The following is a 144,179-nucleotide window of genomic DNA, read 5'->3' as shown; positions in this document are numbered from 1 at the left end:
GATAGGGGCATTAATTTACCAACTGGCAACCTACGGGGGCTTTTGGTTGCGGCACATGTTGCACAAGACGAAACGACGGTTTCCCGCAGTTTTGGCCACCAGAACTTGGGTTCTAAGAGGTGGATGGTACGTGATACGCCGGAGTGACCTGATAATAGACTCGTGTGAGCCGCGATCATCACTCGCTCGCGTAGTGGCTCCGGAATGTATGTTCGATTCGGAGGACAGTCCCTGGGCGTGGGGTGGGACCGCGTCAGTTGGGCTATGTCTGAATCGATGTCCCATACGATCGGAGCCACTACGAGTGTCGATGGCAAGATGGTTTTCGGATCTAGGTTTTGATCCGGCGTCGGATAGTAACGGGATAACGTGTCTGCTTTCTTATTGCGTGAGCGGGGGCGATACGTAATAACAAAGGGGTGGAGTTTTTCTGGGTTGCCATGACATTGTGACAGCACTGCTCCCAGCACTGCTCCCAGCCCCACTCCGACGCATCGACCTTAACTATGAAGGGCTTCTCCGGGTCAGGTAATTTTAGAATAGGCGCAGAAGTGAGGCTCATTTGAGACACTGGAAAGCTGCGCGCACTTCCAGCGGGAACTCGCGCAGGCGCTGTGGTTTTCCCTTTAACAAACTTGTGAGCGGCGCTGCCACTGTGCTAAAGCCCAGAATAAATTGTCTGTAGAAATTGGCGAACCCAAGAAAACTTGGTCGCCTCCATCTCTTCTCCCTGGGGTCCTATGCGATAACCGAGAAATGCAACTGAAAATCACATTTCTCCGCCTTCGCATAGAGCCCATGTTTGCGTAGCCAACGAAGGATGGCAGTTACATGCCCGACGCGCTCTCCATATGACCGCGAGTATACCAAGATATCATCCAAGTATACTATAACATAATGGTTTAACATATGTCGAAACACATCGTTCATGAACCCCTGAAAAATGGGAGGTTGTAAGTTAAACTGGCATGCAAACAAAAAAAGTGATGAGTTCGAGTAGGTGTGTATGTGTTTACGTTCAACAGTGGACAGGTGTTGACTCTGTGTTCTCTCTAGTGTCTCCCTCTAGTGCCTCCCCTCTCTCTAGTGTCTCCCTCTAGTGTCCAGTCTCAGCTCCACGCATAGTCTGTGTGTCCTGTTATGTTTGTCCTCCTCCTGCCTGTGACTCGCCACAGGGCGTGTTATGTGCCTCGCCACAGGGCGTGTTATGTGCCTCGCCACAGGGCGTGTTATGTGCCTCGCCACAGGGCGTGTTATGTGCCTCGCCACAGGGCGTGTTATGTGCCTCCCTCTGCCTGTGTCTTGCCAGAGAGCCCCTGTTAGCACATGAGTTACGAGTTAAGTATTGTATGAGTTTGTTTGTTCCTTTGTTTGTGTCTTTATTTATACTTTGTGTTTAACTATCATTAAAAGACTCTTGTGTGATTACATAACCCCTCTTCCTCTATGCCTGCTCCTTCCGCCCACGGCGTTCAACACCTGCCACAACACCCCGTTCGTGACAAATATTCAACTTTTAAACTATCAAAACACTTTCACTTAATAAAAAAATGAAAGTTGGGAGACATGTGACCTTACACAGTAAATTGAGTTAACTCAAAAAAGCTGTGCAGTAAGTTGACTTGAAATTTTGAATTAAGTCAGCATTTTATTTTTTACAGTGGACAAGATCCTATTTTAGCTAAACAGTACAGTGTGAAAGGAGAATGTGTGATGACAAGCAGTCTGGAGCACTTTTATGTTGTTAGTGGGTACCCCTGTGATGAAATTTTGGAAGGTATTGTTCCTGTGGAGTTATCACTTTTCATTTTACACCTGATTTTTAAGAAATATTTCAGTTTGGAAACACTAAACCATGCTATAAAGAAATTTCCATATGCCTTTAATGACTTCACAGACCAGCCTTAGCCAATTGTCAATGGCTTCTGTACCAAAGGGACCATAGGGGGAAATGGCCATAAGAACTGGGCTCTAATCAGACTCCTCCCACTTCTCATTGGTCACAAAGTACCTGAAGGAGACACTGTTGTTTCTCAAAGACATTGTTGAGTTGGTGACAACAAAACACACTAAAGAGTCAATCCATTTTTTTTGATGGCAGACTATTAGAACACATAGAACTACTGCTAACTACATTCCCTGATTTCAGATTATGCCCCAAACCCCACTTTATTGAGCATTACCCTGAGATGATAAGGACATTTGGTCCTCTTTCAGCTGTCTGGACAATGTGCTTTGAGAGAAAGCATACATTTTTAAAATAAATCATTCAGAATGCACAACATTTTAGAAATGTTCTTACACTGTCCGTTAAGCATCAGAAAATGATGGCTTACTTTTTAGACTCAAGCTCATTTTTCAATCCAGCAGTTGAAATGGACAGGGTTACTTCATCATCAATTACTTCTTTCCCTGAGAATGTCCAACAAATTTTCTGCTAAAGAGTACCCCAGCTTGCATCAGTTCGTGTTGCATCTTCAGTCTCTTTAGATGGAATAAGATACTGTGCTGATATAATGGTCTCTGTTGGTTCATGTTAAGCGCTCCCTAAATTCAAGCAGATCAAAAAGATTGTGGCAATCAACTCTGAGATCCTCTTTGTCTATAAAGAGATGACTGCATGGTATCTATGAGCATTTCAGATCATTTGTGCTCTGTGATAGCACTAACTCTTCTCTGTCTGTTAAACAGCAATAAGTGTGGCAGGTGCAGTCATTCCTACCCTAAATAGTCACAGTTCAGTTTTTTCATAGCCAAACTTTTTCTTAAATACACCTGTTATTTATGTAAATATTTATGTAAAAAAGATGACATTGACGGTCATTCTCACTGAGGCAGATATAAGAAAGCTTATCCTGAATAGGAGGCCTGCTACAGTGGAGGAATTAATGAGCAATATTAAAGAATTGCTGGGGCTTGACTAATTCAGTTTCCAGTATAAAGATCCTAAATTTAATCATGAACTATGCAATCTGACTGATATTGCTGAACTTCCAGAAAAAAAACAACAGTCAAAGTCATCCCCATACTCAAGCTGGTTCCTGGCTCAGCATCTGCAGTAAGCTTGGATGACAACCTCAGTACAGCAGATACGGAGATCCTCTTACAGTCATCTCATGAGCAGCAAACACAGTGGCCAGAGCTACTTCATGTTCCATATTTCTCTGTTGTTGTGGAGTATAGACTCAGGCAAGCAAATTTGCTGTATCTTAGTGATGGGACCCTACTTAAAGTAACAAAAGATCCTAAACATGAGATTCTTGAAAAATTGGCAGAGAGCATGTATGGCTTTACAGCATACCTAAACAATGGTCAATTTGAAAGCATTGCAGCTGCACTGATCAACAAGCACCCCTGTCTCCAAGAAAAAGGCTCAACCAGTCGCTGCAGTGGTTGGAAGAGCAGTTTAAAATGTAAAATAACTAATTACAGGTCAAAGCTCAGACACTCCAGTTGTTTTAATGTTGTGGTAAATGTTGGTAAGCCTAAGTGGCTTTTCAAACGTTAGAAATCTTTTAATAAGATTATTTGGCTTTATGTGACTTTGAATGGAGGGAATATAAAAATACACAAGTTTTATGGTTTTGGAATGATGTGAGGGTAAATACAGTAACTAAATGACTTTATTTTTGGATGACCTAACTTGTTTGATGAAGTACAGTCAACCACAGAGGTGGGACAAAGTCATTGTTTGGCAAGTCACAAGTAAGTCTCAATTCATTGCCCTCAAGTCCCGAGTCAAGTCCCGAGTCAAGACAGGCAAGTCCCGAGTCAAGTCCCAAGTCAAAGGCAACAAGTCTCAAGTCAAGTCCAAAGTCCTACGGTTTGACTTTCGAGTCTTTTTAAGTCTTTTTAGCAGAAAAATAAAATGTATACAGATTATGTATGGTTGTAAGATCTGTATTTATTAAACAAACCTTTTTTTTATAAAAGAACATTGCTCAGATACATAAAAATACAAATGTTAGTAAATGCTAGTAGCAATGTAAAATGGTAGCACATATTTTTAATGAAGTAGGCTACTTCATACAAACAATAACGTTGTTTTCTTCACAGAACATTAAAGAACTTTGCTCCCTACCTTGTGTGATACACTCACGTAGGCTACCTCATGCTGTGTCGAAGTTTGTTCCCCCATCAGGATGCGTTTTTTTAGCCCCACCTCCGTGAAAAGGCCACAGGGCATTTAGGAGAAGGCTCGCCCGCGAAGGGCTATGCGCGGACCACTGAGATTCTACGGAGCGCGGTAAAGAATAAAAAGGACAGTTAGTGTTTTTTAATCCCCTGACGAACTCTAGCCAACAGGATGTGTTTCCCTTGTTATCTTGGACATATTTAGAATGATGAACCTCGGCTGAGTCACTTATAGGCTGTAAACATGTCAGTATTTTGTCTGATATTTCATATCAAATATGCCTTTTCAGCAAAACTATAATGCCAAAATAGAGACCCGTCAGATACAGTCTCAAGACATTAATAATAATAGTAATAATAATTATTATTATATATAAGTTAATAATAATAATAATTATATTATAATTAAATATTATATATTATAATAATAATAATTATTATTATTATTATAATTGAATAATATATAATAATAATAATAATAATAATAATAATAATATATTATTATATATAATTAATAATAATAATAATAATAATAATAATAATATAATATATATATAATAATAATTATATATATAAAAAATATTATTACTATATTATTATTATTATTATGCTAGATAATTAGCATTTTATCCGCATGATGTCACATTATTTGAATAAACCCAAACTGCATATGAAAGAAATCAGCACTCGTAGTGGTCCATTTCTTTGTATTAAATATATACTGTATTTAAAAGAAATCCTTTGATAAAATAGCATAAACAAATCATGGGTAGTGTATACCAGTGATTAAATATAAACAATACAACGCATGTACTGACATGTTTACAGCCTACAAGTGACTCAGCCGAGGTTAATCATTCTAAATATGTCCAAGATAACAAGGGAAACACATCCTGATGGCTAGAGTTCCTCAGGGGATTAAAAAACGCTAACAATTTCCTTTTTGGCCTTTACTGCGTTCTGTAGAAGCTCAGTGGTCCGCGCATATAGCCAATTTTTTATAGCCAAACGAAACTACCTTCGGTATCATTTCGTGAACTGGCGCGTGCACGTTGTTGTCACGTTGGATGCTGTCGAATCAAAAGATCTCTTTTAATCTCTTTTAGAGCGCGATCTCCACGCCTTTGTTTCAAGTGCTTCACGTGCGGCTCGCATTCTTGAAGAGAAACCGCGAGTTGCGGCGCATTCCTGGGGTTAAACAGTGCAATCTGGCAGACACACACAAGACAGGTTTCCCCCTTTCTCTCACGCTCTCGCCGGATCAGGAAGTTTTCCATCCACTTCTTAAGCGCGCATCGGCGCTTCTTGCGAATGGATAGGAAAGACATACTCTCGCTTATCGATCGATCGCATATTGTATTTGGCCGCGGAAGTGGGATTTTTCCCCAAGCGCTCAAAATTTAGACGACAGGTTTCTGTCGGGTGGCCGGGGGGAGGAGCCTCAGCGGCCCTCTCTCTCTCTTCCTCTCTCTCTCTCCCTTTTTTTTGGCAACCTTCATAACGAGTTAACTCTTTCATGGAATAGCCTTATTCATCCCGTGTTTTTTGTGCCATCAACTTCGATTTATTCGAATATTGTTGATGCAAAGGCGCGGTTATATGATGATGTCCCAGACAGAAGAGATGCTTGTGTGCTATCTCTCTCCTGGGACATCATCCTCCCTGAAAAAGTACACACTCCCCACCAAGCCGCGTAGACTGACATCCCCTGGTGGGGAAAAGCTTTCAGGCAGCTGATCAGTCTGGTGCCCTACTGCACACCATGGTGGTTTTGCAGGCTTACCAGGCTGACCTGCTAAAAGACTTGGAGCACTGGCGGGGCTCTTCACTGGCGTTCCTGGAATTACGCCGAGCCACAGACCTGTCTCTTCGTGCAACAAAGCAGACGGCGCGTGCTATTGGCTGTTTTTATGGCTGCGATGGTGTTCCGCAGAGAGTTACCTGTGGCTACATCTCACGGGGATCAAGGATAAGGATTGTGCGTTTCTCCTTGATGCCCCCATCTCACCCTCTGGCCTGTTTGGCGACGCCGTTAACGTCACCACTAGGTTCGGGAGGCGAAATTATATGCACAAGCCTTCGGGAAATTTCTTCCCCGCCATGCTCAAAAGTTGGGACTGTCAGTCACCCAGTTCCGACCGGGTCTGACTCTCGCGAGGTGTGAAGCACAGAAAGAGAGTGTTATGAGCCAGGCCATGGGTCAGCGTGCCCCCCTTCGCAATCCGCCTCAAAGAAGTCGGACCTACGTACTGTATTCTTTACGAAGAAGTCCTAAGGCTCATTCGCCCAGGATCATGGGGGTGGCTCCCCCCGGGGAGAGGCGCTTAGAATTACTCTCAAGGACGAAGTGTTCTCCCTGGCACCCCCAGGAGGTCGGTGTTCTTGCTCTGCCACCACTGGTGTTTTAGACAACACCGGTTTTCAAGAAATGTTAGTTTTTCAGTCTTTTCCTGCCATGTTTCAGGATGCAAAACATCTAACACCCCCCGTCTAACCGCTAAGACTTTTGCCCCTTTCAGAGAAACTGGCAGCGTGGAAGCTACTGCCAAGTATATCTCCTTGGAGACTTAGCACTGTAGTGAGAGCTACAGGATCCTGTTCTCACATTGCCCTCCGCGTTTCAACGGCGTGGTCTCCACTTCCCTCAAACGGGAAAGGGCGCATCTGCTGACTCTGGAGTTACAGACGTTGCTAGAAAAAGGGGCCATAGAACATGTTCCTCTACCAGACAGAGAGTCGGGCTTCTACAGTCTGTATTTCTTGGTTCCCAAGAGGAACAGGGGGCTGCGTCCAATTTTAGATCCTCACGGGCTGAACCGCTAAAACAAAAACAAAAAAAGACAGGTTCAAAATGTTGACTGTCAAAGTGATTGTTTCTCAAATCCAACCAAGGGATTGGTTTGTGATAATCGATCTGAAGGACGTATATTTTCACATAGAAATATTGCCACAACACAGGAAGTTTCTGAGGTTCGCTTTCAGGGGCGAAGCTTACCAGTATCAGGTCCTTTCATTTGATAGGACCCGACAGCTAGGACGACATTGGGATGTCGTCCTAGCTCATCTCCGTTCCTTAGGATTGAGACTCAACGGCATAAAAGCATTCTCTTTCCTGCTCAGAACATAACATATTTGGGTGTCACGTAGGATTCGATCGCAATGTGGCACAGGTGTCTTCTGTGTGTGTGGAATCCATTTCCAACACCCTAAAGGAAACTAAGCTAGGCCAGAAAGTTACTGTTTATCACTTTTAGAGATTTTTAGGTCTCATCGCAGCTGTGTCCACGGTGATACCTTTGGGCCTTCTGCACATGAGATCATTTCAGTTGTGGCTAAAAGCAAGGGGATTTAACTCAGGGCCAATCCCCGGAGGCAAATAACAGTTACGCGCCAAGGGCTTCGTACCCTTTCTATGTGGTTCAGACCCCGGTTTCTGACTTCGGGTCTCACTCTATGTGCGTTTTTTTGTCGTCGCAAGACGCTAACGACAGACGCTTCCCTCACAGGCTGGGGTGCGGTCTTAGATGGCTGTCCAGCCCAAGGGAGCTGGAGAGGCCATCTTCTCGCATGGCACATCAATTTCCCTGAACTCATGGCTTTATTTTGTCCCTGAAACACCTTCTCCAGCAGTTGGGGCTACCATGTCCTAGTGCGGGTGAACAACACTACGGTAGTCTTGTACATAAATCGTCAGGGCGGACTGTGCTCGCGACGCTTGAATAAGCTAGCACACCAGGTTCTGCTTGGGGCACAGGACGAGTTCCTGTCCCGCAGGGCGATGTACATTCTAGCTAAAGGCCAGAGGATTTACTCAAGGGCCAATCCCCGGAGGCAAATACGGGTTACGCGCCAGGTGGCTTCGTACCCTTTCTATGTGGTTCAGACCCCGGTTTCTGACTTTGCGTCCCACTCTAGGTAGGAGGAGTTCCTGTTCCTCAAGGCTATTTACATTCCAGGGCGCATGAAGTTGGGAGCCCTGGAACCTTCATACACTAGAAGAACTTATGCCCTCAAGGTGAGGGTATTTGAAAGTGGTGCATAGCGAAACATGCAGACCCAGTCCACTGCCGAATTGTTTTAGTGCTGAAGTTCTGCAAGAAAAGTTGTCCTTGGGCTTATGCCCTAGTACCCTCAGAATGTATGTAGCCGCTATTTCGGCTTGTCATGTTTTGACTGATGGGGTCTGGTTGACACCCCTTCCAAACCACTAGAGTCAGCATCTGTCTGTCTTCTGACCCTCAAGATGTTTTTTCTTATAGTTACTTCTTTTAAGAGAATTGGAGATCTGCAGGCTTCCCGTCCTGCCTAGACTTTGCCCCTGGGCTAGTTAGAGATATTCTGCATCCTCACCCGAACTATTTTCATTCTTGACCATGCACCCAGTTTTCCTCTAAGCCTTCTGTCCTCTGCCTTTTACAGCTCCAGAGCAGGAAAGGTTTCACTTACTGTCTTCAGTACGCACTCTTCAGATTTACGTCAACCGCATTAGCCAGTGGTGTAAATCAGAGCAGCCTTTTTTATGCCAAATGCTGTCACATCAGGTGAGAGATGCTATTGCCCTAGCCTACGAGGCGCATGGTCACACTTCGCCTCTAGGAATCAGGGCTCATGGGTCCTCGAGTCAGCCTCCCAGAGCTTGACCAACGCTACACACGCTACACAACCTTGGAGGTCCAGACACTTGCAGTGCGGCGGTATTCTCGTTCCCATAGCGTTTTCACGCAGCATTGAGTGAAACTCGATGTAACCCTGTAACCCTGTTCCCTGAAAAAGCAAGAACGAGTTGCTGCGCTCCAATGCCGCACTGCTTGCGTGACTGGACGTCCTTTCAGACAAAATTGATCTGAGGAATGTTTCCGGTTCACTCCTATTTATAACCTGCAGGTGCGCTTCATCAGATGACGTCACCTGACCGAGGTTATATATGCCAAGATTTGGCATGTTTGATACACACATGCTTCACAACTGGCCACACAGAAAGAAAGTTCCCAAAGCGTTTTCGTGCAGCATCTTATTCCCGCTTTTTCAGGGAACAGGGTTACAGCAAAGTTACCCGAGACGTTCTCACTATAGATGGTGTATGTCTGGGTGAAAACAAAGCCATGAGATTGAGATAATTATCTGTAGACCTCTGAAACAGGATTGTGTCAAAACATAGATCTGGAAAAATATACAAGAAGCTTTCTGAAGGATTGAAAGTGCCCAAAACACAGTAGTCTTCATCATTCTCAAATAGAAGAGATCTGGAACAACTAAGTTCCAACTGAGTTTCTAAGCTGCTTTATGGAGATCAGAGAGACTTGCAATTAGGCCTCTAACCCTCTATGGTGTCGCTCTCAGGCAACAAACCACTATTTTGGCCCCCACACCACCCCTTTTAATTTTTTTGATAAATAATTTTTTTTTTGTGGTAAGAAAAAACAATAAAAATTTGGGTGTGGTGACCATCATGACTGCTAAGCTGCTCTACAAGAAAGATTGCAGCAACATTGAGATAAAAAAAGAAAGGAACAGATGAGGCTTTATACTTTCAAGTTGTATATCGCAGAAGGCTTGTGCAAAAGTGTAAAAAACCTGGCAAGAGAGGTTGTTCCAATTCCACAATTGCTGGAGAGATTGGGGAGAAAGGACCCGCCACACCAATTTTGGTTCTTGAAAGGGAAATGCGAGGGAGATGCAAGGAACACCTAAAGCCAAGAGCCAAAATATGTGACGTCCACGTCTGTTTCATATCCATCAGCAACTATTTCCTGAGGGTCCATACAGAATAATACAGACTGTGCTTTGTAAAAAAAGAGGGGGTTGGGTCACATTTTATGATATTATACTACCAGGGACCCCAAAACTGTTGTAAAATATTTTTTTCCTTCTAAAATAAAAATTCATGCCATAGAGGGCTAATGAATAGTAAAGTGGTCAGACAGAAGTCATTCCTCACTAAAAGATACATAAATCAGCATATTAGACAAAGTGCATCACCTTAGTAAAACCATCTTTACAGTTAAACACAGTGGTGCAGCATCAGGATGTGAGGAAAATGTGGAAAACTTCTGAAGACTTTCTATCTGTAATATTCCTACACTGAAAAAAATATCCAGCCTGATCTACTTAAAAAAATTAAGGTAACTTTTTGCATCAGATAATTATGTAGTTCAAGCAAGACTATTCTTAGTATTTACTACTTACATTTCTTTATGTAACAAATATTTTTTGCTAGTAAAGTCTACTTAATTTTTTCTAGTTAAGTCTATTTAATTTCGCAAGTAAATCCTACTTAATTTAATAATTTCCCTAGTCATTCTTTTGTGTCCATGCTACTTAACTTTAAGAGTTTCAAATATGTATTTTTAATTGAAATTTAACTATTTTTTTTAAGTTTCCACATTACCTGGAGTGGGGCCTACTTTGTTTTATTTTTAAATGTCCTAGTCTCATTTTAAAGTTATATATACTCACAATATCTAGTTAGGCATTTCTTATATGTTATAGTTAAAATACTAGTTGTGCAATTTTGTACTTTAAAATGCACCTTCATCCAGCACAAAACTTGAAGTAAGAACCACCCTAAAAAATACTGGGTAAATATTGCTGGGTTAATTCAACCCAGCAAAATTGGTTATTTGTTTAACCCAGCAAGATGGGTTAAATATTCAACCTAAATGCTAAGTCACATTTAACTATAATGCTGGGTTAATTTTACCCAGCAAAATGGGTTATTTGTTTATAGTGAATCAGTAAAAAAAAAAAAAAATACGAATAAAAAAAATGTCTATTAAACAGTTAAAATACTTTGATATACTGGTCTATTACAAAAAAACTTCCAAGTTTTGCAAACCATACATATATGCAATAAACATCATACTATTAAATGTTCCTAAAAAAAATATTTATTTTTCAAAAGCACAAGAACAGATAATCAACAGCAACATCATTACCATACTATTACTTACAAGGGCAGAATGGAGTAATTGCACAAATAGGCTGAGGCAGCTTCTACAGAGCAGGATCTCTGTGACTCCAAATATCTTTTTTGCAGAACAAAACTATCCAGCCCTGGTCTCATTTTAACATACAAACACTGTCTATGACTTTTCAAGTAGGCCTCGATATTTCATAGCAACATTACAAAAAGTCCTATACAGGAGCACACTCCTTTGGATAGTTAATGTCAAAAATATAAAATGACTTTAAGCACACATCAACCGCCCCAAGTAGTGTGCATTGCTTCAGAGCCTGTCCCACCAGAATGACGAATGCCTAAGAGCAGCGCTGGTCATTTTCTCCCAACGTCAGGATGTAGGGGTACGGCCTTGACCCTTCAGCCTGCTGGAGGTATTTCACCATGTTGGTTCCAACCTTAGAAAGAAAAAAAATGAAAGAAAGTAAACAATTTTGTTGAATAACAAGGATTAAACTGAATAAAACTATAAATTTAGTGTGTAATAGGATTGATACTAAATAAAAAATGACAAAGCTGTCCAATAAGATAGGGTATAGGTAACCTGAAACAAAAACATGGAGACAGCTACTACCAACAATAAAACAGCAAAATAAGCATGGCTTTTAGGATAAAGTCTTTTTATATGTCAGACTAGTTGATCTTGTGGCCGCGTTGATTTTAAGCTAATTACCGAAAAAAATGTCATAGCTGGGGTCATACTGGCACATTACAGTCACCAAAATATTAATACTTTCATCTAGTAGTTACCTGTTCAGCTGTGGTACTTTTTTGTGGTAATTTAGCCTGAGTCACAGGCAACTTTGGTTAAAGAGGGCTACCTGGTTAGCTTACATGCAATTACTGGTGATACATTTGCATACTTATCAAAGGGGGAAAGGTGTAAAATATTGTTATACCTCGGGAGAAATTTGACCGCGGAGTAAATTACTAACTAGTGAAAAACGGGAGGTTAGCAGGTGTGTATATTTGTGAGAGGGTCAGGGTTTTGTAACACCCCAGCATTTTATTCCCTCGAGCAGTGAGATTAATAAAGTTCTAATCTTAATGTGTTTGCTAACGCCAGTAACCTAACTAAATGCCTGCGTCATGCTAGCACTACAGTTAACGGTTTAGCGTTCATTCATTACTTCAGCATCTTCGTCACTCCGCAAACATTCTACAGAGAAAGATAAAAAGCTCAGACATCTTATCCGTTTCTTTCACACACAGCTGGGGTTCTGTGGCTAACTATAGCAGCTATTGTCAGCTAAATTATCTTACCTCAGACCAGCCTGAAAGTTTAAGTGTAACCGTAACACGGTAACAGTAATAAATGTCACATATAGTAATATTTTTTTTAGTCATATGTGACTTAGGTGAGTGAACATGTGTATACAGACCTTGTATTTAACGTAATTTTCACTTAAATGCCCGAGGAGGATGAACCGTCATCAGCGGTGTGGGAGCTCAAGAGAGACACGAAGCTCTGACTGACAGCCGCTGAATCCACCGGTGAACTTTGGGGGGGAGCCAAGCAAACTTCAACCCAGCAGCTGGGTTACACAAAAACTACCCAACTCTCTGTAAATAACCCAGAAAAATTACCCAAGAGCGGCAACCCAGCGTTTGGGTAGAAAAAACAACCCGTTAAAACTTTTTACACACGAGGTGAACATAACGCTCCAAAGAGTTGTTTCCTACCGCAATAAGGCTTTGGTACACTAATTTAATACGGGGTTTCCCATGCTTTTTCCATGGGGAGGCAGTTTTATTTAAATAGAGTAAAATGAACAAGATTATTGCTTGTTGTGTGTGTCCACTTAAAAAGATTGTCAGGGATTACGTAAAAAATATATGTTAAGGAAAAAATGCACATTGTCTTGTATTCTTAACAAATGCAGATTAAGTTCTAACTTAGATATATTTATGTAAACGTACAAACTTGATTATTTATTGTTGAATACACAGATTTAATTATGCTACATTTACAACATCTCAGATTCATTTTTTTCAGTGTATCTGTAATATATTTTTAATATATTTTTATTTGTAATAATACCGTACATCTGAAGTCCCAAATAGGGGCCGTGCAGACCAATAGTGACTATCAGAAGAAAACCTCTAAGTACAGGGAGAACATGCAAACTCTATGCACACAGACCTGATGTGGGAACCGAACACAGGACCTGGAGGTGGAGTGAAACAGTGCTAACCACTATGCCACTAAGCATTTTTTTTTAAGCAGCACCACATTCAGACATTGTAAATTAAACAGGATTTTATTTCTTCAGTTTTTTACTGTAACCTTTGGAGTGTTCCTGGTTCTCTATATACTCGGTCTGGTCTGCATGGTCTTCATGTCCATCTGGACATCTGTACTAATCTGGGAAGCCAGAAGCCATGGTCAGTGTTTTCTCATATTTTGAAACTGTACTGTAAAGCAATAATACAGTAACCATTTACGTACAATAACAATTTTTAAAAACAAAAAATTTTAGTTAGATTTTATAACATTTTAATTTCATATTTCATAACTTTTAATTTTTGTGGTTATTTTTTATTTTTATTTTATTATAATTTTTAACAAAAAAAATCACCAATAATTTTTTTTACAAATTGTTTTTGACAAAAATTACATAAATAGAAATACAGTGGAACCTCGGATTACGAGCTTAATTCGTTCCGGAAGTGGGCTCGTATTCCAAAACACTCTTAAACCAAATTTAATTTTCTCATAGGAAATAATGGAAACTTAAATTATTCGTTCTACAGCCCAAAAAAATAAATACATAAATATAATTAATAAAAAATATAAAGTAAAAATAAAACAAATTAACCTGTACTTTACCTTAAAAAAATGTAAAATTAAACCCCGACAGATAAGGGTTTTCGTTTGTGCATGCAGTGTATGTGTGTAAAATGTGCGCGCGCGCACACACACACACACACACACACACACGTTAACGGATAGACCGTTTTTAAAACCATTTAAAAATTAGCAAGGAACATCCTAGCGCACACGCACATCTCACACACACACACACACACACAGCACGTGTGTGTATTCACGTGTGTGTATTCACCCATGACGTGTGTGATGACGTAACGCTCGTTGTTAAAACAAGAAGCGCATGCGTGAAACATGATACTCGGTGCTCGTTAACTAAGACAATGCTCGTTTTTCAAGTAAAAAATTATTAAAAATTGTTGCTCGTCTTGCAAAACACTCGTAAACCACATTACTCGTAATCCGAGGTTCCACTGTAAATGCTGAGTACCAAATAAACCTTGATATGACGTTCTTACTCTCTCTCTCTCTCTCTCTTGCCTTTTTTTCTTTTAGTATGAGGATGTTATATTGTACTTTTTCTTCAGTGACTGTGATAATGAATAATTCACTTGCATCAGTTACAGTACATATCAGATTTTATTGCATGCAGAGGAAAGGAAAATCATGCAATTATTTATAACAGCCAGCAGATGGCAACATAACCACTTAAAATTCTACACAGTGCTGTAGTTTTGTGATGCAACACAATGCACAAACTGATATTTGTTGTAGGATGTAGTGGATTAAAAATAAAACATTTCCACTTATAAAACTACTTAAATAAAAGTACAGACATGTGAAATATGTTTTTATTTTTATCTTAAGTACAGTAACAAAGTAAATGTGCTTAGACAACATAAACACAGTGTAAGCTGTATATCACGGGTTTACATTCAAGATTATGTTCAACTTTCACTGATGATTTATTTATTTGCATATTTGTCACACTGTCTAAACCTACCTGATTATATACACTCAACAAAAATATAAATGCAACACCTTTGTTTCTGCTCCGATTTTTCATGAGATGGACTTAAAGATCTAAAATTCATTTCAGATACACAATATTACCATTTCTCTCAAACATTGTTCACAAATCAGTCTAAATGTGTGATAGTGAGCACTTCTGCTTTGCTGAGATAATCCATCCCACCTCACAGGTGTGCCACATTAAGATGCTGATCTGACATCATGAGTAGTGCACAGGTGTACCTTATACTGCCCACAATAAAAGGCCTTTTCCTGTTCGGGAAAGTGGCTTCGGCGAGGTTTTTTTTTTTTTTTTTTGTGTGTGTGTGTGTGTGTGTGTGTGTGTGTGTGTGTGTGTGTGTGTGTGTGTAATGTGTGTGTGTGTAATGTGTGTGTGTGTAATGTGTGTAATGTGTGTGTGTAAGTAATATGTGTAATGTGTGTGTGTGTAATATGTGTGTAATGTGTGTGTGTGTAATATGTGTGTAATGTGTATGTGTGTAATGTGTGTGTGTGTGTGTGTGTAATGTGTGTGTGTGTGTATGTATGTGTAATGTGTGTGTAATGTGTGTGTGTGTGTGTGTGTGTATGTGGAATGTGTGTGTGTGGAATGTGTGTGTGTGTGTGTGTGTGTGTGTGTGTGTGTGTGTGTGTGTGTGTGTGTGTGTGTGTGTGTGTGGAATGTGCTGTTTATGGTGCTGGTGCTGCATAAGGTACTCCCAGCCATTTGCATTGGGCAGCTAGGAAGCTCATTTGTCTCTCCAAGTTCCTTCTTAGCGGTGAAAAACGCTACAATATGTTTCATTTCTACATTGTCTTTAAGCTACATCCATTAAAATGTAACATACTTCTATATTTACTTGTACTTGCATAGCAAGAGGGTTGGTGTTACAGAAATTAAGACAATGGCACTATGTTATTTAACAGATTGTCCACCATTTTGCATGAACATCCTATTTAATCTCTTTCTCTGTATCTGTAGTCAGTAACCTACTCCTTCATCTAAATCTGAGATTTCATCCAGGCATCAAGAGTCCTGCTTTTGCACATCACGATTTGCTTCTTTCTTCGGTTGTTAGCATTTCTTGTCCTACTGTCAAAGATATTAGTCTGTGTTTCCTCCTGTGCCTGTCTGCAAGAAAGTATAAAAGCAAGAAGCAAGAAATTATCTGAAGGTTGCAACCATAACAGCTTGTACAAATTAAATGCTTCCAACCTTTAAATTTTGTCACAGCTATCACAAATAATCTGAAATTATGTGTGGGCCTTATGTGGATCATCAGCATCACATTTTTCATAAGTGTTTCTGAGTTGTGTTGGAGGATATACATACAGCGGTATGAAAAAGTGTTTGCCCCTACTTATTTTTTCCAATTTTGTGATACTTTAATGTTTCAGATCATCAAACAAATGTAAATATTCGTCAAAGATAACAAGTAAACACATTATGCATTTTTTAAATGAAAGTTTTTATTATTAAGGGTAAGGTTTACTGTAGGTTGAAACCTAATAACTGTTTGGGCCACCCTTAGCAGCAACAACTGCAATCAAGCGTTTTCGATAACTTGTAATGAGTCTGTTACAGCGCTGTGGAGGAACTTTGGTCCACTCATTTTTGCTGAATTGTTGTAATTCAGCCACATTGAAGGGGTTTTCAAGCAAGGTCATGTCACAGTGTCTCAATTGGATTCAGGTCAGGACTTTGACTAGGCCACTCCAAAGTCTTCATTTTTTTTTTCTTCAGCTATTTAGAAGAGGACTTGCTGGAGGGCTTTGGATCATTGTACTGCTGCAGAACCCAAATTCGCTTCAGCTTGAGGTCACAGACAGATGGCCAGTCATTCTCCTTCAGGATATTTAGGTTCAAAGCAGAATTCATGGTTCCATTTATCACAGCAAGTCTTCCAGGTCCTGAAGCAGCAAAACAGTCCCAGACCATCACACTACCACCACCATATTTAACTGTTGATATGATGTTCTTTTTCTGAAATGGGGTGTTACTTTTACCTCATTCATAATGGAACACACACCTTTCAAAAAGATCAACGTTTGTCTCTTCAGTCTTGGGGATCATCAAAATGTTTTCTGGCAAAACTGAGACAAGCTTGCTTTGCTCAGCAGTGGTTTTTGTCTTGGATCTCCGCCATGCAAACCATTTTTGCTCAGTCTCTTTCTTATGGTGGAGTCATGAACACTCACCTTAGCTGAGGCAAGTGAGAGTGGGCCTGCTGTTCTTTGGATGTTGCTGTGAGATCTTTGTGACCTCTTGGATGAGTTGTCGCTGTGCTTTTGGGGTAATATAGGTCAGCCGGCCACTCCTGGGAAGGTTCTCAACTGTTTTATGTTTTTGTAATTTGTAGACAATGGCTCTCACTGTGGTTCCCTGCTGTCCCAAAGCATTAGAATTTATTTTTTTAAATTTTCCAGACTGATAGGACTCAATTATTTTCTTTCTCATTTCTTTTTGAATTTCTTTGAATCTTAGCATGATGTCTACTGTTTGAGGATCTTTATTGCAAACAGGTGTGGCAGTATTATTTTTTACACAGAGCTATGTAGTTTTGGATTTTGTTTACCCTTAATAATAAAAACCTTCACTAACAACTGCATGATGTGTTTACTTGACTGATATTTACATTACAGTAGTTTGATGATTTTAAACATTAAAGTGTGACAAACATGCAAAAAAAAAAGAAATCAGTAAGGGGGCAAACACTTTTTCACACCACTGTAAAACTTATACATAAAATAATGAGTAAAAAGTAAAATACCTATAATTTTAATAGCTACATAAGCACAACACTTGAGCTCATCACATTCTACTCTTTCGAACAGGGAAATTATCTGTTTAATATTGTTAATGATTTATTATTAAATTACTGTTTGCTCACAGGCTCTCTGCTCGACCAAGCTTCAATTCGATGTTGGGACAGGGGGGTTCCGACTCGATCACACTGGATGGTTTTCATTCTATTATTAGTCTTTTCCTCAGTTGATCTTCTGCACACCTGCTGATGATTAATGAATCAATGCCTTTATTTTAGGGGACTTGAGAAAAATTAAGGGAAGTTAGGGAGGGGGGAGGTGCTAGTAATGACAGCAGGGCTACTTTACGTCAAACATTACATTAGTAATATAGTTAAGACTTCCCTGTCTTCTTTTGGGCGTTTGTTTTCCAATAAAGTGAAAGACAGTACTTCTTGATCTTGGTATTTCTATAATAATTCTTAAAATAATATCTATATAATGTTTTTCCTAATACAGTGAGGAGAATGAGCTCAGGTAAATGAGGCCTACAGGACAAACACAGCAAATACAAGGCCAAAACCTGTAATGTTCACAAAAGGTGACCTTAAAAAACGGACCTAATACAGGAAGGTAAATTTCCACTAAAGCAATATGAGTATAGAGAAACATTTAAGGGAATCAGTCTGATTTTTATTTGACCCCTTTGACCTATAATAATGATGCTATTTAAATAGAGTGAAAACATTAACCTGAAAAACCACATTGTTCCATGAGCACTGCTCAAGCCACAGCACCAGGAAGCCACAAACCACTAACTGATCATTGTTCTAAAAAAAAAGGAAATTATTTAAGCTTTGTTATTTGCTTTTTCTTTTCTTTTCCGCTTGACTTAAACTGATATTTTTGAAACAGGTTTATTGTCTGTGTGCTCAATGTACAACAAACTTAAAAGTCCACTCTCTCAACCTATTGTTGTCAAGTAGATGTTATTGTAATCACAAATTATCATCTTTTATGTTTTGAGTTCCTTCGGTGTGTGAATGTCTTTTGTCTTGTACCATGACACATGAATGCTGCAGATAAACTGTAATGGTTGCCTTGAACAAATAAGCTTAAATTCTAAAGAAATTCACAAAAACCACTAAAATTCCTTAATTAAATGAAGATAAAACATTGTCTTTGCAGGAAGACCAAAGGAGCTGTTGGTGTATGTAGATAGAAAAGGCCAAACGACCACAGAAATCACTTTATCTACAAATTAAACACCATTATTGTTTATCAGATAAAATATTGCCGTTTTTGAAGGTCAACAAAACTGTCAACCTCTAACTTTGCCTATATATTGAATTATCCTAGTATAGCGCTGATTTTAAACTGAAATGTTTAAAATGAACAGAAAGATTTGTTGATGTGCATTTATAATTCTAAATTAAATACTTGTTATTGTGTAATTGCATCTGTGAATTTGTGACAACATTAAAGATCATAGACTGGCTTATGTCTAACCAAAATGAGGTCAGTTGAAAACAAACACAAGTTGGAGGTAGAAAAAAAGAGAAGACTTGAAACTTCCACTGGTTCAAATGCAGCCAAGCAGCATAAAACAAGCAACGTGTCTCATCAGGTAATTTAATAAAATTAATGTATTATTTTAATACATTTTATGTACATATTGTAGATTCGTGTTGTTATGTTCAGGAGAAATAAAATACATTTACATTAAGTTACACTGCTTAATAAAAAAAATTATGTTCGAGTTGCAGTTTGCTTAAAACAAAACAAGCCACAGATTTAAGATTTGGTTTGGGAAAAGGAGGGGAAAATAACTACCTAACCTCACTTCAGTATCGCACCGTGCACTATGTGCTGCTCAAGCCGCAGTTTGTTTAACTCTGCACGACATTGCTTAGTGCTGCTGTACGCGTGCATGTGTAAATACTCACAATTACTTATGTAAATATCTGAGTTTTTATATATAGAGTCTAATTGACATTGGATGTTTTTGACTGCCGATATTTCGAGCTAACATTGTACTTTAGCATTGCTGCACAAAGATTCTTTAGCACGTTTGTTTGTGTACGGAGATGAACAGTAATTACAGCACTTCCTTTTTAGATCCTGAGTGCGTACACATGTCCAGCCTTCCGTGCTTGGGGATAGCATTGAATCGTTTAAAAGACAACCTCTGCAATCGGTTCAGGGATTGCTTCCCAAGCTCGGAAAGATTGCTTGCTCACAGACAAAAATTCACTGGTCCTGGAGACAAGTATATTTAGAAATGGTTTCCGGACCCCAATGAGAAAATGCCCTTAAGGTCACAGCATTTCAGTTGGGTTGAGGTTTAAACTTTGACTAAGCATTTATAAAACCTGAACTGCATGACTTGCTACATAACCAAATTTTGACCAAGCTTTAGCTGTCGGGCAGATGGCCTCACATTTCCTTCTAGAAACTTCCCTCTGCCAGGTTCCAAAATTCTATGGCTGCAAAACAAGCCCAAATCATCACCCCTCCACTGCTGTGCTTGAAAATAAGTATGAGATGTTTTTGCTAAAATGCTGTTTGGTTTTTGCCGATCATGGTGCTGCCCATTAAGGCCAAACAACTTCACATTGCTTTCTTTTGTCTTTAGGACATTGTTTGAGGAGCCTTGTGGTTTTTTCAGATGCAGTTTTGCAAACCTCAATCATGCTTCCATGTTCTTTTAAGACAGAAGAAGCTTTCTCCTAACAACCCTTGCAAACAAACCATATTGTTCAGTCTTCTATTTATGGTGATGTCATGGACTTTAATACTGAACATGCTCAGTGAAGCCTGGAGGGTCTAAAATGTAGCTCTTTGTTTTTTTAGTGATATTCTTCCTTACAGTAGAACGCTGAACTCCAAACTGTTTGGAAATGGATTTATAACCCTCTTCCAAATTGATGTGCAGCAACAATTGCTTCTTTACGACCATAGGTTATATCTTTCCCCACTGGTAAATGCTCCAGACCAGCCAACTGTCGAAACGGTCCAGGTGTGCAGATGGAACATTGATCATCTGCACACCTGCTGATGATCAATGAATCAATGCCTTTATTTTAGGGGACTTGAGAAAAATTAAGGGAAGTTAGGGAGGGGGGAGGTGCTAGTAATGACAGCAGGGCTACTTCACGTCAAACATTACATTAGTAATATAGTTAAGACTTCCCTGTCTTCTTTTGGGCGTTTGTTTTCCAATAAAGTGAAAGACAGTACTTCTTGATCTTGGTATTTCTATAATAATTCTTAAAATTATATCTATATAATGTTTTTCCTAATACAGTGAGGAGAATGAGCTCAGGTAAATGAGGCCTACAGGACAAACACAGCAAATACAAGGCCAAAACCTGTAATGTTCACAAAAGGTGACCTTAAAAAACGGACCTAATACAGGAAGGTAAATTTCCACTTAAGCAATATGAGTATAGAGAAACATTTAAGGGAATCAGTCTGATTTTTATTTGACCCCTTTGACCTATAATAATGATGCTATTTAAATAGAGTGAAAACATTTACCTGAAAAACCACATTGTTCCATAAGCACTGCTCAAGCCACAGCACCAGGAAGCCACAAACCACTAACTGATCATTGTTCTAAAGAAAAATGAAATTATTTAAGCTTTGTTATTTGCTTTTTCTTTTCTTTTCCGCTTGACTTAAACTGATATTTTTGAAACAGGTTTATTGTCTGTGTGCTCAATGTACAACAAACTTAAAAGTCCACTCTCTCAACCTATTGTTGTCAAGTAGATGTTATTGTAATCACAAATTATCATCTTTTATGTTTTGAGTTCCTTCGGTGTGATAATTTCTTTTGTCTTGTACCATGACACATGAATGCTGCAGATAAACTGTAATGGTTGCCTTGAACAAATAAGCTTAAATTCTAAAGAAATTCACAAAAAACACTAAAATTTCTTAATTAAATGAAGATAAAACATTGTCTTTGCAGGAAGACCACAAGTAGCTGTTGGTGTATGTAGATAGAAAAGGCCAAACGACCACAGAAATCACTTTATCTACAAATTAAACACCATTATTGTTTATCAGATAAAATATTGCCGTTTTTGAAGGTCAACAAAACTGTCAACCTCTAACTTTGCCTACATATTGAATTATCCTAGTATAGTGCTGATTTTAAACTGAAATGTTTAAAATGAACAGAAAGATTTGTTGATGTGCATTTATAATTCTAAATTAAATACTTATTATTGTGTAATTGCATCTGTGAATTTGTGACAACATTAAAGATCATAGACTGGCTTATGTCTAACCAAAATGAGGTCAGTTGGAAACAAACACAAGTTGGAGGTAGAAAAAAAGAGAAGACTTGAAACTTCCACTGGTTCAAATGCAGCCAAGCAGCATAAAACAAGCAACGTGTCTCATCAGGTAATTTAATAAAATTAATGTATTATTTTAATACATTTTATGTACATATTGTAGATTCGTGTTGTTATGTTCAGGAGAAATAAAATACATTTACATTAAGTTACACTGCTTAATAAAAAAAAATTATGTTCAAGTTGCAGTTTGCTTAAAACAAAACAAGCCACAGATTTAAGATTTGGTTTGGGAAAAGGAGGGGAAAATAACTACATAAATAAATCATGAGATAAGACGCTAAAGGACATACTGTAAGTATGTAATAAACTGTAATAAACACAGATCATCAAACACAATCAGAAGGCTTTGATAAGTTTTTTTTTTTTTTTTTTATAATAAAACAACAAATGTATACAGGTATTTTTAAACAAGAATAGGAAACCAGTGTGGTAGCTTTAATGTCAGTGACATAGATGTAAAGACAAAGATTTTAAAGAGAAATTATATAAACAACCTTATTTACTTAGATGCCACAGATCAAATGTTACTGTCTGTATTTTATGGCTTAACCTGTTGTTTTCTGTTTGCTATTGTAGAGTTTACAGCTCATAATGACCTTAAGCAGACAAATTTTTATTAAATTTCTAATTCTTATACTGTATAGTCATATGTATTTCCTCTTATTAGTAGTTTCTTTTCTACAATTTTATAGACCAAAATAGATTAATGAACCATTTAAATATTTTTACTAAATCTAAGCTAACTAGATATTATATTGTGTTGTTCTACTTGCATATATTTCATATATTTTTATTACATATTAGAAAGAAGCAAAAAAAAAACAACATCAAAACAACTTACTCTAAAAAATAAAACTGTGCTGTACTCAATTTTTTTGGTGAAATATTTTTACTCTTAAAAATATTAAAGTAAGTATAAAACTTGCAAAATCATGTAAAATATAATCCATAAATTGAGTACAAGTCAGTAAAAAAATTAAGTAGACCTAAATAACTTCATTTACTACAATGATGTACAAAATTAAGTAAATGTAATGAAAATCAGAAGTTAATGCAATTGTTACCCTAAGTGAAAATAAGTAAAATAATTGAGTAGATATAATTGAGATGCAAGATAGAAGAAACTGAAAATTAGTTTATTATTTAATAAACAAATGTGCTACATTTACTAAATATTTTAACTGAATTTAATTCATACTGCACGGAATTAATATATTACACTTATTTATATATATATATATATATTTAGCTTTTACTTATGGGGTATTTTAATTTAGGTCAATGCATCTAATGACACCAAATTATAAACAAAGAAACAATACGTCTCGGGTTACTTTGCTGTAACCCTGTTCCCTGAAAAGGCGGGAACGAGATGCTGCGTGAAAACGCTATGGGAACATCTTGTCATGTTGCCGATTGTGAAGCATGTGTGTATCAAACACGCCAAATTGTGAATTTGGATACCTGAATTTTGTCTACCTGAATTTGTAAGATTACAAAATAATGAAGATTGTATTTTTACACTTAAAAAAAATAAATTTAACTGCAATTTAGTAACTTGAATATTTTTGCATTGAATTTTAAACGCTTGGATTACATTTTTACTTGAAATATACAACCACAATAAATTGCAGCGGCAAAAATTTCAAACATTGTAAATGCTCTAAGGATCTTTTTAAATTTAGATTAAATTGCAATGCGAAAAAATTCAAACATTTTTATTGCAACATGTTTTTTTTCAGTTCTTGTAATTCAACCTGCTATTTTGCTTTGAAGAATTTTGGCACTAATATAGCTCCATACAGGTGCTTCATGTCCATTCTCACATCCTCACAGCCTTCTTGTCCCTGATCACACCAGATTTCCCATGAGCACTTGCACAGGGCAATTTACTCAATTATTTAAGTTTTTGTTGTTAAACATAAAGAATATAGTGGTAATTGTAGTTCTTGAAACTAATCAGTATAGTTACTCCATTACCAAATATTTTGATTAAAATTTATCAAAAATATTAAGTGAATGTTAAAAATATAATTCAGTTAGTCAAATGCTCATTTCTATTTGTGAAATAAACTTGAATTATAGTGTACATTTAAGACAAAATTAATAGTTGTTTTTTTAGGCTTTTGTTTTGATGTGTCTAACTCCAACAATCATGTATGCGATTTTTACAGATTTTTATTAAGGTTACATAACCTTTTTATAACTGTGAAATTTACAAGGCCACAGAATCATTTTTTAGAGTGAATAGACAATGCAAATCATACATTATGGTAAAAATTTCTAAAAACAAAATACCTTGCGATTGCTCTAATTGTATGCATTCTAATACACTGTATATTATGTTACAGTTTAGAAAACGCTTCTTAAATGTCTGTTCCTAGAGATCCAACTCCTCTTCCTCATCATGAACCCTGTAACAGCTCCACCTAATTATGAACTTTCCCAACTCACAGCTTTTATGAAAGCCGAGACCAAAACATTAGGGGTAAGATACATTCATTCCAAAATGTCTTCATAGCAGAGCTTAAATGAAATTTTATATTTTATCTGTAAATAATTCTGTTAGTCTTTTTTTTTTGTCCACAGACTGTACAGATCATGATTGGCATTTGCACTTTTTTGCTTGGTATCGTTTTATCCACAGATTATCTTTCGCCATTGGTCCTCAGTGGAATCACTCTGTGGGGATCATTTCTCGTATGTTATCTTTCCACATTAACTTCTACAAATCATAGCCCATAATATTAAAGCATGTTGGCATTAGCATTATGATGAGAATCGATTATGTAATTAATGGCTTCTTCACCCTGAACTTTTTTGTGCCATATTCTTTCCATTTTTTACATTTTGGAAATTCTGTGTTGATGTTATGTTTGTTTGTTTGTTTGTTAAACATTGTTTAAAGTTTAGTGAAATACATGATTAAGACTTCACTGTTAAATTTACAAGTAAGGGTTTTGAAGAAAGTAAATCTGTTTCACCTAAAAAAAAAAAAAACTTAATATAAGTTTAATAATAATAATAAAAAAAAAATTACGGACATGTATATTTCTTTTAAATTTTCAAAATCATGCAAGTGACTTGCAAAAAAAAAAAAAAAACTATTTGTATTATTGTCTATTTGTTAGCATTTGATAAACACTGTTGTTGCTTTTGTTTTAAACAGTTTTTATCTTCTGGTGCTCTGTCAGTTGCTGCAGCGAACAACTCTAATTCCTGTGTGGTATGTAAACATAGACGGTTAATAATTCTCAATTTGTCTTTCTGCTGTTTAGCCAGTTTTTTATTTAAATTTGAACAACCTCATGGTTGTTTTAATGCAGTATGAAGTGAAAGATCCAGTCACTAATAATTATTTGTATAGCAAATATGGTTTCTAAACATGTTAAGCATTACTCAGTCAAAAAAAGTAAACCTTTGGGGGTGTGATTATAGTAGCTGTAAACAAGTTGTTTTTATCTCTTTTTGACTGGTCATGTTACCAAGAAACACAAATGTAAAACCTCCTTTGTCATTAAGATGTCTGAAAACTTAGTTACAGCTTCATTTCTCTGTGTCACAAATACTTACCTTCCCTAAATGTTCAGTAAACACTTCTTCACTAAAAACACCTTGCCAAGTGTTACCCACTAGCTAACCCTAATCATCTACCAGTAGGTCTGTAGCGTCTGTAGAAAGTAGGTCTGTCCATTCCACGGTATTGGATAGAGTATCTGTTGGCCAAAACCAACATTCAAAGACTGTTACAGAAGTATTTTTAGTAAGAAAACACATTTGATAATGTTATTTCCTCTTAAACACCACTTTGTGTCCTTAGCAATGGCTTCTTAGATGTTCTGTAATGCTTCTAAACCATCCGTGTTGTTCTGTTTAGGGCTAACACAAGCTACAAAATAATTAGCATCATCCCAAAATCCCTATGACTACATCCCAAATCCCTTTCTAACCCCTAATCGAAGGCACTACATGGTATGTGGAACAAGGGAATGTACGTACATAGCTCACTGGATTTCCATTTAACACTATTTGGGGTAAAGTCTGGCATCCACACTGTAAACCCGGATAAGTTGAATTTACTTAAAAAAAATTGAGGAAACTGGTTGCCTTAAAAAATAATTTGTAATGTAAACCTAAGTTCATTTAACTGAAAATGTTAAGTACATTACACTCAAGTCAAAATCGATTTAACTCGACATGTTTTGCCAAGTTAACTTCTTTGCACAATTAATACACTTAATATCTTAAGTACAATGTACCAGATACCTAGTTGTAGCTTTCTTATTCAGTTCAGTTATTATCATTAAATTATTATTTTAGTTTTTAATCTGGTGCATTATAAATACTTATTCAGGTCAAGAAATCAGATGAAACATTTGTTGAAAACAGGGGTAAAATGTTAATGAACATAAACAACAGATTGTTTTTCTAAAAGCACGACATAAAACTAGGCACCTGTTATCAGGTGCAACGATTCAGAACAGCACTTAACACTGCAAACTGATTTTCCTCAGTTTTGGGTTTGTTAATCTGAATCAAAACCAGACATATCAGTGCCAATCCAATAACATGATATACAAAAAGGGCATAACAGTGCAAACAAGTCCCTTTTCTAAAAAAACAAACAATCTTTCTCCTATCTGGAGAAATAGTGTAACAACACCTCTTTACACTGCAAGTTGGTTTTTCAGAGTCTGAATTTTGGGTGGCAGCTCACTTTTACCCAGGTTAAACATCACCTGCTGAACAAGGCAAAAAGTGTTTTTCATGTATCTGGGATAGTCCGGGTGCAGGGCATATATCAGTCCAAACAGGACACAGAAGGCCTGAGGAAGGTTGGCCAGATCATTCATCACCACATTCCCTTCCAAGATGATTCCCACTTTGGATGGGTTCAGCTTAAGGTTCTCTTCACCGATGAAAAGCAATCCCACTGGAGTTTGCCTGTACAAGTCATTAAAGAAACACTGTACACTGACATATTAGTAAAAGACACTCTGTTCATACAAGATATGAGGCCTGGCTTGTTCAGCTTTCTTTTTACTGTACAATCCCAGCAAAATATTTAATGTTAACTGAACCCAATTTTTTTTTTAGCCAAGTTTTTTCAGTTAATTTCATGCCACTGATTGAACATACAGACAATTTTATGGTAAAAATAAAGAAAAGAAAAAAAAACTCCAAGTCTGAAAAACTGAATAAATCTGTAGCACATAGTAGTCATAGCACATAGTAGCACATAGTAGTCCGGATTAATGGTTTAAAAATAAAATAAAAACAAAGAACATGCATTTATGAGGGGCCGTGCAAGCCATAATTCATTCTGGCACTCACACATATACTCCTCTCACACACACATAGGAAAACATGTGTGTGTAAGAGGGGAATGTATGTGTGTGTGTGAGTGTGTGTGTACAAAAAGTTCAGCCGAAAGCTGACCAGTAAGGCCTTTCTTCTTTTTGAAGAGGTCCATGAGGCTTGGAGACAAATTGTCAAGTGCATCCAGGAAGTTTTCTCTGAGATTTTTCCCTACCACTCTGCCAAATTTATAACAAACCTGAACATGGCAAACAATGCATCAGTCAATGTTCACACTGTTTTAATCTGACACACTCAACACTACATGATATGTAGACACTTAACACAAACCTGATTTTCTGTAAAAAGAGCTGGCCAACGATGCACCACCTGGCTGATGGCAGGCTTCTCATTGACAATCTCCTTTCTGCGAAAAGCAAACGTCACATCGATCTCTTTCTTAACCAGGGATTCCTTTGGCTTTCTCTTTATCATTTCATTGACCATAACCTCACAAGCTACTTCCATGTTTTGGTTATTCATCCCCTCTGAAAAATCAGGCAGGAAATTTATTTCCCCTTTCTTTGGCTTCTTGATCTGTGTGTTTGGAGGATCGCCATTTGTAGTGTCACTTCCTCGCTTGCCACCATTAACAGTAACATCAAGTCAACCCAGCCGCTGCATTTTGGTTCTATAATTACCCATTTTGAACTTAAGGCTATTTTTTCCAACCGTTCCAGCCAGAGGGTGACCCAGTTTCTTTAAGGCATGGGTGTGTTTGCACTAAAGCCTTAGCAACAGTCTCAAAATCTTCCTTCGTTGGGTATGCTTTAAATGCATACATGGTCTCAGCCAATTTCTCGAGTATGTCATGCTTTAGTTCTTTTTTGACTTTAAGAAAGGTTGCATCCCTGAGATACTCCAGGTTACCTTGGCGTAGTCTATACTCTACATCGACTTGAAATTTTGGAATTTCAAATACCTCCGGCCACTGAGAACTTCTATCCAAAGAGATGGACAGGATCTCGGTGTCTGCTTGGCTGCCTGTGTCAATACATAATTCAGAACCTCCAGGGACTACAACAAGCTCAATGATAGGGATGATTTTGACCGTTGGTTTATCTGGGAATTCAGACAAGTCTGTGAGGTTGCATAATTCATTGTTAAATTCAGGATCTTGATACTGTAAGGTAAAATTGTAGTTTGTTTGGAGAGTGCCTTTGAGCCAGCTAATTAAATCTTCAAGTATGTATGGTCGAGGGTTCATTGTCATCTTTCTTATATCACCCTCGGAGACGATAACCCACATTGTTAATTTCTGTTCCATGGCCATCTGAAAAAAAAAAAAAAAGACAGACAGCTGTTTAGCAAATTACAAATCGTCTCAGTGTCACAATAAGCTCACCTTGTACCATGTATGCTGATAATAGGAGGACATCATTTAATTCTGACATCTTCAACACACACATAGAAGTAACACTATCACAATTAAGTTGGTAAGATCTCAAATGCTCCCTGTACCATGCGGCCAATTCGTGACAGACAAATAGAATCTCTACATTAACTGCAACAATCTTGTAAATCTGGACGAATGCAGGGAGACCAGAGCATGACCCAGAGGACAGTATCATGCCTGGATGATACTGTACTTAATTCAGTCTACACTGACAGATTCAAGCACCGACTCTGGTGTTGTAAAGTTTTGAGCAATTGCTGTCTGCACACTGTGAGGGAAGGTGGCAAGCGAAAAAGGTAGTAATCTTTGACATCTCAACTGATGGTCTGAAAAATGAGCTACAATCGAGATGGTAACTGACTGCCTTCTGGTGTTTTGTAGCAAGTGTCATGGCAACATTTTAAAAGTTCTGAGCAGTGCGAATTACCCTCTTAAAGAATTTATGCTTCCCCTCGAACCGCATTGTCCAAACCTCAGACAGGGGACCAAATTTCCTTACCAGCTGAGGATAATGTTCCACAAAGTGATGTTTTGCCCTTAAACGAAACTCTGGAAATGTTGACTGCAGTAAGCGCCTGTGCTCTGCTATCTTACAGTCCAGAAAGTTAAGTGTCTCTTCTGTATGCTTTGGTGCTACAGCTAGCTCAGTAATATCTTTGAGCAGCATGAGAATTTCCCAAGTGTTGTCACCCTCAGGGACACAGTGACCAATGAGAAATGGAAGGAGCCTTATGAGACACCAGTTCTCATGGCCATTTCCACCAATGGTCCCTTTACTGGAAAATCCCTTTTCAATAACCTGAGGTCGATCTGTTTTGTCACTAAATGAGTACTTAAAACACCTGATGGCCTGATTCAGCATATCTAGGGTGAAATAAGTCTTGCCTATCAGGTCTGTAAGGCACAGGGACAATTTAACTGGAACAATACCTTCCAAAATATCATGCAAGATGTCAGGAGGGTACCCACTGACCACATGAAAGTGCTCAAGATTTTCAGTTAAAGGACATGCTCCTTTCACACCATAAGCTTGAGTCATTCCAGGGTCCTCTCTGATATCCTGCACCTGCCTGTCATGGGACTCTTTGTCTCGAAGTTGAAAAAAAAACAAAACATACCTCTTGTTGTTGAGTGTCTCTACTGCTTGTCAAACAGAATCTGCAGAACTTGTTGACAGTAAAACTCTCCAGGAAACCTGCAAGAGAGTGGGCAGCAAGATTGTCAGCTGCAAAATACAAGACTGTACCTTTCACACTTGCACCTAGTTGCTCCAGGTAAACGCCATTCTGCTGCAATAATTTTAGATCATAGATCAGAGGTTGGAAAACTTTTGCATAACCACACTCCTTGACTGTGGAGGTATTGCACAGTAGAGCAAGTTGGATAGAGCTGAGGGTTGACCGATATTTTGAAGGTATGTTTGCAATAACCCAGTATACTGCACACATCTTGTGTTTAAGCTTTGATGTTCCAAGAGGATTAGCGACTTCAAAGTCATCAATGTAAAGTACAAGAGCAATTGTGAACTCATCGTACACTGTAAACCCTATCAAAGTAATTAAACATATTGAGTACTGTTAACTTAAATAATTACAATAAGTTCAAATTACTAGACCTTTATGAGTATTTAGAACTTTTTGTTATTTATGAGTTTGTAGAAATGACACTTTTCAAGTTAGCTGAACAAATTTTATTTTATGTATCTTTTAAGTACTTAAGTAACAGTAACTGTCACCTTAAAGTTCCACCAACTTAAAATCTTTCAAAGTAGCGATTTTGTGTCTGACGTCATCAGGGCAATGCGGCACTGGTGGCTCAGTGGTAGGTGTTTCACCTGCCATGTGAAAGGCCCGGGTTCGATTCCCAACAACTACAGTAGATGAAGTGCCTGTCCCAAGACCAGATAAAATGGAAGGTTACGTCAGGAATGGCATCTGGTGTAAAACCTGTGCCAAGCTTGTGTGCGGGACGGATTGTCTGCTGTAGCGACCCATTGCCAGGAGCAGCCGAAAGACCAACAACAATTTATTTGATTTGCAACAACTAAAAAAAATGAGTACAACAAACTCAAAAACTCATAGTTCCATTTACTTAAAACTGGAAACATCATTACTTAAAAAAATTGATGTAACTGATTACCTCAAATTTTTTGAGTTTTGCCAACTAATTCGGGTTTACAGTGTATGCAAGAAATAGATTTTCAGTAAAATATTGCCCATCAGCATATGATCTGAATTTCTGAGGGACATATACTTTTTCTGACATAGTTTTGTCCAAAACATCAGTTTTGTTAAGCAACTTCTGTAGCACAGGAACAATGGGAACATATGCAAGAGTTTTTTTTTTTGCCTTTTTACACAACATATTCAATTGGATTTACCAGTGGAAACTCTCTATGCACATAGGCTGCTCCTTTTTTGGCAGTTCCTAAAGGTCCATCTTTGGAACAATGTGTCATTATGTTACTTTCTGACACAGCACTGATAATCTCTTTAATTTAATCTTTTTGTGTGAATGCAGGACAGGTGAACTTTTAGTGCATTTAATTATTTAAATGTGCACAGACATTGCTGATGTAAACAAGAAAAAGGCTCGGTTCATGTATAACCTCCGTGTTTTAGCCTGTAATGTTTAAATAATTGTGCTCTTTTTTCACAGCTAAAAGGACAATGCTTAACTCTTAGAATTTCTCTTTATTTTCCCTGCAAATGAGCAAACATTAACAACATTTACCTTATGAAACCTAACAGACTGGAAAAGTCTGAACACTGACATCACATTTTTTATTTTGCTAGTTTACAGCGAATTATCTTTAATATAGGGCATTTTAAGTCACATCTTAAATGCTTTAACAGACACATCTTAAGATACATATTCGCTTATGTTGTCTCAAGGGAACTTACCAGATACAATAGGCCGTGATAAACCGCGTAAAACAGCCGCATGTGTTCCCGCTATCTTCTTGGAAAAAACGTCTCGGGTTACTTTGTTGTAACCCTGTTCCCTGAAAAAGCGGGAACGAGATGCTGCGCGACAGCACTATGGAAAACGATTCCTCATGACCGGTTGTGAAGCATGTGTGTGTCAAACACGCCAAATATTTTGGCATGTATAACCTCAGGCAGGTGACGTCAACCGATGAGGTGAACCTGGAGGTTATAAATAGGCATGAACCGGAAACACCCTCAGGTCAAGCTTCCTGGTCGAACGGTCCTAATCACTAGAGGTGAAGTATGCCACGCGCCTCATAGGTTAAAGCACTAGCATCTTTAACCTGACTCGTCTAATGGCGGCCGCCCTTGGGCCGCGGCCCCACGACATATGAAACCCTGCTCTAATTTACGGCCCTGGCTTAATGCAGAGGTGCGCTGTAAATTGAAGCGCATGAGCTGGACACAGCGAATGAAGACTTACTGCTCCAGAGCTAAAGGCGGAGGACAGAAGGCTTCGACTGTGGGAGATAGTTGGGTAAGAATGCCGAATGGATTTTTTTTTTTGCAGAAACTTTCAGCACTGGAACAGTTTGGCAGTGGACTGGGTCTACATGTTTTATGTCCTGGAATGTAAAAGATCCTGAAGGACAGAATTTGTCCTGTCCTCCTAGGCTGGGGCACTAGCATCTCCAACCCAACCCGTCTAATGGCGGCTGCCCTTTGCCCGCGGCCTCAAGACGTATGAAACCCTGCTTTTATTTACGGCCCTGGCTAATGCGGAGGTGCACTGTAAATTGAAGAGCATGAGTTGGGCACAGCGAATGAAGTCTTACTGCTTCCGGAGCTAACAGCGGAGGACAGAAGGCTTCAACTGTGGAAGATAGTTGGGTAAGAATGCAGAACAGCTTTTCCTAGGCAGTTGGCAAAGCCTAAGAACACTAAGGGGTGCTTTTCACCAGCCCCATCAGTCAGGACATAGGCGAGAAGTGGCTACGTATGTTCTGAGTGTACTAGGGCAAAAGCCTGAGGTCAACTTTCTTGCAGAAGCTCCAGCACTGAAGCAGTTCGGCAGTGGACTAGGTCCGCATGTTTCGCCATGTCCTAGAATATAAATGATCCTGAGGGACAGAATTTGTCCTGTCCTCAAAGCAGAACCTAGTGCACTAGTCTTCTTAGCGGCGCGAGCTTAGTCTGCCCAGACAATATTTACAAGACTGCTGTAGTGTCCGCGCTAGGACACGATAACCTCTTGACTGCTGGAGGGAGTATTTCAGGGCCAGAAATAGAGTCATCGTTTCGGGGCAATCGATGTACCACACGAGAAGATGACCTCTCCAGCTCCCTTGGGCTGGGCGGCCATCTAAGGTCGCGCTCGGCCCCTAAGGGAAAAACGTCTGCCGTTAAAACTCGCGACAGCACGGACCTAAAGTGGGACCCAGAGTCAAGGATGAGGATCTGAACCACATAGAAAGGGTACGAAGCTCTTGGCCCGTAATCCTTGTTGCCTCTGGGGATTGGCCCTTGGATGAAATCCCCCGGCACTAAGCCACCACTGAAACCACTCTGGGAGCAGTGACGTTACCACCTGGCCTAGCTTATACTCCTTTGGAGTATGCTATAATGAATTCGCCGCGCGTAGGAGACAGCTGTGCCCGCATTGCGCTTGGATTCCGCATGACACTTAACTTCATACCTCATGTAGGAAGGAGAACGCTTTGTGGCATTAGGGCTCCACCCTAAGAATTGAGGTGAGCTAGGGCGACGTGTTGACGCCGACGGAGGGGTGGTGATGGTGGTGGCTGTTGGGTGTTCGGTGTCCTGAAACACGACAGTAGGAACCCGAGCACCTAACACTTTGTCCTGAGGATACTGTTTTTCCACAGTGCTTTGTGCTTAAGAGACATAGCTGGCAGTAGGTTCCCCGCTGCCAGCCTCTCTAAAGGTGCACGAACTTTGACACCTCGGCTAGATGGGTGTGTTAGATGTTCGGCATCCTGAACATAGAAGGAAGGGATTGAACACCTAACGATTCACTGGAGATGGCTGCTCTCCGAAACACCAGTGGTGGCGGATTGAACCACGGCCTCCTAAGGATGCTGGTCCTCTTCATTGCTTCGTACCTAAAGACATAGCTGGCAGTAGGTTCCCGGCCGCCGGCCTCTCTAAAAGGTGCAGCTCTCAGTAGGTCAGTCTGGTATGCCTGCAAAACCATTGTGTGCAGGCCTGCCCCAGGCTGACCTGCTGCCTGAAAAATCTTCTCCCACCAACGAAGATGTTAGTCTACACGTTTGGTGGGGAGTGTGGATTTTTCCCAAGAGGATGAGCTCCCAGGAGAGAGATAGCCCGTGAGCGTCTCTCTGATCTGGGACATCATCATAAAGGACCGCGCTTTCATCCATGACATTGGAACAAATCAAATGTCAATAGCACAAAAACACAGGATAAATACGGCTTATTTCATGAAAGAGTTAACTTATGGGGGTCGCCAGGAGGGGGAGGGGCCATCATTGAGGCCCCTCCTCCGGCTGACCTTGAGCGTTTGGGGGATTTATTTATTTATTTATTTTTACCGCGAATCGAGGAGTACGCATTAGACCGCGCGTTACCACCTCTAACACCAACTAACACACTGGCTCATTATTAGCGAGAGAGAAAGTTCTTCCCCCCTTCACAAGAAGGGCCGAAGCGCGCTGGAGAAGTGGAAGGTAAAAGACTCATGATCCGGCGAGAGAGCGAGAGAAAAGGAAAATACTGTTTTGTGCGCCTCCGCCAGATTTGCACGCAAGAAATACGCTGCGGGTCGCGGTTTCGCTTTAAGGCAACGAACCCGAGCACGCGCGACTTTAATAAGGAGAAAATCGCAATACTTACCTGCCAAAATATTTGGCGTGTTTGACACACACATGCTTCACAACCAGTCACGAGGAATTGTTTTCCATAGCGCCATTGGGTATAGCTTTTGAAAGGGAACACCGCTTGCAGCCGGCCAGGTAAAAGGCAAAAGGGTGTGAAACTGGTTAAAATCGCGTTTTTACCGCACGCGATCAGCAACTCGCGTAAGAAAGTGATCTAGCATTAAATATCGATTAGTTGTGGATAAAAATAAGCCAATGAACCAGTAAATGTTAAAAAATTATTTTCACCGGTGCCCCAAAACCCCTTTCCCCCACAGTTAGCTAAATATACATTACACAGCCAGGTAAATTAGCCAGTGTCTAAAAATGTCCGTCGAAATGGCAAAAATTTAAATGAAATTTTTACAACTGAGGGAGTTAAATTCACCTTCCAGGTTCTCGCCAGCGGTGCTTGAATCCACACAACAACAGAAAACTTCGTTGGCTAACGAAATCAGTTTTGGCCTGTTTTTGTTTTGTATTATATGTCTGTGTAAAAGCAGGCTGCAATATAGCTTTAATATTTAAGTAGAAACTAAATTTGGGCTAACAGTGCATAAGTTGGTACTGTATTCTAAATCTCATGAGTTTCTCACCTCCATGGTTTATTCTCCTCACATTTTGGATACCAGTAAGATTTTAAAACTACTTTCAACCGTTATTTAGACTGACAAACAAATCATAATCAATTAATAATAAATGATGTTTAGGGAACTGTTTTATAAAAGCAGTACCACACTTAAGGTCATGCTGTTGTACTGAATATAAGCTTTGCTGTGATGCCTTCAGTACGTGAGATTTGCCTCATGTCAACGTACAGCAGCATTACATTGAATGTGATACAGTATTGTTAAATTAATCAAAACCTCAGTTCAGAAGTTCAGAGGATCTCTGCTACTGTATAATGTGAACTTTAATAAAAAGTGTTAACCCTGTTATACTTTACTGTTTCATATTTCCTCTTTTATTAGGTTAAAGCTGCCCTGGGACTGAATGTGGCGAGTGCCGTGGTTGCAGGTCTTGCTCTCATTCTGCTTGTAGCGGACATGATATATGTGTACAGTGACACCAGGAATCTGGTACGTGTCTCACTGATGACACATAAAGTACAATCTTTGTTATTGGTTTGTTAAGTGCTAAATGCTGCTTGTTAACTAACTTCAAAAATCTGATGAATTTTTGCTCCAGCATTTCCATTTACCGATAGGACGACTTTTTTGTTTTTATTATTTTTTAACTCTACATTTCTTATATACTTGCTAACTTAAATACTTTTTCATTTTAATTGTTTCATTGTCTGTCTGTCTGTCTGTCTGACTGGGCCAGAGGAACGGAATCAATGGAGTCCTGTTTATTTTCTCTCTGCTTGAGTTGATCATTTCTATCTGCCCTTCTGTTTTTGCCTGTAAAGACACCTGCTACACTGAGACCACAGTAAGTAATATTTATTATTATTATTATTATTATTATTATTATAGCATTATGTGCAATATATAATATATATCCAACACAAAATAAAGGACGTGGTTGCCAAGAGGACAGTAATTGTCTGACTGCATTGTGCCAAGTTTGTTGGAGTTTATGATGTGGGATTTGTTTTTTAGGAGTTTAGGAACTTTTAATGCTTCAACATACTTAAAGATATTGGACAATTTTATGCTCCCAACTTTGTGGGAACAGCTTGGGGATGGCCCCTTCCTGTTCCAACATGACTGCACACCAGTGCACAAAGCAAGGTCCATAAAGACATGGATGAGCGAGTTTGGTGTGAAAGAACTCCCTCTATCAACGTTTATTACTTAAAGTGTGTATAAACAAAGTTTGAAGTTTGTGTTCTGATGGTATTTTAACAAATCTCTCCCTTACAGGTTTTGTATTCACAGCCGATGTATTCGCAGCCGATGAATGCACAGCCAATAAATGTACAGCCGGTGAATGAACAGTTGATGAATCTGCAGCCAATGAATGCACAGCCAATGTATCCTCAATCTATGAATCCACAGCTGATGTATAATCCTGCATTTTACAACTCACAGGATCCACAGCAATCATCTGTAGTTACCTGCAACAAGGTTTAAATTATAGTTTAATTGTAGTGGCTTTTTTCTTAAACATTGTGTACACCTGGAATCAAAACCTGCTTCTTTATACATTCTTTCAATCTTTACATTGTCTAACTATGATCTCTGAAATCAAGTGTGAAGTTTGTGTTTAATGTAATGAGGGTTTTTTTTTGTATAATGCATACTCTGTAATAACTTAAAAGACTCAAGCCTTTTTGTATAAAAAAATATCTTATTCATACCACAGCACTATGGAGTTCTGATCTAATTTATTTTGGGGGGCAGCATCTCTGACAGTAGTGCAGCAACTCATCACTGGTTCTTGCTTCATATATGGCTAAAAATAAACACTCAACATATAAACTTTTTTTTAATGACTAAAATTAAGTTTTATTGTACGGGGATGCTTAATGTTTATAAAAGAATTTTTTAGTGTCAGAGGTAAAGTTATAACTTAAGGCTTTTATGGCCACATGACAAAATGTTACAGTTTAAAGATTTGTGTCCAATTAACTTCAAGAGAAAGTAATAAAAGAGGTTGGTGAAGCAACAACCTTTGGAAATAAAAAAGAAGAAGAAAGGATCTTAAATATATTTTTTTTCTGTTAGATCTTGAACATTTTTATCAACATGAACAGTTTGACAGCAGAATGAGAAAAAAACAACATTTTTCTGACTTTTACTCATTTTGGCATAGTATTAATACTCGAAAGGTTATCTATAACAAAATGTTTAATAATAAAAAAAGAAGCACTATATTAATTTATTTTTTAAGCTTCAAGTGTTCACATTTTGAGCAAAGAATGGTACTTATTTTTGAACAAAAGCTGACAAATTGTTAAAAGCTGCTGATGATGCCCCTATGTGGTTAATTGGGATAACTGTGGTGACTGGGGACGGCTACACTTGACCATGAAGATGGTTTTGGATTTGGATTTAATAGTAATTTCCAAAATGGACAACTGAAATTTTTTTTAATCATTTTTCTCAGTTTCACACTCTAGACATTTACTCTAGTCTTTGTTAGGCAATATATCATGTACAGTGAAACCTTGGATTACGAGCATAATTCGTTCCGAAAGTGGGCTCGTATTTAAAAACACTCGTAAACCAAATGTATTTTCCCATAAGAAATAATGGAAATTCAAATTATTCCACAGTTCAAAAAAAGAAATACATAAAAATAATTAACACAAAATATAAAGCAAAAATAAAGCAAATGAACCTACACTTCACAGTAAAAATGAATCCTGACAGATAAGTGTTTCCATTTATGCGCGCAGAGTGTGTGTGTGTTTGGAATCAGCCCCTCCCGTCTCCCCCATCTCATCTTACATAGTAATCTTTTCTCCACTCTTTTTAGAGTTTTACACAAACACACACATTAACGAAAAAACTGTTTTCCTGGAAAAATTGGCATGGAAAATCGCATGAGTGCATATTAACTAAAACATTGCTGTAAAGTAAAACAAACAAACAGATGAACCTGCACTTTACCTCTGAAAAGAATAGTAACAGAGCAGTGTTTCTGTGTAGCGCAGAGAGTGTGCCCTACACAAGAAGGGGGGTGCTTGACACAAACACACACACACACACACACACTAAAGGCAAGAGAGAGAGAGTGTGTGAACCAGCACGGTGTCAAATTACACTCGCGCACACTCATAAGTTTACACAGGCTGAAACAGAGAAAGAGAAAATGGATCTTTAACCCCTGTAACGGGACTTTTTTTTGCTTTACATGCGCACTGTTCACACACCCAAACACAAAATAAAATATGTTCTATGCCCACACACGTGGTCACAGTGTTATAGTAAACATTACACTCGTGCACGGATGTTGATTATACCAGTAAGAGACGCGCACTAAGACCCAGCAGGGAAGACGATTACCCACAATTCCACATCGAAAGAGAGAGAAAAACTGTTGGGTCTGTTGTGATCGCGTAACGCTTGGCGTCAAAACAAGAAGCGCATGCGTAATACATGATATTCGGTACTCATGAACCAAGACTTGTTTGTTTTCCAAGTCGAAACTTATTATTAAAGATCTTTGCTCATCTTGCGGAACACTCGCAAACTGCGTTACTTGCAATCCGAGGTTCCACTGTATATATAAAATACATATATAAACTTAAAGCAAGTTATCAGTTTTTTTTTTTGAGGAATATTTATGCTGCATATATTTGCACTTTGGCTGGACAGAAAGGTGATTTAAGCAATTTTGAGCGTGGCATGGTTGTTGGGTCTGAGTATTTCACAATCTGCTCAGTTACTGGGATTTTCACACACAACCATTTCTAGGGTTAACAAAGAATGGTGTGAAAAGGGAAAAATGTCCAGTATGCGGCAGGCCTGTGGGCAAAAAGGCAAGAGTCTCGATTTCTGTTGAGACATTCAAATGGTAGAGTCAGAATTTGGCATGAATTGAATGAGAACATGGATCAATCATGCCTTGTTACCACTGTGCCGGCTGGTGGTGGTGGTGTAATGGTGTGGGGGATGTTTTCCTAGCACACTTTAGGCCCCTTGGTGCCAATTGGGCATCGTTTAAATGCCACGGACTACCTGAGCATTGTTTCTGACCATGTCCATCCTTTTATGACCACCATGTTCCAATCCTCTGATGGCTACTTCCAGCCACCATGTCACAAAGCTCAAATCATTTCAAATTGGTTTCTTGAACATAACAATGGGTTCACTGTACTAAAATGGCCCCCACAGTCACCAGATCTCAACCCAATAGAGCATCTTTGGGATGTGGTGGAACAGGAGCTTCGTGCCCTGGATGTGCATCCCACAAATCTCCATCAACTGCAAGATGTTATCCTATCAATATATGCCAAAATTTCTAAAGAATGCTCTCAGCACCTTGTTAAATCAATGGCACGTAGAATAAGGCAGTTCTGAAGGCGAAAGGGGGCCAACATTGTATTAGTATGGTGTTCCTAATAATCCTTTAGGTGAGTGTGTGTGTGTATATATATATATATATATATATATACACTACTCACAATAAATTAGGGATATTGTGAGAGACTTAGTGGATGTCATTCATACGGTGGTGTTTGTCTCACTTCAGACATTTTTGGGATAGGGAGGCAATTGTATTGGGGTGGTAGACAAACCTCATTTTGTGTTTTCCATGTAATGGTATTATTGTGTACAGGTGTGCCTTATATTGTTCAAGTTCAGGTAGGCTTTATTGTCACTTTAACCATATACAGTTTGTACATACACAGTGAAACGAAACAATGTTCTACCAGACAAGACAGATTGACCTGACAACTGAAGTCAACAACATAAATTAACAAAACCTAACTAGCTAACCCAGAGAGGAAGACTATGTACATTTTTATTTTTATTTATTTTACAGACAACATAAAGTGCACGTGCAAATGTGCAAACAAAAGCAACAAAGTGACAGTGCGACAAACACGACATAACATAACATAATACTCTGGGGTGTTGAGGTGATGAGTTGAGGTGGTGGAGAAACAGTAAACGTTCCTTAATGTAGCAGCAAAAATTAAGAAGTTAGTGCGGATGTAATCCAGTAAAGAATACTGTGCAAAAGAGCATTTACAGGTTGGTGTGTACAATAGTTTAGTAGTGTAGTTCCGTGTTCGCGCTTGTGTTGGTTAGTCCAGTCTCAATGTTTTGAGGTAGTTGAGTTTAGCTGAGTGATAATGTTTGTGTGTGTGTGTGTGTGTGTGTGTGTGTGTGTGTGTGTGTGTGTGTTTATCAGTCCAGTCCTTTTTGTTGAGATGAATGGCTTGTGGAAAAAAGCTGTTGCACAGTCTGAATGTGTGTGTCTGAATTTTTCGATACCTTTTTCCAGATGGCAGTAGTATGAAGTGTGTGTGAGGGGGTGTGTCCGATCAGCCACAATGCTGGTGGCTTTGCGGATGCAGCGTGTGGTGTAGATGTCTTCAATAGAGGAGAGAGAGACCCCGATCATCTTCTCTGCTGTTCTCACTATCCGCTGTAGGGTCTTTCGGTCCGATATGTCACAATTCCCAAACCAGACAGTGATGCAGCCGCTCAGGTTGCTGTCAATAGTTCCTCTATAGAAGGTGGTCAGGATCGGTGGTGAAAGCTGGACTTTCCTCATTCTTCTCAGAAAGAAGAGACGCTGTTATGCTTTCTTGTGCAGGGAGTTGGTGTTAAGGGAACAGGTGAGGTCCTTCTCCAGGTGGACACCTAGGAATTTGGTGCGTTCAACGATCTCCACAGAGGAGCCATTGAGGCTTAGCGGAGAATGGTGGCTTCGTGTCCAACCATCTCCTCTGATTGTCTTGTCAACTTTCAGAGACAGGTTGTTGTCTTTACACCAGTCCGTTAGCCTCTGCACTTCCTCTCTGTATGCTCACTCGTCATTCTTGCTAATGAGACCCACCACGGTCGTGTCATCAGCGAACTTGATGATGTGATTTGAACTGTGTGTCGCTACACAGTCGTGAGTCAGCAGTGTGAACAGCAGACGACTTAGCACACAGCCTTGTGGGTCCCCAGTGCTCAATGTGGTGGTGCTGGAGGTGCAGTTCCCGATCTGTACTGCCTGAGGCCTTCCGGTCATAAAGTCCAGCATCCAGATACAGAGAGAGGTGTTCAGGCCCAAAAGGCTCAGCTTCCCAATCAGTTGTTGGGGGATAATAGTGTTAAATGCTGAGCTAAAATCTATGTACAGCATTCGAACGTATGTGTCCTTATTGTCCAAGTGTGTGAGGGCAAGATGGAGTGTAGTGGAGATGGCATCCTCCGTTGAGCAGTTAGGACGGTACGCAAATTGCAGTGGGTCCAGTGAGGTGGGCAGCAGGGTCTTGATGTGTCTCATGACGAGCCGCTCGAAGTACTTCATGATTGTGGGTGTAAGTGCAATGGGACGGTAGTCATTGAGACAGGACACAGAAGACTTCTTCGGCACTGGGAAGATGGTGGTGGCTTTGAAGCATGTGGGAACATCGGCGCTGCTTAGAGAGATGTTGAAGATGTCAGTGGGAACATCTGCCAGCTGTTATGCACATTCTCTGAGCACTCTGTCTGGGATGTTGTCTGGTCCAGCAGCTTTACGCGGGTTGACTCTGCATGGAGTTTTCCTCACATTAGCTGTAGTGAGACACAGCACCTGGTCGTTTGGAGGAGGGGTGGTCTTCCTCGCCGTCACATCGTTCTGCCTGTCAAACCGAGCATAGAAGTTGTTCAGCGCATCTGGGAGGGAGCCGTCACAGTCACAGGCAGGTGATGTCGTCCTGTAGTGGGTAATGGCTTGTAAACCCTGCCACATGTGCCGTGTGTCACCGCTGTCTCTGAAGTGGTTGTGGATTCTCTGGGCGTGTGCGCGGTTTGGCTCTCTGATGGTCTGAGAAAGTTTCACCCTTGCTCTTCTAAGGGCCACCTTGTCTTCCACTTTGAAGGCAAAGTCTTGGGTCCTCAGAAATGCATGCACTTCCGCAGTAATCCACAGTTTCTGGTTGGGTCATGAGATGATCCTCTTGGAAACAGTGATGTCATCGGGGCACTTGTTGATGTAGCTGGCCACTGATGATGTGTACTTCTCCAAATCAGTGAAGTCACCATAAGTTGCAGCCTCCCTAAACATGTTCCAGTAAGTGTTCTTGAAACAGACCTGAAGAGCAGAGATGAGTCCTGCTGGCCCGGTTTTCACCTGCTTCAGAATTGGTTTTGAACACCTGACGAGTGGTCTGTATGCTGGAATTAGCATAATAGAGATGGGGCCAGATATTAGGGTTAATCCCAAAAGACAACCTTTTTCAATGTGGCATCAATTTCAACATTTTGTGGGTATAAAAATTTGGTATTGTCGGTAAGTTATTTCAAGTTCATCATTTAAACAGCCATGAACACACAACGTCACTAAACGGACGAACAGCACCACATGGCCATGGCGCGCCTTCCTGTCATTGGCAGTCAGTCAGATGTTGCTCGTGAACTTGGTGTGTCTCAAAGTGTCATCAGCAGACTTGCATCAAGACACAGAACTACTGGCAGAGTTCATGACAGACCCAGGAGTGAAGCCCCATGAGTGACAGACCGCAACGATGACCAGTACCTAAGGACCTACACACTTAGACATCGTTATGCAACTGCCACACAGCTGCAGACCCATTTACAAGATGCGAGGGGTACTACAGTTGCAAACCATTTGTTAACCGACTCCACCGCTTTGGCTTGAATGTCAGACTGTAACAGGTGGTTACCTAATTACGAATTCCCGGCCAGCGGGGGCGCTGTGGGGACCTTTTCTGTAAGTCGACAAGAGAAGAAGAGAGCTGGGCTAGGTAACAGCAGCCATTACACAGCCAAAGCTGAATGCTAAAGCTAATGCTAAAGTAAAAGATTTTGGACAATACAGCAGTGGTCAACTGTCCTGTTTGACAAATGATTGTCATCAGCGTTGCTGCGAGCGATATGCTGTGGTCAACATGGTCCGCAAGGTTTGCTTTGGTGAAGGAGGTGAAAGAGTCTGGGCAGGCATCACCAGGCAGTGCAAAACAGATTTGGTTATAGTACATGGCTCAGTCAATGCATGTTCTTACCTCAGAGACATCATACAACCCATCATCATGCCCCAATTCTGCCAGTACACCCAAACTTTTTTGTTCATGGATGATAATGCTCCACAACATCGTGTCAGAATTGTTACAGCTCGACTTCAGGAAGTTGGAGTCTCATATGGTATGGCTATCAATGTCCCCTGACCTGAACCCCATAGAGCGTGTCTGGGACCAGTTGAAGCAGAGACTGGATGATCGTACCGCACCCCCATGTGACCTGGCAGAACTGCGTGTTGCAGTTGTGGAAGAATGAAACGCATTGCCTCAGAACAACATCATGAGGCTAGTGAGAAGCATGAGACGTCGCTGTCAAGCTGTCATTGCGGCAAATGGTGGAAACACCCGCTACTGACATGATCAATTTTTGTTATTTGGGGCTATCCCTGTTATTGTCTAAATTTATGTCCAGTGCCTTTGCCAAGTTCAGAGCGCCTAACACCTAGTTAGGATCAGTAAGGGGACGAGTGGAAGACCACCTTAAACACACCGTCTGGTCACTATGAGTATCTAGTCATGCCCTTTGGGCTAGCTAACGCCCCGGGTGTCTTCAAGGCCCTGGTCAACAATGTCCTCAGGGACTTCATCAACATCTTTGCCTTTGTTTAGCTGGATGACATACTCATCCTCTCCCATTCCTTAGAAGAGCATGCAATACATGTCTGCCAGGTACTTCAGCAACTTCTTGAAAACTCTTCTTGAAAAAGCTCTTTGTCAAAGCTGAGAAGGACAGTTTCGTTTCTGGGTTTCGACGTTGCCCCATCAAGAATCCAGATAGATCTTGCCAAGCATTGAGCAGTGACTGACTGACTCGTTCAAACCCCCCAAAAGGACCTCCAGCGTTTCCTTTGTTTTGGCTAATTTCTACTGACGGTTCATCCCTGACTATAGCTCGATAGACACTTCACTTGACCTCAGTTAAGACTCCATTTTCCTGGACTGATCAGGCAGCCAGGGCATCTTGCGAACTAAAGAACTGGTTTACCTTGGGCCAATTTCTCCAACAGCCTGACCCTTCCCTCCAGTTCGTAGTCGAGGTGGATGCTTTAGACTCTGGATTAGGGACAATACTATCACAGAGGTTACTGAAGGTCAACAAGCTGCACCCGTGCTGCTTTCTCTCTCACCAACGCTCATTGGCAGAAAGGATTTACAACATCTGTGATCAGGAGCTATTAATGGTGAAGTTCACGCAGAAGAAGTGGAGGCACTGGCTAGAGGGCATTAAGATTACATTCCCGGTCTGGACAAACTATAAGAACCTGGAGTACAGCAGGACAGCTAAGCATCTCAATTCCCGACTTTTCTCAATTTCTCCTGGTCCTATCACCTGGACTCCACTGGAACAGGAAGAGGTCTAAGGTGACCAGCAGGTGGCTGATCAGAACATCAAACCGGACACGTTTTTTCGCCAGTTCTCCCCAGCTCACCTTAATCCTCGTCCAGCAGCGTTTCTGGTGGCCCACAAGTAGCTGCTGGTGTGTGTATATAGAAAAAGCCAAATGAACGCAAACACTTTACCGACAAATCAAACACCATTATCGTTTATCAGACTATCAGTTATCAGTTAACTTCTAACTTTTCCTAATTATGGAATTACCCTAGTACAGTGGAACCTTGGATTATGAGCATAATTCGTTCAGAAAGCGGGCTCGTATATCAAAACACTCGTAAATCAAAGCACATTTTTACATAAGAAATAATGGAAATTAAAATTACTCGTTTCACAGCCAAAAAAAATCTATACATAAAAATAATTAACACAAAATATAAAGTAAAAACACAAACATACACACATTGAAGGAGAGAGAGAGAGAGAGAGAGTGTGTGAACCAGGACGGTGTCAAATTATGATCTGCAGTGCAAGAGAAAGAAAAACACACACACACTCTGCAGTGCAAGAGAAAGAAAAACACACACACATAACACACACACAGTAAAGGCGAGAGAGAAAGAGAGTGTGTGTGTGTGTGTGTGTGTGTGTGAACCGGCGGTGTCAAATTATGCGCGCACACACATAACACACACTCTGCAGTGCAAGAGAAAGAAACACACACACACACACACACACACACACGGATTGATTATACCAGTAAGAGATGAGCACTAAGACCCAGCCGGGGAGATGAATTTCTGCGCAGCGCCAGAGAAGGAAAAACCATTGGCTCAGTTGTAATGACGCGACGCTTGGTGTCAAAACAAGAAGCGCATGTGTATACATGATACTCAGAGCTTGAAAACCACGACAACGCTCGTTTTTTAAGCCAAAATTTATTACAAATCTTTGCTCCTCTTCCGGAACATTCGTAAACCGCGTTACTTGTAATCCGAGGTTCCACTGTATAGCCATACTTTTAAACTAAAATGTTTAAAATGAACAGAAAGATTTGTTGATGTGCATTTGTAATGGTAAAGGTTGCATCGAAATTTGTGATATTAAAGATAATAGGCAGACCAAAATAACGGCAGTTAGCCACAAACACATGTTTGAGCAGGTAAATTAGAGAGAAGACTTCAATCCTCCTTGTTCAAATGCAGCCAAACAGCATAAAACAAGCAACGTGTTTTATTAGGTAAAAATCTCTAACTTTTTTACATAATTATCATAATTTTTTTACACATACTGTAGACTTATGTTATATTCAGGTAAAATAAACTACATTTACATTCAGTTACACTGCTTAATAATTTTTTTTTATGTTTAAGTTGCAGTTTGCTTGAAACAAAACAAGTCCACAGATTTAAGATATGGTTGGGGTAAAAGAAGGAAAAAACTAACAAACTAACTAACTAACTAATATATATATATATATATATATATATATATATATACATACATAACGCAGGTGTGATATTCGGATGTACCGATCCTGTGCAGGTGTTGTTACACGTGGTCTTTCACTGCAAGGATGATCAGCTGTCCTTCCTGTCTCCCTGTAGCGCTGTCTTAGGCGTCTTACAGTGCGGACATGGCAATTTATTGCCCTAGCCACATCAGCAGTCCTCATGCCTCCTTGCAGCATGCCTAGTGCACGTTCACGCAGATGAGCAGGGACGCTGGGCATCTGCCTTCTTTCTGTAAGCTGTTAAGGTCTTAACGACCATTCCACAGGTGCATGTTAATTAATTGATTATGGTTAATTAAAAATGCATGGAAAACATTGCTTAAACCCTTAACAATGAAGATCGGTAAAGTTATTTGGATTTTTACAACATTATTGTTGAAATACACAGTCCTGAAAAAGGGACGTTTGTTTTTTTGCTGAGTTTATATATATTCGAATACACTGTAAATTACGGCTTTAAAAACACTTCTTAAAATTCCTATGCGTGTTTTTAAAGATCCAACACCTCTTCCTAATCATGAACCCTGTTACAGCCCTACCTAATTACCATTTTTCCAGAATCTTTATGGAAAGGCGAGCCCAAAGCATTAGGGGTAAGATACATTTATTCCAAAATGTCATTATGGTAGTGCTTAAATAAAATTAAATATTTTACATGTAAATAAATTTGTTTACATTTTTTTTTCTTTTTCACAGACTGTACAGATCATGATTGGCGTTTGGACATTTTTGTTTGGTATCGTTTTATCCACATTCAGTCTGGATCATCAGTTAAATCACACCGACACCAATCACCAGGACTGGATTTGGAGACAAACTCTGTCTTGTCTTAATCTAGACAAACTGTCAGTAATATAAACAAACTGTTATGTGGAACGGGTTCGGTAGCTTCACTACGAGATGAAATAATGTTTGTAAGAGCCTTTATGCAGGGCTTCTGAGTGGGTCGGCGAAATAGAAATGTTTGAGAGTGCTTGTGACACGTACAGAAAGACCATGCTGTTCTGAGATAGTGTGGGTTTATTAATTGAGACCTTAAATAAAACTATAGATAACACAAAACAAAGCTTTTCTGTCCCCTTGAGACTGTAGGGGGCTTTCAGAACAAAAAAAAAAAAAAGAGAAAAAGTTCTCTTGTCCATTCTGGATGAGTTAGCCCTTCTAAGGACTTACAGTATGTCTTATTTATCTTTTTATAACTTTTTCTTTAAATATAGAGCACATGGTTATTAGATGGCGAGTTGCGCTCTCTCTCTTTCTCCCCAGAACGCCCGCTTCTTGTGTGGACAAGTTTTAGCTTTTGTCGTTGCCATTTCTTTGGCCCTATTACGGCCACATCGGCTAGCAACCGCACACAAAGGTGACTCCTTAACCGTCTGCCGATCTGCCAATTCTAAATGGTGAAGAGTTTCACTTCACGGATCTGCTTCTTGCAAATCAACAAATCATAACCTGTTGATAATAAATTATGTTTGTGGAATTGTTTAATGAAAGCAGTATCACACTCAAGGTCATACCGTACTAAATATAAGCGTTGCTGTGATGCCTTCAGTACTTGCCTTCATGACCGCATCACAACCGGGCTGATATTCAGTACAGCAGCATGACATTAAGTGTAATATTTCTGGTATAATTACTAAACTTTTGCTCCTGAACAATTAGAATGCAGAGTTTAGAAGATCTCTGCTGTAATGTGAAGTTTAATGTAAAAAGTGTTTATCCTGTTATGTTACTGTTTCATATTTCCTCTTTTGTTAGGTGAAAGCTGCACTGGAAATGAATGTGGTGAGTGCTTTGGCTGCAGGTCTTGCCCTCATTCTGCTTGCAATGGACATGATATTTGAGTCAATGTACAGTTACACCAGGCATCTGGTACGTGTCTCACTGATAACACAAAGTTAATAATTGCTACTTGTTAACTGAGTTTCAAAATCTGATAAATTTTTGCTTTAACATTTCCATTTACAGATAGGACAACATTTTTTTATTATTATTTTTTACTTCTACATTCTTATATACTTGCTAACTTAAATACTTTTTATTTTAATTGTTTCATTGAATTTTTTTTAATTTTCTGTCTGTCTATCTGGGCCAGTGGAATTGAATCTATGGAGTGCTGTTTTTCTCTTTTCTTGAGTTTATCATCTCTGTTTGTACTTCTGGTTTTGCCTTTAAAGCCATCTGCTGCACTGAGACCACAGTGAGTAATATTTATTATTACAGCATTACAATATGCATATATTATACATATACAGTGGAACCTTAGATTGTAAGTAACTTGGCTTGCAAGCATTTTGTCAGACAAGCAAATTTTTTAAAAATAAATTCAACTTGATAAATGAGTAAGGTCTTGACAGACGAGTACTGTATGTACATGCTTTGTCTGCCAAGCGTTGTGTGATTACAACTGAGACAATACTCCGGAAGACCAGGACAGACCTTAAAGTCCTAAGTCAGGCTTGGCCCTTTCAGACAACAGAACATATTCTGTACCACCAACCATAATTGGCAGAGCATGCACACCAAATAATAGGCAGAGTGTACACAGAGTTCTCAAGCCTGGGCAGAAAAGCAGGCAGGAAGTGGAGGCAGGGCAAAAACAAAGTCTTCAAGTCTGGAAAAACAGGACAGATGAAATCCTCAATCCCAAGAGAAAAGACACAGATAAGATCCTCGAACCTGTGAGGAAAAATTCTTTTCCGGAAGTGGGCTCGTATTACAAAACACTCGTACTTCGAAGCAAATTTTCCCATAAGAAATAATGAAAACTCAAAATATCCGTTCCACTGTCCCAAAAATGTATACATAAAATAATTAATACAAAATATAAAGTAAAAATAAATAAAAAAATAACCTGCACTTCACCTTTTAAAAAGTAAAAATAAATCTTGTCAGATAAGTGTATCCGTTTATGCGCGCAGGCGCTGTGTGTCCCGTTTGCCCTTTCTCATCTTATACAGTAAACCTTTTATCTTTTTTATTTGAATTTTACACAAACACACACACATATTAACAAAAAGACTGTTTTGTCGGAAAAATTATTAAGTAACACCGCTAACGACACTCGCGTGAGCATATATTAACGGAATCACTGCTGTAAAGTAAAACAAACAAACGAATGAACCTGCACTTTACCTTTGAAAAAAATCGCTACAAAGCAGTGTTTCTGTGTAGAACAGGGTGTGTGTGTGTGTGTGTGTGTGTGTGTGTGTGTGTTAGTGATGGGTCGTTCATGAACGATTCGTTCTTTTCTAACGAATCTTTAACAGGACTCAGAAGAATAAGTAGTCTCGGAGAATGATTCGTTCATTTTCTACTAGGCGCGGATGCGCAAATCATTCATTGTTGCCCATCTTTTTTTCACATGAATAATGTTCAAAGACATTTACAACAAAATGCAACCTGGCATAAGCATACGCCTATTTTTAACAACAATAATTTGTTGTCAGGCAATATTCTACTGTATTTATTGCCCACAATGGACTAAAAAAAAAGGGTTACCATTTTGGAAAATATCTATGATGATAATAGTCTAAAGCCCTTTCAGAGTATTAAAACTCAATATAATCTTCCAGGTACCTCTTTTACTGTATTTGCGTATTAGATCGGCCCTTTGGGCATATAGGGTAACCTGGGTTTCTCATTTATCTCTACACCCTTTAAGCAAATTAATGCTTTCTTCTGAGAATTCTCCCTCATTTGCCTGTTATTCATCAGTTTCTGCTTGAGCATTTATACTTACCCTTATCCATAACAACTGTCCGGTCTTAATGAGAATGGGCATGTCCTATTTTTGGATCAAGTGTGGGGCATGTTTAAATTGTCCTCCAAAAACCCTAATCATCAAATGTTACACTGGAAACTGTTACATACTGTAGGGTCTACTTGATGTTTGTATATGAATCTGTCCTCTTTTTCAAAATGTAATATCTTTGTTTTCAACGATCTTTGGGTACATTTCTATTTTTTGGGGAGGTGAGTGGCCCTCTCTCTCACAATTCTGGAATCAACTTTCACAGGACTTCATTAAATTTGTTAGGGATTAATATAGGTTAAACTCCACATCGATTTTCTTGAATGATTTCTGGAATCTCACCTTCTCCATCAAACAAAGAAGATTACTATCTTCTATTATAGCAGCAAAAAAAACTGTCAGTCAACTGCTGGAATCCTCCTCACACAATGGACAGAGGAACGTGGGCTATCTACTTGTTGGACATTATATCAATGAAACTTTGAAAACGTGGCATGCTGCTTTTAATGTTGTGTCAGCTGAAGTCATTATAAAAATGTATTTATGTATTATTGCTTATAATACTACTTCTATTACTACTACTACTACTACTACTACTACTACTAATAATAATAATAATAATAATAATAATAATTTATGTTAATAATACCTACCTGATCTAAAAAAATGAAAATATGCAATAAACTGTTGTTGAAAAAATCTGAACAGCACTAAAGCAGGAAGTCTGATTTATATTTGACCCCTTTGACTTATTATAATGATGCTATTTAAACAGAGTGAAACTTTAGCTGAAAAACCACATTGTTCCACAAGCACTGCTCAAGCTGCAGCACCAGGATGCCACAAACCACTTGTCTGCTCATTGATCTAAAGAAAAGTGGAAAATTGACGCTTCAATTATTTGCTTTTTGATGTCTTTTGCACTGATATTTTTAAAACAGATTTATTTTGACTATGTGTTGCATATAAAACAAAAATAAAAAGTCTACTCCTTCAATCTATTGTTGTCTAATAGATTCAAAAGTGTTGTAATATAAAAAAAATTAGCATCTTTTATGTCTCGAGTCACTTCAGTGTAATATACTTTTTGTCTTGTACCATGACATATGCATGCTGCAGATAAACTGAAATGGTTGTTTTCAACAAATACGCCAAAATTCTAGCGAAATTCACAAAATGCACAAAAATTCCTTAATTTAATAAAGATCAAATTTCGTCAGATTGTTTTTTGCAGGAAGACCACAAGTGGCTCCTGTTGTGCGTAGATAGAAAAAGTCAAATGACCACAGGAACACTTTATCTACAAACCATCATTGTTTATCAGATAAAATATCATGTTTTTTTTTAGGAGAAATTCAACTAAATTGTTAACCTCTAACTTTGCCTACTTATGGAATTAGTATAGCCCTAATTTTAAACTGAAACGTTTAAAATGAACAGAAAGATTTGCTGGACAACATTAAAGATCACAGGCTGGCTTATGTCTAACCAAAATGAGGGCAGTTAGCCACAATCACATGTTTGAGCAGGTACAAAAAGGGAAGACTTGAAACTTTTACTGGTTCAAACGCAGCCAAGCAGCATAAAACAACCAACGTGTTTCATCAGGTAAAAATCTGTTTGTTTGTTGTTTTTTTTTTCTTTATTTATTATTATTATACATTTCCTACACATACTGTAAATTCATGTTGTTATGTTCAGGTCAAATTAACTGCATTTACATTAATTTAAACTGCTTAATAGAACATTTTATGTTTTATGTTAATTATAAATATTATGTTCAAGTTGCAGTTTGCTTGAAACAAAACAAGCCCACAGATTTAAGATTTGGTTGGGGTAAAAAAAGAAAAAAAAAAAAAAAACTAACTAAATAAATGGATGAAATATATATCCATACACTTTACATTACGGCTTTGAAAACACTTCTTAAAATTCTTATGTTTGTTTCTGGAGATCCGACTTTTCTTCCTCATCATGAACCCTGTAACAGCTCCTAATCACCAACTCTCCCAACTCACAGCTTTTATGAAAGGCGAGCCCAAAGCATTAGGGGTAAGATAAATTTATTCCAAAATGTCTTTATGGTAGTGCTTAAATAAAATGAAATATTTTACCTATAAATAAATCTGTTTGTATTTTTTTTTTTCACAGACAGTACAGATCATGATTGCCATTTGGACTTTTTTGTTTGGTATCGTTTTATCCACATTCAGTCTTTCGCCAGGGATCATCAGTGGAATCACTCTGTGGGGATCACTTATCGTATGATATCTTTCCAAATAAACTTCTACAAATCAAAGCCCATAGTATTGAAGCATGGTGGCATTAGTATTATGATGACAACTGATTCATTGATTGATGTCTTCTTTACCCTGAACCTTTTTTTTCCCTTTTTTGTGCAATATTCTTTTGATAATTTTTTATTTTATTTTGGAAATTCTGTGTTTTATTAGTTAGTCAGTTAGTTAGTTAGTGAGTTATTTTTTTTTTAATGTTGCTTCAAATATTGTGTAAAGTTTAGTGGACTAGATGATTTATACTTCACTGTTAAATTAACAAGTAAAAGTTTAGTAAAATTCAAAGGAATTCAATTTACCTAAAAACTGAAACTATTAATAAAAGTTTAATACAATGGTCTCTTTTTTCAGGTACATGTAAATTTACTGGCTTTCTTCAGTACACCTAAAACATAATATAAAACATTTTTTATAATAATAATAATAATAATAATAATAATTATTATTATTATTATTATTATTATTATTATTATTATTATTATTATTGTTATTATTATTATGTATACACCTGATGCCTGATTGTAAGACTAAAGAATACTATGCAAGTGACTTTAAACCCCTATTTATAATATTGCTTATTTGTTAGCATTTAATACACCCTGTTGTTGCTTTTGTTTTAAACAGTTTATATCTTCTGGCGCTCTGTCAGTTGCTGCAGCGAACAACTCTAATTCCTGTGTGGTATGTAACCATGGACTTATAATTTCTGCTGTTTAGCCATTTTTTTATTTAAATTTTAACAACATTGTTTTTGTTTTAATGCAGTAGGATAAAGTGAAACAGACAGTGACTAATGCTTATGTGTATAAAAACAAAACAATTTTTAGTTTCTAAACTGGAAAACCTAACAGGTTAAGCATTACTCAGTGAAAAAATTTTTTGTTTGTTTTATTAATTTAATGATTTATTTCATTTTAAAATCCTGTTTTTCTAAATTGCTTTATTTCTCTTATTTTGCAGACATTTGCTACTGATTAATTAAAACAAAGACACATCATACTTTTTGCAAATTTGGGTTCATTACATTAAAACGACTGAAAACTTCAAGTTACTTACAATTCACTTCCTTACAGAAAACACCTTGTCAGGTGTTACCCACTATCTAACTCGTTTCATCTACCAGTACGTAGGTCTGTAATGTCTGTAGAAAGTAGGACTGTACAGTCGGCAGTATTGAACAGAGGAAAGAGCATCTGCCTCCCAAATTTCACATTTAAAAACTAGTCATAGAAGCACTTTTAGCAAGAAAACACATCTGATAACATTTTGTCATCTTACACAACATTTGTCCTTGGCAATGGCTTCTAAGATGTTCTGTATCTTCTGTACCGTCTGTATGGTTCTGGTATGATTAATCTGAGCTACCAAGCTAACTAGCTTCTTACACAAGGCTGAATCCCAAATTCCTCCTGATTAAGGGCAGTGTGTGGTGTGTGGAACAAGGGATTGTACACATAGTGCACTAGCTTTTCATTTAACACTATTTGGGACTTAACCCTGAACTGGTAAGTTAGCTGGTATTCTAAAGCAGAATAATAAAAAAAATATTAAATAAATCTCGTAAGTTTCTCAGGACTGTGCTCCACCTCTATGGTTTATATTCTCCTCACCTTTTGGCTACATAGTACTAGTAGGAATTACTAAGTAATATAAGTAAACATATAGGTAAGTTAACTACTGTCACCCATTATTTGGACAAACTGTCAGTAATATAAACAAACTGTTATATGGCACGGGTTCAGTAGCTTCACTACGAGATAGTGTGAGATAGGTCCCTTAGTGACTCCATCGCTATAAAGCACTGATTAGCAGCGTTTCTGAAAGATTTAGCTCCAGCAGGCTGTGACAGGAAAATATCTTAAAAAATATTTATTTGTTATAGCTTCTCTGTCCACTTCAGAGTAAGAAAATATGCGATTTGTCATTTTTGTGTGTTTTATTCTTGATAAACAAATGAGATAATCTCGGTTCACCTCCATTGCTCAAATTCTCCCCTCCTGTCTATTTAAATATGACAGGCTCATGACTTGTAAGACATGGGAAATACAAATGCAAATGCACTTTTTTTTTAAATTTATTTGGCAGTCAGTGTTCGTTCACCAAGGCGAAACAGCAAACAGTAATGCATTTGAATTATGGCACACTTTGTGCGTCCACATATGGGGAACGCAATTGCAATTTGCAATTCCTTTTGAATATTGTCCGGAATATCACTCCATAGCGCATGTTTATTAGATGGCATGTTGCGCTCTCTCTCTCTTTCTCTTCCCAGAACGCCCACTTCTTGTGTAGACTTGGGCTTGACTGGGTCTTTGTCTTTGCTTTTGTCGTTGCCAGACGTTTTTGTCGTTTAGCCCTATTATGGCCGCATTGCCTAGCAACCACAACTGTGCTGATATTCAGTACAGCAGCATGACATGGAGTGTGATATTTCTGTTTTATTTTATTAACATCTCCTGACCAATCAGAATGCAAAGTCTAGAAGATCTCTGCTATAATGTAAAGTTTAATGAAAAAAAGTGTTTATCCTGTTATACGTTACTGTTTCATATTTCCTCTTTTGTTAGGTGAAAGCTGCACTGGGAATGAATGTGGTCAGCGCTGTGGCTGCAGCTATAGCTCTCAGTCTGTTTGTAGTGGACATGTTATTTGGTTCAATATTCAGGCCGTGGTGTCACCACTATTACTATGAGAGCAGCTACCATTGTGGTTATTCCACTGTGTATCTGGTACGTATTTCACTAATGACACAATGTTAAATTCTAATTGGTAACTATCCTTAAATGATTTTTTACTTTTGCATTTCCATTAACAGATGTGGTGACTTTTGTTTGTATTTTTTAAAGTGCCTTTGAAAGTATTTTTTAAAGTAAAAAATGAAATGTATTCAGCAGCTCTTTATGCAATTTCCAACCATTAACATTCTTCTTTGTCTCTTCTTATTCTTATTCTCATTGATACAATATTATCCTCAATCCCCATTAAATGCAAATCTACTTTATTAGAAGTAGAATTACATTTCTTATATACTTGCTTACTTACATACCTTTAAATTTAATTGTCTTACTTTCTGTCTGTCTGTTTGTCTAACTGCCTGCTTGGGCCAGTGGAATGGAATCTATGGAGTGCTGTTTGTTTTCTCTCTTCTTGAGTTTATCATCTCTATCTGCACTTCTGTTTTTGCCTGTAAAGCCACCTGCTGCACTGAGACCACAGTAAGTAATATTTATTATTACAGCATTACAATATAAATATATCAGACATATACAGTGGATCCTTGTATTGTGAGTAACTTGGCCTACAAGCATTTTGCAAGATAAGCACAATTTTTTAAAATAAATTCAACTTAATAAATGAACGAGGTCTTGACATACGAGTACTGTACATACATGCTTTGTCTGCCGAGTGTCACGTGATCACAACCGAGCCAATGGTTCTTCTCAATGTGACCAGGGTGCACTCTTGGAGTTCAAGTCCATCCTGAAGCTATAGACTGGATGCAAGGCACTCTAGGGGTTAATCCTGACATAAACCACCACACACATACACCAAAAGGCTCCGGAGTGTCCGGAGGTCCAGGACAAACCCCAAAGTCCTAAGTCTGGCTTGGCCCTTTCAGACAACAGAAGATATGCGGTACCACCACCTATAATTGGCGGAACATGCACACTAAATGATGACAGAGTGTACACAGAGTCCTCAAGTCTGGGCAGAAAAGCAGGCAGGGAGTCTTCCAAACCAGGAGGCAGGGCAAAAATGTCTTTAAGCCTGAAAAAACAGGACAGATGAAATCCTCCAATGTCTCTTAAATACTTAGATTTAATTGTCTACAAGTGTGGTTGTGTAGTTTTTGTTCAACATGTTTGCATGCATTGTGTTTCATTGTCAAGTTCACATGTAGTTTCTTTTTTCTTTTACCTTAAAAAGATTTATTATAATAACTCAAAAAAGAAAAAGTTACTCAAAATACTGACTGAAGCATATTCATTAACCATTTTTAAATAAGATAAAGTGCAGTCTAAATGCCTTAAGTAATCAACCTTTATTGTGTAAAAGTTGTTTTAACAAAGTTTTAAGTATTCTGATGGGGTTTTACAAAATCTTTTCCTTACAGGTTATGTATTCACAGCCAATGAATTCACAGCCGATGAATTCACAGCCGATGAATCCACACCCAATGTATAATTCTGCATTCTACAATCCACAGACTTCACAGCAATCATCTTTAGTTACCTCCAACAAAGTTTAAATTATAGGCTGGCTATTTTCTTAAACATTTTGTACATCTGCAATCAAAATCTGCTTCTTTCTCTTCTCTTCTCTCCTACTCCTTCGAGCTTCACATTGTTTATCACAGTCTAACTATCATAAATCAATGTTCTCTGAATAAATGCATTTTATGTTATGTCTCTTTGGTATAACGCATTTAAAGATAATCTACTCTGTAACAACTTCTATACATTTTTTTTTCTTCATATACAAAGAAAGAGTCAAGTCATTTTAAATAAAATTTTAATATTTAATTCATACCACAGCACTCTTGAGTTCTGGTCAGAAGATGTTGATTTATTTTCTGCAGCATCATCTTTGACAGTAATGCAGCTACTCATCACTAGTCCTTATAGGTAAACCTATATAAAATGTATACAGTGGAACCTTGGATTACGAGCATAATTCATTCTAGAAGTGGGCTCATAATTTTTTTCCCATTAGAAACATCAAATAATTAATACAAAATATAAAGTAAAAATAAAACAAATTAACCTGCCCTTTACCTTTAAAAAAAGTAAAAATAAATCCCAACAGATAGGTGTTTCCGTTTATGTGCGCAGGCGCTGTGTGTATATATGTGTTTGTGTGTGTGAATCTAAAGTAAAAGGAGAGGAGGAATTAGCTCTTCCCGTCTCTCCCTTCTCATCTTACACAGTAAACTTTTACCTCTCTTATTTAAATGTTAACATCTCCTTAAGATCACAGATGATCGTTTGGACACTAGGTTTTCAAGAGATCCTTTAAGCCATTGACATTTGCATATTAATTACAGACCTGGACCCACATTGTACATTTATATGGATGTTTTATTGCCAATGCCACTATCACGAGGCTGCTAAACAGATTGGTTCACCAGTCTCTACATCAAACTTCAAACAAATTCCAAAGAGAAGCAAGAGACCTCCATGCCGGCCACCAACATCCTAACCAGACCAGTGTTCTGGCTGCACACTTACAATACACATCACACACACATAAAGCCATTTTCTCTATTTTATGCTATGATTACACAATTCATGCCTTTGATTGGCCATTTCACCCAAACGGTGGGTGTGTCGGAGAACTATCAAAAGTCCCTATCCCTTAGCAACTTTGTCAACGCGCTGTGGACTATTCGCACCTCTTGAGGAACCAGGGGAAAATCCCCAGCTCCCACCTAGGAGTCGATCAACTAGACCCTCATGACTACCGAATTTTTTTTGCAGAAAAAAAAGACCAATGCAAGTAACCTCTAACTGTTTAGATGCATGTTTAAGTTTGAGCCCCTTTTAAGGTGAACCTTGATTCTTTGATGATTTTTAGGCTGTGGTTAATTAACCAGTTATATCCAATTATAAATATTCCCCTCTTGAGCTAATTTGTTACAAAATTTCACACAAACACACACACACACACAAACAAACACACACACACATTAACAGAAAGACAGTTTTTTTTCAGAAAAATTAGCAAGGAACCTTGCTAATGACACTCGCGTGAGTGCATACTAACGAAATCACTGCTGTAAAGTAAAACAAACAAAAAATTAACTTGCACTTTATCTTTGAAAAGAATCGCGACAGAGCAGTGTCTCTGTGTAGAGCAGTGTGTGTGATTCAAAAAAGCGATTCGTTCTTTTTGTGACTCAGAAGAAAATGAACATTGGGCACGCATGCGCAAATCATACCTCCGTAGGTCATTTACAGAAAATTGTATTGTGCGATTCTTCAATTTGTATATGTAGATGTGTTGGGGATCTTTTTTTTTATTGAAAATGCTACATTTTAATTTATTTCTAATCAAAAGAAAGAAATAAAGTAAATGATTCGAAAAGATTAGTTAATTTTGATAAATAGGATTCAAAGAACCGAGTCACTAAAATGATTCAAACTTCTCATCACTACTGTGTGTGTGTGTGTGTGTGTGTGTGAAGGTGGGACACACAAGGTGAGAGGAGGTGGGGGGTATGGTGGCCCAGAAGGGCAAATCATCTTTTCCAAATATGTGTATGTTTTTTCCTTTGAAAATGTGTGCTTTTTCCCGTTAAATGTATGATTTTTCCTGTTTGTGTGCAACTACTTTTTCCGTGTGAGAACTTAATTTCTCCCATATATTGCAAGTTAAAAGCTAAAACTAATGTGCAAACGACTATGGGACTGAGGTCAAAATGCAACTAAACACAGATCCATGCTGCCATTAGTCATATAATAAATAGCTGGTGGTTCTGAGAAACTGGGTCGAGCATTAATGTGAGTTTTGTTAAGTGGGCCTTTGTTTTCTCTGATTAAGTTCTGTTTCAGTTTGTTTAATGATAGTTGGCCTTTTAGTTTCTGGAGCTTTAAGTTAAGTTTATATTTGTCTTAATTTAGTATGTCTCTTTGTCTTTGTGTTGTGATGATATCAAGTGATTGTACCTGTTACTCTAGAAAGCCACTAAAGGGCAGTATGTTCAGTGTTATATGTGGAATACAAAGGGTATAAGGTTAGAAGAAGGACAGCATGCATGGAGAAGTAAAAGAAATAAAAAAGACAAATTATAAATACAACTGTAATATAAATATAATAAAATGCACAGCCTGTAGTGCATCCTGAATGCCGAATTCCAGCTCCGCTCAAAGATAGTCTAAATAAAGAATTAGACAGGATGACAACACTAGGAGTAATCAAAAAAAAATTCAAGAACCAACTGACTGGGTGAACTCCATGGTATGTGTGAAGAAAAAGAATGGAGATTTAAGGGTGTGTATGGATAACATAAAGCGTGAGCACTATCAAATACCAAAACGTGAAGAAATAATGAATGAAATGGCGAGTGCCAAATATTTCACGAAGCTTGATGCCTCAAAGTCTGGATGAGGACAGCACAAAGTACTGCACTTTCAACACTTCATCTAGCGCTTAGCATGGGGAAACTAGCTTGTTTATTAATATATATTAGGTTAATAGTGTATTTGGACACCTATACGTGATGTAAACAGTTAGCTCTATTGTTTTTGTAAAATGCCTGTCCAAATATGGATCTATAAGCAAGCTAATATCACTATGCTAACCGCTAACGCTTAGCATGGGGAAACTAGCTTGTTTATTAATATATATTAGTTTAATAGTGTATTTGGACACATATACGTGATGTAAACAGTTAGCTCTATTGTTTTTGTAAAATGCCTGTCCAAATATGAATCTATAAGCAAGCTAATATAATTATGCTAAGCGCTAGCTTACTAAAAGAGCTAAGATAGCAGCAACTATTGCTAATTATCCCTGAGCTGCTCCTGTTATGTGCTAAATGTTACAGATGGTTAACGAATTGTTGTATGTAGTTTATTGGAGCTCCTGAGTGCCATATAATGTATACTGCTGTATAATGTAGTGGTTTTATCATAGCTAGAGATCTTCTGAATAGTTAGTTATGTGCTTACACAATGTATGTAACAGTCAAGAAAAGGGGCTTTTGTTCAGGTTCTATCTATTCTAGTCATTAAAGTCATTAAATATATGTTTATACTCCTTATAATATGTATGATTGTGTGTTTTTCTTCTCACAGTGAACTGTGTGTAAATCATCAACTGCCTGTGTATCAGCTGATTTCTACACCAGCTTTACATCCTGAGCAGAAGGTGAGTGCTCAGAAGTATTTACCTCTCTTTTCAGGAACACCACTGAGCACATCTTAATCAGGGGACAGGGACACATTTCTCTTCATGAACATGTGTGTGTTAATGAATGGTGAAGATGGGGCCAAATTTTGCAGCAATCCTTAATAGCAAAACCAAATAATTGGTTTTAATACACAGCATTACTAAAAGCTTGCATTCTATGAAATTTTGTGTGCCTGCCTGCCTGCGTGTGTCAAACTGATGTCATATGATGTCAAACATCATGAAGTGATATTAACTTGCTTATAAACCCATATGTGGATGTATATTACAGGGATGCCATGGAGCTGCATAGTAACACCATGAAGTCTTTTTACTAGACACTTATAATAACATGTCTTTATTTCTCCCCTGTTGTAGATTGTCGTGGAGAGGACGGACCCTTGATGCTCTGCCTTTTTGCACCAACAATACATACATGTATTTTATTAATTTGTAAATAAAGTCTTTAATATAATTTTATAGTTGAGTATTTATTTCTAGTTTGCTTATTATTTAGCAAAACAGTTAAAGTGCATGTAAAGCATTGCTGCAAATGACACTAAATAGAATCAGATGTTACTCCACACTGTGTGAGGGTACAGGCTTATATACAGTATGTGATTTTAGCATCAATAATTTTTTTCTACTAACTAAAGCATGCTGCCTTGGAGATATTAGTGACATCTCTGTTTCAGTTCGAACAACATATTCCATAATATTTATGAATACATTAATCCCATATGTTCAGCAGTTAAAACAGAGGTTCTTAAACATTTTACAGCGAAGGACTCCTTCAACTGTAAAACAAACACCTCTGCATACATTTACTTATAGTGCATTTCCAAAATTACATTTTTATGTTATTCAAAAAGTAAAACCTTTTGTTTTCATTTAAATGATTAAATGATCCATGAAAATCAAAAATCTAGTATGTCAAAATATTAGAATATTTCACTTCGATCATGGGGAAGACTGCTGACCTAACAAGTTGTCCAGAAGATGATCATCTACACCTTCCAGAAGGAGTGTAGGCCCTCAAGGTCAAACTTTACCACCAACTATTTCACTGACCATGTTGTTGCTTGATTTGCCAGCCATCTCACCTGACCTTAGGTTTCATGGGAAAGATGAGCTGAAATCTGAGATAAATTTCAAGCTGAATGCTTCAAGTGTGATCTGCAAACATAACCAGGGTGTCATGTTTAACAGCTTAATGCAATGGGTTACATAAAAACACCAACTATTTGAAAATATGTAGGCTTATGAATAGTGGCAACGTATATCTACTGTATGTACAGTGAATGTATGTTCAAGAATAAGAGTATCATAAATTGACCAATAATTAAAATACACATGTAAACAATGAGTCTGTCATTTGAAATGCCGTTTATCTAAAAAAATTAGAATATTGTGCAAAAGTGTTTAAGTTTTAAAATTATTGGGGGGAAAACACATTCACAAGGGAAACGTCATACACATAGAAAAAAAAATCATAGAGCACAATAAAAAAATTATATATTCACAAGGAAAAAAATTATAAATTTACAAGGGAAAATAATACATTCACAAGGAAAAATTTATATACTTACAAGGGAAAAATAATGCAGTTAGCATAGTGATATTAGCGGTTAGCATAGTGATATTAGCTTGCTTATAAATCCATATGTGGATGTATATTACAGAGATGCCATGGAGCTGATGGTTTACATCAGTGTTTAATGGTCTAAATGAGATAATATTCCTTTTAATCACTGCCATTTACACTCGGCTCGGCATTTCCCCCAAACACTCCAATAGTATTAACACTGCTACAAAGTTATCATTAGTGCCTAAAACAGTAAAATCTGATTAATTTTATATATTAAACATTACCTGGTAAGTGTGTGCAGTTGAAAATTTAGTGAAAATTATAACTTTATCACGCTATAATTCACTGTATACTCCATGATGTTGAGTCCTGGAGCTGATATCCGGAAAGGTTCCGTGTTCAGTTGCGTTTTGACCCCACTCCCATAGTCCTTTGCGCATTAGCTTTAAGCTTGCAAAATACTGGAGAAAGAGTTCACACACGGGAAAGAAGTAGTTGCGCACAAACGGAAAGAAGCAGACATTTACACGGGAAAAAGCGCGCATTTTCAATGGAAAAAAAACACATTTATAAAGGAAAAAATTACATTTATAAGGGAAAAAGGGGACATTTTCAAGGGAAAAAAAACACATTTATAAAGGAAAAAGCGACATTTATAAGGGAAAAAGCGCACATTTTCAAAGAAAAAAAACACATTTATAAAGGAAAAAGCGCACATTTTCAAGGGAAAAAACACACTTACAAGGGAAAAAACACATGTACGGGAAAGATGATTTGCCCTTCTGGGCCACCGTACCTATCTAATGACGGAGGAAGAATGTCTAAACATCCTGCCTCCACACACTGAACAAGCTGAATTTTATCCATTATATCGTACCTGAGTCAGCGTTTAGTTGTTCTGAGCTGAATTCCGTTTGTTGTTGTTAGACAAAGAAACTCGGGCATTCTCCAAAAAGCGCAAAAAAACAGAAAAAAGGTCAAATAGTACAGTATGTATATGTAACAAAAACTAGTTAATTGCAGTTTTCCCGTAAAGCGACGCGTCTAAATTTAACGATGTTAAGAATTAAAAAAACAACGTTTAAAACACGCAATATTAATTTTGCTATATTTATTCCAATGCATACCTTTATACAGAGATATCATCAGTCTGATCATCTGTCTTTAATTTTTTTAAAGACTCCTGGGGCAGGGGTGGCTCAAACAGATTAGGCTCTGGGTTATGGATAGGAAGGTCATCAGTCTGATACTAAATCTGGACCTATTTGAATTGGGAAGTCTAGAACTGGAGTTCACTTATGCATAGTATTAATATTATTATTATTATTATTATTATTATTAATAATAATGACTATGTTCTTTTCTACTGTTTGCAACTGCATGTTAATATGTAACTATGCATCTCTGCGTATCTGTCTTAGCCAAACACCATCAGTGTTGTTCCAAATCCTGAGCTTATGTTTTCCTTGATAATTCCTTTCCAGCTCATCACACTCACCTGGTAGGAGAAACCTAAGTGCCAAGGTTGTGATGACGCTTCACATCATAAAGACTCAGAAGTCACATTTGCAAGGAGGCTTGATTTTTGTTTTTAGTTTAGTTCATCTGCGTCCAGGCTGTGTTATGGATTATTGTAAAATTCAAACTGAGCTGCTGGTTAATAGCAACTACACATTTATTAGGGATCTTCTTTGTTTTACAGGGGATTAGCACAAGCATAAACAGCTTCATAAAAAAAGTCCCCCTTCATACAGCTAGATAAAAAGTAATTCAGATGACTACAGATTATTATTAAAAAGAAAAAAAAAGGATTTTTTGTTTTAAATATGTACCAGTCGTTCTTTTTTTTTAATATATTTTTTTTTATTTATTTTTGAATTCTAAATTGCAGTCCATTATACTGGCACACTACTACATAACAATAAAATATACAACAATAATGTAAATATAAAAAAAAAAATGTGATAAATGTACAAATCTACACACACCCACACACATATGCTATATATACACACACAGCTATATATATATATATATATATATACACACACAGCTGTGGCCAAATGTTTTGAGAATGACACAAATATTCATTTTCACAAAGTCTGCTGCTTCAGTGTTTTTAGATCTTGTTTTTTAAATGTTACTATGCTATACTCAAGTATAATTACAAGCATATTATAAGTGTCAAAGGCTTTTTATGGACAATTACATTAAGTTTATGCAAAGAGGCAATATTTGCAGTGTGGACCCTTTTTTTAAGGCCTCTGGAATTCACCCAATCAACTTCAATCAAAATCTCGATGTTGTTGTCTGTGATCAGGCCCACGACAAGGATGTCGTAAGCAAACTTTATGATGGTTGTGGAGTTACTACTGGCCATGCAGTCATTCAGGTACAGTAAATACAGCAGGGGGCTGTAGACACAACCCTGAGGGGCTCCATTGTGCAATTTGAACAGTAAGCAACCTGTAACGGATCCTGTGTGTAAGGTAGAGAAGAGATGATGAAGTCTGTGACCGGCCTTTCAAACCACTACATCACTACTGAGGTCAAGGCTACAGGCCAGTTGTTGAGGAAAGGAAGATGTTTTTTTGTGGGGACAGGTTTAATAATGGACTCTTTGAAGCATGTCTTAAAAAATATCTTCATTATCAGTGCTTTGTGACAGTGAGACGTAAAGCTGTAATTAAGTTAAGATCTTTTTTTTTATTTCAATGTAATGGAGTTAATGCTTTATGTGATTTCTCAGTAAAAAAATGCATGTTTATTTTTATTTTTTTTGTAATCTAAATATCTTTATTAATTATATTTTTAAACTTTATTTCCAGTTTGCTTTTCTTTTATTGCATGTTCAATCTTAGTTTAATTCTATTTTTGATGTAAATATTAATGAGTAGTTTAGTTATATTTTTATAATTTTTAGGTTACAGACAGTTATATAAGTGTTCCACTGCATCACGTACAGTAGTGCGTGGGTGTGTACCATTGCGACACAGAATAAAAAATAAAAAAAAACAGGGGAGGGGGCTGGTGAGGTAATGACTATTGCGCAAGCCAGAGCAGGAAATACTATTTTAAATGGCGCAGATTATATTCAACCAGTTATACTACAGCATCAGGGGAGTTTTCCACATAGGGATAGTGTGAAATGAAAGTAAAAGGAGAGAGAGAGAAAGAAAGAAAGAAAGACAGACTGCGCTGCTAAAGGAGGTAAAATACCTTGTATAAAAGTTTTTTATGGCCTTATGTTAAGATTTTGCTTCCTAAATAATGTTCCTTTGTATGACTTTAAACCATTATGTAGCATTTAAAGATTGTAAATAGACAGAAATATTATTACGGGTGGAAAAAGTACTAAGGAGTTTGTTGTTTGTTTTTAGACAGCTTACCCATGTTATATGTCAATATTTTTTGCTTTTTAAATCAATAGAAGTCTGTTTATTATACTTTATGAAAACCTCAGGCTGAATCCTGATAGAGCATGCCTGTCTCTGCATTAAAGATGTTTATGTGTGTAAGCTGACTGAGCTCAGGTGTGCACACTCAGTAATCAGGTAATCCACATCCACCATGTTATGATGCCGTGGTGGAATTCCCAAAAGGATTCTGGGAAACAGAGTCCATGGTCGGAATCAGAGCTGATGAGACACGTTTTGGTGATCATTGTACTTCTGTTTCTTCTCACCTCATGCTACAGTAATAGTGAAACCAATTCTTTGTTCACAGACTAAAACCCAGAGGAGCTTAAAGATGGCCAGCACTACTATACCACTTACTAATGTACAAAGTGGCTACACCATTGTCACTCAGGTCATTCCCACATCAACAGAACAAAACACACCTGAGACACCAAGCCCACTGCGCAAATTCCTGAAAGGAGAACCCAAAGCACTGGGAGTAAGTTATTTATTTGTTTATTATTAATCAACTGTCATTTTCCCAAGACATTGCCAACCTTACTCGCTCTTGGTGATTCCTCTTTTACTATTTAAAGACTGGACTATTGCAACTCACTCTGCTTCTAAATGTCTGCTTCTGTCCAATCAATCATCTGCAGCTGATCCAAAATGCAGCTGCACATATTGATTTTAACCTTTCTAAGTTCTCCCACACCACACCATTTCTCCACTTATAAAGCTAAAAAGAGCCCAGCAAGAGAGAGCACATCCCTCTCAGCTCTAATCACACACTACGTTCCCTCCAGCATTGCTCGATTGATCCCACCATCTCTCGAGATCGAGGAGAACATGTCTCTAGACAGTTTTCTGTTCTGGCACCTAGGTGGTGGAATTAATTTCCTCCAGATGTTTATACAGCTAACACTCTGGACTAAAGACCTGTCTGTTTCTTCAGTATTTGGATTAATCTGAAATTTAAAATGTTGAGTAGGAGGGAAGTTATGAGCAGTTATGTAGTGAATATGCGCCAAACTATGGGAACGTCCTAAATCAATCGCTTTACAGAATTTTATAAAACTTTGGCATTACTTCGACATCTGCCTGAACTTTAACCTGCACCATAAGTGAAATCTAAATAATGAGTTAAAATGTCATGAACAGTTACGTGCCGGACTTAATAATTAAACTTTAAAACAAATTGAAATGTTGTGTTGCTAGACTTTATTTGTGTCAAGTGTTGCTCAACTTAGCTGGTGGTTTCCAATTCAAAATCATTCAAGACCTGTTAAAATGTACACATACTGTTAAATATGATCATCTTTCTACATTCACTTTCTGATATAGTCCTCATCCCTCCTATGCACATGTCCAAAGCATCTTAATCCGGCCTCTCTAACTTTGTCCCCAAACTGCCCTACCCGCACTGTCTCTCTTATATACACATTGCAAATCCTGGTTATTTTTGTCACTCCCAAAGCAAATCTTCAGTCCCACCCTATTCAGCTCTGTTTCCTTTATTTTCATTAAGCAGTCTCCAAACATTGCTGGTCCCACATCCATCCTATAAACCTTTCCTTATACCTTTCTGCCACAGATCATTTCTGCTACTCTTCTCTGCTCAGACTCTCTTCTTTACACATAACTGGTCTAAATGTTTGCCTAAATTCAGGCACTCTAGATTTTTTTTGTAACACTGCCACCTACTGGACAAGGGTGTCAATGAGTGCAGCACTTCATATATAAGTGGCCAAATAACTGGCAAAGTAACACACCACACACACACACACTTTCTATACATTTACAGTAGAGTCACTGGTGATGACTGGCATTTTAAAACTTCCAAACACTTAACTAGTATTAAATGTATTTACATTTACAGATCATACCTTTAACATGTTTAAGTTTTACAAGCATGAACAAAATAATGAAAGCACACTTAATGTCAGTAATACAACACTACAATTAATTAACACTACAATAGAGCCAAATTTAACCCCAAGTGCCTGATTGAATTGCATCACCAGCATCATATAAGACCAAAGCTAACTACAAGCAAGCAATCGGTTATTAGTATGGTGGTCTTCAACATCTAGTGTTCTTTATATTCCTATTTTCATAATAAGGTAATTTAGATGACAAAAAAGACGAAGGAGCAACCACTGGTCATGTAAAATACAACAATACAATCAGTTCATATCAGTGTTCATGTTTATGCAACCACAATCACAGGAAATCATGTTGCACTTCACTCTCGACACACTATTGGGATCTTAGCCTTAGTTGCAAAACAAACTGTTGGGTGAAACATGAATATTTCTGGTCCAGTCTGGCATATTGTAGGCTCATGTGTGTTGTACAGACATAAAGACTGTTGTGCACCAGATATATTTACAATTATGTACAATATTTTCAGTTTGTAAGTGAATGTATAAAATGTATAAAATATCTATACAGATAAAGTCATATATGTGTATATTGTACTGTATGTGTGTGTGTGTGTGTGTTTGGGGGTTGGGTGAAATGAGTTGGCCCTAGCGGTTTCAATGAATCAGTCTGGGAGCACGATGATAGGAAATGGCTGTCCTGTAAAACTGTCCTGATGGAGAGTAATCCTGATTTCGGCAAATTCTCCTGGAACAGGTAGTCGTTCGTAAGTAGGGGACAACCTGTATTTAGTTTTTTAAATGCTTTATTTTTTTCCCCAAAAAGGCTGTCCAAATAACAAATGGTTTCTGGATGTTTTTCCTCGGCCTGGTGAGCAACACTTTACCCATCTTCAGCCTTTACAACTTCATATTCTGGGTCTCATTGCTCGTAAGTGTTCCTCAGAATTCTTGATTTAAACAGACAAAATAATAATTAAATAATGAATGTAACTACAATAGAATTTATATTAAATAATAATATGATTAATTAATTATATAATAATAATAATAATAGGAACTACAATTCCCCCCTTCACTTTTAGCACATCAGTGCTGGTGCTCTGACTGTCTCAGGGAGCAAGAACCTCCAACCCTGTGTGGTATGTAAACACGAATTGCATGGTTTTGTTTGTTTTACATTGTCACATTGTCAAAAAAAACATTTGATCCATAAATTCTATGTTTTTTATTCAAATTTTCTGCATTTCTATATAAAATACATTCATTATAATATGTTCATTATATTATGTATTGTAATTATGATAAGTATGATATATAAATCTGATTAAATGGTATCTTATGGTAAAAACAAAACCAGTGCTGACTAGTGCAACAATAATTGTTTAATTTTTAGATTTAGATTTAAACCAAACATAGCTGGTCTGTACTGGGTATTGTTGTTAATGTAGTTGTTGTTGTTGTTAACTTTTTATGTTTGTCTTAATTTCTAATGTAACTGTATACAGTGTTCAGACAAACTGGACGTATTGGATAAAACTATTTACTTTTTAAAACAGGGGTATACATTGTGGTTAATATTTTTTTTTTTACTGATAATTTAGTGAAATAGCAAAAAGGATGTGCAAGAAAAACTGCTGAGTAAAAAAAATGAATGCTCATGTTTAAGATAAATGTCAGTGTTGACTCTTAAAGCTTTATTTTAATTTATCAAGTTAACATTTTTCTTTATTTCTTCCTAGGTGAAGGGTGCTATGGTACTGAATATTCTTAGTGCAATATGTACAGTTATCAGCATCGTTATGCTTTCCCTTGATTTGGTTATGCAGCTGAACTGCTACAGATGCAGCAATTACTCGGTAAACATATTGCATTTTTTAATAGATACATCTTCAACATGAGGAAAATAAACAAACTCCAAGTATACATATGAGTTTTAATTGTATGACTTGGATCTTAATTTCAGAACTCCCCCAGTGGTGTTATTGGCATTTTGCTGTTTTTTTCCCTGCTCCAGCTCGCCATCTCCATCAGCACCTCAGCTTTTGCCCGTAAAGCCACATGTTCAAATAAACCTAATGTAAGTATTTACAAGAAGAAAAAAACAGCAAAATGCTGTAAAAAAAAAAAAAAAAAAACAGCAAAATGCTCTAAAAAAAAAAAAATTCTTTAATTTTTTGTGAAGCTGCTTTGAGACAATGACCATTGTTAAAAGCGCTATATAAATAAAATTGAATTAAATTAAACTGTTTTCTGTTAAAGAGGAATTAGTTTGTTTATTTGTTTTAAGACTGACATGAGAATCCAAGGGTGATTTCAAACTAGTTACTTGTTCCCCGTTTTTTCAACAATAGTCATTGTTTCTTCCAGAAACAGTTTTTTTAGATCACTAGGGCAGTGACAGATGCTTTACAAAGCAATAATAATAATAAAAAGAAATCTACAAAGATAGACACAGATTTACATCTCGGCATTACAGATTGATGTTATATTTTATGGACTCCATACGTTTGAGATGTTCCAACTTACCTGCCAAACTAACAAAATTAGGGTTGAATGTCTGATGAATCCAGATTCTAGAGCAATGGGAAGAAGAAGGGAAGTGCATGAAGCGATGCACCCATCATGCATAGTGTCCACTGTACAATCCTCTGGACACAGTGTTATGACCTGGGGTTGCTTCGGTTGTTGAGGTTTAGGCTCAGCAACGTTATGTGGCAATAAAATAAAGTCAGTTGACGACCTGAACATGAAAAAGTGGTTCTGGGATCAAGATTCATCTTTTCCACACATCTATTGTATTAGCAGTATATTAGTTTGCCACAGCCTCCATTATTCAAAACTAAAAATAACATCCACAGTAGGGAATAACTGTACCTTCATTTACCTTTTTAAAAGAAAATACAGTAATATCTTCTGAACATGCTTGTATGTTTTGCTATTATGTAACCATGAGGTTTTGTTAAATCTGTCATACAGCTAAGCGTCATCAACATGGTTGCAAATCCTGAGAGATGTGTTGCTCTGGACAATTCCTTCCCAGCTCATCAGGCTCACCCCGTAAGAGAAACCTGCATATTATAATAATAATACATTTAGGCAAAATAGAATTTTTTATTTTCATATTTGCATTTTTAGTTTAAGACTGTTCCATAACTGATAGCTCCTTTAATTAAAAAAAAATGAAATAAAATAATAATATTAATAATAATAATAAAATGACTGTATGTGTTACAAGTCATCCATTAGTCAAAAGTAATAATAATATCCACAGTAGGTGGTACTCTACCAAAAAAAAAAAATACACTGATCTTTATTATTTTATTGGAAAATAGTATTATGTATATGAACATGCTCCATGTATTTTGCTCTTGTAAAGCTTTGTGTGCGTGTGCGTGTGCGCGTGTGTGTGCGTGCATGTGTGTTATACAGCTGAACATCCTTAACATGGTTCCAAATCTTGAGGGATATGTTCCTGTGGACAATACCTTCCCAACTCATCATGTTCACCCAGTAAGAGTCAGAAATCACATTTACCCAGAAGCTAGGGTTAAAAATTTAGTTCTTAATTTAATAATTAATATTCAATAGTTCTTAATTGAAGTCTGAGAGTTCAGGCTACATGAAGATTACTGTGAAATTAAACTTAAACTGGCAGTCATTAAGCATTATAGGTTTATGTGGGCAATCAGTGTGGTCCTGTGGTATCATCAAACAGCACAACAGGTCTGATTGTAATCCAAAAAATATAGGGAGAAAAAGGGGAGAAAAAAATAATTTTCAGAGGCCACCCCAAAACACGACGATTTAAAATGCACCTTATAGAACCCAATGAAAAATCAAAACTGTAACATAGTAGTTTAATCCAATAAACAATAACAATAAAACAGATCACAAAGAAGAAGAAGAAGCTCACCAGAGCTGTATACTTTTTTTTTTTTTTTTTTACTTTATTTCCTTAATTTCCTGAATGAAAAGGGCAATAACCCAAACATAAATAATCCTTGACTTATTATAAATAAATAAATAAATAAATAAATAAATAAAAAACCCTCCACACATATGATACACCAAAATCTGACTGGCTACTTAATTAATTAGTTTTAATTCATGCATTTATTCAGTTACCTCACAGGAGCTTTAAGTTTAGCTGCAGGACATCTTAAGGAAAAACTCTAGTATTTACTTATTAAAGAACAACAAAATAAAATACTGGTTAAATTTCACTTTGTTTACCTGGGTCCTAATGACAAAGTGTTTGCATCAGAAAACAATTTGGAGTGTTAGGGATGTTTGTATATTGCACAATAATTGTAAAGGTCATATATATTTATTTTTAGAGAAATACATCACTTTTACTGAAGTATTTGATTTATGTTCGCCACTGGATTTATGTTCATGGATCTGTTTTGTTTTACAGGGGATCAGCACAAGCACCACTGTTCCCATGAACAGCTTGCCTGTTGAAAGTCCTCCAGCATACAGCGAAACATACAACTGAAGATAATTTTTAAAAAAAAGGATTATGTTATGTTCCACAACCTTTTTTATTTCTAAATTGCATTTTATTCTACTGGCACACTACATCCATAATAAACAACACTTACAACAGTGGCTAGAAGGTGTTGACTAATTTTTTACCTAGGCAGCTATTCAGGCCAATGTCACTAGGTTATAATATTTATATTTAATTATTTACTCTCATGTGATCAGTGGTGAAAGTAGTGTCTGTATGGTCTGGTACTGTGTATCACTTAAACGTTCTGTGGCAGTCTACAGTACTGAGTGGAAAACGGATGCCTCCCTTCAAAACTTGTCATGGAAACACTTTCAGTGAGACAATCTGATATTTGACATCTGATAAAGTTGTTATCTTAAGCAATATTTTTTTCTCTTTAGTACAGTACCTTAAAAAAGTATTCATACGCGTTTAACTTTCCCACATTTTGTCATGTTACAACCACAAACATAAATTTATTTTATTGCGGTTTTATGTGACAGACCAACACAAAGGGGCCCATAATTGTGATTGGAAGGAAAACATTTATTCATTATTTATTTATTTATTTTTTTTTACCAATAAAAATATGAAAAAATGTGACATGCATTTGTATTTAACCCCCTTTTACTCTGAAACCCTTAACTAAAATCCAGTGGACCTGATTGCCTTTAGAAATCACCTAATTAGTAAATAGAGTTTATCTGTGTGTAATTTAATCTCGGTATAAATACAGCTGTTTTGTGAAGTCCTCAGAGATTTGTTAGAGATTGTTAGTGAACAAACAGCATCATGAAGCCCAAAGAGCACACCAGACAGGTCAGGGATTAAGTTGTGGGGAAGTTTAAAGCGGGATTATATTGTAGCACAGCCACATAAAGGGCACCTTTTATATACTGTAGGCTAAGGTATGTAAGCCTAATAACAAAATGCTGCAGTGCCTAATAAATTATTTCTGAAAAAAAGTTTTAATTGCCTGTGAAGATTTGGTATATTGGTTCCTGCTCAGGCTCTCGCGAGGGTGCGCTGCCAGCCAGCACGTGAAAATGGTGACGCTCACAATCACCTGACCCGGATATAAAGCGCACCCGGGAAGAGGCACGAGGTGGAAGAAAGTTAGGAGATGTGGCAGAGTAGCAAAGAGTATTGTGGAGATTGGACTGTTGAGGATTTTTCCCATTTCTAGAATATTGCCATCCTGCTTCACAGGATTACTCATACTCCGATATCAAGATCCTGGTTTATTTATATAATTCTGGGAGCCCTATTTATCTTTCCTCACACACACACACTGTTGTAATAATCTGGACTTTGGACACTCAACCCACACTCCACTATAATTTGTATATATTTTGTTGATATTGTTTTCTTTGCTTGTTTTGGTGCACCTTTCATTTAGTAGTTTTTGTATAATACACTTGTGGTTTTGTTAATTGGCCATGGCATTGTTTTTCTTGTTCGCTGGTTTAGAGCTCCACCGACACTGTATACCTTCATATTAGTGTTGTCATATTAGGTTGAAAATCAATCAAATAATAAATCAATAAAATCTGACCATTACAAGATTATAAAAAATATGAGAAAAATGAGAATAAAGACATTTGCTTTTAAAATTATATAGCGGAACCTTGGATTATGAACATAATTTGTTCGGGAAGCGGGCTCGTATTTCAAAACACTTGTAAACCAAATCGAATTGTATCATAAAAAATAATGGAAATTAAAGGTATTCGTTTCACAGCCAGCTGTGTGTGTGTGTGTGTGTGTGTGTGTGTGTGTGTGCACGCAACAAAATGCTGTTTTATCAGAAAAAATAAGCAAGGAATCTCTCTAATGATACTCGTTTGAGCAGTGTTTCTGTGTAGAGCAGAGAGAAAGAGTGTGTGTGGGAAAAATGGATTTTTAACGTCTCTAATGAGACTTGTTTTTGCTTTACTCGCGCGTACACACACATATACAGACACAAAATCAAATATGTTTTACACACACACACACACACACACACACGTGGTTACAGTGTTACAGTAAACATCTAGACGAGCACTAAGACCCAGCAGGAGAGACAATTACCCACAATTCCGCAGCACAAGAGAGAGAAAAACCGTTGGCTCAGTTGTGATCATGTAACGCTTGGCATGAAAACAAGAAGCACATGCGTGATACATGATGCCTGGTACTCGTAAACCAAGACTTGTTCGTTTTGCAAGTCAAAATTTATTAAAAATCTTTGCTCATCTTGCGGAACACTCGCAAACCACGTTACTCGCAATCTGAGGTTTTACTGTTGTCATTTAGGAATAGCTAAATAAATAAATGAAATTATTTATTAAAAATCAGAAGCCAGCATTCCACATTCATTATCATTATTATTAAATGAAGAATTTAGAATAATTTTGTGTTGAAATTGAAATGTTTCCAGAAATCCAGTACGTTCAATCACTTCACCTTAAACTTAAATGTTGACATGAGAACGCTTAACCAGACATTTGCAGGTAGTGAAGTTAAAATTGCTGCGCAACATCTCAAATTGCACATGAGCCTCTTTTCTCACACCTAAAAACCACAGAACATTTCCTCCCTACTGTATATGCAAACATGTACATACAGTATGTATAGAGATGACATGTAAGTTACAATAAAATGTAACTTTTAAAGTAACTTATAATAGGTAATATTTACTATCAAATACCAAAAACAACATATTTAAAAATAAAAACATTAATATTTTTTGCATGCACACAATGTTTGTCCTTTTAAAAATAATTGAAAGTTGAAAATAATTACTTAAATCAATTTCTTTATGAGGACACATGAACTAAATGTTCTTACTATTATTTAATTTAATGCCTTATTGTTTTGTTTTTATACCCTATTGTTGTGTTGCAATGTTGTTGCAGGCTGGACAGCAACAAACAAACAAACAAACAAACAAACAAACAAACAAACAATCAACATCACCATTGTTAATAAGGTAGAAGCTGACCATCGAAGGCTCGATAAAATAAGAACGTTTAAAAATACCTAACATAAAGCTATAAAATCCAAAAGATTTTTTCATTTCATTAAACATTATTTTTCCCACCAATTTTGTTTACCCATTTTTGGACTCTAAGCATCAGTTCTGCATGACAAAGAAAACATGCCAGCTGTAACATTTTTTATATGTTATTTTTTTTTTGGCTGCACTTAACCTCTTTATACTACTGTACATTTTACTAAACCACAGATTGTCTAAAATTGATTTTTACACATACACACACACACACACCATGACAAACACTTTGACAGGGACACACTAGAATATATGTTCTAACAGCTAGACACCATCAAATGCTTATTATACACAGTCTATAGTGGCCCCAAAAGTATTTTGACACAAACTTTTAAATTAAATTTTATTGGTCCAGCGCAATTGCCATTGTCACAAAGCAGCTTTACACACTCAAAATAATTATTTAAGTTTGTATAAAATGTGAATGTGTATAATTCATGCCCTGATGACGGCGGTAGTTGAAAGGAAAAACTTCCTGAGATAATATGATCTCGCGCCATGTATTTTATATTTGAGTGAACTGCTAGTGTCTTACAATTCGCCATGCCTACTACGATCAAAGGATTCAGGCTGCTTGTCATGGACATGCATGGTATGGCATTATGGTAAACTGGTACATGTATGTTTAGATGCTGTCCTCCCCACTCTCCTTAATCACTGTTTGTTGTCGGTGAAGTGATTGGTCGCGTTTCATCTCGGATTTCCTTCTGGTTCTCCCTTTTAGTTATGCTGTCATACTCAGTCCTGCCGGAGTCCCCGCTTGCACTCTGCACTAAATATACATTCACTTTATACATTTTTTTACTGTGACCAGACCTCCTTCTACTGTATTCTGTTCTCTTCTCTTTGCTCTCTTCTCCTCTTTCTCTTTAACTCTCCCTGTCTCTATGTAAAGCTACTAGGTTTGTGTGTGTGTGTGTGTGTGTGTGTGTGTGTGCGCTCCTTGCCAGAGTACCTTGGTGCTATAATGCGTCCACAAAACTCGTTGAATTTTAGTAGTCTCCAGAGGCTTATTGCATTTTCTGGCATTTGGAGTTATTACTTTGCATTGTGTAATTGATTATTATGGTTGGAGCTACACATCCTGTGCTCCCAGTGATCCAGACCCCATCTGCCCTCTGCACCTACTGACTCATCCCTATGCTGAACTGGACTTCATGTTAATTTAAAGAATTTCAGTTATATTGTACTCTCAGCTGCATAACACACATGGTGTTATATCATCTCTTTCTGTTTCACCCAGATGAGGATGGGTTCCCTGTTGAGTCTGGTTCCTCTCAAGGTTTCTTCCTATTACCATCTCAGGGAGTTTTTCCTTGCCACTGTCGCCATCACCCTTGGCTTGCTCATCAGAGAAATTTCATTCATTCATCTCATTATTATCTAGACACATTTTTCTCACACATACACAATTAATTATTATTATTATTAATATTTTATTATTTTTTTATTATTATTATTTTTTTATTATTTTTTTATTATTATTATTATTTTTTTTTTTTGAATTTCTTTCATCTTTGTGAAGCTGCTTTGAGACAATGACCATTGTTAAAAGCGCTATATAAAAAAAATTGAATTGAATTGAATTCAGATCTATCCGTAGATTTATGTTTTTTCTATTGAATAGTATCGACTTATGTGTGTGTGTTTACACTGAACGTGTTGAAGTTTAGTTTGGCCTATTACATTTCAAGTTCAACTTCAAGAGGCATTTCGGTGCTTTAATTTCCTCAAGCATTTAATTACTATTAGGTCAATTTATAGTTAGATTAGGTTGGATGTTACGCCTCCCTCGTACTTTTTGGTTCTGTAGCTTGTGGGTGTTTAGTTAGGGCGCCGTATGTGCTGAAGATTTTGGTTTTTATTTTCGTATTTTCTTCTGTTAGTTAGGCAGAGATTAGTTATAAGGATTGTTTGTTTTGTTAATTTTTTTTGTTTTGGGTGACACTCATTTTTCTCCTGTTATTATACATTTCTCACAATGTGAGCAAAAGACTTTTTGAAACGCACTCCTGTGTAATTCGTCATCCTTTGTCTGTTTCACAACCCGTTACAATTGTCTCACCGAAATGTTGTGGTTTTCATCAGATTCAATATCAAGCACATAACATTTTTTGGTTAACCAGTACGAAAAGTGTGGCTTTTGTAAAAACTGTTGATGGTGTTGATGTTGAGAGTCTTAACAAGTCTGACGCAAGCTATTAACCTTTTCTAAAAGAGGGGTTGGTGTCTGTTGAGGACAAGCTTACTAATCAGGTAAAAGAACATATGCTTTGTGATACTGCCGCCAACTTATCGTTCATAACGGTGGATGCATTACCTTGTAAATATGATAACATTTTAGCAAGAAAAAGAAAAATTCTATTTTGGTAAATATATGAAAGAAACCCAGAGAATTGTGGTTATTGTTATCTTAGACATTTCTGTGACTCTCTATTGAAGTTATCTTCCAGGTTTTTTTGGTGCTGCTGAGCTAACCAATGTGTGTTATTTTTTTAAATAAAGTACAAAGTTGTTGACTTGGCCTGTTGACTTGTTGACTTGTTGGACCAGGTAAGCCAGTCAATGCGAGGATTGTGATTTTGTAGCCAGGTATAAACTCCAGCACCACTCAGGGGTTACCAGATGTGATGATCACTATTATATTTTACCCATGACAGTGAAGTAAATATGTAAAAAAAAAAAATTGAGTGAATCTGTTAACATTTTTTTAACATTTTAATGCAGTATTTTTTGTTAATGAAATCTACACTTAAGTCAAATCTTTACTGCATCATTTTAAATGCATTGTGGTGCTGTAGGAACATAACTTTTAGACTTGAGTGTATACGACACATGCTGCATGTACTGTAGTTGATTTTGGATTAAGTTATTGTTTATTAATTATGGCTCCTGTAGCTTGCAGTAATTCATGCTTTATATCAGGAAGTAATGTCATGTGCATAACCGTCAATTTGCGTAACAAGAGTTGCAACTTGGCATGCGTTGAAAGAAAAAAGTCAGCTGAAACAGAAGACAACCATCAGTGACTTTCTGTGAGTGAAGAGCAGTGAAAGTGCAGCAGTGCAAAGGCCTGGAAAAAGTTGAACTATCAGGTAAATACTTTTTATATGGTTTTCTTAATTTGTTTCCTACTGTATCACATACAATTTTAACAATCACAGGTGTGACAGTTTTTAATTTTTTTTGTAAATAAACATTTTTTTAGAATTTTTGAAATGTAAGAAAAATATTTATTAAATATTCCAAAATATAGATTTAACCACATTTGTTATTTTGATCAAGCCCCTTGCACATAAAAATGTAAAGTAAAAATGGCTAGAAGTTTATTCTATATTTCCAGTGAATACACTACACAAGTGTGAGAAATAAACATCTCAATTTGTTGTGGCATTATATGTAAATGATCAGTAATGGAGTGATGTGAACAAGAATCCAACATTCTACATGTATTATTATTATTTAAAGGAATTAAATATTATTGCGTACTGCAAATTTAAATGTTTTTAGAAATGTGTTTATACATTTTACAGTATATATAAATATTCTGAGGTTTTTAAGTTTGCGAAAAGAGGCAGTTGTTACAGCACATCTGGAGTGCAGTGCCCATACAGTATACTGTACATTCAACCACTTCACAATGCTGACATGAGAAAGCTTAACCAGATATTTGCAGGTCGTGAAGTTAAAATTGCTGGGCACCGCCTCAGGATGTGCTATAAAACAGGCCTCTTTTCTCACACTTACAAACCTCAAACATCTCCACCCTATATGCACATGATGATGTGGAAAACGAGTGACCATAAAAGTAACTTTAAAACTTTATAAATAAACGTTTAATGCTTAATTCAATAGTAAATGACAAATCACAACTATTTACATGATGTTTTAAAAACAATAATTGCTTTTTAAAGTGCCAGTTGTTTGTATTTTATTAATAATTATAAAATGAAAATGATTTAATATATTTAATAAACTTAAATAAATTACTTTATGATGGTTAATTCTGATTAACCTTTAACCCAAGAGTCACATGGTCTAAACCAACCACTAAGAAAATAGTTGAAATTATCTGCATCTCTGTTGTTTCACTGAATTGCAATTAGATGGCACCAGAAAATTAAATTCAAATGTATGCCATGACAGTGGTCACATGAACAATTTTTCCTTACTACCATTTAATTCAACCTCTAAAGTCTAATTTGATGTTGCTTGCAGGATTTTAAATATACATTAATAAGAAATAAACATACAACAACAGCATTGTGGTCGGGAAGATGAACACTGAATTCTAGATAAAGCAAAGAAAAGGTTTAACCTTGTTAAATTTAAGCTATAAAAACTGAACAATGGCTACAAACTAATAAGGTCATCCTTAATCATTCATTTAAACATTATTGTTCCCACCAATATTTATTTTTCAGTGTTTATTTTTAGACTCTGTTATCTGTTATGCATCAAAGAGAAAACATGCCAGATGTAATGTTTTTTATTCCTATTTTGACTGTACTAAAAACTACCTATACTGTATACCGATTAAATCACCGCACTCTGATAGAAAGAGGTAGTGAAAAGTTTAAAAAGAGAAATTAACCTTACACACACACACACACACACACACACACACACACACAAACACATTAACAACACTTCGACATTGAACACTAGCAAATATGCTCTAACAGCTGGACACTCTCAAAACAAAAGGTCATTATGTACAGTATATTGTGGCCCCAATAGTATCTGGACAATTAAAACACAATTCCAATTGTATGTACAATCATGAAACAGTATGTGCTTTATCTTTGTAGTTTGAAAATATTTTAATCACATTTTATTAGCCAAAAAATGTTGACATTGTTGTACTGTAGGATCAACATTTTGAGCATTTCTGATTTATCAAAAAATTATCTATAATCTTACAAAAGAAAAATACAGGTGCATACGGCCACCTGCTGTATTGGAGAATGAAATACACAAGTGTTCTTGAGTACAGAAAAAAAATGTTAGTGAGCATTGGCCACTGTGGGAGGGGAAGCAATCATTCCTGTTCGCCTAGATTGAAAATATAGTCTCAGGTAGAATTTGTAGAGTTATTAGGAAAATGATCTGTTGACCAAACACCACCCTTCTGAGGACTTTGTCGCACCTGCTTCTTGTTTCATTCAGCTAAACCCAGCAATTTTTATATGCTGTTTTTATAAGCTTCATAACGGCTCTAATCTGAGCTGCTGGTTGTTAATTGGTGATTTCTGAGGCTGGTGACTCTAAATGAACGTCTCCTCTGCAGCAGAGATTAGTTTGGGTCTTGCTCTTCTTGGAAGGTCTTCATGAGAGACATTATGGAGCTTGATGGGTTTTACAAACGCACCCGACACAAAACTGTTCTTGCAAGAACTGTTTCAGAACCGCTGACCTTCATGTCCTAAAATAACTACTGTTTTATATTATAATAATTAATGTTTTTGTGATAGTTGTTGTTGTTTTCGTTATTTAATGACCAAACGTGTGTGTGTTCTTAGGCTTAATTAAATGTACAATTATTAAGTGGAAAAAAAAATCCCACATTACAGAACAAAAATACATACACAAAAATGGTTCAGTAGACACAAAATCAAGCTCCTCTCCTGGCCATCTTAGTCCCCAGACCTCAACCCAATATATATATATATATTAATTAATATTTCTGCTATAACAATAAATGATATGGCTAAATTTAATGCTGCTGTTTCAGTATTTACTGCATTTCTGATCGATACGAAATACAAATATGCTCTTTCTCAGTTTTACAGGATCACAGTGACTTTCAGTAAAAATGCCGCTACCTGCTATAAAAGTTGACCAGAAATCACTTGGGGTAACTTCTTTTTTACTTCCAATTGTTTAGTTTACATTTCTAAGATTCCAGATATGAGAAATGAGTGCTGTAATGGACCCATGATTATAAATAAGTCACTTTTTATGCACATTTGCACAACCATTGTCACTTTCAAATTATATATATATATATTTTTTTTTTTTCTTCTATATTTCTATATTTTGTAATATTTTTATTGTGCCCTTATTTGTACAGTTTACTAGTTAAATTTATTTTCTTTCATATTTCTTTTTATTCATACAGTGGAACCTCGGATTACAAGTAACGCAGTTTACGAGTGTTCCCGAAGACGAGCCAAAAGATTTTTAATAAATTTTAATTAAAAAAACGAGCGTTGTTGTGGTTTACGAGCACCGAGTATCATGTATAACGCATGCGCTTCTTGTTTTGACACCGAGCGTTGCATCATCACAACTGAGCCAACGGTTTTTCTCTCTCTGGCGCTGCGCGGAAATCATCTCCCCTGCTGGGTCTTAGTGCTCGTCTCTTACTGGTGTGTGTGTGTATTTTTCTTTCTCTTGCGCTGCAAAGTGTGTGTTATGTGTGTGAGCATAATTTGACACCGCTGGTTCACACACAAAACACACACACTCTTTTTCTCTCTCGCCTTTACTGTGTGTCAGTGTTTGAGTGTGTGTGTTGTGTGTGTGTTTTTCTTTCTCTTGCACCGCAGAGTGTGTGTGTGTGTGTGTGTGTGTGTGTTACGTTGCACACACACTCTCTCTCGTTGTTAGTGTGTTAGTTTTTGAGTGTGTGTGTTATATGTATCTGTATCTCTTTCTCTCTCGCCTTTAATGTGTGTATGTGTTTGTGTGTGGCTGTGTGTTTGTGTGTGTGTGTTTGAAACAGAGAGGGGGTGCTTCACTCACACACAACCGGCACGGTGTCAAAATACTCGCACACACACATAACACACACTTAGCAGCACAAAAGAGAGAAAAACACATACACACAGCACCTGTGTGCATAAATGGAAATACACTTATCTGTATTATTTTTTTTTCTTTTTTAAGGTAACATGCAGGTTAATTTGTTTTATTTTAACTTTATATTTTGTGTTAATTATTTTTATCTATTAATTTTTTTGGGCTGTGTAACAAATAATTTTAATTTGCATTATTTCTTATGGGAAAATGTGCTTTGATTTACAAGTGTTTTGGAATACAAGCCTGCTTCCAGAATGAATTATGCTCGTAATCCGAGGTTACATTGTATTTATTTCTTACGTATAAGTTTTTATTTTTTTTAAGGTCACTGGCGGTCGTATAAGCATTTAACTGCATATCGTGTGTATGACTGTGTACATAAATAAAATTTGAATTTGATAAATATAATGCTATCTGTATTCAAATAATTTTTTTTTTTTTTTTTTTTTTTTTACAGCCTGTCCAAGTAATGATTGGAGTTGTGATATTCATGTTCGGGATCATAACCAAAGATATAAGTGATTTATCTGTCCTCAGCAGAGTCATGTTCTGGGGTTCTGTTAGCGTATGTTCTCTATCCTGCTTAATTATCACATTATTTTACCCAACTGCAAAGAAACCTTTGAAGATCTCAAAGTTTATTCATTTTTATTTACCTTTGATTAGTTTTTCTGCTCTGGTGCTACATCAGCTGCTACCGTGGACCATCGTCATTCCTTTTTGGTGGGTAAACATGGAGTAGGGAAAAGTGGGTAAAGTATGGAGGAATTTCCCTAAAGGGATATTGGTAAAGGAAAAAAAAACTTGAAGGATGAAAAACAATATCTGGAGAAAAAAAAAATGGTACATAGGAGGAAACAAAAAATTTTAATAAATAAAAAAAAAAACATGTGACCCTTCCAAAATGTGGACAGGGTAAGTACTGTATGCCAGTGCATTTTGTCCATTGTTGTGTAGAAGTTCCACGTTGAGTGTCATGTAGACAAACATTATGTTGCTTTAACACAATGAGTAAAATGCACTAACATACTCGCCCTTTCCATATTTAGGGGTTGCTGGAAGACTTACTCGGAACAATGAGTCACATGGTCTCACACTTTTCCCCCATTGCACAACCTTTTTTTTCTTAAACTGATTTTTTTCCCACCCATGAGGTTTTTTTTTTTTTTTTGCTTTTTTTTTTAAAGTAATTTTCTGTCATGTTTCTGACCACATTTTTTTTCTGTAAAGTTGACATTTTAGCACTACTATTAATAATGTGTTGGATAGTCCTTAACCCAATTGCAGTTTATATTATATTTATATATAAATATATACTGTACTAAAATATATTTCAGCTTTATATCCATAGTAGTTGCCTTGCTTGCTGTAAGACAGTGAAATACTGTAACAGCTTTTCTATGATTTCCATAAAGAATGAGAAGCTCACTCGTGCACTTAGGTTCAAACTTATTGTTGCAGCTTAAAAATATTAATTTTTGCAGTAATTATCCAAACATAGATTTAACAAATATTGATTATTTAAATCTGAATGGTGACTTTTTTTGACCAGGCATAGCGTAAAGCAAGGAATTGAGAAGCATTAAGAGAGATTTTCTAAAGGTACAGTACATCACAGATGTTTCCTTTCTCATTAGGTAAAATCCTCACTGATTTTGAACCTGATCAGCACCATTGCTGCACTTGTAGCTGTCATTGTACTCTCTATTGATCTGGTGAACATGTCTGCAGAAGTACCATGGTCTGATCTAATGACATGTCAAATTTCTGCTGTACTTATGGTTAGTATCTCTCTGTTCTCTTGCATTTTGATTGTTTGCTAGTTTAGAAATATACTTCACCAGTCCAACACATTTTATTAAATGCTTTTAAAGGAAAAAAGTCAGATGCTTTAATTTCTCATATTAAACTCAATTAACACCACAATACCAATAATAGTCCCTTAATAACAGCAGAAAGCGGCTCAGTCTGAAACCTCCCATGTGGATATTACAACACCACATGACATATATTTATTAATTGTTATTTATTTTAGCATGGAGTTCTCCTTTAATAAAGCACTCAGAACAGTAGACCAATGCATTTTTGTTTGTTGGTTTTTAACAGCCTTAGGTCCACTCATTGTAAAATATATATATTTTTTTTCTTCAGCTTTTACGTCGCACCTATAGAGTGCTCTTGTTTCTTTCTATAACTGAGGTTTGCATGTCCATCTGGACATTTGTACTTATCTGGAAATCCAGAGACTCCACTTAAGCTATGGTCAGTTTTTCCTCTTTTAACTCAATGCTACTTTAACACTATCAGTTTTTACCTTGGTTGATTATGGACTGTACTGTAAATTATTCACATACTGAAGTGTAAGCATGAACAGATATCTTTTTTTTTTCTACTGCAGTCTTAGGCAGCGGATCAGAAATTAACATGAGGAAAACATCAACCTGCCTTCAGTTTTTTATTATGCTTAAAAAATTACATAAATAAAAAATTTTCCTAAAACAAACAAAGCCCTGATTAGACTCTCTCTCTCTCTCTCTCTCTCTCTGTTTTTCCTAGGAATGTTATAATGTGCCTTTTTACAGTAAATGTGAGACTAAATACCAAATAATTAATTTGTATAACTTACAATATCACATTTAATTGTATTTGTTTAAAATAAAATATAATATTCCTCTAATCTGTTGTATTCTGATTAATGTAAACAATTTTCACTAACAGAAGCTTTTAGAACAGTATACTGTAGCTATATCACACATTTACAGTAAAAAAAAATCCATGGTAACAGCTCAATCACAGGGTCTTGTATGGTGAATGTTATACTGTACATATGTATAGCATAATTATAAAAAATTGTATGGTGAAGATTTATGTAAGGAGCTGTTTCTATTTAATGTATGGAAGGAGTCTCTAGTTTTAGGGCTTTGAAACAGTCAGAGATTTTTATTTGATATCTTGAAGAATTAGCAGTTTGTGGTGATTTTGCTCATTTGACAAATTATATTTTGGTATATAATATTATATTATATATATATATATATTTATATATAGATTTTTACATGCAAAAAAAGTTATGGTATAACTGTGACGTAAAAGAGTAATAATAATAATAGTTATTATTATTATTATTATTATTATTATTATTATTATTATTATTATTATCATCATCATCATCATCATCATCATCAATTATTTAATTTAATTTATTTTTTATTTTATTTTTATTTATTTTTTTTGGCAGGTCATGTGTTTCCTTAGAAAGAGCTCAGTGTTTTTTTTTTGTGCTACACTATGAACAGTAGCTGTAATGAACTAGGTTTCCAGTTACAGTAACTACAGTACATTCAGTGTGTGAAACCACCCAAGTGACTTTCTATTTCAATACTTAAAGTAAACTCATGGATGTTATAACATATAGCATCATATAGCATCATATAAATAAAGATTTTTACATGCAAAAAAAGTTATGGTATAACTGTGACGTAAAAGAGTAATAATAATAATAATAATAATAATAATAATAATTATTATTATTATTATTATTATTATTATTATTATCATCAATTATTTAATTTTATTAATTTTTTTATTTTATTTTTATTTATTTTTTGACAGGTCATGTGTTTCCTTAGAAAGAGCTCAGTGTTTTTTTGTGCTACACTATGAACAGTAGCTGTAATGAACTAGGTTTCCAGTTACAGTAACTACAGTACATTCAGTGTGTGAAACCACCCAAGTGACTTTCTATTTCAATACTTAAAGTAAACTCATGAATGTTATAACATGCAAAAAAAAGAAAAGAAAAAGAAATGCAAATGTCTTTCAACATATTATCTTCATCACCATTACATTTACATTTAGGCATTTGGCAGACTTATAAAAAGTGCTTTAAAGTTTCCTTCATTGAATTGATACTTACATTGGGTTACTAGGTTACTAACTTAGAGCCATCAGTCAAACACTGTTGGGAAGTTTTGTTTGTTTGTTTGTTTTGAGGAAGGTGGGGTGGGGGTAATTAGTCCACATTTTAAAGAAACAGATATGTCTTGAGTCATTGCTTAAAAACCAAAAAGAGTCTGAATGAATGTCTCCCTTGATTCCTGAGAGAAGTTGGAATGAGACAAGCAGTGCTGGAGGTTCAGGGGGAATGTGGTGTGGTGCGTGGTGTGATTAGAGCTGAGAGGTGAATGGGTGCTCAGACATTTTTAGCTTTGTAAGTGAGCATCAGAGCCTTGAATTTGATGTGGAGTGCAGGAAGCAGAGATGTTGGGTGCTGTAGGAGAACTTGGAAAGTTTGAAAATAAGATGTGCACCTTCATTCTGGATCAGTTGCAGAGGGCAAATGGTGAACAGAGGCAGACCTGCCGGAGTGAGTTGCAGTAATTTGCTCTTGAAATAATAAGAGACTGAACTTATGCCTGAGTAACCTGTAAAGAAAATAAAGGGTCTTCTTAAAAGCAGCAGGAACATGACCAGATGATATGGAATGGTTGATGTTAGTTGTGATAAAGGGAAGGAGGTCCCATGAGATGGCCTGGAGCATTGTGGAAGGGATGGGGTCTAATATACAGGTGGTGGGATTAGATGACAAGATGATTTGCTTAATCTCATCAGATGACGGGCTGGAGAATTCTGCCTATGAAGGGGAGGGAAGGTCCTAAAGTTCTGGTCTAGGGGTTGGGTTCGGAGCAAAGGACTGGAGAATTGCTGCAATTTTGAATTTAAATCATAGAATGTGGCAAAGTCATCAGCAGTCAAGGAGAATGGGACAGGAGGAGCCGGTAGGTTGAGTAGTATGGAGAAGATATTGTGGAGTTAGCCAGAATCATGTGCAGAGGCTTCCAGCTTTTCCCTGTAGAAGGCAGTTTTGGCAGAAATCACATCACATGAGAAATTGGAAAGAGAGTACGGTAAAAGATCTGCATCAAGCTGTGATTTCTTCCATCTTCTCTCTGGAGTTTTTAAAGCAGTATCTTAATGCAATATTTAACCATGGTTCAATTTTGTAGGCTAGTATTTTCTTCTAGGAGAGATAATCACTGAGCTGATTGGCAACAAAAAAAGCATTTGAGTTCCATATGGTCTTCCAAAGACAGTTCTGCTACAAAGCATGAGTATATCAATTTAAGTGGGTGGACTCTCGGTTAACAATATATAACATGTTCGGCAAGTTTCCCCAAGAGAGATGCTTCTTACATGGCATGACAATGAGAGACCAGCTTCTTACAGAAACTTTGCAAATGTTATAGTACATCATCAGGAAGACTTTTTAAAGTAAAACTCTAGAAATGGTTTTAACCAACAAATCCAGTTTAGTCAGTCTAATTTACAGCTGGAGTTTAAAATCAGGAAATAAAAGACTATTGTCAAATTCATTTCCATGAGGCTATGCTTAAGGCGATTTTGTTCTTTTAAACATTTAAACATTATTTTAAAAAATCATTATGATTGAATAATGAATAACTTATTTTTTCTTGAATGCAATGATATATGTCTTTAAATTCTGTCAGTGAATAATGTGTGTTAAGTGTTGAAACAAAAAGTCTAAAACCAAACAGAGACATACCACTTCCTGTACACTGCACAAAATATTTTACTTACTGTTTTAATGTGTTAAGTGGATTTAAAAAAAAAAAAACTAATATTAATCTTGGCATCTTTTATCAGAAATGTCTAAAATCACATCCTTTCAGTAATTAACCTTTTATCTAGTCAATTACAGGAGCTGCCAGTTGTCAGGGTTAACCCAGAGACCATTTGTGTTTTTGAACTTTGTTTCCCAGAATGCACCTCGGTCAGGTGATGGGGTCACTCACCTGAACCGAGGTGACTGGTTGATTAGTTTAGCTATAAGAAGCCAACATGTTGATTTAATCCTTTGTCTTGCATCTGTTTTGTTTTCTCCTGGGGCTGTTCTGTTGAGTTAAGCTTGCAGCTGTTGGAATTCTTGTTTGCCACAGTATCTCGGTTTGTTATGTTTATGTTTTAGAGTTGTGCTTGTTTATGTTTTGTTTGTATTATATTAAAAAACACCTTAAGTCTTTACCTCTGTGCATACAGTATGCATCGCCTGCAATCCCACCACAACCGTGACACCAGTGAGTCCTGTGGGTTCGTCTGTAAAAGGTCACCACTTCCACTAAGGTCCACTTCAAGTCCTTAGAAATGGTGGTACACATGAACTAAAATGATTAGTTTGGCCTTGAGCAAACTAATTGGGATGACTGTATTGAAAGTCAAACTAAAGTCCACACACAAGATTCTCACATATGTCTTCAATTTTCCAAATGTTGCGAGATAAACTGCAGTCTGATGTTAAGTGGATCATCCACATACCTGTTCGCTCTATAAGCAAACTGCAGGGGGTCCAGTAAGTCCTGTGATTTTGGGTTTCTTTGGAATGGTGATTATTGTCGAGTGTTTGAAGCAAGAAGGAACTTCACACACCTCCAGGGTTCTGTTTATAGATGTGTCAAGATAGGGGTCAGCTGGTCAGCACAGGTTTTAAGTGTTGGAAGTGTGTGTGCAGTGCCTCACTGTAGACAATTTTAATATCTTTCACATAGATTCTCAAACTGGAAAGGTTGCTGCAGATCCTGCAAAAAAATGACTTGCCACTTGTGTATGAGCGAAAATAATACTTAAATATAAAGATATATTTTTAATAACAACTGCACAACACATTTCGCTTTCTCAACTGGGAAAGTGTAAACCGTATACAGTAGATAGTCAACCAAAATGCCTATTACTGCCGCGCTCACCACAGCGAAAAAACGACAACGGCCAAAATAATTCAGTCGCATTTCAAAGTAATTTGTGTAATGACCGCCAGATGGCGCAAAGGGACATTTTGCAAAACACCCGGAATTGAGGCAATTTCTTTAGTAGATGATAATTTCCACATCTAAGTACTTTATCCAACAAACATGAAAAAAACATAAACAGAGCTATTGACAGTATAAATATAAAAAATTATAAAACAGAGCAATAATTCAAATTCAATTTCAATAATTCAAAATAAAAATGAATGAATAAATCGAATATTTTAAATATTAAACTACAAATTATAAAAAATACTGTATATTCACTCTAAACACAACAAATAATAGACAAAATCTAAAATGTGAAGTTTTTAGATACTATCTTAGACTCCAGGTGTGCACTTTTTCTCAAAATTTTAAACTATAAAACGTCAACTATTTGTGTCAACTGATCCACCCAACGCCTTAAACAACCAACTGGCTTAGTATAAAAAGAGAATGCTTATTTTACAAACTTTAAAAATCAGTTTATTGGTATAAAATATATTGTGGGTTGCATGGCTGCATTTCTTTTCTAAACAGGTGTGTCGAAAAGAAAACCTCTTTCAGGTGAAGCTTAGTGATCATTTACCCGTTCAGTTCTCTCAGGACTGCTGTATGACGCACTGCTGTAGGTCAGTATGACTCATTTTACATTTACATTTTAAATCAGCGGTTATATTAGATACAGACAACAGTCTCATTATGAAAATATAAATGAACATTGTATTCTTATGAATAGTATTGAATGATGGGTGTAAGAACACAGTAAAACTGACTTCACATGTGTTTTAGAGACACAAGAATATTATGCCAATGACTAAAATCAATAAGATACAGATAGTTAGAATAACATGTGTAATGTATTATTGAATTCTGGTTAACCGCAGTTTTCTTTCTTTTTTCTATTTTCAGATGTTTTCACATGTCATCTGCCTTTATCTCGATCTCATTTTTTCTCTTTCCTGTTTTATTCCCAAACACACACCTTTACTCCACAGATTATCATTAAAATCAGATTAACAGACATTAATATACTACTAGACATGTTTTAACAGCTGGAAGAAGAACAGTCCTGAAATAATTTAGGACACTTCCAAATGCCCATAATATACAGTATACAGTGGGCCCAAAAGTATTTGAACAATTTAACCAAAATTATAATTATGGAACATTTTCATCAGTTTTATTGATATTTTATTTAGGTATTAATGTCTCGATTTATCAAATTCACACCATCTTTGAATTAAATTATTATCATTACTTCAGGACATAACCAAAATACTTTATGCATATCTTTTATTGTAAAGTATTCAATTACTAAATTTGGAGCCACTACTTCTATATTTTCTGCATTTCCGATCGATATGCGTATGAGATCTTTCCCAAAATTCTAGGATCACAGAGACGCTCAGTGAAAATGCAGCTACCTGCTGTCAAAGTAGACTTTAAATCAGATTAACAGACAGAGTTCAATATAACAGATGCAGGTGCAGAGGACAGATGGGAGCAGCATGTTTAGCTCCAAACCATCATAAAGCAGAATCACGCATATTCCAAAGTGTTTTTAAGTCTTCCCCTTAACACCCTTCCTTTAATTTCTTAATGATATTGTATATAAACATTAGGGACTATTATCCCAAAAGTACTGGATAATTTGCAGACATGACATTCCATGACATTCATTTTCATTGTTTATATTTTCTTGACAATAAATGATACAAAAATAAATATTTCATAGAATAATAAAAAAAGCATCAATATTTCTGCAATAGCTTTAAACAATTCAGTGGCTAAAGTTAAAGCTGCTTTTAAAATGCTTACCTGCTTGCCAATCACCAGAGAAATAACAAAACAATTTAATTAAATTAACATAAGTAAAATATTCTACCTGATAATAAGTTCTTAAGTGACACTAAAACTTTTTGAAAAGAGTGGAAACATTATATTAATAATTAAATACACTGCATGGCAAAAAAAACAAAAAAAAAAAAACAACTAACATCATGTTGGACCACTCTAAGCTTTAATTCCAGCACACATTTGCCATTGCATTGCAGCTGACTTCATTTTATTGACTCATAACGCTGCTGAGTCTGGACCTGAGCAACTGAAGCAACAGGAGATCATAACACTGTCTCCAGAGGCTTGTACAGTGGACACTATGCATGACGGGTGCATCTCTTCATTCCCTAGCAAAGCTTTCAAAAGCATTTACTACACTCACCAAAAAAGTATTAAATTAATGATTTAGTACTGTACAGTAAGCTTAAATGATCAATGGAGTGTATAAAGTATTGTTGCAAAGCCAGTAGAACATCACAGCTCTGTCCTCTCCTTTTCATTAGGTGAAATCCTCACTGACTGATCAGTGCTGTGGCTGCAGCTGTAGCCATCATTGTGCTTCTTATTGATCTGGGGCACATCTCAAAATCAACCATCATGCACTAATTCAAATGACCCACAATGTTATGTGTTTAACCTGTTTGTATCTTATTGTTGTCACATACTGTATGTGATTATTTGTTTAGTTGTTTGTTTGTTACTCCAATTACTCCTTCATTTTTTATTATTTTAATTATTCTAACTTTTAAATTTCGGGCGAACTCAATTGCAACTTCAAAGGCCAAAACCGCTGCCCCTAAATTACATCAGAAAAAGACAGAAATAATAATACTGTACATCTGTCAAGAACCTCTGTAGTCCAACGAGGGGCCATGCAGGCCAATAGTGACCATCAGAGGAAACTCTCTACGTACAGGGAGAACGTGTTTATGTGGGAATCGAACACAGGACCTGGAGGTGGGCGGCAACAATGCTAACTATTACGCCACTAAGCATTTTTTTTTTTAAGCAGCACAACATTTAGACATTGTGAATTGAACAGGATTTTATTTATTTAGTTCTTTTACTGGAACCTTTGGAGTGTTCCTGGTTCTCTATATACTCGGTCTGGTCTGCATGGTCTTCATGTCCATCTGAACGAATCTGGGAAGCCAGAAGCCATGGTCAGTGTTTTCTCGTCTTTTTTTCTTTTTGTATAAGGATGTTATATTATACTTTTTCTTCTGTGACATACATATCAGATTTTATTGCATGCAGAGGAAAGGAAAATCATGCAATTATTTATAACAGCCAGCAGATGGCAACATAACCACTTAAAATTCTACACAGTGCTGTAGTTTTGTGATGCAACACAATGCACAAACTGATATTTGTTGGAGGATGTAGTGGATTAAAAATAACACGTTTCCACTTATAAGAGTACTTAAATAAAGTACAGACATGTGAAATATGTTTTTATATTTATCTTAAGTACAATAACAAAGTAAATGCGCTTACATATCTTCCATCTCTGGCTCTAAACATTTTTTGTCCTACACACGAGAACCAGAGCTAATTATAAGTAATACATACAGTTTCATGAAAAGGTATTTTCAACTTTAACTGATGATTTATTTATTTGCATATTTGTCACATTCTTTAAACCTCCCTGGACTGATTATATATTGTGGCGTGGGCGGGGCGGCGGCTGACGACCAGCATGCCTTGCGGGGATGTCGGTGTGTTCACCATGATGGGGAAAGGTGTTTTGGTTAGTGGCTTCGGCCCTGTTTGTGTGTGTTGGGTGTGTGACGTGTGAAATGTGCTCTGGTTCAGGCTGAAGCTGAATTGGATGTAGGTTCCTGAGTGAATGTGCTGCTCATGCCATACATGCTGTGTGCCTAATAAAGTACTCCCAGCCATTGCATTGGGCAGCAAATAAGCTCACTCGTCTCTCCATCATCCTTTCCGGCGATAAAAACGCTACAATATGTTAAAGTAATTGCCCCCTCTAAACATCATCCTCCCTGGAAAAGCCCATGCTCCCCTCCAAGCCGTGCAGATTGACATCTTTGCTAGTGGGGAAGACTTTTCAGGCAGCAGGTCAAGCTGGTTCTGCTCTGCACACCATGGCGGTCCTACAGGCATACCAGGCTGACTTGCTAAATGACTTGAGCACTGGCGGGGTTGCTAACAAAGCGGCGTTTTTGGAGTTACGCAGAGCCACAGACCTGTCTCTTAGGGCAACCAAGCAGACGGCCCATGCTATTGGCCGCTCCATGGCTGCCTTGGTGGCTACAGAGAGACATCTGTGGCTTAATCTTACGGGCATCAAAGACAGGGACCGTGCGTTCCTTCTTGACGCCCCTATCTCGCCTTCCGGACTGTTCGGTGACGCTGTCACAACCGTCATGAACAAGTTTCGGGATGCAAAACTCCATGAGGAATCCTTTGTGAGGTTCCTTCCCCGCCGTGCTCAACAGGCGGAGTTGTCGGCCACCCAGCTCCGACCAGCTCTGGCCTCCCAGAGGCGGGAGGTTCATAGGGAGAGTGTGGCGAGCCGAGCACCTCCGCGTGGAGATCGGGGTGGAGCTCGCCGCACTTTACGAGCCGTCACGAGGAGAACAGACCTGAGGACCATGTTAAATGAGAGGAGAAAGGCCTCAGGACCGTGACGGAGTGCCGAAGTTCGTGCATTTTTTTTAGAGAGGCTGGCAGCGGGGAACCCACTGCCAGCTATGTCTCTTTAAGCACGAGGCACTATAGAAGACCACCACCCTCAGGAGACCGGTGTTCAATTCCCGCCGCCACTGGTGTTTCGGGAGACAGCGGTTTCCAACAAAGTGTTAGGTGCTCGGTTCCCTCCTGTCGTGTTTTCAGGACACCAAACACCTAACAGCCACCACCATCACCACCACTCCTCTGCCTAGCTGAGCAAAAAGCTACCGCCCCTTTGGAGAAGCTGGCAGCGTGAAAGCTACTGCCAAGCATGTCTCCTGGACTACAGGATTCAGCCATTGTGTTACTATGGCGTGGGTTTCCACCTCCGTGAAACCACAGTGAGCACCTCTGTTAATTCAAATCACAGGCTGGCTGGCAAAGGGGGCCATAGCGCATGTTCCCTCCCAGACGAAGCCATCCGGCGTCAACACGTCGCCCTACAGTAGCTCACCTATCTTTCTCTTCAGGGCAGAGTTTTAACGCCCAAAAGCGTTCTCCTTCCTGCACGAGATATGAGCTTGAGTGTCATGCGGAATCCGAGCGCAATGCCGGCACAGCTGTTTCCTGCGTGCGCCGAATTCCATACAGCACTCCAAAAAAAAGTATAAGCTAGGCCAGGTGGTAACATTACTGCTCCCAGAGTGGTTTCAGTGGTGGCTAAGTGCCGGGGGGTTTCATCTAAGGGCCAATCCCCAGAGGCAACCAGGGTTACGCGCCGGGAGCTTCGTACCCTTTCTATGTGGTTCAGACCCTCGTCCTTGACTCTGGGTCCCACTCTAGGTCCGTGCTGTCGTCGCGAGTTGCTAACGGCAGATGTTTTTCCCTTAGGGGCCGGAGCGCGACCTTAGATGGCCGCCCAGCCCAAGGGAGCTGGAAAGGTCATCTTCTCGTGTGGCACATTAATATCCCCGAAACGATGACTATTTCTGGCCCTGAAATACTCCCTCCAGCAACTGAAAGGCAACAAGGGTTACGCGCCGAGAGCTTTGTACCCTCTTCATGGAGATAGCGCCTTGGCATCAACATGTCATCGTAGCTCACCTCGTTTTCTTTAGGATCGAGTCTCAACGCCACGGAAAGCGTTTTCTTTCCTACACAAAGTATACATTGAGTGTCATGCGAGATCCGACCGCAATGCGGGCACAGCTGTCTCCTGCGCGCATCGAGTCCATTCTGAACACTCTAAAGGAGTTCAAGCTAAGCAGGAAGTAACTTTCACCGCTTCTGTGGTGGCTAAGTGCCTGGGGATTTCATCCAAGGGCCAATCCCCAGAGGTAATAAGGGTTACGCGCCGGGAGCTTCGTACCTTTTTTATGTGGTGCAGACCCTCGTCCTTGACCCTGGGTCCCACTCTAGGTCCGTCCTGTCGTCGCAAATTGCTAACGGCAGACGTTTTTTCCTTAGGGGCCGAAGTGCGGCCTAAGATGGTCGCCCAGCCCAAGGGATCTGGAGAGGTCATCTGCTCGTGTGGCACATCAATTGCCCCGAAACGATGACTTTATTTCTGGCCCTGAAATACTCCCTCCAGCAGTCAGGAGGTTAACATGTCCTAGCGTGGAACACTACACTAGGACATGGCGAAACATGCAGACCCAGTCCACTGTTGAACCGCTTCAGTGCTGGAGCTTCTGCAAGAAAGTTGACCTCAGGCTTTGCCCTAGTGCGCACACTACACAACCCCAGGGGGTCCAGAGACTTGCAGTGCGGCGGAGTGGGTATTCTCGTTCCCATAGCGCTTTCGCGCAGCATCGAGTGTAGCTTTTGAAAGGGAACGTCTCGGGTTACTTTGCTGTAACCCTGTTCCCTGAAAAAGCGGGAACGAGATGCTGCGCTACAATGCCGCACTGCATGCGTGACTGGACATCCTTCAGACAAAATTGACCTGAGGGTGTTTCCGGTTTATGCCTATTTATAACCTCCAGGTGCACCTCATCGGATGACGTCACCTGCCTGAGGTTATACATGCCAAAATATTTGGCGTGTTTGACACACACGTGCTTCACAACCGGTCACGAGGAATCGTTTCCCATAGCGCTTTCGCCCAGCATCTCGTTCCCGCTTTTTCAGGGAACAGGGTTACAGCAAAGTAACCCGAGACGTTATTACATATATTTTGGATGTAGCTGACAGATTTATTTTTATGCATTTGTTTATTTATAAATTTACAATTTTTATTCACTTTTGAAGATTTGATAATCACAAAACTGGCAACAAAAGAAGCATTTACCGTCTCACACAGTGTTCCAAAGATGAAGCAAAGTGTGAGCAGACGAGTCAGAGTGAGCGGGCTCCCAGTGTGTCATATGTCACAAGTTTGGTAGAAAAGAGCGTGAGGGTTTAGCCAAAAGGGATGCTTCTTGCATGTCAACCGAGAGTCCGACATAACTAAGCTAATTACTGAGTATATATCTTCATTTTAAGAACGTACTGAATTGTATTTAATTTAATTATCTTTTTTATACACACCCTTCATAAAATTGTGGCAAAGGCATTTAAGTATCATTTTATTATAATTTCAGAACAGGCTTCTTAGACAAACTTTGCAAACACTATAGGACACCTCCTTTCTAGTAAAAAAAAAAAAATAAATCAGCAAATCCAATTTAGTCCCTCAAATATGCAGCTGGTGCTTAAAATAAGATATAGAAAATAAGAATAGAATATTTTAGAACAGGAACTAGATTTCATTGTAAAAAATCAATTGTACAAAATCAGACAACTGAGGAGGGCATGCCTCAGGCATTTTTGTTCTCTTAAACTTTAGTTATTTTGTTTTTTGATTGATAAATGACTTTTTTTTTTGTTTAATACAATGCTATTAATCAAATCCAGTCACTGAACAATGTTTGTAAAGAGTTGAAAGTCTGTATTCCCTCACTTATACATACCAAAATTAATTTGCTGAAAACCACACAGAGACAGGTTCTGCTGATTCTGTAGTGCTATGATATTGAAAGACATTAAATTATATGCAAATTTATAATATTGATGATGATTCTGAATTCCATCATTACTTAACAATAGTTGATCCTGTCCAAAACCCAGAAGGAACCTTAACAATGGTATGACCTTATGGCGCAGCAATAAAGTGCTCGCCCTATCATCAGGAGATGCTGGTTTGATGCCCGGGTGATGCTGTAGCAGGGTGGAATATAAGGCACTTAATGCTCTCACATTAATTACAGCTCTACTGCCAGTCTGTGAGCTTACACAAGCAGCAGAAGCAGATAGCACGGTCCCCTGATTGTGTTCGGTCAACAGTGCATGAGCAGGCAAAAAGATGCGGTCGGTGACATCATGTTTTCATAGCCGTGCAACTGCGTCCAAGCCTTACATGACCAAGTGCAATGCATAGCATCAGATGCAGTGATGTAAAGCACACCATTGCTGGACCCTAGAGCAATGGGGATGTGTTCTCTGGAGTGATGAATCATGCTTCCCTGTCTGGCAGTCCTATGGACAAGTCTTGGTTTAGTGGTTGCCAGGAGAACGGTACTTGTCTGACTGCATTGTGTCAAGTAGGAGAACGGTACTTGTCTGACTGCATTGTGTCAAGTATAAAGTTTATTGGGGTTGTAGGGTTGTTTTTCAGGAGTTGGGCATGTCACCTTAGTTTCAGTAAAATAACTTGACTGGGCTGCGTCTTGACCTGACCTGAAGCATGATTCTGTATTTCCTTCTGGAGAGCCAGAAGGAAACACAGTTATGCTGTTTTAGTTAGTCCTGCAGGAGTCCCTGCTTGCACTCGACACTAAATATACATTCACATTATACATTATGTGACTGTGACAATATCTAACTGTTCTCTCCTTTTCTGCTCTCCCCTCTCCTGTTCTCTCTTCCCCTCTCTCTCTCCCTCTTTTGACTTGGCTGCAGTTGCTCGATAGTTCAGGACTGGAATTTCCTACAAGTCTACCTGAGCCTCCAATAACTACCTGGACTTTATATTAACACCACTTAACATCAACTGTTATAGCTGAACTGCCTGCCACCTAACAGTATGAATGCAGATCAATTCCTGCTCTCTGTTTCACCCAAATGAGGATGGGTTCCCTGTTGAGTCTGGTTCCTCTCACGGTTTCTTCCTATTGCCATCTCAGGGAGTTTTTCCTTGCTACTGTCGCCCTCGGCTTGCTCACCAGGGACTCTGACCATTTTGCAAATCCAAATACAGAATAAAAAATTCAAACATTGTTTTGACCCTCCGTACCACCCACTTTTGTGGTGATAATAAATAAATCACTCACTGCTTTTTAAACTGTCCAGTAACTGTCTGTTTAAAAAAATGCTACTACCAATTAAGAAGAATGAATCAACAAGTCCATATACATTGAAATTACTACACTCTACTCCCTGCTCCGTGTGCAGGGAATGTCTGTTAAGGGAACTTCACTCTCAACAAAATTCCACCATTCGGACCACGCTGCAACTTTACTTCCTTCATGCATTACCATGGTAACATAAGCACCTCGGATACTTGTCGCTGCTGCTGTGGAAATTTCACGCTACGGACATTAAATATAGAATATTTATTAAAACAAAAAGCTATTGTATTGTAAATATCTCGCTGACTGATTTCCTGGTTTTGATCCTTGCTTTCATCTGCACTTGGATATATTTTTTATTATCTCTTAGTGATTGACATTTTGAATAAAACAACATGAGTTACACCAGATTTCTTGAAAGTGTTTATTAGATTCAGTATATGATTTTAGAATTTTTTTTTTTTACAATGACCAAAAATCTATTCAAATCAATCTCTGGTTCACAGTTCTTGTAATAAGGAGTATGTGAAGGATGGAGTAAAAAAAATTTCGGGAGGGCAAAAAGCACATTCTAAATAATTTGCACTTCAGCTGGATCTTGCCGTAGCTCATTATATTTTTATCCTCATTCAGACCACTTCTTTTAAAATATTGCTGTTACAGCAGATAACTCCACAGCCAATAAGTTCACAGCCAGTGAACTCCCCACTGCTGTATCCCCCACCGATGTACAATCCTGTATTAATCAAAGCCCAGATGCCAAATTCAGCTGTGTTTCCCTATAATAAGCAAATTTCAATTAAGTTATGAAAATTTCTTTATCATGTTATTGATAAGTTAGGTCCTACTTCCTCACATATCTGTACTGCTTAAGCTTCGTGATGCATGTTGCATTTATACCAGATACCGTGAATAAATTAGTGTTATTTTTACGGGGGGGCACACAAATGTAATACTGACCCTCCATTATTACGATTTTATTATTATAATTTTTTTTATATATCAATCTTTAAGTGTGTATGTGTGTAACCTGTCAGGCAAAACATATTGGTGCTAAAAAAATCTCATCTACAGTAGATACCTGTAAAAAAGTGAATTTTTAGATAGGATCATACTGTCCAATGTACAGTTTAAATCTTTTAATTATTTTAATTGTCATTCATTTAAAATCATATCTCCAAAATGGCTAGCAACAGGAGATTTTAAAGGAAATAAGATTTATCACTTCCACATTGCATTAACATTTGAAGTGGCTACTGTTAACAGCGACACGTCTGTCTGTCAGAATTTGGATATTGTTTGTTTTATTATGTGGAGTTTTTGGAAATGTCTCAGGACTACTTGTGTATGATCGCCAGTCACTTCTTAGCATTAAAGCGTCTTATGAACTAATTCTGAAACAAGTTGCTAGAGGACAAGAGTATAGTTTTCCTGCTCCACCTTTTGAATCAGCTGTTCCGGCTTACTTGCGCCGCATCCATTTTGTCATACCTTGGAAAAAACGGCAGAGAAAATTTGCGGAAAGCAAGCCGGTGTGCGTGTCAGAGCCAGGGCTTACCTCCGTGCCTCTGGTCACGTAGAGTTATACCACTCTGTTGGATCCTGCCTATTGTCCCTGGAGGCCTCCGGTCCTCCGGTCGGCCTTCCCAAGCGGCCTCGAATCTGCGGACGTGGCATGGATCTTACTAACCTCTGCTCCCTGGCTCGTGCCTGTCCTTCAGGCATTCAGGACTGTACCCTTTGGATGGCTTTATACAATGCTAGATCGCTAGCAAACAACTTTTATACTGAATGTTTTCTTCAGATCGAGGCAATTGGATTTTCTGTTTTTGACAGACGTGGCTTCGATGTGTTGAGTCTGTAGCCTTTTTTGAACTTCTTCCAGACTGCCCATTCTTTAGTTCTCCCCGGACCTTAGGTAGAGGTGGAGGCTTGGCCACAGTTTTCAATTCTTGCTTTTGCTGCAAACAATCATTTCAACCCTATTCAGTCTCCAGTTTTGAACTTCAGCTATTTGAGCTGTACCTGGATACTCCTGTCCTGTGTGCGCATGTTTATCGTCCTCCCAAATTTATTTAAGATTTTATTCAAGAGTTTTATGATTTTATGGCGGGCATTGTTCTTCAATTTGACCGCTTTTTAATTGTTGGGGATTTTAATATTTATCTCTGCTGTGAATTTAAACCCTTGGTCAAGGATTTTTTGAATATCATCGACTCGTTTAATTTGGTGCAGTGGGTCGCTGCCCCCTACCCACGAAAAAGGACATAAACTGGACTTGGTGTTGTTACAGGGCTTAGATGTGTGTATCACGGAAATATCTAACGTCTGCATTTCCGATCACTTTTCTGCGCTGTTTAATTTAAAGCTACACTCCCCGGTGGATAACCAGCGCACTCCAGTGCGTAAGAGATGGATGCTCAGTGCCCTCACGGTTTCCCAGTTCTCTGATGCTTTTAATGACTCTGGACTGATCAATTCTGACTGTGAAAGCGTTGAGGACTGAACATTTTAATTCCACCTGTGTTGATATATTGGACTCCATTGCTTCCCTCGCGCCCGCGCACTCTAAACCGATGACCGAGCCTTGGTTGAACGTACGTACGCACGCACGCACATGAGAGTGTTTATATACCTATCAACATGCTGTAAAGACCGCTAAGACCCAGTTTATGTCTAACATTGTGTCTGCTAATAGCCACAGGCACAAAGTTCTTTTTAATGTATTTAATCGCATTATTAATCCATGTGATACTGCTGGTGCTGTGCCCTCACCTAGTATGTGTGAACAATTCTTGGCATTTTTATAGACAAGGTTTTAACAATTAGGTCCTCTGTTTCTTTAACTTCTGTTGTGGACCCTAGTGCTCTTCCAGTGTGCTCAGCTGTCTTGCAGCTTCTCTAAAGGAAATTATCTAAATTAATTCATTACTTAAGACCCTATTATTGCCCACTGGTTTTCCACCCAGCTTGTTTAAAAACACTTTTAACACTATCAGGCCCTATCTTTTGAAATTAATTAATGCTTCCATTGCTACAGGTTTCGTTCCATCCCGGTTTAAACAGGCTGCAGTGCAACCACTTATTAAAAAACACAATCTAGACCCGACCGTCATGTCAAATTATAGACCAGTCTTGAAGCTGCCTTTTCTCTCAAAAATTTTAGAAAAAGTTGTCTATACGCAGCTGCAGGCTTATCTTGATTTAAATTTCAATCTGGTTTTAAATCACGGCATAGCACTGAGACTGCACTTTTAAGAGTTTTTAATGATCTCCTTTTAACTACAGATTCTGGCAATTCTGCTGCCCTCTTATTGTTAGACCTAACAGCAGCTTTACGGTTGACCACAATATACTTTTATCTTGCTTAAAACTGTGTGTTGGCCTTAAGGGCACTGCTCTTCAGTGGTTTCATTCATACCTTTCCCAAAAATAATTTTTTTGTTAAAATGGGCCCTTATAATTAAGAGGAGGTAGCCCATCTTAATTGTGGTGTGCCACAAGGTTCTATCCTTGGCCCAACTCTTTTTGGGCTTTATTTGTTGCTCTTGGGATCAATCTTCTTCAAGTATAATATTACTTTTCATTGCTTTGCTGATGACATACAAATTTACTTGCCGTTAAGATCAGGCACAGGATCTTTTAGCAACCTAATGAACTGCCTTACTGAAATTAATCAGTGGATGTCCATTAATTTTCTTAAGTTAAATGAAAAGAAAACTGAAATAGTAATTTTTGGTGATACTGCGGTTATAAATGGAGTGGATAGTGCTTTGGGCACATTATCCTTATATTGCAAACCACATGTAAAAAAACCTGGGAGTGTTATTTGACAAGTCTTTTAAATTTCATAAGCAAGTTAGTGCAGTTGTCCAGTCAAGTTTCTTTCAACTTAGGTTAGCCAAGGTAAAGCCATACCTTCCAGCTCCCATTTTTGAACAGGTTATTCACCTTTTTGTTACCTGTCACCTGGACTACTGCAACTCCCTTTATTATGGCCTTGACCAGTTGTCATTACAGCGTCTCCAACTTGTTCAAAATGCAGCTGCTCGGTTGCTGACTGGTACCAAGTGGCTAGAGCATATAACTCCGGTGCTTGCCTCTCTTCACTGGCTTCCTGTTGCATACAGGATCTAATTTAAAATCCTTCTCCTGGTTTTTAAATCTTTAAATGGTCTAGCTCCTTCTTATCTTTCTGAGCTGTTGTCTATGTATACTTCAGCCAGAACCATGAGATCTAGCATTTTTTTTGCTTTTATCTGTCCGTAGCCTTGTGGTTTGTTCAGATGCTTTGCAAACCTCAATCATGCTTCTATGTTATTTTAAGACAGAAAAAGCTTTTTTCTAGCCTCTATCAAATCTTTTTCTATTTGTAATGTCATAGACTTTGGTATTAAACAGCGCTCAGTGAGGCCTGTAGGGTCGAAGACGTAGCACATTGTATTTTTTTTTTGTTTGTTTTTTTGTCCTCTAAAGATTGCATGGTCTGACTTTGGGGTGAATGTGCTGGGATGTCCATTTCTAGGAAGATTTGCAACGGTCTTAAATGCTTTCCACGTGTGAATATTTCTCACAGTAGAACATTGAACAAATTGTTGGGAAATTGATTCATAACCCTTTTCGAGATTGATGTGCAGAAACAATTGTTTCTCTAAGACAATTATTATGTCTTTCCCTCTTGGCACTGTGTTAACACACCTAAATGCTCAAGACCATTAAACTGCCCAAATTTTTATGAAAGTTAGCTAATGATCAATTTAACAATGGTTGATGATTAGCAGCACCTGTTCGGGGCATGCTGTTGTAAGAAAAAACTATTAACTTCAGTGTGATAACAGTAAGAGTTGTGGACCATACGAAGACTATTTTTCTTTCTACAAGGATTATTTCTTTTAAAATCCAGCATAACCTACTATTATTATTATTATTATTATTCAAAGACATTTTAGCACTATGGGTTCTTTATTTTCTAGTTTTAATTTATTTATTCTGACATAAGTTCAAGATCAGAAAATAGCAAAGTTCTTTCCAAGAGCATAAACAAGACTGATCCTACCAAACAAAAACTATCCTAAAGAGTGTATATGCACAGTACACTTTCCAGAGTATTGCTGTACACACTTTTTCTCAAAATACTGTTCCCTTTCAAAGGCTACGCTCGATGCTGCGTGAAAACGCTATGGGAATATCTTTTCATGTTCCCGGTTGTGAAGCATGTGTGTACCAAACACGCCAAATTTTGGCTTATATAACCTCGGTCAGGTGATGTCATCTGATTAGACGCACCTGCAGGTTATAAATAGGAGTGAACCGGCAACATTCCTCAGATCTTTTTCTTCACTGCATTGTGCTTGTGTTTGTGTGTCAGCAAAAGCATACTAAAAATATAAACAAGCAGAATTAAAGCTCGTAAAACTCACCAGATAATATGGCGGAGTTTAGAGTTAAATGTCCCCTCCTTGCGAAAATTTTCTTTTGGAGGGCAATATGCATACTTTCTGCTTCAAATGTTTGGGTGAGAAGCACGCTCTCGAAGGGCTTAATGGAGAGTGTGAACATTGTGATCTTCTCCCCATGAAGCTGTTTCGCACCCGCCTTGCGTTCTTTAGGGAACCACGAGCCGTGCTGCACTAATGGGGATCACAAGCAGATCTGGCCGAGGCACGAGAGACGGAGTCCCTACTTTCTCTTGCGCTCTCCCCCCATCCCGAAGTCTCTCTTTCCACTTCACGAGCGCACTCCGGTGCTTCTTGTGGGTGTGTTGAAAAGACTTGCTCTCCTGCTTCTGTGGAAATGGAAGTAGCTTCCTCAGAACGATCATCTAAGGATGATGAAGAATATGAGGAATTGCGCGAAGTCATAACGTGCGCAGCCAAACGACTGCATATTGACTGTCTACAGGAGCAGGCTCATCCAAAACAATCTAAATTAGATGAAAGATTTTTGTCGGGTGGCCAGGAGATGGAGCCACAACGCCACTCTCTCTTACATTTTTTGAGTACCTCCACAACGAGTTATCTCGTTCTTGGAGTAAGCCTTTTTCTTCCCGTATTTTTGTACCATTGACTTCGTTTTATTCGAACATCGTTGATGCAAAAGCACGAGGCTATAGTATGATGCCCCAGATAAAATAGACGTGTGCAGTCTATCTCTCTCCTGGGACATTATCCTCATTAAAGAAACCAACATTTCCCTCCAAGCCGTGTAGAACAACTTCTACCCTGATAGGGAAAGCATTCCGCCACACCATGGCGGTTTTGCAGGCATATCAGGCTAATCTGCTGAAAATTTTAAGCACTAGCGGCACACTGAATCACAAAACATTCAATGAATTACGCTGGGCTACTGATTTATTCCTGCGTGTGACTGAACAGACAGCCTGTGCAATCAGCCGTTCTATGGCCTTCTTGGTGACTGCTGAAAGACACCTGTGGTTGAATCTGACAGGCATCAAGGACAAAAATCGAACATTCCTCCTTGATGCCCCTGTCTCACCTTTCGGCCTATTTGGCGACGCTGTGAATTCCGTCGCCACTTGGTTCTGAAAAGCTAAGCTATATGAACAGGCTTTTGGGAAATTTCTCCAACGCCGTGCTCAAGAGTCGAGCCTCTACCAGATCTGATTCCTGCCAGGCAAGAGGCGCAGAAGGAGAGCGTCAGCAGCTGGGCACCCCCTGTAAGGACTTTTTGGAGAAACTGGCAGTACCTTTTCTATGTGGTTCAGACCCCGGTTTCTCACCTTGGGTCCCACTCTAGGTCCGTCTTGTTGTCGCAAAATGCTAACGACAGACACTTTCCCTTACTGACTGGGGCACCATCCAGCCCAAGGGCGCTGGAGAGGCCATCTTCTCGCATGGCACATTAATTGCCTCGAAATGATGGCTCTATTTTTGGTCCTCCAGCAGCTGAATAGAATAAAATAGAATAGAATGCATTTTTATTGTCACTGTACACATATGCAATTAACAATATATACATGTACGATGAGATTAAGACTAACCCTAGCTGAGAGGCTACCATGTTCTAGTGCAGGTGGACAACACATCGGTAGTCTCCTATATAAATCACCAGGGCGGACTGTACTTGCACCACTTAAACGAGCTAGCGCATCAGGTTATGCTCTGGGCACAGGGCAAGTTTCTGTCCCTCAGGGTGATTTACATTCCAGGGCACATGAATGTGGGAGCAGATTTATTGTCCAGACAAGCTGTGACACACGGGGAATGGAAACTCCACCCCGACGTAGTCAGCCAAATCTGGGAAAGATTCTTTACAGCATAGGTGGACCTCTTTGCCTCCCAAAAGACAGCACAATGTCCCCTCTACTACTCTCTGACTCATCCAGCTCCCCTGGACACGATGGCCCATACGTGGCCTAATTTACTCCTTTATGCGTTTTTTTCAATACCTCTGCTCCCAGGAGTCCTGGCGAGGGTCCGTCAACATGGTTTGCGCCTCTTACTGATAGCGCCCCGTTGGCCGGCCAGGGTATGCTTCTTGGATCTAATATCTCTCCTCGTTGGCTTACCCTGGATAATTCCAGTGAGGAGGGATCTTCTGTCACAGGCGCAGGGGACAATATTTTATCCTCGACCTGAGCTTCGGAACCTTCATGTTTGGCCCCTGAACGGGACCTACTAAGTCAAGCTGGTCTCCCAGCCAGCATAATTGACACTATTCTAGCCGCTATTTAAATTCAAATTTAAATTGTATTTGTCACATACACAGTCATACATGCCGGTGACCTTAAAAAGTAAAAGAAAACTATATATAAGAAGTAAATATTAATATTAATGTAGATCAAGTGCAGGTCAGGGAGCTCGATGCGGATGATGCCCTGAGCTAATCGCACCACCCTCTGTAGAGCTCGTCTGTCCTGCATGGTGCTGTTTCCAAACCAGGTCGTGATGTTTCCCGTCAGGATGCTCTCTATGGTACAGAAGTAGAAATTCCTGAGCATCTTAGAGGGCAGTCTAAAGTCTCTCAAGCGTCTGAGGTGGTAGGGACGCTGCTGGCCCTATTTTACCACCGTGTTGATGTGACAGGACCATGACAGGTCCTGCGTGATGTGAACACCGAGGTATTTGAAGCTGTCCACTCTCTCCACTGAGCTCCTGTTGATGATGGGAGTCTGGTAGTTCCTCTACTGCTTTGTACTAAAGTCCACTGTCAGCTCCTTTGTCTTGCTGACGTTCAGGAAGAGATTGTTCCTCTGGCACCAGTTCTTCAGATTTACAATCTCTTTTAGGTGGGCCGACTCATCATTGTTGGTGATCAGGCCTACCACGACAGTGTCGTCAGCAAACTTGATGATGGCGGTGGAATTGGTGGTGGCCACGCAGTCATGGGTGTTCAAAGAGTACAGCAGGGGGCTCAGAACACAACCGTGGGGGGCTCCAGTGCTGAGAGTGAGTGAGGCTGAGACATGTCCGCCCATCCTTACTGCCTGTGGTCTGCCAGTCAGAAAATTGAAGATCCACTGACCCATTGATGAGCTAAATCCCAGGGGCTCCAGCTTGGTGGTGAGTGTGGAGGGAATTAGGGTATTAAATGCAGAGCTGTAGTCGATGAAGAGCATTTTAACATAATTGCCTTTCCTAGTGTCCAGGTGAGTAAGTGATGTGTGGAGGAGATGAGGATTGCATCGTCTGTGGAACGGTTCTGGCGGTATGCAAACTGAAGTGGATCGAATGTGTCCGGTAGTGAAGAGATGATGAAGTCTCTGACCAGGCGTTTAAAGCACTTTATCACTACTAAGGTGAGGGCTACAGGGCGATAGTCATTGAGAGAAGCAGGATGTGGTTTCTTCGGGACAGGAACAATGATGGACTCTTTGAAGCATGTGGGGATCACCGACTGAGATAAAGAGATGTTGAATGTGAACACAGGTGCTAGCTGGTCAGCGCAGGCTCAAAGAATATGACCTGAGATGCCGTCTGGTCCTGCTGCTTTCTTGGTGTTCACTCTCTTGAAGGCTCTCCTCACGTCATGCTCGGTGATGATGAATGCGTTTCCGGTGCTGGCAGTGTCTTTCTGTCTGTAGCCGTTAGTGCCGCTAGCAGTGTCCATGTCCGCTTGTGGTGGAATATAAACTGCGCTGATTATGACAGATGTAAACTCCCGAGGTAGATAAAAAGGACGACACATGATGGACAGTAGTTCCAGATTTCGTGTGCAGGAGCGTGTGAGAGGAACAATGCTCGCGCTGTTGCACCAGCTGCTGTTCACCATTAAACACACGCCGCCTCCCCTTGACTTCCCCGAGTCCCGCGGTGAACCGAGAAGGACTCGGCTGGCTGGATGGCGTGGTCCGGCACCGCTGGGTTCAGCCATGTCTCAGTGAAGCAGAGAAGATTGCAGTCTCAAATGTCTCTCTGGAACTTTACCCTGGCCCTGAGGTCATCGAGCTTGTTCTTCAGTGACTGGACGTTGGCGAGCAGGATACTAGGCAGAGGTGTGCGGTGTGCACGGGCTCTCAGCCTGTTCCTGACACCGGCTCGTTTCCCTCAGGGCCGCCGCTTCACGTCGCGTCCTTTGTTGTCCCTCAGGATCTCGGCCAGCTCGGATCCGGAGTTAAAAACGTCGAATTGTGAGTACATTGTATACCAATAAAAACAAGAGTGTCTCTATCATACCTAATGTACTCCATGGTGATGATTTTGCCGATTTTAAAACACTGAAAACTAACTTAAAAAACAAAAACAAAAAAGGTGGTTGGAGCAGTCGTGACGGCAGCCGACCTCACCGGCGCCATCTTGGAGGGAGCTAGAGCTCCTGTCGTCTGCCTTTTACAGCTTCAGAGCAGTGGAAATTTCACCTACTGTGTCTAGTACGTGCTCTTCAGATCTACGTCCACCGCACCAGCCAGTGGCGTAAATCAGAGCAGCTCTTTATATGCTATGGAGGCCGCAACCGGGGGCGACCGCCACTACACAGACCTTGTCACACTGGGTGAGAGATGCTATTGCTCTCTTCTATGAGGCGCGTGGACTTACTTCGCCTCTAGGAATCAGGGCTCATTTAACCAGGCGGATTGCTTCATCTATTGCACTAGCAAGAGGTATTCCCCTGCAACAAGTGTGTGACGCGGCGGGCTGGTCCTCTCCGCACACATTTGTTAGATTTTATAGTCTGGATGTTCCTGCCACTCCGGGCTCACGAGTCCTCAAGTCAGCTTCCCAGACGTAGTTCTGAGACCTCTCGGCCTTGTGCGCACACGCTACACAATTCGGGGTCCAGACACTTGCAGTGCGATGATGTCGGTACTCTCGTTCCCATAGTGTTTTCACGCAGCATCGAGTGTAGCCTTTAAAAGGGAACGTCTCGGATTACTTTGCTGTAACCCTGTTCCCTGAAAAGGCGGGAACGATGTGCTGCGTCCCAATGCCGCACAAGACAAATCAATCTGAGGAATGTTGCCAGTTCACACCTATTTATAACCTGCAGGTGCGTCTTATCAGATGACATCACCTGACGGAGGTTATATAAGCCGAAATTTGGCGTGTTTAATACACACATGCTTCACAATTGGCAACATGAAAAGATATTCCCATAGCTTTTTCATGCAGCATCTCGTTCCCGCCTTTTCAGGGAACAGGGTTACAGCAAAGTAACCGGAGACGTTTTTTAATTAGGTAAGAAAAAAAAAAATATCTCCACTAAAGCAATGAGTAAAGGGAAACATCTGTTAACCAAAGATTATCTGACCAACATTGAAGCAGGATGTCATTTTTTTCCCATTGACTTATTATAATAATGATCTTGAAACTTCAGCTGAAAAACCACATTGGTTTCAGAAGTACTGCTCAAGCTGCAGGAAACCACAGACCACTACCTGATCGTTGTTCTGAAGAAAGCTGAAAAATATTTAAACTTTAATCATTTGCTTTTTGTTTTCTTTCTCTCTTAGACCTTAACTGATATTTCTAAAACAGGTTTATTCTGTCTGTAAGTTTCATGAACAACAAACTTAAAAATCCACTCCCTCAACCTATTGTTGTCTGGAAGATTTAAAAGTCATTGAAGAAGATTGTTCTTGTAGCATCTTTTATGTCTCAAGTCCCTTCAATGTAATATATTTTTTTGTCTTGTACCATGCTAGAGATAAACTAAAAAGGTTGTCTTGAATAAAAAACTTAAATTCTAAAGAAATTGATAAAATTTCATGATTAAATAAAGATAAAATGTCATCTGATCGTCTTTGAGATCATAGGCTGTCTCATGTCTAACCAAAATGAGGGCAATTAGCCACAAACACGTGTTTGAGCAGGTAAAAAAGAGAAGATTTAAAACCTCCACTGGTTCAAACGCAGCCAGGCAGGATAAAACAAGCAACGTGTTTTATCAGGTAAAAATCTCTATTTATTTAATTTATCTAATATATTTTATACACATAGATTTATGTACTTATGTTTATATGGAATAAAGTATACTTACATGCTAGTGACACTGCTTAACAGATTTTTTTCTTTTACTTTTTTTGATCCTAAAATGTGTTTAAGTGGCAGTTTGCTTGAAACAAATGAAAACAGAAAATTGAAGCTGAAAATTACAGTATATACTTTGTTTGAACGTCACAGTACCTGTAAGAAAAATAAATAAAAAGGGATATATTATGGAATAATTCAATGAAACGAGCTTAAAGTGTCTGTAATTAACGAGCTTAAAGTGTCTGTAATTAAACCGACTATCTTGAGGTGTCCGCCTAACTTTGATACACTACAATTCACCAACACTCAAAGCATGCTGTCTGTATAAAGTATTAAGGAGAGAGCAGCTGCTTGCCAAAACCAACACTTAAATCTAGTCACAGAAGTATTTTTAGAATGAAAACACAGCTGATAACGTCATGTCATTTCAAACTTTGTGTCCTTAGCAACTGCTTCTTAGATGTTTTGAAATGCACCTTAACCGTCCGTGTTCTTCTGTTCACGGCTAACACTAGTTACAAAGCTAACTAGCGTCTACCACACGGCTGCATCCCAAATCTCCCTCTAACACCTGATTAAAGGCGTGTGGAATAAGGGACTGCACACCCTAGAACACAAGCTTTCCACTTAATAGGGACTTTTTGTAACCCCGAAACCTGTAAGTTAGCTGGTATTATATAAGCTGAATAAGTGGAAACATAAAGTAATTTTGCAAATTTTCCAGGACTGTGCACTACCTCCATGATTTATTCTCCTCCCCTTTTTATACCAGTAATAATTTATTTTTACTTTCACCCGATATTTAGACTAACTGTTGGTAGATTTAACTAACAAATCATAATTTATTGATTATATATCTTGTTTGGCCCCCGAGTGGCGCAGTGGTAAAGTGCCGGAGATCGCTGGTTGCTGTAACCTTTCACAGCCGGAGGTCTCGAGAGAGCTGATTGGCCGAGCTCTCTCATCGGGGAGGGATGAGAGGTACTTCATTCTCCCACATTAATCACAGCTCTACAGCCAATCAGGGGTGTCTGTGAGCTTACGCACGCGGAAGGAGTGCATAACGCTGTCCTCAGTGTGTTACGCTGCCCCTAACGGTGCGTGAGTGAGCAGTTCAAAAAGATGCGGTTGGCTGGCATCATGTGGTTCAGAGGAAACACGTGATAGTCTGCAGCCGTCCCAGCTGAATGGTAGTAGTACCCTTAATGTAGGAGCCCTCTAGTAATGGGGAGAAATTTGACGTGACTAAATTAGTGGGAAAATCAGGGAAACTGTCGTGGGACTGTTTTATAAAATTAGTATCACGTTCAAGGTCTGTTTCACCAACACTCAAAGCATGCTTATAAAATTATTACATTTGTGCACACAATATAATGACTGCAGTAACAAAAATATGTAAGTTAATAGATTAATTCTTGATTGAAAAATAACCAACTATTGGCACAAGTTGGATACCAAATTATGCAGCGTTGAGCTCCGCTGCTCTAAATTAAGCACAAGACGGCTTGAGAGCTCATGACAGAGCGGCATACACTCCTAACACAGACAAAGAACTGACTGACTTCAACTAATATTTAAACTAACACACCTGACATGACAAACATTTGTACAGATTCTATGTGACAAAGATTCATGTCATCCATGTTGTATTTGACTGTACTTCTGTATACACATAAGTATATTGCTATTACGGGAAAAACAGCAGCAGCAAGATTTAATCCCAATTTCCTCAACTGAAAAAAGTACACTGGAAGGAAGCAGCAGCATAACTAATCGTGACAATGTGTGATGCCATTAAACAACCTTCTCTTTTATTTCAGATACAGAAATTTCATTGGATCAGCTGATGGTTGACATTATTGTGTCCAATAAACTTTATAAATGTTGTTTATGTCTAACCAAAGGCTTTCTCATAGCAACATCAGACAAGGTGGAATTCTGGCACAATTCATAAAAGATATCCATCAATAATTCATATGTAACTCTAATCTAAGATTGTAATAATTTATATGCTGATGCGTATCTTCTGTAGTGAAGGATTGAAGGCATGGGCCCATAATGAAGTGCTAGTAACCTCTCTTCTGGGCTCCAACTGACTCTCTACTATAGGTAAAGTATCTGGGTCGAAGAAGAGATCAGCTTGAAAGATGACGGTGACGATTGATGTTTTGGACACTGATTTTTCCTCACCTTAGCCCATAAACACAACTGTAATAGTCTGAAAACACACATGGCAGATTTGTAACCACGTTATAAATTGTATTAAGTAAATTCTGTTATAATTTAAGGGGGCACTGTAAGGTTTTATAATATTGTAAGACAATGTAATCTAATAAAAAGATTCCTGTCCCTTGAGAACATATAAAAAATACCCAACCCATGGTGCTTATGCTATTTAAAATAAATTAATTTATAAATAAAACTAGTTATTGCAATATTTTTCAAGACATCCCTAATAATCCTTAAAGACACGGTAATATCTGTAATTTATCTATACCGATAGTTGTAGGTAAGGAACACAAATATATTCGGATGTATTATTTTATTATAATTTTTTTCTAAGATTTTATAGAACAAAATATGTGATCACTGAAACATCTTTACTGAACTCAAGCTAAATATCTCATTGTCTTGTTCTATTTGCATTTTTTCAAATATATTTTAGAAAGAACTTTTTAAAATATGTAGACAATGCAACACATATGTACTGCTTAAAATTTGTAAAAGCATCTAAATCAGACTAAAAGTTATTTTATTATTATTATTTTTACATGCCAGACATAGTACCTTGTGATTACTCTTTCTAATACAATATAAATTACGACTTCTCCAACTTGCTATGTCTGTTCCTAGAGAGCCAACTCCTCTTCATCATGACCCCTGGAACAACAACGCCTAATCCCCAACTCTCCCAACTCTCAACTTTTATGAAAGCCGAGCCCAAAGCATTAGGGGTGAGATACATTCATTCCCAAATGTCTTTATAGTTGTGCTTAGATAACATTTTTATATTTGCCTGTAAATACTGTAAACAGATTTGCCTTCTTTTTTTGTCCGCAGACTGTCCAGATCATGATTGGAGTTTTCACTCTTTTGTTTGGTATTATCATTGTATCCATGGTTGTTTTTACACCGGCAGTTATCAGTGGAATCACTCTGTGGGGATCATTTCTCGTATGTTATATTTCCACATTAACTTCTACACAGCATTGCCTTAATATTGAAGCATAGTGGCATTAGCATCACGATGGGAACTGTTTCTGTGACTAATGTCTTTTTCCTAATTTTTTTTCTTTCTGCATTTTTTAGCATTTTTTTTCATATTCTTTTCATTACTTACATTTTGAAAAAAAAAATTTTATACTATTGCTTTGTTATTAGCATTTGTTATACACTGTTTTTTCTTCTGTTTTAAGCAGTTTATAACTTCTGGTGCTCTGTCAGTTGCTGCAGCGAACAACACTAATTCCTGTGTGGTATGTAACCATGAACTGATGATAATTTCCATTTTGTCTTGAAGCTGTTAAACCATTTTTTATTTACATTTAAACAACATTAAGGTTGTCAAACAGTCAAAAAAGGAAAATAACATTGGGGGTCTGGTTAGCTCTTGCATGGCTGTGTACACAATGGGAATTATTATTATTATTTTTTTTTTGCAAAAAAAACACACCATAAGAAATGTTGCCAATGGTGTTCCATCAAGAAATGCTAAAACCACTTAGAGAGCTGTCTTACATTAAGTACAGTAACTTCCTTACATAAAACACCTTGCAAAGTCTTACCCACTAGCTAACTTTTTCCATCTAACAGAGGTCTATACTGTCTGTATAAAGTATTAAGGAGAGAGCAGCTGCTTGCCAAAACCAACACTTAAATCTAGTCACAGAAGTATTTTTAGAATGAAAACACAGCTGATAACGTCATGTCATTTCAAACTTTGTGTCCTTAGCAACTGCTTCTTAGATGTTTTGAAATGCACCTTAACCGTCCGTGTTCTTCTGTTCACGGCTAACACTAGTTACAAAGCTAACTAGCGTCTACCACACGGCTGCATCCCAAATCTCCCTCTAACACCTGATTAAAGGCATGTGGAATAAGGGACTGCACACCCTAGAACACAAGCTTTCCATTTTATAGGGACTTTTTGTAACCCCGGAACCTGTAAGTTAGCTGGTATTATATAAGCTGAACAAGTGGAAACATAAATTAATTTCGCAAATTTTCCAGGACTGTGCACTACCTCCATGGTTTATTCTCCTCCACTTTTTATACCAGTTACAATTTATTTTTCACTTTCACCCGATATTTAGACTAACTGTTGGTAGATTTAACTAACAAATCATAATTTATTGATTATATATCTTGTTTGGCCCCCGAGTGGCGCAGTGGTAAAGTGCCGGAGATCGCTGGTTGCTGTAACCTTTCACAGCCGGAGGTCTCGAGAGAGCTGATTGGCCGAGCTCTCTCATCGGGGAGGGATGAGAGGTACTTCATTCTCCCACATTAATCACAGCTCTACAGCCAATCAGGGGTGTCTGTGAGCTTACGCACGCGGAAGGAGTGCATAACGCTGTCCTCAGTGTGTTACGCTGCCCCTAACGGTGCGTGAGTGAGCAGTTCAAAAAGATGCGGTTGGCTGGCATCATGTGGTTCAGAGGAAACACGTGATAGTCTGCAGCCGTCCCAGCTGAATGGTAGTAGTACCCTTAATGTAGGAGCCCTCTAGTAATGGGGAGAAATTTGACGTGACTAAATTAGTGGGAAAATCAGGGAAACTGTCGTGGGACTGTTTTATAAAATTAGTATCACGTTCAAGGTCTGTTTCACCAATCGGACGCAGCAACAATAATCACATAACTCCATTTGGCCAATCACGTCAGGCCAGTGTTCTATAAATTCATCCTACCTGTGAATCCATCCTACATACGCTCACTTGCACATGCACAAACAAAATTTTTCTCTAATTTTGCCGAACATCCAAAAATCCATGCTGCTACTAGCGTTTGTGTTATTATATGTTAATTTTAATTGTACATATAATGTTATTTTAACAGTCTATAAATATAAGTATATTTTAGTGCAGAATGAATTATCAACACATGTGTTGTACATTCTTTTATATATATATATATATATATATATATATATATATATATATATACACACACACACACACACACACACACACACACACACACACACAGTTGGACAATGAAACTGAAACACTGGACAATTTATTGTTGGAGGTTTCATAGCTAAATTTGGCCAATTTTCATTGATATTCATATTAGCAGAGTAATAGCACATTTTTGCAATGTATTTTTGCTTAAAATAATGCAATGCACATAACATTATGGGCGACATATCAGAGTTCAAAAGAGGACAAATTGTTGGTGCGCGTCTCGCTGGCACATCTGTGACTAAGACATCAAGTCTTTGTGATGTCTCAAGAGTCACGGTATCCAGGGTAATGTCAGCATATCACCAAGAAGGACGAACCACATCCAACAGGAGTAACTGTAGATGCAAGAGAAAGCTGTTTGAAAGTCAGTCGTATTAGTGTGTGTGTGTGTGTATACAGTATACAGCTGAATACTTTTTTACTCTTGAGTACTTCTTTACCTAGTAATATTTTGGATGACTACTTTTTACTTTTACTTGGGTAATATTATTTTGAGGTACAGCTACTCTTACTTGAGTACATTTTTTGGCTACTCCACCCATCTCTGTTTGTTAGGTAAAAGCTGCACTGGGAATGAATGTGGTCAGTGCTGTGACTGCAGGTCTTGCCCTCATTCTGTTTGCAGTGGACATGATACTTGGGTCAATGTTCAGTTACGAGTGTCACCGCTCTAACTACGACAGCCGCTACCAGTGTATTTCTGCCACATATCTGGTATGTATCTCACTGATGACACATGAAGTATATCTTTTGTTATTGGTTTCCATCATTGTTATATCCTATGTTTTAGTGGGCTTCTAAAATCAGATAAATTTTTACTCTTGTATCAATCTTCATTTACAGATAGGACAACATTTTATTTTGTAAAGCAAAAGCAAGAAATTAAACGACAGTTTTATATTTCTTTATGCAAATTTCGATGTCTCACATTCTTCTTCTTCCCCTTATTATTATTATTATTATTATTATTATTATTATCCTAAATCTTAAATGTAAATCTACTTGCTTATGTACTTGCTTACTTACCTACCTTTTAATTTATTTTCATTGTCTGACTGTCTGTTTGACTGTGTGTGTTTGTGTGTGTGTCCGACGACTGTCTGGCCCAGTGGACTGGAATCTATGGAGTGCTGTTTTTTTTCTCTCTGCTTGAGTTGATCATTTCTATCCGCACATCTTGTTTTGCCTGTAAAGCCACCAAATACACTGAGACCACAGTGAGTAATATTTATTATTACAGCATTATAATATACGCACACACACATGCACTATACTATATACTGTACTGTGTGTGTGTGTGTGTCAACAACATTGTATCTTAAATACTTCAAGTTAATTGTCTACAGGTACGATTGAACCCTGCTGATGGTATAGTTCTTGAAGTGTAGTTTTTGTTTGCCATGTTTAAATGCTGCATGTCATTGTCACATTCACCTGTAGTTGACTCAGTCCTGGCAATGTTTTTTTTTTCTTTCTTTCATCCTTGAAAGGTGCTATTTTAATAACGCAAGGCTCAAGAAAAGTAAAAGTCACCCAAATCACTGGCTCATTACCCATTTTTTAATGAGAGAAAGTACGATCTAAATGCCTGATGTTATCAACCTTAGTTATGTTAAGTGTGTTTAAACAATGGTATTTTACAGAATCTTTTTCTTACAGGTTATGAATTTGCAGCCGATATATTCGCAGCCGATGTACAATACTGCGTTGTACAAACCACAGGCTCGACAGCAATCATCCGTTGTCACTCACAACAAAATCATAATTATACAGTAGGTAGTCAACCAGAATGCCTCACTGCCTTGGCGAAACGACAGTGGCCAAAATAAATCAGTCATATTTCAAAGTCATTCGTGAAATGACCGCCAGGTGGGGTAAAGGGACATCTTGCAAAAAAGCTATATATCCTATCTATGTATCTTGTTAATTGTTATTATTAAAAAAAATGTTACATTTAAAAACATCAAACTTTAAAAATAGAAATAACTGTTAGATAGACTTTTCAAATAAAATATTAAAATAAATTAAGAAAATAAATTGTCTTACATTTGTGTAAATGTTTCATATGAGTTTTTTCAGGGATTTTGTAATATAATATGTTTACAATATAATTAGGGCCTTTTATTTTACTATTCATTATTGGTTGTTGTTTTAGTGTTACTATGTGTGTATTCACAATGTCAGACAACATTCATATGCATATAATTTAACGTTTCCTATTTTAATTGTCCAATGACGCGCGTGCACACAGACACAAAGCAGAGAAAAAAAATGGATCTTTAACCTCTCTAATGGAACTCTTTTGCTTAACACATACGCTGTACACACACGCATACAAACACAAAATAAAATATGCACACACATGGTCACAGTGTTATAGTAAAAAGTAGCACGGATGTGCACTGCTGATTTATACCAGTAAGAGGCGCAAACTATGACCGATTAAGTCGATTACCCACAATTCCGCAGCACAAGAGAGAGAAAAACCGTTGGCTCAGTTGTGATTGTGTCACAGGAATAACTGGAGACAACAACAGAAGACTTAGCACTTAGCCCGTGTAGCGTGGATGGTAAACCCAAATGAGGAAGCAGTGCGAACAAGCAGGATAACCACGTGAATTATTATTAGAACTCTCTCGCAACTAAAACAAGAGTTTACACAAATAAACCTGCGTTCTAACAACACACACTTGGTCATGAAAATAAATCCAGAAATAAATTGAGTACTCACGAGTCGGCAGGTAAACGTCAGGACCAACATGGGCAACTCAATGACTGAGAATGACAGTTTTTTTTTTCTTTTAGTGATGACATATGAATTGAGTTAGTAGGAAGAGAAACAGTAAACATTGATATATTATGTAATGTGCAAATAGTAAAGTAAAAATAAAATATTGTGCAAATTTTGCAAAGAGCAGTGCAGGTAGGTCAGTTTTGAGATGGTTGTAGATCAAGGTGATTGTGCATGTGTGTGTTTATCAGTTCAGTCCTGATGTTTAGTTCGTCTGAATGATTAGTGTGTGTGTGTGTGTGTGTGTGTGTAAGCGTGTGTGTGGGTGTGTGTGTGTGTTTATCAGTCCAGTCCCTTTGTATTTAGGAGATGGATTGTGGGTAAAAACTGTTACATAGTCTGGATGTGTGTGCCCGAATGCTTCGGTACCTTTTTCCAGATGGCAGGAGTGTGAAGTGTGTGTGAGAGGGTTGTGTCTGGTCAGCCACAATGCTGGTGGCTTTGCGGATGCAGCGTGTGTTGTAGATGTCTGCAAAAGAGGGGAAAAAAGACCCTGATTATCTTCTCAGCTGGCCTCACTATCCGCTGTAGGGTCTTGCGGTCTGATATGGCACAATTCCCAAACCAGACAGTGATTCAGCTGCTCAGGATGCTCTTGATTGTCCCTCTATAGAAGGTTCTATAGATCGTTGACCACGGTGGTGTCATCAGCAAAGTTTATGATATGATTGGAGCTGTGTGTTGCTACGCAATCATGAGTCAGCAGCGTGAACAGCAGGGGACTGAGCACACAGCCCTGGGGGGGCCCCAGTGTTCAGTGTGGTGGTGCTGGAGGTATAGTTCCCGATCCACACTGCCTGAGGTCTCTCGGTCAGAAAGTCCAGGATTCAGTTACATAGGGAGGTGTTCATGCCAAATAGGCTCAGCTTCCTGATCAGGTATTAGGGGATAATTGTATTAAATGCTGAACTGAAATTTATGTACGGCATTCTGACGTAAGTGTCCTTCTTGTGAAGGTGTGTCAGTGACAGGTGGAGTGTGGTGGAGATGGCGCCGTCCGTCGAACGACGATACGCAAACTGCAATGGGTCCAGTGAGGGGGGCAGCAGGGTCTTGATGTGTCTCATGAAGAGCCGCTCAAAGCACTTTATTATGATGGGTGTGGGTGCAACAGGGCAGTAGTCATTAACATTTAAGACAAATAAACTTTTAAAACAGTGTTGCTGTTTTAAATATAACTGACATTTACGTCAAGCATTTTTGTGAATGACGTACAGCTATGTATGAATTTAATGCGAAACGTGTTTTCTCTTGTAAATACACAAAATAATGTACATGATGTGAACATGAATTTAGTGTATGTTTCTGACTAATTTACCTCATAATTTAATGTGTGGGATAACAGAATATGGCGCTACATCTGGTTTTAATACGAAACATTTCCCCTTTCAAATTCTCAACTAACCCTAGATCCCCTATCATCCGGAGATCGCAAGTTCGATGTATCTCGGGGTGATGCTGTAGCCTCCCACAGCCGTCTAGAGAGAGCTGATTGGCCGACCTCCCTCAGAGGGGAGGAATGAGAGGTACTTTGTGCTCCCACATTAATCACGTCAGGGGTGTCTGTGAGCTCACATAAGCGAAAGAAGCGGATAGCGCTGTCCTCTGAGTGTTACTCTGCCCCCAACGGTGCGTGAGCGAGCAGTTCGAAAAAAAGAGGTCGGTGACATCACGTGATTCGAAGGAAACATGTGATAAGTCTTTGGCCCTCCCAACTGAGGTTTAGTAGCTTAATGTGGGAGCTCCTAGAGACGGGGAGGAATTGGACATAACTAAAAATAGGGACAAAAAAATAAAATAAATAAATAAAAATAATAATAATAAAAAAAAACTGAATTTTTAAAAAAAAACATTAACCCTACACTCCCATTTAACGTGAACAATAAAATATGCTTAATCCTACAGATGTGGCCATTAAGAATGCATGTTTTTTTCCTGTGGAATGCTGCAATTCGGCTCGCGGAATGCCACCAAATCCCTCAAGCAACATTTTAGAATTTAAATAAATGTGTTGTGCTTCACAGAATATCCGCCAGATGGTGCATTTAACACTAGAAGCGCCGAGCAGCAGTCATTTGACCGCAATGGGGTAAAAAAATAAAAAATACTTTACACTCGATCAAATTCCAGGACCCTCCTTTCATGACTTTTCCTAGATCTGTGAGCTTATTCACGCTGTATGCTTACATTTTCAAAATCGCACCAGTAAAAGCCAGTATAAAGCCATTTTGCTCTTATTTACGTGAAATTGCTGACAGGTGCTTTTTCCAACCTGCGATTCTTATTTCTCTCAGCAAATGGCGCAAGAGATTGCGCCAACTATCTATGCGTCATTCAGTGTGTATATGTAATCTTAGGGTTCATTCCATATATGCAGTTTATAATATTTATATAAATGCTTCCGTGAAATATCGACAATTCGCCATTCATTCTGGCATTTATAATTAGCGATATTTTATAAGGAGATTTAGGGGATGTAAGGAATCGCCACTAGAGGGCACTGTTTTATCTTTTTGTAGTTTTTGTTTTGCAGACTCAGTTTCCCAGAAGGCATAAAAGGTCATAAAATCTATAAATAGCTGGTTAGTCTGGGAAACTGGGTTGAGCATTGAACGTGTGTATGTACTGACAGTTAAGTGGGCACTTTGTTTTGTATATTGTTTTTTGTTTGTATTTTGGTTTATTTTATATTGTCATTTTGTAGTTCATGTTGTCCCATAACAACTAAGCATGCCCCCAGGCTAATTGTGCTTGTATGAAAGTCTATGGTGTTCAAGTGTGTGTGGAGCTGATTCGGTGTCATGTCATGTTGTATTGTGAGTCAGAAAATAGGTAAGTAGTTAGCTCTGTGTGTCCCTTAGCCTAGCCTCGGTGTGTCTCTTACCCTTTAGTGTTGTAGCTAGGTGTGTGTTAGGCTAAAAACATGTTTAGCTAATTGCCATGTCTTTAGCCCTAGTATTGTCTTCCCATGTCTTTAGTCTTAAGCCCCTGTGTGTCTGGTCTCCCTCGTCTCTCCGTGTGTCTGGTCTCCCTCGTCTCTCCGTGTGTCTGGTCTCCCTCGTCTCTCTGCGTGTGTCTGGTCTCCCTCGTCTCTCCGTGTGTCTGGTCTCCCTCGTCTCTCTGCGTGTGTCTGGTCTCCCTCGTCTCTCTGCGTGTGTCTGGTCTCCCTCGTCTCTCTGCGTGTGTCTGGTCTCCCTCGTCTCTCTGCGTGTGTCTGGTCTCTCTGCGTGTCTCTGGTCTCCCTCGTCCCTCTGCGTGTCTCTGGTCTCCCTCGTCTCTCTGCGTGTCTCTGGTCTCCCTCGTCTCTCTGCGTGTCTCTAGTTCTGTCTATAGTCCCTTCGTGTGGCTAGTGTTGTCTGATCCCGTGTCAGCTCCCGACTTAGTGTGTCCTTAAGCCTGTATTTCGCCACAGGGCTTATGCTTAGTTTGTGGGTAATGTCATGCATGTCGTCAAAAAGCCTGTGTCTCAACATAGTGCTTATATTTGGTGTAACGGGTCTTGGAGCCTGTGTTTTGTCCTTAGGCATGTGTCTCAACATAGTGCTTGTTTCGTGTGTCTTGTCCTAGAGCTGGGGTATTGTTCAGTTATGGGTAGTATAATTTGAGTGTTTTTGTTTCTTCGTGATTCCTGTTTTGTTTTATGGCCTAAATAAATACTTAAGTCTTTAATTAAAGACCCCTCTGCGCCTATGCCTGCCCTTTTTCTGCCCACGGCAATAACAGCCATTACCACCCATTTCTGACAGGGAATTTCACTTTACTTAATTTTATAACATTTTGAGAAAATTCAATAATTTGTTCATTCTGTTTAAAGCTTCCGTGAAATTATCTCTAAAACAGTGTAATAACCCCTCCTGAGGATATAAAGCTTTATTATTGTGTTTGAATAAATAAGATCTACCACAGCAGATAATAAACTATGCTATGTTATAACCGAAGCAAACACCACGATTATGCAGTCAGTGTTGCTAGGCAGCAGGAACGTGGTTTACTTGGCCGCGATGTATTATAAACCTGCGGAATGTTTACTGTTTATGCTCACATAAGAATCATGTAATAAAAGCGAGGGAAATGTGGAAGTGGCCACTCAATGAGAACTAAATCAAAGAGTTTAATTTCAGTAACCACACTGAGTGTAACATCTGCATAGTGACACTGAACAGCTGAACAACTTCACTTTTCCATTTACCTCTGAGAAAAAAAGCTTTATTTTGTTTGTTTATATTTAAAATTTTTATAAAAATACAAGTATGCACACACACACACACACACACACACCTCCCCTGAGCCCTCGGTCAACATCCAATCACCGTCTGTATGGAAATGAGTCAAGACGTAGCCTAACGTAGTGTCGTGTCGGATTTCAGCGGTCACAGAGTGGAAAGACTTTAAAGCAGTTGCAAATTATAGTTTCCCTCGCTTTTATTACATAATTCTTATTATGAATACACCACGGCCAAGTAACCCACGTTCCCGGCGATTAGGCGCGTGGTCAGTTGCCTAGCAACACTGAACGATACGAGGCATAATCGTAGTGTTTGCTTCAGTTATGACATAGCATAGTTTATTATCTGCTTTGGTAGATCTGATTTATTTAAATTCAATATAGTTTTAGCAATAATTTAACGGAAGCGAGTTCAGAACTAAATCGCTGCTCCTGCTCCATCCGAGACATTCAGAAGCTTCATATAGAATGAACAAACTAATGAATTTTCTCCATACAATATAAAATTAAGTAGAGCTTTCCTTTTTGTTATGGTATGAAGTCCCTAGATGGACAAAGGAGGAGAAAAAACGGCAGAAAAAAGTAATGCCAAAAACTTTGGGTTATAATGCAAAACATGACTTTTTTTTTTTTTTTTTCTTCTGCCATTTTTTTCTCCTCCTTTGTCCCCTTAGAGACTCTGTAGTAGGTTTTCTCAGTTGAATATGAAAAAAATATATATACCGCTGATTATCAATGCGAGAATGAATGGCGCATTGTCCAAGTGTAAGTTGATCTTGGAGCTAAACTATTTGCTTTGGGTGAAAGCGGCATCTAGCGATTATTATGTGTCAGCAACAGCTTCCTATTCAAAACAATAGACGGTCAAATGACCGCTGAACCGCGTTATAAGTAGGTGACACTGGCGCGGCGTTTCTAGTGTTAAGGACTTTAGCCAAAAGGCAAACCAAGTACAACAAAAGATTGTGTATAAAAAACAATATTTTTTCTAATGCTTAAGCAAACATGAATTACAATAGATCTTTCATGATGAATTTGTGTATATGCGCTTTAAATTTCATGTTAAAACATTTGTTATATAGTTTTTGCTATGTCTTAACAGGGGCAAAACAATGAAAGACATGGCAATGCCTCGGTTTAAATTGTCTTAATTTCATTTCCTGATAGTAGGCCATCTGGTAGTGTTGATGCACATAAAAATCTTTCCCAGAGAAAAAAAATCGTCGCATAAATCCACACACAACTTTTTAGCCATTTTATAATAGCAAAAATCATGCTTTTTTTGCTTTTTGTGTCCAGCATTGAATAATTGTCATCCATTATTTGACTACGGCTGGAAATAAGGACTGAAACATGGTCAAACATATTCATGAAAAGTTGTGGATTATTTAGTGAAACAGAGTATCTGCTGAAAAATGTTAGGCATGTCGATCACTTTACCCCCAACAAAAATGTATCAAATATTAAATAATTTAATACTATTAAAATCAGGTATTTGCGCGCGTTTAAGGAATAAAAACTGGAAATGGAACTAACCAAAAAAAAAAAGGGAAAAAATATATAGAGAGTATAAATAGACACTCAACAGAGAATAAAGCCTTTGACCAAAATCACAAGCACTGCTAAGTGCATGAGGGGAGGGTGTATGATGCCAACACAGAGATGAGTATCTTCTCATCTAAGTTTTTTTTTTTTTTTTTGGGTTGCTACAATATTATATCATTTACAAAAACACTTGCAAAGTGAAAAAAAATAAATTGGTAAAGCTGGCTTAACTTTGTTCGTGTCATGTCAGTGACATTAACATATTTAAATTGAGTTTAATTATGTATTACTTTAAGTAGTCATAGCAAAAGCAAAGGGTATTATTATTATTATTATTATTATTATTATATAAAAATCATAGTAGTACACTACTATTATTAATAAGACTAATAAGAATAAAAATAGGAATGATTGGAGATAGCAGTCCAAGAAGAATCATTATTGATACAAAGAAAGGAGAGAATAAAATAAGGAAAAATATGGTGAAAAGTCATCCTGAAGCTACAAAATGCAAACTTATATATATCCTTTAAATGAACTCTAAAAACTCAATTTAAAATTAGTATATATATATTTTTTGATGCACTGTAAACTGTATATCTTCCACCACCTAGGTCACACACATTCTGACTGGAAGTGAAAAGTTTAAATATATGAATAAATTCACCCTGCTGTAAAGCAGTAAAAAAAAAAAAAAAAAAAAAAAACACACACACAAACCACTTATGCCATTATGCCAGAATCCTCTAACAACTCAATTCTTCACTGGTAAAAAAAAAAAAAAAAAAAACACTGGTCAGTATGACTGATAGGCTATTAAATTAGCAATTAAATTAAATAAAACATATTAACGAACATTGTACATTGTTCATTTTATAGAAGAGGTGACTGTTGTGGAGCAGGAAGTAGCAAATATTAGTAGAAGTGAGGTGAGAAGGGCGTTGAAGAGGATGAAGAGTGGAAAGGCTGTTGGTCCTGATGACATACCTGTGGAGGTATGGAAGTGCTTAGGAGAGGTGGCAGTAGAGTTTCTAACTAATTTGTTTAACAAGATCTTGGAGAGTGAGAGGATTCCAAAAGAATGGAGGAGAAGTGTATTGGTGCCGAACCTTGTTTTAAGAACAAGGGTGTAAGGTACAGAGCTGTGGCAATTACAGAGGCATAAAGCTAATGAGCCATACAATGAAGCTGTGAGAAAGAGTAGTGGAAGCTAGGTTAAGGGCAGAGGTGAGCATTTGTGAGCAGCAATATGGTTTTATGCCTAGAAAGAGTACATCAATTGCAGTATTTGCTTGGAGGATGCTGGCGGAGAAGTACAGAGAAGATAATAAAGAGCTGCATTGTGTCTTTGTAGATTTAGAGAAAGCGTACAACAGGGTGCCGAGAGAGGAGCTGTGGTGTTGTATGAAGAAGTCTGGAGTGGCAGAGAAGTATGTTAGAGTGGTGCAGGACATGTATGAGAGCTGTAAGACAGTGGTGAGATGTGCTGTAGGTGTGACAGAAGAGTTCAAGGTGGAGGTTGGTTTGCATCAAGGATCGGCTCTAAGCCCCTTTTTGTTTGCTCTGGTGATGGACAGGATGACAGATGAGGTTAGACAGGAGTCTATGGACTATGAGGTTTGCAGATGACATTGTGCTCTGTAGCGAAAGCAGGGAACAGGTGGAGGAAAATTTGGAGAGGTGGAGGTCTGCTCTGGAAAGCAGAGGAATGAAGGTTAGCCGCAGCAAGACAGAATACATGTGTGTAAATTTGAGGAACCTAAGAGGAACGGTGAGGATACGAGGAGCAGAGGTAAAGAAGGTGCAGGACTTTAAGTACTTAGGGTCAACGGTCCAGAGCAACGGAGAGTGTGGAAAGGAAGTGAAAAGGCAGGTACTGGCAGGTTGGAATGGGTGGAGAAAAGTTTCAGGTGTGTTGTGTGATAAAAGAGTATCAGCGAGAATGAAAGGAAAGGTGTACAGGACAGTGGTGAGACCAGCGATGCTCAACGGCTTAGAAACAGTGGCACTGAAGAAAAGAGTTGGAGGTAGCAGAGTTGAAGATGTTGAGGTTCTCCTTGGAAGTGACAAGGATGGATAGGATCAAGAATGAGTTCATCAAAGGGACAACCCATGTTAGATGTTTTGGAGATAAAGTCAGAGAGGCCAGATTGAGGTGGTTTGGACATGTTCAGAGGAGAGATGGTGAATATATCGGTAGAAGGATGTTGAGGTTGAAACTGCCAGGCAGGAGGTCTAGAGGAAGACCAAAGAGGAGATTTATGAATGCAGTGGTTTATTTATTGTAGTTATTTTTATAAAATATTTTATTTTGTAATTTTTACTATATTTTATTTGTATTTTATTATAGTATATCTTTATTTTTGTGGTTATCTTTTATTTTTATTCTATTTTTTTACATTTTTAAACAAATTATTTTAAGAAATTGTGCTTAAAAATATAATATTTTAATAAAAAAAATTACTGAGTACCAAATAAATCATCTCTCTTTGTCTCTCTCTCTTTCTCTTTTGATTATGATTGGATTGTTTTTATTACTGTCTGCAAGCATGTCTGCTTCTTTTCCTACTACGTACATGATTTTAGCATTTAAGAGAGAGAAGGGAACTGACGCAATTATTTATAACAGTCAGCAGGTGCCAACATTACCACTTCAAATTCTACACAGTGCTGGAGTTATGTAACACAACAGTATGCACAAATCCAGTGAAGTACAAACTACTGATATTTGTTGCAGGATGTAGTGGAGTAATAAAACTGCTTAAGTAAAGTACAGATATGAAAAATGTTATGAAGTAAAGTAATAAAGTAAATGTATTTAGTTACCTTTAATCTCTGGCTCTAAACCCTAGTGTAAGCTGTATATCACGGGTTTACATATACAAATATTACAAATATTTGCAAAAATGAAATATTTGAAATATTTCATTTGAAAATATTTTGAAATTTGCTTCTATGATAATGATTTATGTACAAACCTGATTCCAAAAAGTTGGGACACAGTACAAATTGTGAATAAAAAGAGGCCGGAAAAGTTAAATGTACACACAAGAATCAGCTGGAGGACCAATTTGCAACTTATTAGGTCAATTGGCAACATGATTGGGTATAAAAAAGAGCCTCTCAGGATGGCAGTGTCTGTGAGAAGTCAAGATGAGCAGAGGATCACCAATTCCCCCAATTTTTCGGCAACAAATATGGGTGCAATATCAGAAAGGAGTTTTTTAAAGAAAAATTGCCAAGAGTTTAAAGTTATCATCATCTACAGTGCATCATATCATCCAAAGATTCAGAGAATCTGGAAAAATCTCTGTGGGTAAGGGTCAAGGACGGAAGACCATACTGGATGCTTGTGATCTTCGGCCCTTAGAGGGCACTGCATAACATAAAGAAATGCTATTGTAATGAAAATCATAACATGGGCTCAGGAATACTTTTAGAAAACATTGTCGGTGAACACAATCCACCGTGCCTTCGCCGTTGCCGGCTAAAACTCTACAGTATAAGTCAAAAAAGAAGCCATATCCAAACATGATCCAGAGGTTCAGGCATTTTCTCTGGGCCAAGGCTCATTTAAAATGGACTGTGGCAAAGTGGAAAACTGTTCTGTGGTCAGACAAATCAAAATTTGAAGTTCTTTTTGGGAAACTGGGACGCCATGTCATCCAGGCAGACAAAGAGGACAAGGACAACCCAAGTTGTTATCAGCACTCAGTTCAGAAGTCTGCATCTCTGATGGATGGGGTTGCATGAGTATGTGTGGCATGGGCAGCTTACACATCTGGAAAGGCACCATTAATGCTGAAAGATATATCCAAGTCCTAGAACAAAATACAGTATACTTCCATCCAGACGTCGTCTCTTTCAGCGTAGCCCTTGCATTTTCCATCATGACAATGCCAGAACACATACTGCGTCAATTAAAACATCATGGCTGCGTAGGAGAAGGATCGGGGTACTGAAAGTCCAGATCTTTCACCTATAGAAAACATTTGGCGAATCATAAAGAGAAAGATTTTTGCGACAAAGGAGACCTAAGACAGTTGAACAACTAAAAGCCTGTGTTGGACAAGAATGGGACAACACTCCTATTTCTAAACTTGAGCAACTTGTCTCCAAAGTCCCCAGACATTTGCAAACTGTTATAAAAAGAAAAGGGGATTCCACATAGTGGTAAACAGGGCCTTTTAAATTTAAAATCAACTTATTTGTCCCGTAAAATGATACATTTTCTCAGTTTAAACATTAAATATGTCATCTATGTTGTATTCTGCATAAAATATTAAAATGTGAAACTTCCACTTCATTGCATTCTGTGTTTATTCACAATTTGTACAGTACAGTGTCCCAACATTTTTGGAATCGGGTTTGTAAGAAGGTTAATATGTGTGGAGGGAATCTCCATATTTACAGCCCTGAACCAATCAAAAGTTGTTGTTTTTTTTTCATCCTTAGGGCAGAAGTGTTTGCTTTTCTTGGTCAATTGACAAACTGTATTTTTTAAAAATGTATGTTTACATTTACATATATTTAAAATTTCTGCTTTGAGACAATGACCATTGTTAAAACCGCTATATAAATAAAATAAAAAAAAAATTTCAATTACATTTAGGCATTTGGCAGACGCTTAGGCCAAGCTTGTATGTGCGGACTGGATGGTCCACTGTGGAGCAGCTGAAAGACCAACAACAATTTATACAGCCTTAAAAATTATTTGCCCATTTCTGTTTTTTATTTATTTATTTGCATATTTCTCACGCTGTCCAAACCCAAAAACGTAATTGACCTTTAACCTAACAACTGCTTGTGACACCCTTGGTGGCAACAACTGTCTGAGTTAATAAATGTCAGCCACATTGGAGGGCTTTCAAGTGTGAAAGCCTATCAAGTAAGTTTAATTTAGTTAATTTCTCGATTCAACAGGTCTGTCAGTAATCTGGTCTGGGTGTGGCAAGTAAAATTTAACTCAATCTTCTATAAATCAATTAATATACCAGGTAGCTGTGGACAGCTGTTTTTCCTTAATAAAATGAAATTATCATTTATTCATCATATGTCTTGCATGAACTCTTACACTTAAGGGAATGTTCTGACATAATATTTTGGATGCAGCAGACAGATTTCCACATGCATATATTTTTTAAATGATTGAAAATAACAGACCAGGCAATGAAAAAAAGCAATTGATGGCCTTAAATGGTGTTCCAAAGATAGGCAGCAAAGCGTGAGCATATCAGGCAGAGTGAGTGGACTCCCAGCGTGCCATACTGTACGTCTCAAGGTTGGTAAAAAAGGAAGAGCGGAAGGGTTTAGCCAAAAGGGATGCTTCTCACATATCACTCTAACAAGAGTCTGACAGGTATTACTGAGCTCACAAGTACATTCCTTTATTTTAAGAACATTTATATACACACCCTCCATAAAATTCTGGCAAAAGCATTTAAGGATATTAGAACGCTACTTAGACAAACTTTGCAAATAATATAGGACAACTCTCTAATCGAGAAATCTTTTCAGTACAAATCTTTTCAATAGTAGACTGGTTTACATCCGTAAATCCAATTTAGTCCATCAAACATGCAATTGGAGCTTAAAATAATAAAATATTTTAAAACCAGAAGAGAAGGCCGGAGTCCACGGTTGTATAACTCAGTCATAACGTCTTTATACTCGGCTCGCTGGCTTAAAACTTCGGGATCATAGTCTTCCACGATACGAACCTGCTGACCGTGGTATTCCAGCTTCCCACTCCGCCATGCCTCCCGAATTATATGGTCTTTAACCTGGTACCGGTGTACACGGAGAATGACGGGCCGAGGTCTCTGACCTGAAGCAGGTTTGGATGCAGGTATACGTTGGGCTCTATCAATCTCAGGCGGGGACGGCAGTGTTTCACTTCTAAACACCTCGCGCAGAAACTTCGAGAAGAACTCGGTATGGAGTCCGCCTTCAGTAACCTCCGGGAGACCCAGGACACGCAGGTTTTGTCTCCTGCTCTGGCCTTCTAGGTCTACGACTTTGGCCGTTAACTTAGAGTTACATTCCCGAAGTCTGGAGCAGATGTTCTCCAACTCATTCACACGCTGGCTCAGGTCATCCGTAGCGAGTTCTAGTGAAGGTAACAGACGCTGTCCATGGTCCTCTACTTGGGCTTGAATTTGGTCTAGTTTACTTTCCAGTAAACAAAACAAGGATTTAAATTCAGCCGCTAATGCTTCACGGTGTTTATCTAACAGCGCAGAAATAGCCTCGACTGTTAGAGTGGTCGCAGTGTCGTCTTTTTTCTTGGCTTTAACACTCCTGGTATCCATTATAAATGAAAGGTAGATAACCGTGGTGTAGAGTATAAAGTTATTGTAAACTAAAAATTTTATTTAACATTTAGAGACGAATAAGGAAGTAAAGAAATTCAAAATTGTCGAAGCACCTAACTAACACGTCTACTCCATGTGGCTGCTAACCGGAAGTCCCTCCTAGTTATGTTTTAACAGAGAGGGCAAACACTTTTTTTTTACACAGGGCTATGTAGTTTTGGATTTTGTTTTCCCTTAATAATAAAAACCTTCATTTAAAAACTGCATGATGTGTTTACTTAACTAATATTTAAAAAGTTTGCGAATCTGTTGGATGATTTAAGACATTAAAGTGTGACAAAAATGCAAAAAAAAATCAGTAAGGGGCAAACACTTTTTTTACACCACTGTAAAAGTTATACATAAAATAATAAGTAAAAAGTAAACTACCTATAACTTTAATAGCTAAATAAGCACAACACTTGAGCTCATCACATTCCACTCTTTCGAACAGGCAAATATATTAGTCTTTTCCTCAGTTGATATTCCTCACTTCAGTATCGCACTGCGCGGTATGTGCTGCTCAAGTCGCAGTTTGTTTGTCTACATTGCTTGGTGCTGCTGTATGCGTGTAATACTCACAATTATTACTGTAAATATCTTTTCTGTTCGAGTTTTTATGTATAGAGTCCGATTAACATTGGATGTTTTTGACTGCTGATATTTCGAGCAAACATGGGACTTTAGCATTACTGCACCGAGATTCTTTATCAGCCACATTAGTTTGTCTACGGAGTCAAACAGTAATTACAGCACTTCCTTTTTTGATCATGACTGCGTATACATGGCCAGCCTTCCGTGCTTGGGAATGCATGAAGCGTTCATGAGACAACCTCTGCAATCGGGTCAGGGACTGGTCCCCAAGCTCGGAAAGATTGCATGCTTACAGACAAAGATCAACTGATCCTGGGGACAAGTGTGTTTATTAATGGTTCCCGGACCCCAGTGACACCCTTAAGATCCCCCCACAGCATTTCAGTTGAGTTGAGGTCTAAACTTTATTATAAAACCTTTATAAAACCTAATATAAACAATTATAAAATCTTGACCTGCCTGAATTGCTGCATGACCAAATTTTGACCAAGCTTTAGCTGTTGGGCAGATGGCCTCACATTTCCTTCTAGAAATGTTTCCTTTTTTTCTGTCTTTAGCACATTGTTTGAGAGACCTTGTGGTTTGTTTAGATGTAGTTTTACAAACCTCAATCATGCTTTGATGTTCTTTTAAGACTTTCTCCTAGCAACCCTGCAAACAAACCATATTGTTCAGTCTTCTTCTAATTATGATGTCATAGACTTTAATACTTAACATGTTTAGTGAAGCCTGTATGGTCTAAAATGTAGCTCTTTGTTTTTTCAGTGTTTTTACTTTTATTAATTATTTGACCATTGCATGGTCTGGGCTAAATGTTCTGGGCCCCAAATATTAAACTGTCTTGAATGTTTTTCACTTGTGAATATTCTTTCTCACTGTAGAACGTTGAACTCCAAATTGTTTAGAAATAGATTTATAACCCTCTTTCAAATTTATTTCCAGTAACAATTACTTATTTAGGATCATTGGTCATGTCTTTCACTCTTGGTATTGCATTAAAACATACCTGAATGCTGCATATCTGCTGATGACCAATGAATCAATGGCTGATGATTAGCAGCACGTGTTCAGGACATGCTGTGGTAAAAAAAAAAACGCAAACTATTATTATTATTATTATTATTATTTATTCATTTATTTATTATTACCTATCAAAGACATTTCAGTTTAACTTTATTTATTAATACAAATGTTCTCCCCAAGAGCATGAACAAGATCAAATAAACAAAAACTATCGTAAAGAGTGTATATGCACAGTACACTATTCAGAGTAATGCTGTACACATTGTCTTTTTCTCAAAATACTGTTATTTAACTCTCATGTTGTGTTCTGGTCAAATCTGACCGATTAAAAAGTTTCCTCTCTGAAAAAGTGTACACTGTAAAAAACTACCTATAGAATCTACCCAAAAAATGTGAGGTAACAATTTGCATTAACTTTGTTTGGGTACATTTCACCCCATATTTTTTATACAAAGTACCTAAATAAATTAGCTATAACATGCCAATTGAAATTAGGTAAGTCTACAGTCTACTGTTTGGCTTTTCTTACTCAATAAATATTAAAGCCTATGTGGGTGTGTTGATTTTGTGTGATGTCTTCAGGTCCAGAACAAATATGCATCCAGCTTATGGGATGAGGACACTAGTCAGGCAATTTTTATGTTACAATGTCTTTTCAGACCTTCCATATCCTGTCATATCTGATTTGCTTTGATGACCATGAAACAAGAGCAGCCCAAAGTCAATGAGACAAGCTTAGCAGAAGTCAGTGGAGCACCTGCAACTCATTTAGAACCAGGTCCTAACATCACTGCTAATGAGCATCTCGTCGGTTTTAGCGGACTTGAGAAAAATCAAGGGGGAAGGGGGACCTAGTAATGACAGCAGGGCTACTTTGGGTCAAACATTATATTAGCAATATAGTTAAGATTTCCCTGTGTACTTTTGGGCTTTTGTTTTCCAATAAAGTGAGGTACCGTACTTAAGTAGTGAATAGTACAATAGGTTTCATCTTTGTATTTCTTATAGTTAAAATAATATCTATATATTGTTTTTTCTAATACAGTGAGGGGCATGAGCTCAGATAATTGAGGCCTACAGGACATACATAGCAAATACAAGATTAAAACTTTTAATGTTCACAAAAGGTGACCTTGATAAAAATGATCTAATACAAGAAGTTAAATTTACACTTAAACAATATGAGTATAGGGAAACATTTAAGGCAATCAGTCTGATTTTTATTTGTCCCCTTTTTCTTATAATAATGTTATTTAAACAGAGTAAAAACATTTACCTAAAAAAACCACATTGTTTCACAAGCACTGCTCAAGCCACAGCACCAGGAAGCCACAAACCACTACCTTTTAAAGAAAAATGGAAATATTGAAGCTTTAATTGTTATTTGCTTTTTCTTTTCTTTTGCTCTTAGACCTACACTGATATGTCTAAAACAGGTTTATTCTGTCTGTGTGCTCTACGTACAACAAACTCAAAAGTCCACTCCCTCAACCTATTGTTGTCAAATAGATTTAAAAGTGATGTTATTGTAATCACAAATTATTATCTTTTATGTCTTGAGTCCCATTAGTGTAATAGATTTTTTGTGTCCTGTACCATGACACATGAATGCTGCAGATAAACTGAAATGGTTTTGACTAAATGATTTTGAACAAACAAGCTTAAATTCTAAAGAAATTCACAAAATCCACTAAAATTCCTTAATTAAATGAAGATAAAACATTGTCTTTGCAGGAAGACCACAAGTAGCTGTTGGTGTATGTAGATAAAAAGGCCAAACAGCCACAGAAACACTTAATCTACAAATTAAACAAAATTCTTGTTTATCAAATAAAATGATGCACTTTTTGAAGATTAACAAAACTGTCAACCTCTAATTTTGCCTACTTATAGAATTACCCAAGTATAGCCCTAAATTTAAACTGAAATGTTTAAAAAGAACACAGATTTGTTAATGTGCATTTATTATTATTATTAATTTAGTACTTATTTACATTTACACTTATTATTGTGAAAATTGTGTCTGTGAATTTGTGACAACATTAAAGATCATAGGCTGGCTTATGTTTAAACAAAATGAGGTCAGTTAGCCACAAACACATGTTGGAGGTAGAAAACAAGAGAAGACTTGAAACCTCCATTGGTTTAAATTCAGCCAAGCAGCATAAAACAACCAACGTGTTTCATTAGGTAAAAATCTCAATTTTTTTATTATTATAATACATTTTATGTACATATTGTAGATTCATGTTATGTTCAGGACAAATTAAGTACATTTACATTAAGTTACACTGCTTAATAGAATTGTTTTATGTTTAAGTTGCAATTTGCTTAAAACAAAACAAGACCACAGATTTAAGATTTGGTTTGGAAAAAAAAGCAGGGGGAAATAACTACATAAATAAAGCATGACTTATGACACAGAAGGACATACTGTAAGTATGTAATAAACTGTAATAAACACAGATCATCAAACACAATTAGGAGTCTTTGATAAAAACAAATGTATACAGGTTTTGTTTTTTTTTTAACAAAAATAGTAAACCAGTGTGTGAGCTTTTATGTCATTGACATAGATGTAAAGACTAAAATTTTAAAGAAAATTATATAAACAACTTTATTTACTCACATGCCACAGATCAAATGTTACTGTCGGTATTTTATGGCAAAGCAAAAGCAGCTTTACACATTTAAAAGAATTATTTAAGTTTGTATGGAATGTGCATGTGTATAAATTAAAATGGTCAGATAGTCCCTGATGAGCACACTGTAAGCCCAGACAAGTTGAGTTTACTTAAAAAATTTGAGGAAACTGGTTGCCTTAAAAAATTAAGTAATGTTTAATGAAAACTTAAGTAAGTTTAACTTAAATGCTAAGTTGACTTAACTTAAAATTGCTTGTAATATCAATTGCTTTACCCAATCACACCACTTAATATCTTAAGTTAAAGTGAGATTTTTTTATTTCTATTAAACTTAAATTAGAGAGTTTAAATTATTATTTTTTTAAATATAAAAAAAAAAATTGAAACAGTATATTCTTTTCCTGTTTTATTTCAACTTTAAACATGAAATTCAAGAACAAGTCATGTCTTAAAAACCTTTTTTCCTTTATTATTTAAACAGAGGTTTAATCATAGTCCAGGTGCAGAGCATACATCAGTCCAAAATAGCCTGAGGCATGTTGGCCAGTTTATCCATCACCACACTCCCTTCCAAGATGATGTCCACTCTGGATGGGTTAAGCTGAGGTTTTTCTTGAGGACTCACACAAAAAAAACAGATTAACAAAGAGAAGATATACTGTAATTAAGCAGTTAGATAATGCAGTCCTGTCCAACAAAAAGTACCTCTATTTACCTCCACCTATTTATATTTTTTATGTGCATAAAATTAACCATTCTGTAAACCGTTAAAGTAAAAGTTTAATACCAAGCGGTCCTTAAAAAAATAATAATGAGGGGAGAGGTGGACAATAGCCTCTCACACTGGTTAAAGAATGTTTCACTGCTCACAAACAGACCATGAAATGATCAGGAGGCTAAATTCCCGTACAGGTGACTAACAGGTAAAATGACCATCAAACTAAAAAACATCACGTTGTACTGCTCCAAAACAGCAGAAAAAGTGATAAGACAACATTATATAATATAGCTAGCTAATTTAGCGGGTGAAATTACGTGAAATGCATGTTCGTGTTCCCAGTTAGCTAGCTAAAATTGTTGAACATTACAACATTACAACAAAGTTAATACTGCCACACTCAGCCCTTCCAGTGCAAAATACAGCAAAAAAAAAAAAAAAGCAGCAGGTTTATACTTCACCAATAGCACTCACCAGATTCAGTAGACTGTAAACCGGCAGTCTGACCTGCTGGAAGCAGCCTCGGCGTGATCACCTGGCGGGAGGTTAATGCGGGGCAGCGTCCGCCCACAGCGACCGGTACACCAGCTCCGTTAACAGCGGTCCAAGTAACAGGTGATAAAACTTTTTTCAAACTGATATTTTAACGCTCAAAATCAGCCTCTCAAGTGAAAGAAAACCAAATTAAAAGAAAAGGAGGTGAAAAACGGATTGTGGTCGAATCAGACGGGTGAAATACCTGAAATGGCGCGTGCACGTTCATCTTGTGTGTTGCCTGAAGTAACAGCCAATCATCAACTTTAAATTCGGTCTCTATGGAGATAAAGAGGCGTGGCCACAGCTAAAACTTACTATTTTTAAGCAATTAAACTTAAAATTATTAACTTATTACATTACTATTAAATTGCAAGTATATTGTATTACAAATTAGTACAATATACTTACCTATAATAGTAATGCAATCAAACTTAAATTATTTAGTACATTGTAATTGATTGTTTAATTAGATATAAAATCCGGGTTTACAGTGCAAGCCGAGGGTGACAGTGGCAAGGAAAAACTCCCTGAGATGGCAATAGGAAAAAACATCGAGAGGAACCGGACTCAACAGGGAACACATCCTTATTTGGGTGAAACAGAAAGCAGGAATTGATCTGCATGCAAACTGTGTGTTAGGTGGCAGGCAGTTTAGTATACCAGTTGGTGTTGATTGATGTTAATATGAAGTCCAGGTAGTTATTGGTGGCTCAGGTAGGAAATTCCAGTCCTGAATTATCAAGCAACTGCATCCAAGTCAAGTCCTTAGAGAAACAACTGTCAACATCAGTCGTCTTCATAGTAAAGTGAAACCGTCCCCAGACACCAGACGCATCCCAAAGAGACACACAGGGCATCTATACGACAAGATCTTTAACCAAAAGCGGGGCACCAGGATAAGTCATACAGGTCCAGAGGGCAGAGGGAGTCTGGATCACTGGCAGCTTAGGAACGACATGTGTAGCTCGCCGGAGAGAGGGAAAGAGAGAGAGGGGGAGAGAAAACACGAGAGGAGAGAGCAGAAGAGAAGGAGAGATAACAGTTAGGTATGGTCACAGTAACATAATATATGACATGAATGTATATTTAGTGTAGAGTGCAAGCAGAGACTCTGGCAGGACTAATTATGACAGTATAACTAAAAGGGAGAGCCAGAAGAAAACACAGACATGAGGGCTCCCTGAGATATAAAGCAACCAATTAAATTACCGTCAACAAACCTAAGTGATCAATGAGAGTGGGAAAGACAGCATCTAAACATACCAGTTCACCATAATACTCTACGTCCATAAGTCCCCCAGATTCCCCTAAGGCAAATCTATTTACAAAACTGCTTGGCTAAATAAATAGGGTTTTAGCCTAGACTTAAACACTGAGACTGTGTTTAAGTCTCGAACATTAATTGGAAGACTATTCCATAACTTTGGGGCTTTGTAAGAAAAAGCTTAGCCCCCTGCTGTAGTTTTCATAATACGTGGTACTGACAAACAGCCTGCATCCTTTTATCGAAGTAGGCGTGGCGGATTGTAAGACACTAGTAGTTCACTCAGATACTGCAGCGCAAGACCATTTAATGCTTTATATGTCAAAAATAGTATTTTAAAATTAAAGTGGAATTTCACAGGGAGACAATAAAGTGAAGATAAGATGGGGTAATCTGCTCTGCTCGTATTTATATTTTTATATTTTCAGTCTGGACCATTGCACAAGACACTTTAATAAGTCACTTTTTATGCATATTTGCACAACCATTAGCCACTTTAAAATTTTATATACATACTTTATCTTATATATTTCTATATTTTGTAATATTTTATTGTCATGTTTCAGGGCTATTCAAAGGGCGCAAACGCAGGTATTTTGTGAAGATACTGGTTCAGTTTTATTTTCTTTATACTCTTTTCTTAATTAAAGTCACTTGAAAAAAATTAAGAAAACATACAAAACAACACTCAAAGAACAAAAACCAAAGCTGAGTCTGCAGGTGGGCGCACACACACACAAACACCGGAGATTAGTTTCAAAAGCGTAACAGAGGTCACATGAGATTTATGGCGAACGTGTCTGGCGTCTCAGCCTTGACCTTGATCAGAAATGCCTGTATCTACAGGCCTTACCCCGATCCTGCAGACTTTGTTTAGTCCTAAAGAGGAGACATGCACACACCGCAGGTTTAGGAGACATGAAACAAACAAACGTGGTGACAACAGTAAACGAACAAAACTCTACAGGTTCGACTGGTTTAAGTAGAGACACACAGGGGAGAGACACAGGTGCACATCATTAGTGATGGGGAGACATACTACGTTCACACACTAGAGGGAGACAAAGCTGCGGCTCAGTAGTCCGGAGAACCAGATCTTATTTCCCCAGACTGTGGTGGTACAGATGTGACACTACCGCCCCCAACCAACCAGGATGTCCTTGGCCGGGACCCAACTCCTTTCCTCCGGACCGTAACCTCCCTAGGGCTCCCCGGATCACTGGCCTTAAAATGGAGACATGAACCACAGGGTTAATGCGCATATGGGAAGAAAGTTTGAGCCTAAATGAGACGGGGTTGACTTGTGCTATTAAAGAGGACTTACCTTCCTTCGTCTATCGGCAAACTTTTTGAAATGGGAGACTGCTCGGGCGATTTGCGTGTGTGCATCCTCCCACACTCTTTCCACTCTTCAAAACCACTGATCCACAATGGGTACTTCGGTGGGAGTGGCATCCCAAGGAGAGAGCGGAGGTCTCTAATACCCAAGTATACATTGGAACGGCGTTAGGCCGGTGGCGGAGTGTTTTAACGAGTTCTGGGCATATTCTGCCCAGAGTAACTAGTTAGCCCAGTCGTGTTGTCTGCTACTACAATATGCTCGAAGATATCTCCCGAGTTCTTGGACAGTCCGCTCTGCCTGCCAATTTGACTTGGGGTGATAGCCCGACGTTAGGCCGACTCTCAGGTCAGTTTGAAATGGGCTGAAATGGACAAATGTTAAACAGTATATGGTCCCCAATTTCTGGAAGAAAGCTTTCCAGACTTTGGCGATAAATTGAGGACCACGATCGGAAACTATATCTTCGGGTATGCCGTAGTAATGAAACACGACTTCAAAGAGGGCTTCAGCTACTTGAATAGCTGACGGAGGATAGCCAAATGAGATAAAATGACATCCCTTCGAAAACCGATCTACGACGACCAGAACCGTAGTGTACCCTTTAGACAGTGGCAGGTCCGTGACGAAGTCTACAGCAATGTGTGACCACGTTCTGTTTGGTGTCGGGAGGGGCATTAGTTTACCAACCGGAAGGCTACAAGGATTTTTTTGTGGTAGCACAAACAGCACAAGATAAAACAACTGTCTTTACTGTTTCCCTCATCCTAGGCCACCAATATTTTTGTTCTAGAATTTTGAAAGTGTGTGTCACACCGGGGTGTCCTGAGGACAAATTGGTATGAGCCTCAATTGTGACGCGGTTACGAAGTGTCTCAGGGACATGGGTGCGATCGCGGGGACACTCTGGAGGCACGCGATTATTACGCCCCCACCACGCAATCCCACGTCACCGGGGCAACCACGAGTGGCGCGGGCAGAATGGGCTCAGGATTTTCTGCAGGTGTGGGTGCAGGATAATACCATGACAACGCATTTGCTTTCTTATTCTTTGAACTTGGCCGATAGGTGATGTGGAAGTGAAAGCTAGTAAAGAACAGCGCCCACCGGGCTTGTCTAGTGTTTAATCTTTTTGCTTGTTAGATGTTCTCTAAATTTCGGTGATTTGTCAGGACGACAAAAGGATGTTTGGCTCCCTCTAGCCAGTGTCTCCACCTTTAACGCCGCTTTAACTGCAAGCAATTCCCGGTTACCGATATCATAGTTTTGTTCGGCAGTTTTCAAGAAAAGAACGCGCAAGGGTGAAGTTTCTCAGGTTGCCCATGGTGTTGCGACAGCATCGCACCGATCCCCACCTCAGAAGCATCTACTTCTACAATAAACGGCTTCTCGGTGTCGGGAAGCCATAATATTGGTGCAGTGGTGAATGCCGTTTTAAGTTTTTGGAAAGCGCTCTCCGTGTCGGCTGAGAACGCTTTCTGTTTCTAAGGCTTACCTTTAAGTAATGAGGTGAGGGGTGCTGCCACCGAACTAAAGTTCCTAATGAACCGCCGATAAAAATTAGCAAACCTAAGTAAACTTTGTAGCGACTTTAATGACCTGGGTTCCGGCCATTGTTACCGCCTCCACCTTGGCTTTCTCCATCTCGAACCCCAGTGGCCCTATGCGATAGCCAAGAAATGCAATCTCCCGTTTGTGGAATTCACATTTCTCAGTTTTCGCATAGAGCCTGTGCGCACGCAGACGATAAAGGACAACGGTTACATGCTTGACATGCTCGGAATATGACCTTGAGTATATCAGAAATATTATCTAGATATACTATGGCACAACGGTTAAACATATCCCGAAACACGCCATTCATAAACCCCTGTAACACTGCAGGTGTGTTTACCAGCCCATACGACATTACATTATATTGATAATGGCCCAATGAGGTGCTAAACGCCATCCTCCATTCGTCACCCTTACGCACACGAGCGAGATTGTAAGCGCTGCGGAGATCGAGCTTTGTGAATATGGAGGCACCTCTGGGTTGGTCGCCAGCGGACAGCACCAGTGGCAGTGGGTGCTTGTATTTTACTGTGACTGCATTGAGCCCTCGATAATCAATGCATGGCCTTAAACCTCCACCTTCTTTTCTATAAAAAAGAAACCTGCCAAAGCTGGAGACGTGGACCTGCTGATGAGACCCTGTCTGAGAGCCTCATCCACGTATTCCTCCATCGCCCTGGTCTCCTCCAGGGATAATGGATAGATACGCGAGTAAGGCGGTGCCTTCCCCGGCAGGAGCTCAATCGCACAGTCCCAAGGATGATGTGGAGAAAGTTTCGCTGCTGCCCTAACACTAAACACGTCTTTATAGTTTGCATACTTAGGTGGCACACTAACGGACACTTTATCACTCAGGCTCTCAATTGTGGTGGCTTGGGCCACCAATGTTAGTGGTTTACACGTTTTAGCGCATCTCGGAGACCAAGATTGGATGCGAGATTTTGCCCAATTAAAATTAGGATTGTGAAAGCTGAGCCAGGCGATGCCCAGCACGACGAAATGGTCCCCCTGAGGAAGAACAAAGAATATTATCTCCTCAGAGTGGCTGAGAAACATTAATCACAGGGGCGCAGAGATTACTATAAGTAGCGACTGGTTTAAAAGGTGGCCATCCAGAGCTTTAACCGATATCGGAGATGGAAGCTTCGACACTGGAGCTTGCAGCGCGGAAAGGATAGAGAACGAAATGAAGTTACCAGCTGACCCGGAATCTATTAAAGGAAAAACAGACACAGTGTTATTATCAAATGAAAGGTAAGCAGGTAAACAAAAAGGTGGGTGTGTGCGTGGTGGGGTGCGGTGAGTTACTTTTAGTAACGGGCATGAGCTGATTTTATGATTTTCGCCCCCACAGTACCAGCACAGTCCTGCAGTCATTATTCTTGTTCTCTTCGTGTTAGTCAGGATGTGCCCATGTCCATGGGCTCGGCAGCAGAGGACCCTTCGCGCTCAGGGAGTGGCGGTTAGGGAGGATTAATTTAGCGGTGAGGTTCAGGGCGTTTAGCTGGATGAGCGGTGGACGTCGCTGCTGACTGCACAGATGCTGCTCTGAGTGGCACAGTGGTAAAGCGCTTGCCCTATCACCCGGGAATCGCTGGTTCGAACCCCGGGTCTAGAGAGAGCTGATTGGCCAAGCTCTCTCAGGGGAGAGGGATGAGAAGTACTTGCCCTCCCACATTAATCACGGCTCTACAGCCAATCAGGGGCGTCTGTGAGCTTGCGCACGCGGAAGGAGCGGCTAGCGCTTTCCTCTGAGTGTGTTACTTCGCCCCTAACGGGGCGTGAGCAAGCAGTTCGAAAAGATGCGGTCGGCTGACATCACGCGGTTTGGAGGAAACACGGGATAGTCTTCGCCCTCCCTCGAAACCGAGCCAGCAATCTTTTGTCACACCACCTGCTTTCGGCGGCCAGAACTTGAAATTTCACCGCATACTCTGACACAGACATGTTACCTTGTCTTATCCTTAGCAGCTGCTGTTCTTAAGTTTTCCCCAGGTCCGGGTGATTAAAGACTGCGCGAAGGGCCTCGATGAAGCGTCGATACCTGGTTGTTGTGGCGACTCCGGTGTTCCACACGGCCATAGACCAGTCCAGAGCTCTCCCGGTGAGATGCTGGGTAATAAAGCTCACTTTCTGAGAATCAGTCATGTTTGGAAATTCTGATAAATAAAGTTCACAAGCAAGCAAAAAACGTCTGCAACCCTCTGGGTCACCACCATACCTTTCTGGAGGGGCGGGAAGTAGAATGGCCGGTGCACCAGGTGCCTGCGGAACAGCTGGAGGTAGTTTCGATGCTGCGAGTTGGCTCACACTGCACGCCAGGTCTCGCGCCAATCTCCTGCTGCAGGTAGCTGTGGAGGCGCAACTTTTCGTCTGTCAGGGGTACTTCTGCTGCGTCCATGAAGGTCCGTTCATCTGTCATGTTGTATAGAGGTATTCAAAGGACGCAAACACGCAAATTTTGTAAAGATACTGGTTCAGTTTTATTTTCTTTCTTTTTCTTTCTTTATACTCTTTTTTATCAGTCACTTGAAAAAATTAAGAAAACATTCAAAACAACACTTAAAGAACAAAAACCAAAACTTGCTCCTCAGGCTGGGTCTGCAGGCGGGCACACAAGCACAGGAGATTAGTTCCAAAAGCATAACAGAAGTCACATGAGATTCATGGGGAACGTGTTTGGCGTCTCAGCCTTGACCTTGATCAGAAATGCCTGTATCTACAGGCCTTACCCTGACCCTGCGAACTTTGTTTAGTCCTGAGAAGGAGACATGCACACACCGCGGGCTTTAGGAGACATGAAAAAAACAAACGTGGTGACAACAGCGAACAGACAAAACTCAACAGGTTCGACTGGTTTAAGTAGAGACACACAGGGTAGAGAAACAGGTGCACATCATTGGTGATGGGGAGACATACTATGTTCACACACTAGGGGGAGACAAAGCTGCGGCTCAGTAGTCCGGAGACCCAGATCTTATTTCTCCATGGGAGAAAAGCAGTGGCCCTAAAACTGAATCCTGTGGAACGCCAAACTCCACTAGAGAAAATGCTGAGTAATCACCATTTAAATTTACATACTGATAACGATCAGTCAAATAGGATCTGAGCCAGAAGAGGTCTGTTCCCCTTAATTCCTACCACGTTTTCTAATCTGTAAAGAAAAAAAAACTATGATCAATAGTGTCAAAAGCTGCACTGAGTAACACAAGCATAGTGATACAACCCTGGTCAGAGGCCAATAGGAAGTAATTTACTACTTTAACGAGTGCTGTCTCTGTATTGTGATGAGGCCTAAATCCTGACTGATATAGTTCATGTATGCTAGTTCTATGTAGATATGAGCACAGCTGCTCCGCTACTATCGTTTTCAGAATCTTAGAGATAAAGAGGAGGTTTGATATCGGCGAGGTCAGGCTACTTAATTATCGGTTTAATAACTGCTAATTTAAAAGATTTTGGAACCCCCAATGCTGAGGGAAGAATTAATTAATTAATTTTTAACAGGGATTCTGTTATCTTTGACACCATCTGTTTTAAAAAATGCATCAGTTAATCTGTTGTTTTATGTTTGTTTAAGTAGAGTTTACAGCTCATAATGACCTTAAGCAGACTAAATTTGTTAAATTTTAACTTCTAATTTCTGTACACACACACACACACATATATATAGCGCCTTTAGCAATTGTCATTGCCGCAAGGCAGTTTTACACAATCAAAAGAATTATTTAAGTTTGTACAAAATGTGAATGTGTAGGAATCAAAATGGTCAGTTTGTCCCTGGTGAGCAAGCCGAGGGTGACAGTGGCAAGGAAAAACTCTCTGAGATGGTAATAGGAAACATATATATATATAGGAAATATATATATATATATATATATATATATATATATATATATATATATATATATATATATATATATATATACACACACACACTGTATAGTCAAATGTATTTCCGCTTATAAATATTCACTTTTCTACAATTTTATAGAACAAAATACAGTAGGTATTCAATCGAAATATTGGATTTACAGCCGCGCCGCACGGCGACTGGCTTTTACCGCCGAGCGGCGCTATATGACTATAGATTGATGCCTTAGGCCTTAGTTTATTCTTTCAAATATTATTGAGCCACGCCTCTTTAAAGCTAAAGCTAAAAATATAGTAATAAATATAGGCATTTCTTATTTGTATCAAATTTAGGCAAAGTGAATGTATACCTTTATATCTAGCCTTTAGATTATATTATGTGTAACACTAGCGTACAGCCAGAAAACAGACTCTGGGTGTGCATCAGAAAAAGTTTTCCAGAATAATGTTAAAGAACAATATAATGAAACTATTTAAGCTACATAGCCTTTATAAGACTTGAGTGTGTCAGAAAATGAACTGAAACGCCGAAAACACCTTACAGACGTGAAAAATATATACGTATAAAAAGCGAAATGTCTGCTTTTATATAAACTAATGGAAAACAATTTTAGACATCTAATTTTAGAGAATGCAATCCGTAATTCGACAAGTGAATTATAGGCGCGTCCACTGCTATGGAGACGACAGAATCACCTTCATCACAGCCGAAACCAAAGAAATCACTAATTTATTAGTGACTTATTGGACTGGTCAGAGTCAGTCTCCTTGTTGTTTTTCCCCGACGCATTTATAATCATTAGTCTACTTCTGCCGGTGCGCTCTGGAAAAATTTTATGCATGCAGTTGAGCGCTGATTAGACTACGTAGGAAATTTAAGAGGAGGATCACAATGCTTACCATCCTGGAGCACAAATCTTATTTAAATTAAATATACAAATATTGTAAGTAAATAAGAAAAGCCCAAGTTTAGAAAAGCATTTTATTTAGATTATGAAAAAAAAATACTGCATCTGTTTTACAGTAGGTGTTTCAGCTGCCACTGTTCTTATGGCTCTGTCAAAGTAAATCATTCAGTAACAAGCCTGTAAATTTCCATGTAAAACAGGTACATCTGTATGAATCAATTAATATGATGAGCTATTGATTAGTGATTTATGTAAATGACTCAGTTAAGTTGTAAGTAAAGTTGCTGTGCTGTTTGGGGAAGGGACGTGCTGATGACGTTTGGTCTGCTGTGTCTGTGTGTGTGAGTGGGTGGGGGGTGGTGGAGGGGGCATCACCTAAGAGGTGTCAATAGGTTTGACATATTAATGAAAAGTCATGGATTATTCAGTGAAACAGAGGCTCTGTTGAAAAAAGTTATGCACATAACAGATGTACGAACCAAACCACGGTGCGCACTGAATACTAAACCTAAACCAGATTTAGGGTTATTAATAAACCGAGATGTTTGTTTCTTAGCCCCAAACCTATTTTTTTTTCTTTTGTAAAATATAAAATATAAAATGTAAATATTTTACAAAAAAAACAAAGAAATGTATTGTGTATAAAGTGATTAAAAACAATGCAATGTTATCATAAGAAAAAGCATTTTTATTTAGACTATAAAAAATAATCCTGCATCTATTTTTAGGCATGCTAGTTGTTACTTTTTAGTTAGAAGTTTTCAATACGTATTTATAATGCCCACATGGCATCAAACATTCTCCTTGTTAGTATTTTAACTATTCATTTTAACTATTTAAACCACCAACTATTTTAGCTAATACTTTTAATTTACTTCAAAATAACATTTAAACAAGAACAATAAAACTTTTATTGTTAATTAGATTTGGGCTGAAAAAACTGTTGTCCTCAAAAATGTAACAGATGAGGACTCATGTCCATCAATCTGATATTCAGTATGCTAAAGAAACTCCCAGGTGGAAAGACACCACTTTGTGTAGTTCAAAAACAAGAAACCCTCAAAGCAAACATCAACAGCCTCCACCGAAGAGTCGCAAAGTACAGGATACATCACACAGCTGCGATATATTATACTATAAGCGTATTATACCAAAGAATACCAGTCTGAAATATCCTAAATGAAACTCTCCTGCTTCTTTAACCATTACAGAGATATCACAGCCAGTGGTAGTTTTCAGAAATTCTTTACAAGGTGAGGATGCGTTGGGCCAGTGTTATGCATAGAGCTTCTAAGAATTTCCTGAAGATCAACTTATAAAAAAAAAAATAATTAAATGCAGTAGGCTGTTATGATCATCATGATTTTCCTCA

General features: G+C 38.2%; 5 protein-coding genes and 1 long non-coding RNA gene across 8 annotated transcripts; all 6 read left to right on the top strand.

The window, feature by feature from the left end:
* The first annotated feature begins 24,395 nt into the window (after nucleotides 1–24,395).
* Nucleotides 24,396–40,728, top strand: LOC128526725 (membrane-spanning 4-domains subfamily A member 4A-like). The gene is made up of 6 exons (XM_053498859.1): nucleotides 24,396–24,476; nucleotides 24,578–24,688; nucleotides 25,158–25,214; nucleotides 35,541–35,691; nucleotides 35,900–36,003; nucleotides 40,624–40,728. Exons 1-6 carry the CDS (start codon nucleotides 24,396–24,398, stop codon nucleotides 40,726–40,728), a joined length of 609 nt encoding a protein of 202 aa, XP_053354834.1.
* Nucleotides 40,729–51,781: 11,053 nt separating this feature from the next.
* LOC128526457 (membrane-spanning 4-domains subfamily A member 4A-like) lies at nucleotides 51,782–56,353 on the top strand. The gene is made up of 6 exons (XM_053498314.1): nucleotides 51,782–51,859; nucleotides 51,959–52,069; nucleotides 52,729–52,785; nucleotides 54,672–54,833; nucleotides 55,212–55,323; nucleotides 56,175–56,353. Exons 1-6 carry the CDS (start codon nucleotides 51,782–51,784, stop codon nucleotides 56,351–56,353), a joined length of 699 nt encoding a protein of 232 aa, XP_053354289.1.
* Nucleotides 56,354–59,325: 2,972 nt separating this feature from the next.
* On the top strand, nucleotides 59,326–60,469 carry LOC128526459 (uncharacterized). The gene is made up of 2 exons (XR_008360800.1): nucleotides 59,326–59,973; nucleotides 60,373–60,469. It is a non-coding gene; the product is annotated as an uncharacterized LOC128526459 (long non-coding RNA).
* Nucleotides 60,470–64,674: 4,205 nt separating this feature from the next.
* LOC128526453 (membrane-spanning 4-domains subfamily A member 12-like) lies at nucleotides 64,675–71,372 on the top strand. Of its 2 annotated transcripts, XM_053498310.1 has the most exons (9): nucleotides 64,675–64,792; nucleotides 65,309–65,479; nucleotides 67,690–67,794; nucleotides 67,949–68,005; nucleotides 68,606–68,722; nucleotides 68,830–68,943; nucleotides 69,843–69,923; nucleotides 70,296–70,376; nucleotides 71,284–71,372. In XM_053498310.1, exons 2-9 carry the CDS (start codon nucleotides 65,333–65,335, stop codon nucleotides 71,362–71,364), a joined length of 783 nt encoding a protein of 260 aa, XP_053354285.1. In that variant the 5' UTR covers nucleotides 64,675–64,792; nucleotides 65,309–65,332; the 3' UTR covers nucleotides 71,365–71,372. The 2 variants fall into 2 exon arrangements, with proteins under 2 accessions (XP_053354285.1, XP_053354286.1); XM_053498311.1 differs by lacking the exon at nucleotides 70,296–70,376.
* Nucleotides 71,373–77,447: 6,075 nt separating this feature from the next.
* LOC128526458 (membrane-spanning 4-domains subfamily A member 12-like) lies at nucleotides 77,448–83,827 on the top strand. 2 transcript variants are annotated; one of them, XR_008360799.1, is made up of 7 exons: nucleotides 77,448–77,508; nucleotides 80,198–80,270; nucleotides 81,675–81,782; nucleotides 81,884–81,940; nucleotides 82,855–82,998; nucleotides 83,369–83,479; nucleotides 83,616–83,827. XR_008360799.1 is itself a non-coding variant. In XM_053498315.1 (6 exons), exons 2-6 carry the CDS (start codon nucleotides 80,229–80,231, stop codon nucleotides 83,471–83,473), a joined length of 456 nt encoding a protein of 151 aa, XP_053354290.1. In that variant the 5' UTR covers nucleotides 77,448–77,508; nucleotides 80,198–80,228; the 3' UTR covers nucleotides 83,474–83,600. The 2 variants fall into 2 exon arrangements, 1 of the variants encoding a protein (XP_053354290.1); XM_053498315.1 differs by lacking the exon at nucleotides 83,616–83,827 and having other exon boundaries at nucleotides 83,369–83,600.
* A 27,299-nt stretch (nucleotides 83,828–111,126) lies between these two features.
* Nucleotides 111,127–117,266, top strand: LOC128526724 (membrane-spanning 4-domains subfamily A member 12-like). Its single transcript, XM_053498858.1, has 6 exons — nucleotides 111,127–111,207; nucleotides 111,314–111,427; nucleotides 111,673–111,729; nucleotides 113,994–114,152; nucleotides 114,548–114,655; nucleotides 117,201–117,266. The coding sequence occupies exons 1-6, from the start codon at nucleotides 111,127–111,129 to the stop codon at nucleotides 117,264–117,266; spliced, it is 585 nt and encodes a 194-aa protein (XP_053354833.1).
* The last annotated feature ends 26,913 nt before the right edge of the window (nucleotides 117,267–144,179 follow it).

The sequence above is a fragment of the Clarias gariepinus genome, chromosome 6, assembly GCF_024256425.1.
Source record: "Clarias gariepinus isolate MV-2021 ecotype Netherlands chromosome 6, CGAR_prim_01v2, whole genome shotgun sequence".
NCBI classification, from domain to species: domain Eukaryota; kingdom Metazoa; phylum Chordata; class Actinopteri; order Siluriformes; family Clariidae; genus Clarias; species Clarias gariepinus.
Note: the sequence above shows the minus strand (reverse complement) of the source record. Positions and strands in the feature narration are given on the sequence as shown.

What these genes read in the sequence shown, in the direction of transcription:
- LOC128526458 (XM_053498315.1), top strand. Translation starts at nt 80,229, where the DNA reads ATGCCGCTACCTGCTATAAAAGTTGACCAGAAATCACTTGGG. An exon ending in ACCATCGTCATTCCTTTTTG is followed by an intron (nt 81,941 to 82,854) that starts GTGGGTAAACAT and finishes CTTTCTCATTAG; the next exon opens with GTAAAATCCTCACTGATTTT. An exon ending in AAATTTCTGCTGTACTTATG is followed by an intron (nt 82,999 to 83,368) that starts GTTAGTATCTCT and finishes TTTTTTCTTCAG; the next exon opens with CTTTTACGTCGCACCTATAG.
- LOC128526724 (XM_053498858.1), top strand. Translation starts at nt 111,127, where the DNA reads ATGACCCCTGGAACAACAACGCCTAATCCCCAACTCTCCCAACTCTCA. An exon ending in CCGAGCCCAAAGCATTAGGG is followed by an intron (nt 111,208 to 111,313) that starts GTGAGATACATT and finishes TTTTGTCCGCAG; the next exon opens with ACTGTCCAGATCATGATTGG. An exon ending in GTATTTCTGCCACATATCTG is followed by an intron (nt 114,153 to 114,547) that starts GTATGTATCTCA and finishes TGTCTGGCCCAG; the next exon opens with TGGACTGGAATCTATGGAGT.
- LOC128526725 (XM_053498859.1), top strand. Translation starts at nt 24,396, where the DNA reads ATGAACCCTGTAACAGCTCCACCTAATTATGAACTTTCCCAACTCACA. An exon ending in CCGAGACCAAAACATTAGGG is followed by an intron (nt 24,477 to 24,577) that starts GTAAGATACATT and finishes TTTTGTCCACAG; the next exon opens with ACTGTACAGATCATGATTGG. An exon ending in CTCTGTGGGGATCATTTCTC is followed by an intron (nt 24,689 to 25,157) that starts GTATGTTATCTT and finishes TGTTTTAAACAG; the next exon opens with TTTTTATCTTCTGGTGCTCT.
- LOC128526453 (XM_053498310.1), top strand. Translation starts at nt 65,333, where the DNA reads ATGGCCAGCACTACTATACCACTTACTAATGTACAAAGTGGCTACACC. An exon ending in TATTCTGGGTCTCATTGCTC is followed by an intron (nt 67,795 to 67,948) that starts GTAAGTGTTCCT and finishes CTTCACTTTTAG; the next exon opens with CACATCAGTGCTGGTGCTCT. An exon ending in ACAGATGCAGCAATTACTCG is followed by an intron (nt 68,723 to 68,829) that starts GTAAACATATTG and finishes TCTTAATTTCAG; the next exon opens with AACTCCCCCAGTGGTGTTAT.
- LOC128526457 (XM_053498314.1), top strand. Translation starts at nt 51,782, where the DNA reads ATGAACCCTGTAACAGCTCCTAATCACCAACTCTCCCAACTCACAGCT. An exon ending in GCGAGCCCAAAGCATTAGGG is followed by an intron (nt 51,860 to 51,958) that starts GTAAGATAAATT and finishes TTTTTTTCACAG; the next exon opens with ACAGTACAGATCATGATTGC. An exon ending in GTTATTCCACTGTGTATCTG is followed by an intron (nt 54,834 to 55,211) that starts GTACGTATTTCA and finishes TGCTTGGGCCAG; the next exon opens with TGGAATGGAATCTATGGAGT.